Source organism: Accipiter gentilis, chromosome 8, assembly GCF_929443795.1.
Source record: "Accipiter gentilis chromosome 8, bAccGen1.1, whole genome shotgun sequence".
NCBI lineage: Eukaryota > Metazoa > Chordata > Aves > Accipitriformes > Accipitridae > Astur > Astur gentilis.
Window position 1 is genome coordinate 7,065,942 of NC_064887.1, and position 116,719 is coordinate 7,182,660.

Consider the following 116,719-nt stretch of genomic DNA (forward strand, 5'->3'; position numbering starts at 1 on the left):
TTTATTTAATTCAAGCCATGACACATAAAGGATAACAGAAAGCCTTATGACCAAACATTCAAGAAAAAGCCCTGAATCTACGTATTTTGCTAGTAAGGCACAGACTTAAATAAGATCTAAGCAAAGAGAATACCTTGTAATAATGCTTAGAAGATAAACAATATTTGGAAAGTAACATTTAGGTCTAAGTTTTGATGACAGGAATTTTCTTACAAAGGCTAAGTTGACTTTTAGACTTCCTGTAATAATGAAAAACTGACATGACATTATTGGAAATTTACATTAAATTATTATTAACAATATCTGAAATGTGTGCCACATTTAAAAGCCTGACCTCATAAACTGACTTCATATTACTTTGATGCTAAAGGCATCTATGGCAATAAAAGTCATGAAGAAGTTAATAATAAAAACTTTTTCAAACACATCAGAGGCTGGAAGCCTGCAAAAGAGCAGGTGAGGTTAACAGAATCTGTTGCTGTGGAGGAAACCCATGGTGAATATGTGGTTTTAATTTTGCATACAACCTTATCTCCCTCTCTTAAAAAGAGGCCTAATGCAGCTAGAAAATACACCAAGAAAGTCAACAAGGATAATTGAGGAAGATTTTACACTTCTCAAAGCTTTAATTCAGAAGGACACAACTGAGAGGATGTACAATACCTATATATAAAATCATTAATGGTGCAGAGAAAGCATAAGGACGTAGTTATTTTTCTAAGTATCCATTACTAGCTACTATCAGATGGGAGATGGGGTAAATGGAATTAATCTGATCAATATGACGGTCCTCATGATCAGATGAGTGATTTCTCATATTTGCTTTTCTTTCTTTTTTAATAATTGACTTATTTTTACTATAGAACATGGAAATTTTATTAGAAAATACAGTAACTGCAGCTTATCAGACATATTGTCCATATGAACAAAGCAGTTCATGGGCATCAAAGGCAGCTCTGGTTCCATGCAGAGCCACACCACACAATTACACACCTTTCCTTCCTTTATTCCTTAGTATTTACAGGAGAAGGAAAACCTTCTCAGTTTACCTCTTTCAGGCAATACCTGACCAAAAGCCTTTATCTCTGGGCTGCCACGAAGGTCACAGTAGGACTTGCACACCCTGTGCCTGCCCTTCTGTTCTTCTCAATTGCCTCCTGTGATTCTTTTGGAGCACCTTTCTCCAGTAAATACCTAATATCCCTTGTTTAAAAGGCAATATTCAGTAGAATCGCTTTGACCACATAATATTGTTAATCATACCCTTATAAGCTGAATGAGAAAGATACTCTGGTTGGGATGTTTAACATCCACTCTTCCTTTAACAACAGAACTGTGAAACTGCAAAAGAAATCACAGCAGTCTTCAAAACAGAAGTGTCATCACCCAAAAAGACACATGCACAGTTGCTTGGGCACTGAAACTGACAGTGCTTAACAAACAAACAGTTTTTTGGTTTTTTTAAAAGGTTAATAATTTCAAAATAGTTAGTTTAGGAGGTTTTGTTGTTCACACAGGCCTTTTTATTATCAATATTAGAATCTTAACAGAGCAAAAGGGAACTGCAAAATTTTAACTGCAATGGACTTGAGAAGAAAAGAACGTCTATTTACTAAAAGGAATAAAAAAAAGACAGACACTAGCAGTCTGTGCAATCTCAACATTACAAACATGATTGAGTATGAACAGCAGAGATTTTGAAGAACTATGTAAAATTATTTTCATTTCCAAAACTGACAGATAAACATGAGCTTCCAAGATCTGTATCACTGTACCATAAATACAAGCACTGTAAGAACCAGAAATTTTAAATAGTTCAGCTAGCTGAAGAAGTTCATTCTGAGAATAAGTTCATTCTCTCAACCACATGAGATGCCTCAACAGACTGTCATTTATGAGCACTGGTCTTTTTGCAGGAAAAGCCAAATTTCAAATCCTTTTGCCCTTTTGGGGTTAAGTAGATGTGAGCTCCATCCCAGTATGGTGAGGCATGAACTCTCTGAACTACATCTCCCCGTCTTTCTTCCTTTTTGTGTGTGTTGGTGATTTAAGAACTACCCTTTAATAACTATCAATACGGACTCTGATCATGAACACCTACTTTGTCTCTTGCAGACTAAGAGACAGAACCATAGGGCTTTGGCACACAATCCCAAACAACAGTTAAGGCTGTTCCTTTGCCTTAGCTATCACTCTTTACCCAGGACATAACTACAAATGAGCAGCGATATCTTAAGCATTACAACTTACATGGACAACCACCAAATACAGAACATTTTGGTTTTTTCTTCAGTCATGTCACCAGTTTACAGAAGCTCATATAACTTCAGTATATAAGGCACTAAAACAATTAAATTAGAGATGGTATGATATTCAAAGTATGATCACTCTGTAGATTCAGACTTGAAGTAGTACACATATACACAAATACTGATGCACACCAAGCCTGATTTATACACAACCTAAGATAAGACACAGGCCCATCTGTAGGCCCAGATAAATTAACTGAGAAGCTGTGACAGAAGCACCTACTGATGATGCTGCATTTGTTTATAGCATGTTACTCTGGACTTTCAGCTACACTACTCCAGGAGTTAGCTAGAGTTATGGTTTCCCATAGCAACAAGCTATATGGGACTAATTGTTCTGCAAAAAACAGCTGAATGGGAACTATACCTCCCCACAGTGAGCTCACCCAAGTGTTTCCTTGGTTTGCAGGAAACTGAAACAAGGGTCCTCTATGTGCACCTGAAATACAGCTTAAATTTAGTCAAAATGCACTCCTGTTCACAGCTGCAGGTGTTTTACCATACCCATGCTGCTTTAGACCCTGCAGACAAGCCTGATCAAATCAAGGAAGAATGGACTAAACCCACTAAACTTCCCCCCAGATTCCCCTATCATCACTGATTTAGGAAGAAATGAACACAGGTAAATCTATGTCTCTGCAACAGGGTAAGACAGGATATTAACCTTCACAAGCAGTTACATTTTAAGAATTAATAAATAAACATTTTTATTTTAAAGTGAAACAATGCATTGTTTGAAGAACAATTCCAGGACAGTCCCAGGTACTTACACCACAGAAGTGCTAGTACGCTGTAACAAGTACACAGGTCATCAGAGTTATGACCTTGTCTTAACATTAACCATTATTTTTCCAAGTACCAAGGATCACATAGCATGTAAATGCAGCCTATACACACACCAATAAGCATTTAAGATTTGTTGGGAATAGTCAAAACTTCCCACAAGCAACCCCATAGGAACACATTCTCTTAAACTCCACACACCAGCCTAAAACAAACAAACAAATCCAGCCTGGATGGACTTGCACATTAAATTCTCAGTAAGTAACCATTCAAAACAACGAGACAACAATTTCTGGTTTCCCATTGTGCCTTCAAAGCACAATTGGGATCCACTGCACAGGTGGGAAGACTATCTTGAATTAACTGAAGGGGGGAAAAAAGCATCAACTGCCAAGATAAGAAAGGTGACAAAACCAAAACTGCAGTGGCTGGCATATGGAAAGCAAAAGATACATATCCAAAATAAATCATGCATAAAATAATACAAGCTGTAGTTTCATCAAGGATTTTAGCAAGTCTTGTGGTCAGGAACTGTGCTTACAAAAATCACTATCATTCAGTTCACTTCCCCTGCACAGTGATCATGCAGACTGGTTCTGTATTGATTGCACCTTAAATTGTGACTGCACAGCACACTACTACAGGTAATATGAACAAGTACGTGCAGATCTCTAGTACCTCACTTCAGGGCTGGCATTACATTTGTTGAGAGTTTTCACCTTACAGAGCAGATGCATATTTGGCAAATCCACCACCCGGAACTGAACAGGGCAGGGATGGGCCAGAGGAGCAAACTGGAGCTTTCTGAAGGGAATACAGACAGCAAAGTGTCAAACGCCCGCTCACATCTTAGCCAAAACACAACTGCATCAGATAAATATATATATATACCATTATGTATTTATCTCCCTCTTTCCTGAGGGACCTATGCACTGTTTGCGCTACCTATATAGCGGCCTACAAAAGGCTCAATTTAATCCCAAGTACTGGAGCAGAGCCTTCCACTTAGCAGGTATACAGAAGCCTTTTAATTTCAGTTTGTTAGGATTTTGCCTTGAATTGACTAAGACAACACAATTGTAGTGTCAATAGCCATTAGCGCTATGAAGGTTACAAAATACCCCGAGCTTTGATTTAGTATCTCCCCTTTAGAGTGCACTCTACCTTCATAACAAGAATAAGGCCAAAGAGGAGTAACCTTCAGCTGCTCCTGCACACCAGGAGTCTGCGGCCACGTATTATTTTGATTTACATTTTCTCCTTTGAGAAAAATCAACACACAGTGCTATCAGAATATTTATGTCATCAGATCCAATGAATATCAAATAAGATGCCAGATTATGTTCATACAGTACTAGTTGCTATCTTTACTCTAGAGACTCAGCAACGTGGTTTCCCTCAGCCTGTGGAAAAAGAGTCTAGTTATCTCATTCGGGCTACAGAGACAAAGAAGCTCTGACCCCAGTAAGCTATACTTTCTGAATCAGGCAGAAATTTTGCTGGTTGAGACGGATCTTATGCAATGTCAATTTTGTCTACTTACCCCTACCTCTACAGCAGCAGGACTCAAGCAGCTCCTCTACCAATGTTTTTTAAAAGAAAAGAAATAAAAACTTTCTAAATTATAATCAAAGTATAAATAAAGTTTGCTTCCACAGAGGATGAGAGGAACTGATATGGAAAGAGCATGAAATGCGAGTGATCTGAGAGCAATTAGAAAGAAGCAATTAGAAAGAACCAAAGGGCACCTGGGCTGGAACTCTGGGAGGGGAATGACCACAGCTGACACTTATTCAGAAGATTTGATAATACTCTAACAAGGAATTTTAACCTCCAAGTACATACACACAGGTGCTGCAGACAGAAGAAATGCAAGCAACTATAAGAGAAAAAATACACAGGATAACTTTTTATATGTGAATTCATGTCAGCCTTTGGCACCTGATCATTAGTACTAGTGCTTAGTATAAAGCAAAAATATTTGGCAGTTTGAAAATTGTGCTCACATGTAATTATTGTGCTGGCATTCACTATATTCAACAAGACTATGCAAAGAACTGCATGGTAATTTCTGATAAAAAGACAGGCAACTCCTCAAGCCACTACTTTATGCTACTATGACAACACAGGAAGAACAAAGATGATTGCTTTCTTTTCTACCACTACCCTAAAATTAAGCCTTTCCCCACTGACACTCATTTGGCTAACACCTCTGATTTGATGAGCATACTGAAATAAGTCTTTTTTAGATCATCTTTAATAATCTCAAAGACTGCTGGAGTAAAACTGAAGTCAGACAAATGGTCAATGATGAGCTGGCTGTTAAGAAAATACTATTTCCCCAGTAGAAGAGTCACATTATAAATTTCACATCAGACCTCAGTATTTTTAAACATTTTCGTTTGATTTTCTTTCTTGCTCCATGCAAAAAACATTGCCTGAGTCAAAGACCAATTGCTTTATATTTAGCCTTCTTTACTCCGCACTTTCTTTTTACAATTCGTGTCATAAAATCTCCACCCTAAACCATAAGTCTGCAGCTCACACAGCTTTCAAGGTACTTGGTAAAAAATGCACATGGTTCTTTATTATATGCAAAACCACTATCCCCCTGTAGTCTTTAAAAGCAATAAAACTATGAATTAATGAGTTGCAATGTAAACCTAAGCATTTCAGGCTTCTGACTAAGGCAGAAAATAATGTTCAACATACAATTTGTTGAGCTCTGTTAAGGACGATGCACTGTTAGTACTTACGGGTATCTTATGATTTAATCCTTTCACTCTAATGACCAAACCATGCTCTCCAGCCACCAGTTTGTACTCCAGTTTAGCAATATCAGCTCCATATGCTGGTTCTGACAGATAGGATGCTTACAAAAGTGTCTAGAAGCACCACACTACATGAATGAAAAACAATGTTAAAGCGGGAATCAACTATCAAAGAAACAAACATTCAAGTCAATAGTTCTAAGAACAAGTTGTTCAGGCTAAGATCTTGAAACACCTAGTTAGGTACTACTTTTTTCCTCAGAGGATATACAAGGATGTCTTCTAGTTTTTCTGCCATAAGACTTAGAAATTTTGTATGCCAGAGGAAAAGAAAAAAAAGGCATCAGCATATGATTACCTGCAGCATACTCCAGAGTATACAAGAGTAACACCTACCTTGAATAAAGAACTTTCAAGGACTACATTAACGCTCAGTAAAATGTGTTTGCTGTATATTAACAATGCTAAAAAAATGCGTTAGAGGTAGCTGCAGAGAAGACATTTGGAAGATTCATAGCTTTATCTGAAATGGAAGTGGCCATGATAAAGTCAAAATACATATAAATGCATTTTAACACTTTAAGGAATCTTTCATGACAGTTAAAAATTGTCAAATACCCCAGAGTATTAAAATCAAGCATTTCTATTAAAAATTCAAAACCTGTACTGTTAAGGCCTGGTCAAATACAGGCTTTTAAAGATATTTCAAATAAATTATTCTCTCTTTCATAAAGCTCTTTAGTGATCTTATAACTACTATCCAATTTTTACAACAGTCTTGATCAAAGGTTAGTGGGCATGCTACATGGAGAAGACTATGAAATACACACACACACTTTGCTGCTCTGTATCAGTGTCTTCCACGGCTGCATACTAGAGATCTCTGTTTGTTGAATGTGCTGCCCATAGTTGATGGCCTATTCCAGCAGAGGCTTTGATAGCTTTCTGTTCTAGCAGATTATTCTGATTACCATAAGGGTTGTAAGTTACTTTCATATTGAGCCAGCTGCACTAGCACCTAGTATGCATTTCCCTTCTCCTGCAAAAATATGCCATGCCATCTCCTACCTCCTCAAAAGATAACCACCAAGACACAGAGAAAATTAAATTAAGGAAAGGCAGTCTTTATTTTAACCTGCACTGGATATTTTAATTGGCATTACTTTATCAAAGACTTAATTTTCTGTCTTGGTCCACAAGGCAGATTACAGAGAGATATTCTTACCTCTCTGCAGACCTGTGTAGAAATCAAGTGGAAATGTATATAAGCTGGGCAGGGTGGGGAAGGGGTGAGAGAGAGGAACAGGAGGGGGGAGAAGAAAGAGGGGAGAGAAAAGCAGAAACAGTTGGCTTCAATTCCAGTACGCAAATACTTTTCTTCTAGACTGTTCTGTTTTTTTCACCAACTTGCATACTTTGAACTACATTTAAAACTAAGGAGAACTTGGAATTGTAGTCACTTTGCATTAAGAATGGAAAAAGTCACCCTTCTGGTGAAGAAAGATTTAATGTTTATTCAGTTTGTAAACTGCTCAAGACTGGCATAATGTTGTCATGACCCGCTCAGAAGAGAAGGGTGAGTGACTCAGATTTGCAAATCCCCAGCAGCGTGGACTAAGGTGAGACAACTCTCAAGGCCCGTATACAAACATTTATTAGATTCCCACAGTGATTAACATATGTCTTAAACTGTGTTTTCCGATACTTGGTTAGGTATATAACAAATTATGGCAAGCAGTAAGGTACACCTTGCGTTACTTAACAACTCTAAGAGAAAAGAGAAATGGGGGGGAGGGGAAGAGACATAAAGAGATCACCAGTCCCGGTTCCAGCGTTGGTGCAGCCAACGGGGGGGTCTCTGGTTCATAAGAGCGCTCTTCTGAGGGTTCCCTTGTTATGGAGGCTCACACAAACAAATCCAACAGGTGTTAAAAATCAGGTTTATTCTTCAGTTAAAAAAAAGTTAGTTAAAACTCCAATAACATTAGTAAACCACAGGCTCAATGATGTAAGGGGAATTAGTACTACACAGCCGACTTAAGAATTCTTCAGATTTAAAAATGATGACTCAAAATGTTCATATCATTTACCTAAAAGATGAGGGCTCTCAACCTGGAGGAGTTACCTAGGGTGGTGTTCCAACCCAAGGGGAGAGTCTCCAACTGCAGACCTGCTGCTGTGAGGAGGACTGACTCAAAATGTCCTCCGGCAGGGCCCCATTTATACCCTTCTTGAATCCGATCTGTGGTCATTTTAATCCCCATTGGCCAAAAGATCAACACTTCCATGTACCTGACACGTGTTGGACTGGTCAGTTCAATTTTCAACCTGCGGCCTATAGGGTTTGGGGTTTTTTTTTTCCTCTCCTCCCTGCCCAGAGGTTTTGTTTCCTCTTGGGGCAGTTTACCTGCCACTTCCCTCCCCAGTGGCACCTATCTTCCCCCTTTATGTTCACCGTATCAGTACGACCCATCCTACTGGCACAGTGGCAGTTTCGTTTCAAGTTCTGCCCCTGCCACCCCCAGGTGACATGTAGCATGATTCGGGTTGAGACACAAGCGCTATAGTCACAGAAGTTTAGCGTGATCTCCATAATCTTCATTAGCATATGCAAGGGTGTCAACTTTAATATGCATTTCATGGGTAATGAGGCAAAGGTTATTCATCAGACACAGTGGCCCCGAAAACAGAGTGCTAACAAGCTTCACAAGTTGCACCAGAGCAGAACCGTCCTGTCTCCACAGGGCTTCCTCCTCCAGCCCCATCCCGTGCTATTCCTCCTGCATGGGTCAAGTGTCAGCTTTATCAGTTCATTGAGCACAAGGCCTGTGTTATCCAGACTCCACGTTATCCAGCCCGCGACTATGGTTTCATTTCAGGGTACTTGCCAGTGTTTGAGACGTTTCTTGGAAAGGCTTGGAGGGCCTCTGCCCCCCTCCCCCCTTCTCTTTACCAAGTTTTGTCTCTCCCCATTGTTGATGCTTCCCTCAAGCTGCTTCTCTCAATCTTTCTTTCGAGAATTTACAAGTCTGTCCTACAACACCCTGTGGCTCAAACACTCCAAGTTCTTCTTTGACCATTGTGATCCTGTGGTGGTGCATTTCTTCCTCCTCTCTGGGCTGATCTACAGACTCGGGAAGTCTCAGTAGGCCTTAGCATAACTGTAATGAGCGGGGAGGTTAAGCGTCCCTTGACCATACCAGGAACTCTTGCATGGCTAAGACAGGGAGCTACACTGACCGTACCAAGGACTCCTGTTGCCGAGCGGAGGCTGGGGACAGGAGTAGAGATAATTAGTCACTTCCTGACAACCTTGGGACATATCTCAGTCCTCTCCTGACAGCCTTGGAGCATCCCATATCTGAATCTTAAGCCATTCTCTGGCAGCCTTGGAGCCTTCCTTATCTGCATCGTAACTCATGTGAACCAGTACCAGCACTACTGGAATCCCAGTAATTTTCTGATGACTAAAGCCAATCACCTCCTGAACCTATCAACAGCAGTACTAAGTGCAACATTTTGAGCTCTCCTGGACCGCAGTGGGCTGTCACCAGCATCTCCCTCTGAGTGGGACGCCTCTCAGAGCTCACAAACTTTTCAGTTTGTGAAGATCGGAGGTCTGTCACCAAAAACCAACAAGACTTGGGCTGATACTCCGCCCCTCGAGGTTCAACCCTTTGCCTGTTGAGAAAGATGCCAAAGCAGTTGATGTGAATATTTTCACTGAACTCGAGGGGAATTTTTAACAGGTATACCTCTTTTACATGCTGATGTATATCTCTTAGTGTCTTTGTGCTTGTGTGTGTGTGTACTAACCTGAATATTCTATAGTAAGTATATTACAAATATTGCTTTTCAAATCTACACTTAAATTACTGTCGTGAACATCATTCAACTGTGAATGGATCTCAGGCTGCTATTATACTCATATTCCCTTTGGATATAAACTGCTGACCAAGTCTGGGACTAGGAGTTGATCCACCTGCTCCTAGACTCCGACCGGAGTTTAGAAAGCAAGGAGGTCTCCTCTGAACCTCGTGACTCAATGGGAGGAATTTCCTTACCCTTTTGTATCCCTTTTATTAGTCATAAACCGTTGACCAAGTCTGAGACTAGGAGTCAATCCAGCTGCACCTAGACTCTGATAGGAGTTTAGAAAGCAAGGGGGTCTTCTCTGAACCTTGTGACTCAACGGGAGGGTCTCCCTACCTTTTTACATTCCCGATCCCTGTACAAATCATGAGAAATCAATTCTAACTTGATTTTCCTTTGTATGTTTCTCTTTTACCCTACTGCATCTTTGGTTTCTGTATACATAATTTCAGTTTGATTCTAACTTAATTTTCCTCTGTACATTTCATCCATGTATTAAGTAATAGAGTGAACCTTGCCATCAAATTCTATCAAGTCGTGCTTTTATAAATTCCAATTAAATCATTTTTGCTAATACCCTTGAAGGTGATTCTTTAAGCGACCCAAACCACTCCATTTCACAACAGATCCGTACATAGCGAACAGGTACAGAGGAAAGAGAATACAGAAGGCAAGAAATCATACATCTAACTGCTGCAAGGCCTAGCATTAAAAACAAGAATCCACACAATACCATAAGACCAATATTTACAAGCCATCTTCCCCACCCCATGAGTCCAAGGGACTTCAACATTGATGCAATCCATGATCCAGGGCTAAGCCCATCAAATCAATCTGCTGGCTGCATTGCTTGAAATAGTTCTCCAGTCTTGTCAGCGACCTCCTTCATCTTTGCGCGTGCTTCCTCTATAGTGGTGGAGGCATTGTAGATGGTGATACAACATTCCCCTTTTGTCAAGTTTAACATTCCACATACTCCATGTTCTTTCAACAGTAGCATATCTAAGGCTAATCGATTTTGCAGGGTCATCTTTGACACATGTTGGACTTGTACATTCATTTCCCCAAAAGCATACCTTGTCCAATTACTTAGGACATGTACTTGCCAAGTCAAATTATCTAGGGCATATCGATGTTTGTCAATAACCTCACTTGGCGCAAAAAATGCCTCCAATTTTAACGCAAACGTTTGTCCAAATGTATAGTAATCAGGTATTTGTATTCCTGCAATCCCTTCCCTTATATCTGCCGGGCTACCAAGATCTCTCTGTATCCTGTTGCGACGAGGTGTAAAATGAAACACTCTAGACGGACACATGGAGGGGAAGCCAACAGAACACTGCAATCCGGCCATTTCATACATATTTAACTGGGAATACAATTTCCCATCTGAACACGCCCACACCATCCCTCGCGGGGCTGAATATCTTGACTGGAAGCAATCAAATGGGTCATCTCGAGGTACCTCCTGTTGCCTTCCATCTGGACTCCAGACCTTCCGATGATCTGGTCCATGTGTGACTGGAATGCCACAGGAGAGTGCTATTTTGGGATCTTTAAAGGAGCCATTACACCGGTCATCCTGATTCCGGTAACCGTAGTTGGGGTAACCCCAACAGGTACACATGTCTCGAATAAATGTTCTCAATTCTGGAATATACCAAGTTTCTAATGGGTCACCTGCTCCAGTAGAACAGTTTAATATTCGAGAACAATTCAACAAGGACCCATTATGGTCTGGAGCAGTGCTCCTATGTTTTCGTCTGTTCCAACATAGGGTTTCCCCAGTGGGGAGCTCAACTTGGCTATACATACAACCTTGAACCCCAGCCTCCCACTCAATCTTTGTCCCATCAGGGAGGTTAGAAACAGAAGACAAAGGATGGTTGGGGTTAAATAGTCGTTTCAGAGACCAGGCCCATTCATATCTACTACGGTCAACAAGATCAGTTTCCCCCGGTTTGTCAGGGATGTGTATACACCAATCCGTGTCCCAATGCACGTTATACTCATGTTCAAAGTAACCACCTTCAGAGGGGGAATCCCACCATGGCACTATGGTACAAGGAACAGGAACAGAGGTGGCATTCTTTAGTTCCATACTAGCATTATTGGTTAAGGACCAATAACAAGTTTGGTTCCATAAATCTTCCCAAGTAGAATTGCTCGGGAGTTGATACAAAGCCCTCGGGTGTTCAATCCATGTCCCATTACTCTTCCATGGTTGGCCCTCCTTCTGGTCAAGAAAAGGGGACTCAATTATTCCCCATGTGGCGTTTCCCTCTGTTTGGTTAAGACTGTTTAACTCATTTTTCAATATTTTTGTAAGATTTAGACTAATCATTGTAAATTTGAACCCTTCTGATGCGGAACTGGGGAGGGCGATACATACCCCCTGGTCTGTATGGTTCCAAATATGCATAAACCCTTGTATCAACTCCCATGCCAAGTTGGGTTGGTTATTCAAATTTCCAGTTGACTGAGACAGGATTATATATTCACAAAGTAAGAATACAAATTTCTCCCACACCATCTTTCCTTAGTAAAGAACAAAACCAGGCCTAATAAAATCAGACAAACAATGCAAGGAATAACCCACTCAACAATCGAAAACTTAAGTCCCACGACGGTTGTTTATAATCTGTAAAACATATATAAAACAGAAAATAATTAAAAAGATGGGACAACCCATCTAGTGTGGATCCGATGGTCCTTCCCATGAGCATCAGTGGCTGTCCACGCATATAAGTTGACAGGAGTTTTCAGGGTTAGAGGTACTGTTCCAATAGTGCGCAAATTCACTAGAACGGGTTGCCCAGGGCAGTGAAGGGGATTCACAGATCTTTGGCTTTTTTCTCCCCGGGAAGTACAGACTGAGCCCTGGGACAGAAGACTGTGATCCATGGGCAACCATTGATTCCCCACCAGCTGTTTACTCTTGTTACTGTGTCTGGCACCTGTTGTGGCTATCCCAGTTCATGGAGTTTTAGGGCCCGCTTTAGAACACTGTTGGTATGCTCCACAATCCCATTCGCTTGGTGGTAGTATGGGGTATGGAAAACCCACTAGATTACTTTGTCCCAAGCCTACTCCTGAAACACCCTAGCAGTAAAGTGGCTTCCATTGTCTGATCGGATTGATTTGGGTTTAGGCAAGCAGCTAAACCGTTGTTTTAACCCCTTCACCATACTTTCCCTTGTCGCTCAAGATACAGCTTCTGCCTGGGTTAGGCCCGACACTATTTCAACTCCCACCAATACATAGTGGTTTCCCTCAGAAACCCAGAAAGCAACAATATAATCCACCTGCCAGGTGTCCCATATTGTCCCTTACTGTCCCTTAGGTGTAGGAGTTGGTCCTTAAGAGGGTTGTGTTCTCCTAGCCCAGTACGGCATAGCCCCCACACTGAAATAATGGTATTGTACAATTTCCTGGTTACAGACCATACCCTACTTACTGCCTCTTTGAACAAATCTTTGCTCCCCGAGTGGCCTCGTTTTACATGCAACCATTCCAATAAGTGCTCCCATTTTTCCTCTTCACCCTCTACAGTCAACCTTGCTAAGTGGGTCAGCGAATCCAGCTGATCATTCAAAAGGTAAGCTGGATGGTCTCCTGTCTGGTGCGCAGCGATCCATCCTACTAAAAAAGATTTCCATTTGGCTATGTTCAGGATTTCCTCCCATTAACACAGTGTATGAATCCATGTAAATAAACACTGGTTCTTTAGCCCCAGCCTCTTTAGTAATTATGCTCCACACAGCAACTACTTCTCCTACCTGAGCACTTCCCTCACCTTCTGCCATGATTTGGTTCCCTGAATCAACACACAGGGTTACCACTCAGTATTTCCATACCTGTCCCTCTCTCCTAGAGGACACATCAGTAAACCATATGTTCTTCAGGTGGGGTTCAAATAGAGGAGCAGGTTTTATGCATGAGGGTGGAGGTTCTATGTCTGGGTGGTCAGAGGGTGGATCTTGTATTTGGAGCACTTTGGGTGTTCCCTCTTCTACCTGTCGTGTGCGGCAATAGCAATCTAACTGCACGTACCACCTCCTTACTGTTTCTCCTGCACAACCCCCATGGGAGGGCAGTTCCAGCCAGTACTGGTTTCAAGACCTTAAAAGGTTCTTGAAGAATGATTGATTAGTGCTGTATGATTCTTTCAGCTTCCTGTAGAGCTAGGCTAACCACAAAGAGACCCTTCCCCCAAAACTGAGTAACGTTTTTCTGCATCTTTGAAACTGTACGAATGAAACCTTACAGGACAGGTCAAACCCTCCAGTCCGCACTGCCGCATATCTATGGATAGTCTGTGAATTGCAAAAACCCCACCTGACATGAAGTGGATCTGTCGGGTGTATTGGCCCTAAGGCCTGATATACCCCAGCCTCAAAAATTAACAACTGTAAGGCTTCTTTGTGGATGGGGGTCCAGTCCCAAGTAGCGCTTCTGCATGTTAAATCATAGAGGGGGCAGGCTATGATAGAAAAATCGGGAATGTGTTTCCTCCAAAATACTAGCAAGCCTAGGGCATGTTGCAGTTTCTTCTTATTTTCAGGCATTTTTACCTGCTCGAGGATAGTTAAAGTTTCAGGAGGAATACACACCATTCCTCCCCTCCACCAGATACCCGGGAACTTCACCTCGGAAGATGGGAGTTGTACTTTTTTGGCTGCAATTTGGAGTCCTAAATTTTCTAGGTGGGTGATTACCTCTGTCTGGGTCTGTCCCACTGTAGTGGCATCAGGGCAACCAATCAGTACTTCATCAATATATTGATATACTTTAACCCCCTCTCCAGGAGTGATTTGGGCCAGTTCTTGTGCCAGCACATAGTGAGTAATGGTTGGCGACTGGCAATATCCCTGGGGGAGACACATAAAAGTGAATTGCACACCCTCCCATGTAAAGGCAAAACGATCTCTGTCTGCTTCCTGCAAGGGGACCATAAAAAAGCATATCTTTCATGTCAATGGTTGCCAAAATTTGGTGGGCTTACACTCCTGTATGGTCACAATCAATTCAGCTATGTTAGGCACTACAGCTGTCAAGGGGCCTGTGCTGGCATCTAGATGCCAGTAGTCAATTGTCAGCTACCACTTCTCATTGGGTTTACAGACTGGCCACACTGGGGAATTATAAGGTGAGTGTGCGGGGACTATTGTTCCTTCCTCTTGTAGTTCAGCTGTCACTGAGGAGATCTCTTCCCTTGCTCCCCGGGGTAGGGCGTAGAGTTTTACATTAACAAATGTGGAGGGGGGAAGTGCAGGCACTTGCTGTAAAAGTCTCATAGAGGCAGTAGGGAGCCCGAATTTCCACTCCCTTCCTTTGAATCCACCCAGGCTCATTCCTTTAATAGATCGAGTCCCAAAATATTCATGACGAAAGTTCCCAAAATCATGATAGCCTCAACTGCAGTTTCATTTCCAGGTAACCAGCATTTAACCCAAACTGTTGGCTGTGGCTTAGAGTCTCCAAAAACATCTGTAACCCAAATCTGTTTTTTATTGGGAGTTATTCCATTGCAATCAGCAACATCCGCTCAGAGTGCTGAGACTTGAGCGCCAGTGTCAATTAAAATGTAACTGGGGTTTTAAAAGGGCCAAGGGAAAAGGTAATCAACAAGTCTCCCTTACTATTTTCTGTGAGCCTTCTTAGGTGGACCCACTGGGCATTCCCCAGCTCACTAACTGGGGACAGCACGTCCAGTTTCCCGACTCGAGATCAATCAAGTTGTTTTCAGGGGCAGTAGGTGTTTGAGGGACAGTTACTGCCATCTTGTTAGATACTGGTTCCACCCCGCCTTTCCCCCGGGAGTGCTGCTCCGTCCTGAGGGGTAATCTCCTCTGCTCTTTCCGTGCTTGAATAAGTTTCTCTAGGGCTATGGTGGGTAGGCCATCCATTAAGCCCCAGGGAACCCCCTTCTCAATTCCTTCAGCCCACAACAGATTTCTTTTTGAGTGTAGATTTTGGGGTGGGGGGCGTCTCCCCTTGTTCTATTCCATGCACAGAGGGTTTAGATTTACCCGTTTCCCCTGTGAGACCCATCCTTCAGTCATACTTAATCAACTCTTGTGCCACTTCCCCCCAGGTCATAGCTCCCCCCCTGCTGGTTCCGTCTTCCTCCTTTTGGGGCTAATGCATCCCGCAAACGGTCCTGGAGTTGGACCGCATACAGTTTTAAAGAGTCAGACAAGCCCCAGATCAGGGGAGTCATCCTGTCGGGGTTGGCATTTAATAGCATGGGGGAGGGTTGTTGAGGTACTAAATGTCTGCCATGCACCAACTGGAGACAAGCAGTCTTTTGCAGACTTTCAGTTCAGTGGTTTATAGTTGGGGTCTCAATACACATTGGGTCCCCTTGTTCCATGGGATCTAAGCCCCCTGCCCAATATGCAGCTCGTTGGGTTAAGGAACACAGTCCTCTTGGGTCATCAGTGGTCAAAAATAGCCTGAGCCCCCAATAACCCCGTCCCTCATCCTCTGACAATAAAACCCAGTCTCTGATGGTCAATGATACCCTCCATACGTATTCAGTCTTGGTTTCTTGAGCTAGTCTAGTATATTCTTCCTGGATTTTTGATAGTTCGGTCGCTGAATACAGTACCATTCGGATGGTGACTTGCAGGGCTCCTCCCGCCTGACTGTTACCAGTAGTCTCAGTCTTAATTAGAGGTCTCAACATTGCCTCCTCGTTTTTGGGGTAAAAACTTTCTCGGCTCATCTCTAACTCCTTTGTCGGATACAAGGGTCTAGTGGCCAATTTTGCCAGACTTGTAAATCCCGGTTCACTAGCCAGGATAGAGTTAAGATCCATTTAGTCACAGTTTCTTGTTCATACTCCTCTGGTTCAGACCGTAAGATTTTGTCTCGGTCCAGGGCATCTGACAGAGCTGCGTGGAGTCACTGAGTGGCGTTATGCTCAGCGGCTAATTGGCTTTGCAAAATTCCAATTTGCTCTTGCAAGGACTTGACTGTTAACATCATGTTCCTTGGCCAACTGATCCTATAGAACTTCCACCTGATCTTGCAAGGATCTGATTGTCTCCCCTTCTGCTTGCCCAGTCAAGTCTCTCTCCTTTTGGGCTGCAGTCAGTACTGCCCCTAATACTGCACACACTATAGCTTTTCCTTTACCTGAACACAACCCTTGGTCCTTCACAAGGTTAGTGATAAAACTTGACACTACTTCTGGATTATGACAATTATTGTGGGTCCAGACCACTCCCAGTGGAGTAGAACACGCCTCGTACTCCTTCAATTTCTCAAGAATTGGGGAGCAGTCAAGAACCAACATTTCCCAGGCAGTCGTGGCTTGCTAACGCTTGAACCTCTCCCAGCTTATAGCTGAGAGGTTGCTTCCCTGTTCTCCCTGTCCATGTTCACCAGATGGAGAATCGGTATCCCTTAGGACCTTCTAACACGGAGGGGATCCTGTCTATGACACCAATTTAATGTCACGACCCAATCAGAAGAGGAGGGTGAGTGACTCGGATTCTCAAATCCCCAGCAGTGTGGTCTGTATACAAACATTTATTAGATTCCCACAGTGATTAATATAGGTCTTAAACTAGTTTTTCCAATACTTGGTTAGGTATGTAACAAATTACGGCAAGCAGTAAGGTATGCATTGTGTTACTTAACTCTAAGAGAAAAGAGAAGGGGGGGGATGGGTGGGAGAGATAGAGATCACCGGTCCTGGTTCCAGTGTTGGTCCAGCCAATGGGGGGGTCTCTGGTTCATAAGAGTGCTCTTCTGAGGATTCCCTCCCCAGTGGCACCTATCTTCCCCCTTTATGTTCACCGTATCAGTACGACCCATCCTACTGGCACAGTGGCAGTTTCGTTTCAAGTTCTGCCCCTGCCACCCCCAGGTGACATGTAGCATGATTCGGGTTGAGACACAAGCGCTATAGTCACAGAAGTTTAGCGTGATCTCCATAATCTTCATTAGCATATGCAAGGGTGTCAACTTTAATATGCATTTCATGGGTAATGAGGCAAAGGTTATTCATCAGACACAGTGGCCCCGAAAACAGAGTGCTAACAAGCTTCACAAGTTGCACCAGAGCAGAACCGTCCTGTCTCCACAGGGCTTCCTCCTCCAGCCCCATCCCGTGCTATTCCTCCTGCATGGGTCAAGTGTCAGCTTTATCAGTTCATTGAGCACAAGGCCTGTGTTATCCAGACTCCACATTATCCAGCCCGCAACTATGGTTTCATTTCAGGGTACTTGCCAGTGTTTGAGACGTTTCTTGGAAAGGCTTGGAGGGCCTCTGCCCCCCTCCCCCCTTCTCTTTACCAAGTTTTGTCTCTCCCCATTGTTGATGCTTCCCTCAAGCTGCTTCTCTCAATCTTTCTTTCGTCTCCTACAAATGTCTTTATCTGTTTCCATTATCTTTATAGGTGTTAGTATTACCCCTCTACGTCAAGAGCAATAAAAAGGCCTCTAAAACAATAACAAAAAATCCTTTTACAGTATATAAATACTACACCAAAAAGCTTCTCAATAAGATGAAAGAAATGTGAAGGTTTGAGGAGACTGAAGAGTCACAAGGTTTTGGGTTGGGGTTTCTGACTTCGTTGGTTTTGTTTTGTTTAACTACTACCAGTCTTGCAATCCCCAAACTGGTTCCTTCCTCCCAGATGCTTTCACTCCTGAGATGCCCTCATATTTTCTTAGTTAGATCTCTACTAGAAATCAAGGGGAGAGTTATTTTTTAAAAAAATGTGGATATAGAGTGAGTTGTTAGAAAGGCTTTCAGTTCTTGGAGCAGCTTCATGTTGAGAAGTTAAAGGTCAATGAAACAATAAGAATACCAATAGTCGGTCGCTGCCTTCTACTGACACTTCATTTTGATACAGATAATGCAATTCACTCCCCTAAGGAAAGATACCAGAGTGGAATCTCTTTGAGCTCTTGCACAGTGAATAAAACATGAAAAAAATCTACATGAATCTAAATGGTGTATCAGGCTAGCACAGCTGAGATATTCAAGTTTCTATAACCCAAATAAAACAAAGATATAATCATGTGCAGGCACCTCTGATATACTAGACTGCATGACAACTTACCCAGTTGGAGCTGCATTCACTTGGGACAGGTGAAGTTAAGAGGGGAAAAAAAAAGAAAAGAGAAAAAAATGGAAGAAAAAAAAGAACCTCAGCTTCAGCAGAAATAATGCAGTTTTAATGGACCATGGAATATCAGGTACCCACTAAGAAGATGACCTTTTCTCCAGTGCTGAAGTAACAAAGCTATAGAACACAAATGGTGATAAACCAACTTCAACTCTACAAAATCAATTTATGTGAGAATAAAAGAACAAAAGACATGACCTTTTCTTTACTATTAAATAAACCAAATCCATTCTACAGAAGTCTTCTTTTTGAACATAATTTATTGCCTGACCTTTTTTTATTCCACTGCAGGATGCAAAGTGATTGGGCAAGCATTTAAGCTCTTTTGTTCTTCCTAAATCAGAGTTTTGTGCCACCACAGAGGGGAAAACGTGCACCTTTCCTAACCTTAACACGGGAGCTTCTGTAGGTACCATCAGAGATCTGTAGCATCTCCCTCAAAGTTGAGTCAAAGACCACACACGCTAGCAAGCCACAAAGGCTGGTGCTGAAATAAGAATGGGTATTTGGGCTAGGGGCCCAGAGGCCAAAAGCAGGGAAGATTGGGATATGACCAGCCATCCAAACCAGCCCTGTATCTTCTCAGGGTCCTAAAACACACACGTATCAGTTCACAGCCTGTACAATGAAGATTATTAAAAGTAAAGTATGTTTATGGGATATTATATCTCTTATGTCAACATTGAGATACTGGACCTAATACTGATACCATTTTGTATGCTATTCTCAAAGAATCAGAAGCACAAAGTATATTTCCTGAAATTATCCTTTTCTGTGGTATTACCACAAGATGAGGTCTTGATCACTTATTGGATTCTCTATACAAAAGTGTTTTATAAACAGCATGAAATAAAAATATAATGTAAATTAATAATAATTACATAATTAATGTAATGATAGTCTAAGCATCATTTTACCTGTAATTTTTCTCTTGTGGGGACACTGCGTAAGTAATGTTCAACAGATGGATGTTGCTGACAGGGATAACTGCAAAATAGGTTTATTCATTGAAAATAGAAATGTATTATTATTTCCAATCCTTTTAATCCCAAGAGCCATATGTGGGCAAGATATTTTATTCAATGTAGGAAAAAACATATGCATATGCACACATACATAAAAATTTATGCATTAATTCATTAAGCTGCTATCCACCACTCTGCTAAACCGTTGTCAATAAGGTACTGCTTATGCACCATCCTCATGGTTTAACAGGGTAGACTCATAGTCAAAGTAATCCTGACTGACTAGAAATCAAGAATAATTTTCTGAGAGAGAGTCAAATCACTTTATTATGAGATCTACATGCAGAGAAATAACTCCCTCGCTTCTGGAAGGGGATTAGTTATTACAATCAGTATCACCATTTTCATCTCAGTTTGGGTTTCCATCCTCCTGTTTTCTTTTTTTACCACTGAAAAATTGCCAGTGACATGAAACATAACCAATCTGATGGCTCCTAGGGGCAGTAGAGCAGTTATGCACAACAAAACAATACTCTTGTAAAAGATGACCAAGAACTCTTTGAGATCAGGGAAAGTGGGCAGGAGAATAGCAGGACTTAGAAAGGTATCTCCTAGCTATAAAATAATAGTGCTCAAAACCCAGAATCTGAAACTATATGCCCCCATGCAGTATGGAACAGTCTTTTGCCAAAAAAATGTAGAAAAGGTGGAGGGAATAAATACTGGGATTTATTTAATACTGGTATTTATATAAATACAGACGAAGGATAAAAAGCATTAGTGAGCAAAGATGCACAAGAGGGCCTGTGACACTGCTAATTTCAGGGTCCACCTATCCATTGCTTCTAATAGCTATGAGACCCCTGAACAAAAGTCGCAGGGTACTGTGAAAGGGTACATTTACTGATAAAGCAGTCTTTTTCCGATAAAGAAGAAAAAGGTTGCCATGGCAACTCTGAATGAATTCAGCACATCACCTGCCCATAAAGTCTATCTGCAAGGGCTGTCTTGAAAGTTGAGGGTTTGCCTGCTTCTTGCTAGGGTTCCCTGAAAATTATATGAAGGTTTTACAAATAAGGATTGTACAGGAAACGGATGGTACTTTTGCATCCACCAGATCAAAGACTGTCAAAGGTACAATTATCTATGTAAAAAGAAAGCAATGTATTTTTCTTGACCTAAGTTTTCAAATGGCTGTAGAGATTGGAAAATCTGATGCATGCAGGGGACAAGTAAGGCCTGGCAGTTTTCTGTGAGAAGACAGGCCAGGCCAGAGGTCTCTACCTTTTTGCTAATGAAACCTTATGTTTGGATCTCCTGATCTACTAGACTAGTTTCCTTCTTTATAGAATAAGGGAAAAGCAAAGAACTAAATAGTAGAATCAAAGGTGTTGGAAGAACATGAGTTGTTTAGAGGAGATGACAAGCATGAGAAAAAAGGAAATGCAAAACCAATTACAGTGTATGCAGAAACACAGGTTAAAATGTTGGAAAGAAATAAAATTCAATTCAGCTTCTTGTCAAAGCATAACAGAGAATATGAGGTCCACTCAGAGCAGCATAAGCATGTCTCTAAAGGTAAAATTTAAAAGTTTCTGTTATATATGCACTGCCCCAGGTCTCTCACCTCTGTAAATTTTGTGAAATTCTGGTGTGTCAACAGGCTCTGGCAGATGATCAAAACTTGGATTTGGTAAACCACTTCAAATAAAAGAAAAAAAAAATTAGCACAATGTTTACTGAAGACAAAGCAAGGCCACACGGAAGCAAGTAAAAGTTTCTTAGTAGCCCAGGTCTGAAGTATCATCTTGAGCAGCTCAACAAAACTAAGAGGTCCTTTCAAGTGACATGGACCAGAACCTGGACATTCCAATTCAAGAGCTAAAATGTTCAACAAACTTTTGATTACTTCCACAGACATACAGCCCTTTTGTAGACATAACCCACTCCTACAGGAAGGTGACAGACTAAAGGTTAAATAAATACCTTTGCTTCCTGCCACTTGGGGAACCTTCAAATATTTTGGCAGATCTGTTTTAACAAAATCAGCTTCCACAGAAATACATGAAAAGAATACTGCTCTTGGCTAATTTCTAAATGAAGAGCTTGAAACATGCAGTGACATAAGACGCCTCTTTCTTATGTAATACCAACGTTTTGGGGGAACTGCTTAGAGGACAATTCACAAAGGCTAACTTCAGTCAAGATGTGCCAGATTCCTTCTGCATCTCAGAAGAAACCACTAGAGACAAGCTTCCCCATATCAGCCCTCATAAATATCTCTGTAAAACTTTAAAGTGAGAATTAACACACACCTATATTTAAATAAGTACAAATAATATTTTGTGTAAGTTGAAGCCACAGTCCTACCATGAAAAAACCTCAATTTAAGTAAGTAATATTTATTTTCTTAAATTATTTGTGGAAATAAACTATAATGAGGTGGATTCATCTGTACTGCGCCTCCGTTACTCTTCAAGGCTAGCAGTTCTAATATGCTGGACTACACACCAACTTTCAGCACTGCCAAACCAAACAGGTTAGAACCAGACAGACTAGCATGGGGCCTGAATTTTCAAATGAGAAAGTAAATTACATGAGAAACTTGCATTTGCCACAAAAACAATCTATAGAAAAAGCAGAGAATCAAAATCAATCAAAATCAAAAAGCTTCATTAAAATTCACAAAAAGATTGACATGAGAGATAGCTGATCTTGTCTGAGGACAGGGGGGTGAACATGGCAACTATGACATTCCCTTCCAGTCCTGTTTTCTATTAATTTCCATTAATCTTTCTCCTTTTCAGACACTCATTTATACATCTGAGTCTATTCCAGGCTTAGGATTTTTTTTTCTTCTAATACAGGTGTCAACACATCACATTTTTGTTTACTCAGTCATCTTCAGCGAGTATTGTCTTGAAAGCAAGAATGTGGGTTTGCAAAGAATGTCTTTCAGTCAACAGCTGGTAACAGCAGCATAGCACAGCAGTGAAAACCTTACCTCAGAGTAGTAACTTGGCACCAAAAGAGTAGATGTTACTTCTTAACAGAGCTATATTTTTAACCAAGTAGATAAAACTTATCCATATCACAATTTCAATATATAAAATCGGATGTCTTTTCAAAATAGCATATTACAACGCACAGCTTGGTATTAACACAGAAACTCACAGTCAGTTTGTCTCTAATAGCCACAATGGACTGCCAACTCACCTATGTTTTGATACTAATTACCTTTCACACAACACAGAGGCATAGAAATTAACATTCTTCAGAACTAGAATAGAATTCTCTTCCCAGCAATGAAAGAAGTAACACAGGTATAAGTAACACAGGATCTACATGCAAAGTCAAGATTCACACCATGGAACACATTAAATGCTGTCAAATATATTTTAAAGAAACACTCTATGAATTTATTAACTTCCAAAGATTATATTGTCTTAATGTAGTCAGTGAAAGTAGTTTCTTTGATATGGGAATCAGTAAGAATTAAAGCCTCTGTAGATACAAGGAAAAGCAATTGCATAAAATTCCGCATGTTTAGAACATAGTTTCACAAGTTACAGACATGGAAGATATCAGAAAAGAACCTGACTTATTCAGCATCTGTGAAAAAAATTCTGTCATCCAATTCTCCAAACTGTTCAACATTTCTAGTGAAGAGAAGAAAATAGCAGAAATACAACTATTTCAATGGCATAAGCAGGTTTTCAGAAAAACACAAACAATTCATAAACCTTGCAACCTTAAAACTAAGTTAAATTAGGGATCCAAACCAGGTTGATTTATTAGAGCTTTCCACCAGCTTTTACTAACATGAGAAAAAAACCCCAAACAAATAGAAATATTCAGAGCATTTTTATCTGATTTCTCCTGTTTCGCCAAGTCCCATAGATACCTGCTCCCCACAGGTCAGAAGTGAAAATCATGTAAATTTTGCTCCTCTTAAAACAACAACAACAACAACAACAAAAACCACAGAAACCTTATAAACCAGTATCAGTATCAAGATTTGATATGCACATTGTTATACTACAGTCCTTCTATCATATCTAAAATAATAATGCTAAAAATGTGTATTTATAGAGATACTTTCTTCAGACAGAACAATTACTGTTTGCTTATGCTTTTAAGCAGAATGAAAAGAACTACAATCCACACATTTCTGTCTTTCACAAATACGAGCTTAAGCCAATGCATTCAAGCATAGCATGCTTTTTGATTATAAATGTGTCAAGATAACCCAAACAACACTGTGGTAGCAATACACTATCTATTGTAATGCCATCAAACATGACATTTATTTGAAGAAGACAAAAAAACTAACACACACATAGCAAAAAACATTTTTATCTCACTCAGAATATACATTCATCATAAAATATGTTAGAATTAGTATACAGAACTCAAAGACAGTTGACACCTCCCAGATGAATTTAAATGCCGGTTCTCAGGATAACTCATATTCTGGTTTCCTCTTCCCTCCAACACAGTAATTTAAACAACAATGCATTAAGCACTGATATTCCTGAAAAGCCTTCTAAAAAAAAAAAACTTACACAATTACAGTAGAGTCATTCTCTCACAAAAAAAAACCCCTCTGAACTTGAAGTCAAACCAGACAGTACTTAAGAGGAACATACAAAGTTTATACTTGGTATTATCTTTAGACTGGACAATCAAGTTCATATAATAAGCAGGTTAATAGTTCCACCAAAAATCCTTCAATCTGGTATAAATATGAATGTTACTTTTTTTAGGCTCATATTTTAATTTCTTTGCACTACCTATAAATGTTAAGAAAGCAATGGGTTAGCTATTTCTGTATCAGTAGGACTCTTCTACTGATGGGCCAACTTTTAGATATTTTATAGAATGGAAATACATAAAGAATGCAAAATGCAACTGTGAATATTCAAGCCCAAAGATATGAAAAACAATTAATCCTTTCTCGCATTTATATAGTTATTACCAAGAATCTGCCTAAACCCAGGAAACTATGGCCAAGAAATCAGTAATTTTTAAGCACCTACTTTAATTATAAACAGCCCTTTGAGATTCCAAAAGAACACACTTTTCTTGAATTAATACACTTTGGATACTATCTATAGCCAGTTAAATTGTGAGACGACTGGAGAAAAACTCAAATATTTTACCAGAAAGGTGCCCCAAGTGACAGAATGACAGACAGGTAGGTTTATTGTGATGGGAAACATATGGGGACCTTTGATTCAATAGCCCAAGCTACTAAGCCCAGAAGGACAGCCATGACTTTGTCCCAGTCATTTAGACAGAACTCACCCCAGAAAAACTTTCTCATCAGGCCCCCAGGTCTGGCAAGGCTTCCTAGTGGTAGCTCCCATCTGTTTCCATCAGAGGGTTTTGCTAGCTGGTACTCTGTTAAAGAATTAGAACTGTATTAAGTGATCAGTTTCAAGACAATATTCCTATAAAAGGACAATAGTACTTAAACACTGATTCACTCTGTACACAGAGTGGCACTGAAAGTGCTCCTTACTGGATAGACAGAACAGCAATGAACCGCATCAGCTTCCTGTAAGTGCTAGAAGTGGACAGACAATAACAGAATAAGGTGATATAACCACATTAGGTCTTTTTTACAGAAAGAAGAAATGGCATAAAAAGACATGTAAGTGTTTGATCCTTAAACACTGTGAGAGACTGCTGCTCCAGTTTACTTTTAACAGGAAAAAAGGATTCCTGACATTTCCTGCAAAACACTGAGCGTCTTCTTATGCATACACTCAGGACTAATATGCAGAACAGTCTAAGTACTGAATTTTTTTTTCATTCACAGAAGTGGAGGTCTTTCTCACCATAACTCCTCTAGCAGGAATATGGCACCCAGAGAGACTGAACATTAGGAAGCTGTAAACCAGAGGAGTCTGTGAGGCTTACAGAAAGTCATTTAATTGGATTAGTGTAACATCAGTCTTTGTTAAAACACGACCAAGTGTAGTATGTGAATATCTTTCACATGTGCCAGTCACTTAACCATGAGAAGCTAAGCTGAATTAACCTAGACATAAATCCAGGCAAAGTGCATATACTAACTTCCTCATGCAGGCCAGCTTTCCATTACAGTTCTGACTTTGCCTCCTAGCATCTGAGCAGTGAACAGAAGAGTCTCATGTGTGTTCTGAAGTCCACTGTATCTTCCAGTCAAGCCCAGTCAGATTTAATATTTCCAGTATTCCTAACCTTAATGTAAATGCAAGAAGAAAAGTGATTTAACATTTATTTTAAAATTTACTCTTAAACCTCTCTTCATATAGTGAAACTTAAAAAAAAAAACCAAAAACTTTACAGTTTCTGTAGTGAACATCTTTAACCTAGCATTATTTCAGTTCACCAAACTTCTGTCTTGTTTCATTAACACCTTCTGAGGTGCTTGTGTGGAGTTTACTTCAAAATGAACCATAATTCTAATTTGCTAATAGAAAAAACTCTAACTTCAAAAGATGTCTTCACTTTTCTAATGACATCTGGCAGAACTCTGGAGATGTTGTTCTATTAACTTCTAACTACAGGTAAGGATTAAATTTACTCCAAGTAAGCACAGTACAAGATAGCACGTCACGTGTCACATCACACAGAACAATCAAACTCCAATACAAATGCAATGAGAGCACTGTCATATTAGACTTAAAAGTGCTCTAGTTCATCATTTAGCTGAGTTGTACATATTTAGTTTTTAATCTTTACTCATAAGTAGATTTCTCCACACTATTGATCATTGTCCCTTGATATCCTCCAATTCCCTTGGGAAAAGAATGTAAGAAAAGCTGTCTAACTGAGGCAGAGGAGAAGGAGCCTGACCTATTACCACACAGTGAATGACACTGAGAGTCCATTATCTGTTCAAGAGTGAGCCTTAAATATTTCACCTCCCTCTACCTATGTTTTTATTTCCTTCCCTCACTCTTGGGGAGTCTATAATAAATTATTCTTTCTTTTCTGTGTGCCCAGTGAATAGTAACTTTAGGTCCAAGCAAATAGTAATTTAAGTTAAACGAGACAAAGATCCAATTTCTTCGCTCCATTATTTTAATCCAATGAAGTACTAAAATAGATTCAAAGTAGCTATTTAAACGTAGTTTATGAGTGCCTAGATTTAAGCATTCATATTTTTCCAGAAAATTACTGTATTGCCTCTCACTGCGATAAAAGAAATCAACGACCAATCCCAACATTTTTTGGTTTTGACTGTACTAGTGAAAGCTCAGAGCTCCTACATAGTCAAGAAGAGGAAGCTAGATCACAAAACATACAGGGCTCCTGAAAAACAAACTAGAGCCAAATCTGACCTATCAATGGGGGGTTTAGTCAGTTTACGTATGAACAATGCCCAGATGCGGACACCTAGGGCTTTCCCCCGCACAGAATTAACTGAGATCAAAAGGTTTGATTATTTATGCGAAACCATACCAAAGACTACGTTATTTCCATGGACAGATTAGATCTGGAAGCAGTTCAGTTATTTCCACTCAGTTTGCAATAGTAAATATTGCCAGACTTAACCCTGCTGTAACTCTAAAATAAGCAGAGGGAGCTTCATTAATCCAGCACTAACTGCCTACACCTGGGATGTGCTGCAGCACCGCCTAAATGAAATCAAGTTCATCAGCGTAAAATCCATTTTCAATACTAACACAGTACAAAATGCGCTCCCCCATTCAGCATCCTCAATAAAAAGCGTCCCTTCTAGTGATCAGCACAAGAGATACCACATTTGTAAATTTTTCTTTCAGAAGGGAATATTTTACAAAAGGGCATGTCTCTGGCTATTCCCTTCCTCTCAGCAGTTCTCCAAAGAGCAAAAAGGCAGATACTACCACCAGTCCCTTTACTCTCGAACTTCAGGCTACCACACCAGCGTGAGGTAACTTCACAGGGTAACTCAACAAACCAGTACCAGTGAGAAGGAGGCACAGGGGTGCACTGGCTGCGTGGGGGCCAAACCCAGCCCAGGGAACAGCTCGGCTGGGTTCCTGCCTTTGTCCAAGGGAGGCACAAAACTGCTTCAAATTTTAACGCCCTAACGCTAAATGTTACCACCTGGACTCATAATAAAAGGCTAGCTGCACCTCATTTTTCTTTTGTTACTACTACGTCTAAATATTACAAGAAACTAACGAGTGAATAACGTTCATTTTCCGCCTAGAAAAAAGTCACAAGTTTTTGGGCAAGGCATGCAGCACGTCCTTCGCTGACTGAATCGAGTGGTCCTGTCAGACAAGTCGATACTCGTGTGGACTCGGGTCCGTTCTGTGTTTCAGCGACGGCACCCAAGCCATCGCCACCACAGCTGAGGTGTGGTGAAAGGGGGGTGACGATCAAGCACCGGTCTAACTTTTTTTTTTTTTTTTTTTTTTTTTTTTTTTTTCCTGTCAAACTCTGCAAACAGCGCTACGAGAAAACAGCTCGTACCCCTGGGGAGCCACCCGCAGAAGGCCCGAGCCTTTGCCCTGAGGAAGGCGGTCGGCGCGGGGGTGAAGGGGATGGGGAGGCGGCGCCCCTCACCTGTACCGCTCGCTCGGGGACCCGCCGATGTCCGGGCCGCCCCCGCTTGAGTTTTGGCTGAGGGCCTTGCCCTTCTCCCGCCGCGAACAGAGGGAGCGGGGGCCCGGCCGCAGCCACCGGCGCCCGCCAGGGGGCGGCCGCAACCGCCGCCGTCGCTGCTCCGGCTGGCGGCGGCGGTCGGCGCTGCCGCCCCAAGGGAGCGGGGAGAGAAGCAAGCTCCGCCCCGCCGTGACGCCCTTCGCCCGCGCCGCCGCGTTGCACGCCGGGACGTTCGGCGGCGGCGGTGGCGGGACCATGGCGAGCGATTTCTACCTCCGCTACTACGTGGGGCACAAGGGCAAGTTCGGCCACGAGTTCCTCGAGTTCGAGTTCCGGCCCGACGGTGAGGGGTAGGGGAGCGGGCGGCGGCGGCACCGGGCGGGGACCGCGTTCTCCGCTCCCGGGAGGGAGGACGCGGGGCCGGGCCGGGGGTTTAACGTCCCTCCTGTCTTCGGCAGGGAAGCTGCGTTACGCCAACAACAGCAATTACAAGAACGACGTCATGATCCGAAAGGAGGTAAGGGGAGGGGGGCGGCCGGTGGGTTCTTAACCGGGCGGGGGTGCGCCCCTCGGCCGGCCTGCGCCTCCGGCGCAGGCCGACCGAGGGGCGCACCCCCGCCCCGTGGCCTCGGAGATGGGCGAAGCAGAGCGGTCGTGGGCCGGTGGGTAGCGCCGGGGGTCGTTTTCTGACGCCGGGGATGTCGTTCGTAGGCGTACGTGCACAAGAGCGTGATGGAGGAGCTGAAGAGAATAATCGACGACAGCGAAATCACGAAAGAAGATGATGCGCTGTGGCCTCCTCCTGACAGAGTCGGCCGACAGGTCGGTGTACGGCGTCTCTTCTGGTTGCTGCTTTAATTTTTTACGCTAGAAGCATAGCTGAACTTTTATTTTCGAGTCGGTAGTATTTCTAGCCAAGAGGGGAACAAATGCTGTTCTAAAACCTGAGCAGCGCATAAATGGCAATTTAGTCGTGAGAGTTAATGAGTCACAGACCTGCTGCATTCAATACCTTTGTAATAAAAATGGAAAAGGCATCATCTCGGTACTTAAGTATTTCTGTGACTAATACCATAAAGCAGCAGTTTGACTTCCTGTAGTCTTTCATCTTTCAGGAGCTTGAAATAGTAATCGGTGACGAGCACATCTCCTTTACGACGTCAAAAATCGGTTCACTCATTGATGTAAACCAATCCAAGTACGTACTCTGCTTTTTTATGTTGCTGTTGTTTTCATGTAACAAACTATATTAGAACTTGCTGATCACTACGTACTTGTATTTCCTATTGTTTCAGAAGTACAGATCAGTTCCTGGGGGCACAGGTGCTCTGCGTTCCAGCATAATGTACCAAATGCTTTTAGACAGTGGCATTACGCGCTATATATTCAAACTCACTGAGCAGCTAACCTTACTGTAGAAACCTGTTAGGGGTATTCAGAGTCTGAACTGAACTGTCGTTGGCCTGTCCACACCAATGTCTCTGGAAGAACCAAGATTTCTGTATTTTACCTAAGCTGAAAAGACTGGGTATCGTGGCTTTTAAATCTAAAGTGATGTTACTGCTTGCTTTCATAATAAAAATGCCTATTTTGTTAAGACTTTAAACGTGCAAACTTGGGAGTACAGAATGTTTTATCAATCAACGTAGAATGAAACAAATCTGTTAATGTCTAAGATGACCTCTGAAAAGTCTCCCTATAGGCTTTAGAAGTTTTTTTAATAGGTTAGTTCTATAAACTACTCTGTTAGAACATCAATCTAACTTTTTTTTTTTTAACTTCCTTCTGTTGTGTGCTGCAGGGATCCAGAAGGCTTGAGAGTGTTCTACTACCTGGTCCAGGACCTTAAGTGTCTAGTCTTCAGTCTTATTGGACTACACTTCAAGATTAAGCCAATTTAAATCAAAATCAAGTTTGCATTGTGATGTCTGTGTGGGTTGGGGTGGGCGGGCGGGGGATGCTGTTTGAATTCCTCACTATTTCTGGCCTAAAGCTTTTATGTATGTTAGGAATTTTTTTTACAAACTGTCAGTGACTGTCTTAATAAAATGGTGAGATCTGTATTTTTAATTTATAAGTTCTGGTGAGAAACTGACTTCCTAACACTTCTTTTATCACAGTATATTCAGGGTGTGCTACTTCACTTGTATCACACAAAGCTGTATTTCATCTCTCTCTCTATGCAGCAGTAGAAAATAGAATTAAGTCTGGCTCTGTGAAATGAAACACTTGCCAGCTGTCAAGATAAAACTTTTGTTCCTATCCCAAGTTGGATATTCTGTTGGCCAGGTCAAATACGCAAAATAACTGAGGCCCAGACTCTGCATACGATAACCAGTTCTAGCAAAAACATGTGTCAACTGCATAACAACCTGCTCCTGTGATTACCTGTTTGCCTTCAGAGCAGAAGTAGACAACAGGCCACCCGGGACCCATCTAGGATCTTCACCGATACTCCCATCCAGCTTTGGAAAAACTGAAATTAAAAGCAGCATAGAGTGTATTTAGTTAAGTTCTAGACTAGCAGATCTATTGTGCAGAACTGATTAAGTGACTTAGAGGACCAAAGATGTCTCAACTTCAAAGTGGTCGTTTTTGTAAAGCACTGTGGGAGACCCGCCACAGTGGTCTGATGGTCCCCGCAGGCTCCGAGGGTGTTCCCCATGGCACCTCTGCCACACTGCACCCTTGCTTTCTCTAGCACCTCTTTCTGTTTTTCCAAAATAAGCAGCCGCTGCCGTTAAAAAAAGATTGTGGTTAAGTGCCTTTTTAAAAGGTGAAAACGTCTAACCCCTGCTACCCGTGCCAGCACCTCCTGCTTTCCCTCCTCTCCCACAGGCACCCTCTGCCCTTCCCTGCTGCGCCCTCCCCACACGCCTGCCCCGCTTCCCCACCAGCCCCGTTCCGTTTTCATCTCCTGAAGCGGCCGCCCCGCTCCCCGGGGCCCAGCCCGCCGCCGCGCCTCCCGCCCTGGGCCGCTCCGGCGGACGGCGGGGCGGTGACGGGCCGCGCCGGCGGGCGCCATCTTGGCCGCGGGCAGCTTCGGCTCCACGTCGGCTTCAGCCCGCAGAGAGCACCGGCAGGCGGCCGCCGGCTTGGCTGAGGGCACAGGCGCAACGGGGTAGAGGGCGGGAAGAAAAAAAAAAAAAACAACAAAAACACAACAGAAAAAAACCCAGAACTAAACCCACGCAGGAGCGGCTTGAAGCCCGCAGCTGCTCCCGCGAGAGGCGGGACGGGGTGGAGGGGGGGCCGTCAGGCCGAGCTGCCGGGCACCCTGCGAGGCCATGGGGGTAGGTAGGAGCCGCGACCCGGCCGCACTGAAGCGAGCCGAACCGAGCCGAGCTGACGGCCTCTCTCGCTGCCTCTTGCCTTGCAGAGGATCGGGCTGCAGCTCCGCGCCACGCTGGAGAACATCACCCGGCTGCGGGCCGAGGGGGAGGACTTCCGCTGGTACCTCAAGGTGCGGGGCGGCCGCGGGGTCGTGGGGAGCCGGGAAAGGCCGTTCCCGGTGTTCAGAGCCCGTTAGACTGCCCAGCGGGGCAGCCGGCGGCGAAGGCCGGTGGTGGTGAAGGTCGCATCACGCGGCTTAAGCAGCGGTTGTGGGGGGGTTTTCCACGCAGTGCGAGCCGGCTGCTAGCGCAGCAACGAATGGGATGGTATAAGTATATGGATAGGTATGCGTTAGTACACGCATGACGCTATACGTTTGCAATAACGAAGAGTCTGAACTTCACAGTGTTGCTCAGTGCCTCCATCGGTGAGGTGGTTGGTAGTCCAACATCCAGTGGCAGGTAACGCAGGTGAACGGCGAGATGCGCTATTCCCATCTTCCATCTCGTGACCGTGCTCTGTAACGCATTTTCCACCCAACGCGCCGAAGGGCAGACCCTCTGCAGCGGGCATACCCGCCAGGCCGAGTCAGCTCACGGGCCTGGCGGGATAGATGGCAACCCATACCTGCCTCCGGCTCCTCTCAGCTGTGAGGCAGCGAGGATGGTGAATCTGGAGGGCTCACATCAGCTCCTTCGGCTTTTTTAATCCCCAATTATTGTCGGCTTTAAACTCTCTGGTTTATGTTTGTTTTTCAGCTGAAATGTGGGAACTGTGGTGAAGTTTCTGAAAAATGGCAGTATCTGCGATTGATGGTATGTTTCCCTGTTGTAACCTGCATCAGAACAAAAATGAGAAAACAAACCTGTCTCTTACATGCAAGGGTAATATACCATCAGGGATGTGACAACTTACGCTTTAGATGAGGTAGTATTTTAATAGCTAAATGCATTCAGGAAATGCTGTCATTTCCATATTTAAAAAAAAAAAATATTGGTGACTGTTAATTTAAATATGCCATGGGATGGTGACTGTTGGTGACCAAGTATTTATGTCGGCTTTGAAAAGCCACCTTTCTGTAAAAATATGATTTGAAAACAAATTTTTAAGTGGTATCAGAATAAGGTTGTGCTTATAGCATATTTCTCTGATGCTGATGGAATCTTTTTGGAGAAGTTTAGGTAATTCAAGGTGAGTTAAGGATGCTAAATTAGTATTTGGAAACTGAAAAAGCAGGATAAAATTTGTCAGGGATAAGAGAAGGTCCTGTTCTTAGGAATAATCATCCCTTTGCATGCTGCTGAGTGTTAAGAGTGTATTTTGAGGAATTAATGGAACATACCTATATGGACAAGACATAACTATCCATTATTCACTATTTTAAGTCTAGAACACAACTATTCTTTGCTAATTACAGCTTTCTGAATTATAGATTCCTTTAGTTTAAAAAAAAAAAAGCCTTCTCACTGCAATATTTTTTAAAAGTTAAAGACCATTGTTATAAAAACTACTTTACCATTGCAGAGGCTTCCAGTGGCTCAGCTAGAGTGCAGTTAAAAATGAGGTCTCTATTGTCGTGGTTTTTAGGACAGTGCTCCCCTGAAAGGAGGCAGAGGAAGCGCCACTATGGTGCAGAAATGCAAGCTGTGCTCCAGGGAGAACTCCATTGGTATGTGCTTAGAAATTTAAGAGGCATCATCCATTTTACACTTTTTCTTCTAAGTTTATTTTTTAGTCCCCATTTTTGCTTGACACTGTTTGTAAAGAGGATTCACCAGGGATTTTTTTCCTTGTACACTGGTGCTCGAGTTCACAAACAGGTACATACTTGTCATCATGCTCATGAAGGAGACAGCAAAGCCTCCTGGTGACTTCAGGCTTCTGCATGAACAAAACTCATATCTGTAATGTCATTTTACAAAAGCGTGCTTTTTTTTTTTTTTTTTTTTTTTTTTGCATTGGTAGGGTAACAAAATGGTGTAATATAAACTTCTAAGGAGAATTGAGAAAAACTGAATTCTACCTTTTGAGGGCCACCTGCAGGAACTGCTTGGTTACTTTGTTTCTTTTATTTTGTATAAGGAAATTTCTTTGAAGTAAGCAGCTGATGCTTGATTTGTGCTGAATAAAATTGAAGACATAATGCCACTCACTTTTACACTTCTGATGGTTGTTTTTTTTTTAGATATTTTAAGTCAGACAATCAAGCCTTACAATGTAAGTTTGTTTTCTCTTTTATATAACAAGATAAATAAACATTAATAATATTTTTGAGGTTTTGCTTTATCATCACATTCTTCTTTCAAGAATAAAAAAAGCTGATATTCTTCCCCGACAGAAAATTGTCTCTTGTAGACTCCTGCACAGTGTCTCAAGTATAATCTGGTACATTTCATAAGCAAATGACAAAACTGTATCACTCAAATTAGAAGTGATTACATAATACCCGTATTAGTTTCCTTTTGAAGGCTTCCTTGTAGCAGACCAAGAAATTCTAGTTAATTACCACCTATTAAATGAGCCCTAGGATTTTGCTGTCACTTGGGACATCAGAGTCGATAGTACTGCCTTTAAAGCAATTCATCCTAGACTAATGCTTGTCACTGTCTTTCTCTATTAGATGAAAACTAATGGTATTCTGACTCAATTATAGGCTGAAGACAGCGAAAAATTCAAAACGATAGTGGAGTTTGAATGCCGAGGTCTGGAACCGGTTGACTTTCAACCACAGGCAAGTTCTTATTTATGATTTGTTCCTCAGTTTTTAAGAGTACTTCTTATAGAATTTAGAGTAATAAAATACACACTATTTGAAATGGTACTGCTCTTCCTGGAATGTCCTAGACCTCCCCAGTTTTCCATCCTCTCTACAGTTCTTTCTTTTACTTCACTTGACTCAAAAAAACCCCAAAACAAAACAAAAAAAAAAGCAGCAACCCACAAGTAGCTAACACTAACAACTCCGGTATTCTTTGTGCCAGTAAAATCTAAAATTAAACATGGCTTGGACTCATATTCAAATTGTCTTACAGGTGGCTCAGCACTGCTCATTTAAATTAATTTGAAAGGTCTTCATTGCTCAGGTTATTGCAGAAGAGAGTCTTTCCCGAAGGGGAATTGTGAAACTGTGTAATTAGCCACATTCAGGAAAGCGTCATTTTGCTTTTTGGTATGTTAGAGAGAAATTAATATTGGCATTTTCCCATTTGAAACTTGATTAGACAAAGACTGAAGAGCGACAGTACTTAAAGACTGTTGCAAAGCACACTTCAAGGTTCAGAGTTAAAGGATTTCTTCAGGGCCAAGCTAGTCTTCCGTGATTCATTTGCTTGTGCATGGTCATGCTATATGCAAGCTAACTCCCTACTATATTTAACCTATTATTCCAGTCGGATTAGGTGTAAATAGATTGACAAATATAAACCTGTCTTATCCTTCCCTCAGACTGTGACACTGCTAAGAAACAGACCAAAAAAGCTGATCCTACAAAGAATTTGGTATAAATAAAATCACCACTACAGTGTGCTCCAGGAAGTCTTCTTTTACTTATTTATTTAAGCAAAGCCCATCTTTTTGAGGAACAGAATGGTTATTGGTTTATTCCTGTTTGAAAGCTTTGTAGCCAGACCTAGGAACTTGCACTTCATGAAAAATCTATGAGAAGACTACAAAATGTAGATGTTTATAGCTCTGCATCCTAGCCGTTGATTTTATTTTTATCTGCAGAACAAAGACATCACAGCTGTAATAAAGCTTTTAATTTAATATTATTAAAGTGTGGTCTGTGCACTCGTACACTTGAATCCCTGTGCAGATATTTCAGTGAATTTTCTGATGCCTAAATAAGTAAATATAGAGACTTCTGCAGTTCCAAACAATTCTATAAACTGCTTTATATTTGACATGATCCAAGCCACCCTGGCTTCTCCACAACCTTAGGTCTGGCTTTTGATTAGCACCAAACAGGACTGGCCATAGCATTACTATATTTTCTTTGTGGTTTTTGATGGACCTAATGCAACCACACCTGAAGTCAATTTAGAGTGGCTTAATACTTTCATGTCTTTTTAAAATTTATAGTAGTTTTCTCAAAAAAATCATTTGAGTCTGAAAGAGGAGAAAGTATCCTTTGATTCTGTGATATAAACCCTCTTACTACCTAGTAGCAGCAACAAATTCAAACTAGGTACTTGCATGTTCTAATAATGGGCAAAGACAACTTTTCTCCCCCCAATTACTTATCTTTCTTGTTTAATGTGCTTAAGTAGATATATCTACTGCAAATCTGATGTGTAATTTTTGGTTTTACTAGAGGATAGTTCAGCTCCTTTCTTGTCCTTGTCCCTCAAGTGAATGCCTCAACTAAAAAATTGAGATTTCTTTATTCAATTTCTCTTAAATCTTCTTAAGCTTCTTTGCTTTGTGGCACAATAGTTTCATTGGTAACAAAAGTGTGACAATTCACTGCGTTGTAAAGTCAGTAGGCATTTTTGCTTTTTCGGCGTGTGTATGCTTTAGCTGTTGGTCCGTCGCTAGTCAGCAGAGGGCAGACAAGTCACTGCCTGTCCCAGCTCCCTTCTGCAGAGATTAAACGAGTCTCTGCTCTGACGCCAAACCTGTAAGAATGCAAGTCCCGCTGAGTGTCTAGTACAGAAGCTTGTAATTCCAGTCACATGGCGTCTTGTTCCTTGGCGGGCTGGTAAATATCTCTAGGTGGCAAAAGCAGGGCTTCTTTTATTTTTCTAGTGTTTGTTCTATACTGCAGCTCTGCGGTTTTGTCCCATGATGCTGATCTTCCTCTCCACCCCAAGCAGTTCCCTTGAGATGGGCTTCTGACAATTACATAAAGGCCATATTCACACTGTGCCTTGCAGATAGCTCTTCTGTTGTTACATCTGCCACACTCCATGGTTTATTTAACTCCCAAGTGCTTAACCTTCCATTCAAATCCCGAAATACTTTAAAATCATGTGGCTTACTTCATACATTCTTACACAGTTAAATGTCTGACTGGCACTAGTGTGGATTTCTTTATCAAAAATGCAAGTGTAGATCCCTTGCAGAAAACCAGGAAGAAGCTACCTTTGCTTTTTAGCCACTTCTTAATAAAATTCTGTAGTTAGAAATGGCAGTGTAAGAAACCTTCCTGTATGCTACAGAGGTGGCTGAGATTCTTAAATTTACTTTTAAAACTAATAAAACTTAATTTACAGCTTGATAACTGTGAACCCTAAAATGAGAGAGCTGTTGCTATAGAATATAAAACAGAACACCTTGTTCTTGTGCTATACCCCACTGTTTCCTTCCTAGTGCTATGCTTTCCTTCAGCTCTTTAGAAACAGCAAGTGAAGAACTCTCCCCTTTGAAATGTTTGGGTATACAAAGCTGTTCAGTCAGCCAGCTGATCTTCCTTTCATGTAAAGCTTGCTAGTCACTTCTGTACCTAAATCCAATACAGGCTGCTCCTTCTCAAGAGTGTCTTGGATTCTGACGATATTTAAGCCAAAACTATTAAATCTCTTCCACGTTTTCTTTCTATTGTTTTCTTGCAGTCTAAGTTTATTATGAAGCTCTTTTATACATAATGCCTGTATGGATTCTGAACACAAAATAAAGCTATTAGTAGTTAGATACTGCTACATAAACTCTGAAACTCAGGTTTAACTTTATCTAGAATATTTGGAAATACCTTTTTGGCAGGAAAAACAGAGGAGCAGTGTTCCCTCACTTTACTCTATGGTTGAATTTTCCCAATTGACAAGCAGGGTCACAACCTTATACTGACCCTTAACGAGGAAGAGCTTGACCATTCTTTCTACCTAATTTAGAAGAAATACAATAAAAGTTTGTGCTGAGTTACTTTCTTTAAACATGTTTCAATGATCATATTTATTATCTTCTTGGTACAACTTATTCTTGAAAACTTACTGCAAATGTGTTTGCAGGCAGGGTTTGCCGCTGAAGGTGCAGAATCTGGCACACCCTTCAATGACATAAACTTGTTAGAAAAGGTATGTTGTCTGAGTTTCATTAGTGAATCTAATTATCTAGCTTTCTTTCTCTAAGTTACTAGTCCAAAATACACACCCTACACGTGCAAGAGGCTAGTTTTGCTCTTTCATGTAGGCACAGGAAGGTCATAGCTGGAGAGAGAAATTAAATCAGCTATGAACAACCAGCATTACTAACAGCATCATTTTAGAAGTGCACATTTGATAGCTTAGCAGCTGACAAAGATAGAAATGGAACTTTTCTTTCAGTCACCCAGGAATCCCAGAGAGCAAACACCTGGAATACTAAATGGCTGGGGTTGTTCAGAGTGGTGAACTGATTTTTGTAGGAAGATGCCTGCACTTTTTCCTGTGCGCAAAGACATTAAAAAGTAATATAAAGACACTGTCCTTTAAAGCTCAGGATAATGACTCCAGCATTGCAGATCTTCCTTGGCTGTGAGCAAGAATCTCAAGGTCAAATCTGTTCTCTGGTATCCTACTTGGCAAGGATCTGTGTGTCTGCTTACCCACCTGACTAGGGTATTGTATATGATAGATAATCCTTTCATCTGCCACGGTTGCTGTCTTGTCCACTACAGGCTGTGGACTACATATGAAAAAAAAGAAATCATTGTTAAAATAAAAATGCTGAGACTGAAGCTTATTTGATTTCAGGTCAGTGCTTGCTTCTCTCAGCTATCAGAACTTAGCTTAGTGACTGTGCTTTCTTTCCACAGAAATCTAGACCCAAATTTTGAGTAAGGCTTAGTTGCAGTTTGAATTCCAGTCTGTGTTTTAGACACATTTGCATTCTATCCTGTGACTAATACTGTGAAATCTTATTTCCTATAGGATTGGAATGACTATGATGAAAAAACAAAGGAATCTGTTGGAATCTATGAAGTTACCCACAAATTTGTAAAATGCTAAAGTTCATACCCCTAGTAAATCCTGACATGCTTATTGATGAAGGAGCAGTAACCATCAGAGACGCAGTTTCCTTGGAGTTACTTTTCACATGGCTGTACTTCAGAAATGGAAACCTAAGTTGTACTTACTGTCCCCAGCATGCCCTAATAAAATATTTCCCACAGAGCACTTTGAGATGGCCTCAGTACAAACTGAAAATAGTATATACACTTGACTGAACTGTGCCATTTTCTTATGGTTGTCTTTTTGAGGAATGGTTGTGGTGGACTGTAACTTAACTATTGTATCAACACTAACTATTTACACAACTTACAGCCTTAAAGTTTTTATAGCCTGTGACCAAGAAGTACCCACATTTGATTCTCTAACATGAGCAAATAAGGTCTTTTCACTCACCACTCCTATCATCAGGAAATGGCTATGACTATTAGTAAAGGGACTGTGTTAACTGTTCAAGAGAAAAGGTACATATTTAGTAGCTTTCTGCCAGTTCAAGTAAAGACACTGCGGTGAGTTTACCGAGAACACTCATTAAGCTTGACTGCTACTGACACGCATAGCTGTTACAATCTTCTGAAAATCAAGTTACCTTTCTGAGTATGTCATTAAGTAAACCTCACTCTCTTTCTGGTAGAAGAAACCAGACTTTCTACTTCTTGGCAAGTGCTTTTACAATCTTGCCAGCTGTTCTCATGTTTAAAAAAACAAACGAAAAAAGACCACCACCACCACAAAACCCCCCCAAAATCTTCTTTAGTGAATTTCATTCAAAGACTTTTTGTCTGATTATTATTTCCTGATGTATTATTTCCTTCATCCTCCCAAATGATCACCTTCCTTTGTTTAAATGAGCAAGAACAATCATGGTAAGTTTTCAAGTAAGTTCAAAAATAATCCTTTTCAGCTGAAAACTAGAACAGCTTACAGGCTGCAGAGCAAACAGCCCTGACTAGGAAAGTTTATAAGCCTTCAGGCTTACATATTTAAAGCATGTTTCTCCCCTTCCTAGTAGTTGCAGTTCAAACTTCAAGATAAGTATTGCTTACGCTTACTCTGATAAAGAAAAAAGACACTGGGAGAACCTGAAAGCTGAGATAGCCAAAGGAAGAGTAGAGGGAAGTAGCTTTCTGGGCCTCTGAACCTGATCTGTCACATCCAACCAACATGCTCAGACTTTTATGTTCTGCTGATGTATTCAGTTCTCCAGGACACAGTGGGCTGTGCTGAAAGACATGAGCTGCATTAATTTTACACAGAGCTGCAGAAGCAAGCACTAGTGTGCTATTCAGCTCCAGAGAAACTCATCTTCCCAGAAGAAGTGGAAATCAAGAGGGTTTAAAAAGCAGAGGAGTTCAAGTTACACGTACCATAATGAATTTTGTGCAAAAAGGAGTATCTCATGCAAAAGGCATCTGTGTTGTAATCCCAGCAACTCTGAGCACCTTTGGCATCTTGACTGACAAAGGCCACTTCCCCTTTTACTATCACCCACTTCATACCTGGCAGAGTCCCAGTTGTGCACAGCACATGAGAAACTTGTTTGCATCAGTTTCATCTCGCATTCACGGCATCGCTAAGTTTTACTGATACCTATGCTCAAGCTCTCCTGCAATCTGTCAGAAAGTTCTGATAAGCCTTGGTCTTTAGAATTTCTGCAACAAGCCCCAATGCATTAAAGATGCAGCTCTAGGCACTAAGACTCCGGCATTTCCTACAATAAATATCAAAAGTTCTAGCTGATAGAACAAGGAGGAAACAGGAAAACATTCTACTGAGGTTACTATTCCACAGTAAGAGGAAATTTGGAAAGAGAAAACCTCAAAAGATAAAGTTCAGTAATTTTTCTTTTTTAAGGCACAATAGTTCATGTAGCAAAACAAAAGCAGATTATTGGACAGACTTCATGTATGGAAGGGGAAAGCCAACACTGCAGAATGCTTTCAGTAGTAGTATTTTCAACCTTTCTAAGAAACATGAGCTACTGATAAAGGGACTAACCATACTGTATAATTTTGATGTGGCAATAAAGTAACTTTGTGGCTATTAATTAATAGCTTTATTACAATACAGTCTTTTCCAGTCAATTTAACAACACAGTTGGTGATTGCAGGTTACTTAAAGCCTCCCACTTCATTTTTTGTTTCTCAAAAAGCTGTTACAGTAGAAAGGCTTCAAGCAGTTGAGGCACAATCAACTCTGATACTGATTCAAGTTTAAAGAAAAAAGTTAAGTGTGACAAGTTAGTAAGCAAGCTTACTGCAAGAGTGCAAATGTAACCACTCTTTCATATTTAAAATTATTGCATATACTTTCTTTAAGAGTGGTATCACAGTACTGTAGTCTGTCTGAACACTTATGGAACACAGATGTTCCAAGTTCATAAACTTGGTAACAATGCTTTTTATTTTAAATAATGTGTTTTAAGAACACGTGGATCTGTTGGAACAGATGGATGTTACTTAATTTTGACATTGTGAATGTTTGTATTTCCTGAAACACACATTCAAGGTCTGTACTTTATTTCTTTAAAACAGATACAAATTTCATAGTGAATCTGACAGTATTCAAGTTCAATGAAGACAAATGGATAAATGAAGCCAATTAAGCTGGGTGGTCTCAGCCACGTTGAACACTGATTAGTATGCCAATTAGACACAGTCTGCATTTTGTACTGCAACTCTAAAGTGCTCCAACATTTTTATCTCTAACTACCAATTTTCTTGCCCTTTAAAACATTAAAGATATCTTCTAGTGACTTGTAGACGCACTGAAGGAATTCTTTACTGTTCCTGGTTGGGTAAGAGGAAACATTACAACCTATCCAATCATCGTGTACCTGATATCCTACTCCAAAGCCATCAGACACCACTGGGCCAAACCCTCCTAATTGCACAGCTGGGCTAACCAATGTGCTTGTAGAAATGATGTTGTGATTAAGCCGAGCATAGGCTTGGTCTTGATAGAAATCAGGCAGTGCAACACCTTTGGATAAGGCTAAATAGCGCAAGCCAAAGAGATGTCGGTCAAATCCCTGGCCTGTTAAAATAAAATAACAAGTATTAGAGAGATGACTAATTTTTGTGGGAAGTAAACTCACTTATCTTGACATCACATTGTTTTACAGCCACAAAAGAGATCTATAGAACTGGGGTTTATTTTTGTATTTAGCAGGAATTATTTTTCAGAACCCAGACATTCTGCACTTTTAATGCGCATATCCTAGGGAATGAGGGCTTGTTGTTTTACTGCTAGCCTCAACCAGGAATCATGATAGTAAACAAAAGTGCAATGTTAACAGACAATTTTAATAATGCATCGCATCCTTTGATTAACTATTTTTCTGAACATATGCAAGTTATTTAAAACAGAGAAAGGCTTTCCTAAAATCTATGAATCTAAAGAGGAAGAGGATCTTGCATCAACAAAGGGAGGCAAATTTTAGACTCTAGGGGGTAATGTTCAACAGTCAATTTTCCTGAAACAATACAACAAGTTATGCTTCTGGGAAGGCCAATGCAAAAGAAAGCATTTAGAAAAATACCAGGGGTAGCACAGCCAAAGAATCAATTTGATTTGAAAGCTGTTAAAGCCTTATCCCCTGCAGAGCTAAGATAGTAACTCCTCAGACATAAAGACAAAGTTCTTCGTTGCCTTGGGGAGTACAATATGCACTAATTATTTATCAAATCTTCAAATAGCCCAGCTGCTGTAAGGACAAAAACTGAAGTATAAAAAATTCTCAATGTATTAACAGCGAAGTGGGAAGCACAGAGGTATTCTCCTCCATCAAGAAACGAGTCTTAAGAGAATGCATTTTGAACTGCAACCTTCAGCTACTGTTTTTGTCAAGTTTACATTAACATTAGACCTCCATCAAAATTAAATTATTTAACTGTGAAGTAAATGTTTCCAGCGACCTTAACAGACATTTTAGTGCAAAAGCAAGAGCGTTTGATATATTCCTACTTACCCATAGCAGCTTCTTTTGTCAAACGGCCATGGTATTTTGAGCACTCCACTATCAACTTCTGAAGCTCTTCTGTGCTATGTTTGGACGGTTCCCTGACAAAAGCTTCCGAACATTTCTTTGTATGGACAGAGGCAGGACGTATAGTTTCTGTACGACCATGTTTGAAAGCTGCAGTACTACAAGACTCATATGTAGCAACAGTCTGATTGTACTGTCGAAGGAAAGCCATCTGGAAGGCAAGCTGAGCCACAGCATCTGGGCTTACCTTCTTCTGCTTGAGAAGGTCCTTGCCCCCTTCATGGAACTGAATCAGATTAAGAGACAGTGCTTCTACATTGGCATCAAATCTCTGTTTGGCTTTGGTAATTCCTGCTTTTAAGGCATCATTCAACTTAAAGTCAAGTTTCTGCACTGCTCTAGAAGAGTCTACTGAGGCAGGCTGGGACTGGGGGCTGATGGCTGGTGCCTTAATGCTATCTTTAAAAACCTCATTCTGGAACCTGAGCACAGCCACACCATCTCCCCAGGAATGTTCAAAATTAACTCCTGCAGTGCCATCCTTAGTTATGATAAGATTAAAGGATTTGTCATACCAGCGGTTAGCACCATCTCCATGCAACATAGTGTGGGACAAGTGCACAAAGTCTTTAATGGGAAAATCATCTAAACTTAAACAAAACACAGCAGAGTCTACTTTTTGAAGAGCTTCTTCATTGCCATTATCCAGTAGATTCTTTCTCAGTAATGCCCATGTATCTCGGTTTTCACTGGAGAGGTAGCCAAGTGGGAAGGCCGGGGCTGGACTGTTGTCAGTAAGGATGTATTTCAAGTGTGCTTGTATTTCTGAAGGTTTCAGCATATTTCCATCTCTATCAATAACATCAAATACATAAAAATTCCCATTTCTCAGTACTAATAAATGTTTTGCCTTTTCATCTGTATAAAGCTCATCTTTGTTGAGCTTAGGCAGCCGCGTAGAATTGAAAAGCCTGAAGTACTGAGACATATCTAGGGGGTATGCATTGACCATGTAGGCACCAAACCAAGAAAGTGAAGAAGGCACAAATCGGATAATTTTTTTAAAGATCTGAGTGTCACTTTTTTCCGGATTGAGGTGAAAAACCTCTGGTTCAAGATAACCAGCCCTGAAGGTCTTCATAAAACGTATAGCAGAAACAGTCATGTTTGTAGCTCGTATGAGCTGATCATTATATTCAGATTTTGGATCAGGATTAAAAGACATAAATGCATTAAAATTCAAAACAACAGGTTCACGTGCTTTTAGGTACATGTCAAACCAGGGACCTGAAAGTGGAGAATTGAGAAATAGGTCAGAACATAAAAGCAGCTTACTGAGTCAGACCAGAGATTCATGTAGTCAATATCCTGTCTCCCACAGTCATCATGAATAAACACCTATTGAAGTGCATATAAACAAGACAAACATATGCAGTAATTCCCCCAAAGATTCTCCCAACCTCCAGTTATGAAGAAAGGTATTGTTGGCTAATTGTAAAAATACTGTATTTGGAGTAATCCATATCAAGAGTGTCAACATCATTAGCAACGAGTGGCAATTTCCATGTTTTCTATATAGCTCAGCGATAAACCATAACTCCCACTGCATACAGTGCAGCTCCCTAGCACTGTATTTTGGTGCACACCTCACATTTGGAGTGGAACATGCCTCTACCTACTCTTAAGCTACCAATTTCTGCAACTCTCTGTCACTGAGGGCATGCTTCTGTATAAAACCACCTTTACTTCTGATCCAGTGTCTCCCTCATTCCTGGCAGCATTCCTCCATCTACATTTGCTGTCTTGCATTTCCACCTCCTTCCTCTTTCCATCCACTAAAATGGTCAGCACAGGGCAAAACTCTTGACATTGATGCAATACCATCAGTCTCTCAAGCTGGCAAAAAGACAAGATTACAGAGGACCTCACAGTTATTCTTCTAGGCCCGGAACAGACTTCAGAAAGCAGAATTACATTTGATACCCACAGGTCTTTTAGACAGTCTGTCAGTATATCAAGAAGCATGAACGTGACCCAAAGGTTTTGTCCTTGCCAAAACCAAGGGAATCAATCATAGCTCTACAAAGTAGTCACAACTTTACACCTGCCTATAAGTAAACCAAAATCCAGGGGGGGTAGGCAGAAAAGGGTTTTTTTTACGTAAGTTCTATTTCATCACCATTAACAACTTCAAACTCGGTAAGCTCTTGGTATTGCACACTGACTGGATGCAGACAGAGGAAGCAAGTGCACGCCAACTTAATCTCAAGGTAGCTGATGTATTAAAAATTATTATTCCAAGCCTGGATCAGTCCCAAGTAGAACGTTCTTGCTGGGTTGTAAAAGGGCAATGGGTAACTCAAGGACCTAATTGATTAATTTTAATTCCTGGTCCTCACAAGTGAGTAACTAGCATTCGTCTACAGTTTTAAAAACACACTTGTCATCATCGCGTAACCTTTTAACCTTAGACTTGAAAGTCCAGGGTGGAGACAACTATACATACTTTTAGAAACCACTTTCAAGTGTAACGGGTCTTTGAGGAGGCCTAAAAAAAGAATAACTAAATAAAAAGGAATACAAACACCCCACAGTTCACAGACAAAAAGCAGTATGCTGGTTAGCGTTGACAAACACCATAAAGCCACCAGTTAAACCCCCAGATGTTATTCAAAGTGAATGGCAGGTAAAAGATAACAAACCGAACAGCAGCTGTTGTGAATAATCTGGTATTCTCTACAGAATTTGTAGTAGCTAACACACTTATAGGTAGTCTCAACAGATAGCAAGGATAGAAGTGCATTTGCTAGGCAACATGCAAACTTCTACTTCCATAGATATTTGAATATTTCCACCTCTTGCTATCCATCCAGTACTTTCATAAGCAGGCCCTTGTATTTGGAAGTCAGTGGAAGCAACAGAAAAGAATAATGATCAAAAAACTATATGCATACTCTCCCTCTCTTGTTTTTTCTTTATTCTCATCTGCTTTCTGTCTCTCCTTTTCTTTTGCTCTTTAAAAGAATACGGTTTTGTACTTTTAAGGGGTTTTAAGTCCAGAGCACTGACCACTTCTGCCTCCCAAAGCTTAGTCATAGTCTCTGGCCTCCCCCTCAGAGTTCAGTTTTCATGCTAAATAGCTTGAAACCATTTGAAAATGATTGCTTTAGTTTCCTTAAAGGAGTTATCAGTTAACCTCTTCCATTAACCTAAACATAAATAGACAGCACTGAAAAAAAGAAAAAAGATAAGCCCTGTAAACTCAAATTTAAATACAGCAACTCATGAAAAAAATCTGTTTCTTCAATATCCATCTATCCAGAATTCTGGTATAAAAAAGTTAAGATTATGGGCATTCATCTTTCCACCAAAGACTCAGAATTTGCTCAAATACAGTCGCAGGCAGTATTCACAGCATGTTATTCCAAGTTTATGGAGGAGACAGCTTAAGCTTCAGCCTATTTTATTTGTAGCATTATGAGCTGTCTGTTGTCTAGTATGATGATCTACAGACTCCTATATCCAGTAGGCCAACATACCTGTGATGTAACTAGTATGCTTGTTCTGATTGTCTTGAGCAACCAGTTGTTCATGCAGCTCTCTTCCAATTCCCTTTTCAAAGCCACGAGCGAGGTCTTCAGTTTTCCTACAGCAACCAATAATAAAGTCAAAATGCTGCCACAAGCTATATTTTTTACATGTAACACTTGGCTTTGAAGCAGCACAATACCACAGTATGCTTATCTTGTCTGTCCATACCTGAATTGGTCATCATTTAAAAGCGGTTTCTGGGCATTTAGGTATCTCCTGATTGTATCTTCTAGTTTGGGAATGGGCAGTCTGAAGGAAGGGGAACAGAGAGACATGCACTTTATGAGCAATGGTACTAATGAAGCCTCAGTTTCTTACACAGTAGTCCCTCTTTGCCTCCACTCCTTCCTATCCCTCCTTATACCCCATATTATCCAAATGGCTCAAAAGTTGCTTGTGGAAGAAGAGAAGAAAGGGAATAGATGGACATACATCATCACAGCATAAGGTTCTTTGAAAACAAGGTAGAAAACGAACTTGACTGTCTTGTTACCAAGGCACTGCAGTGAAAGGTCTGAGTACCTTACAGGGAACACAATGAAATGAACCATTGCAAGGAGAAGCAGCTATTACAGAAGGGAAGTTTAGTTCGGTAGCCACCCCTGCATTGGGACTTCCCCTCACTGCTGGGTGCTGAACACTTACTTTTTCTTGCAGATTTCCTAATCAATATCTTTGTCATCTTCCTCTCTGCCTAAACAGGAAAATGCTCCTCTTACTATAAAATAATCCTATTACACCAACAAAGGTTACTTTGCGACCTGAACAGATAGTTTCGGTAGTGGGTTTATAGTCATAGTTCTGCTTTAAAAAAATGAAATAATTCCTCTGCACTGTGGTTTATGAAGAGCACGTACAACAGGAATCGAGTTAGCACTGGGTGTTGCCTACCTTGCCTTCAGCAAGGCCTCTGACACTCGGAACACGGCTACACAGAAACGGGGGGGGGGGGGGGGGGGGACACGACACACGATACATTTTCTCTCCCCTCTCCTCACGGCGAACACCCCAGGCCGCCGGCTCCGCAGGGCCGCCGGCCGCCGCCTCCACCGACCTCTGCCCGCGTCCCCCCGCAGCCCGGCCCGCCGCCCGTCCTCGGCGGCCGCCCCGGGGCCGGCAGTGACGCTCGCTCCGGGCCTTGCCCGGGCCGCGGGACGGACGGTCCCGGAGGGCAGGGGGCCCGGCGGGCGCACCGGGGAGCGAGGCGGCGTCCCGCCGTACCTGGGCAGGCTCTTCTGGTAGTGCATGGTGGGCACGATGCTGCGGTGCAGGTACTCGGCGGCGCCCGCGCTGCTGTAGCCCCGCCGCCAGCGCGCCGCCGCCGCCCGCCGCTGCAGCAGCTGCCGCACCGCCATGATGCCCGCGTCAGAGGTCCTGAGGCGCCGCCCGCCGCGCTCCCCTCGCCGCCGGCCCGGGCCCGCAGAGAGCGGCTGCCGCCACCCCAGGCAGCTCCGCCGGTAGTGCTGCGCTCCTCCCCACCCACCCACACCCACACCCACACACCCCGCCGGGGAACGGGGTGGGGTGGCAAATGGCGGCCAGGCCCCGCGTCCCGGTGAGGGTCCCCCGAGCCCTCAGCTGCCCGGGCGGGCCTCTGCCGGCGGGAGACGTCCCAGCTGCAAAGCGGAGGGTCGCAGCTCCTCCGACAGCAGCTAGTGTGGAGGTCGACGTGACTTCATCAAGCGTTTTTTTATTATCATTTGGGAAGTAGATTGGATGCGCGCTGTCGAGGTAGCGAAGTTATCTAATGTCTGGAGTTGGACGGTTCAACATTAGTTGAGTTGTCTTTTACATATGCATTAATAAAATCTTCTGTGATTCTCTTGTTTTGGCAGCGCTCTTGTTCAGCATGTAGACTCCACATATTCTTTTTTTTTTTTTTGATGTGTGTCCGAATGTCTTGCTGACCATGCAGTATTCAGATCCTGCCTCCAAAGAGAACAGTTCAATCTCTCCTGAGCTTTGTTACTCATACGTAAGCATATAACAACAAATACTGTATTACAGTATAAAATATAATATTGTAAACACACAATTTTGTTGTACTGTATGGAATATTTTCCATAAAAGCACTGAATAATCTTAGAATTACCCAGAAAGTACAGAAATGTTTCAGTAAGAAAGCGTGGCATGGTGAACATTTACGGTGGTGTATTTTTATCAGATACTCACTAGCATAAAAATCAGTTTTGGGATTGAATGCAGACACGGCAAAGGAAAGGAAAGCAATCCCTGTGGCTTAGTCTGATAATCCTCTGAAAGTAAATTGGCCCTACCCTAATCAACATAGTGGTTGGAAGAAAAGTGAAATCATTTCACTTCCAAGATAATAAACGCCAAATGCCAGAAGGTGTCCTCGCGTGAGTGTACAGCTATTCTCTGTTCGATGCGTGTCTCTTATGCTATTCATTCAGCCTTCTTTTTGCCATGAAAACAAAGAACCCAAGCCTGCTTTAATTAATGAAGTTCAGTTTCACCTAGCTTGCCCTGTTGTGATAGTCCGGTTCAAAATGTTACCTGCTCCGCCCTTCAGAAAAACTGCAGTAACATTACTTTTACCCGTTTGAATGCATTACTTGCACTGTTCGCTTTCTAGGTTTGGATGTCTGGACCCCAAACTGGGGAGGCTGAGGAATGCACTCAAACAGCAATTTCTCCCAGGAGCGTCACTTTGTTTTGAACCTGTCTTGTTTTAGAAATACTACTGCATTCTGTTCTAATTTTCCAGAGCCCCCTAATCTTCTTCCAGGCTCTTAATGATGTAGTTGATAATAGGATTGCTGGTATTAATTTGGAACAATAATGCCAGCTGCTTGCTTGGTGGCTATTGGCAGAGGGGTGACCTTGCAGGTCAGCTAAGCAGAACTGGAAGTGCTTTGATCTGATCTATACAGAGCTAGATCTGTCCACCCGAAGACGAGGAGCGAGTGAATTCTCTCTCCATGGGATGCTGATTCTTCTCCAAAGAGCACGGAGGACAGCATGGCAGTGGCTTTTGATGCAATCCTCGCTCGGATCAAGGATGTTTGTAAAAGAAATGGTTTGCTCATTCTCTCGGTGTTGTCGGTCACCATTGGCTGTCTTCTCGGATTCTTCCTGAGGACGAGACGACTCTCCCAGCAGGTAAGTGTGGCACGGCAGTGTATCACTGCAGAGAAAATACCATACTTACATAACAAAAGACTAGGCAACTTGTGGAACTTCAGGATGGACTTTTGAAGATAAAAAGCACATACATGTGTTTGTCAGGCTTCTTTCATCTGTTTGTTAATCTGCACTGTTCTTCGGGTCTTTGCACACATTCTCAAACATTACGTTTGCAAAGGGTTCTGGTCTTTAAGACACCTAGTAAGTCTAGCGTAAGCACATTATAATGTTGCAAGTATGGATAATAATAGTGGGCGTTTAAGCTAGATGAAATGTAGCATCTAATATAGACCTGTTAAAAACTGGTAGTGCAATATATTCATTGTATTTTATATTACTTTGGAACATATACGTCTAAAAAAAACACTGGGAAGATTTGTTACCGTCAGATGTACAGAACTACAGATGTTTATATTACACCAATGGTATTTTGTATTAAAAAATTTGAAATTTCCCATCACTAGCAGACCATGTTATTAAAGTCACTTGGGGATTTCTCCCCCAGTATACTTCAACTAAGCTCTTTGCAGGTACTCATTTCTTTCTGCTGTTAATAGTCAGACAGAGTAGACAGGGCAACATGCATTGCTGAATGCATTGTTTCAGCACAAAATATAAATCTCAATTTAAAAATATGGCACTTAGTAAATGTGACTAAACTAAAACAATTCTATGTTCTGCTACTGCTAGCTGCTGTCTGAACATCTTTTGTGTCCAAGCAGTAGCTTCATACACATCTAGGAAAACATACAAAATGCAGAATTAAGAGATTATTCAGGGCAACCTATTAACAATAGTCCCCATGAGATGGCATACTTCATTTTTGTCTTCCTTTGTAAAGGAATAAACAATGTAGTGTGTTTGTTGAATTACAACACAATATGTAATCTAATTAATTTTAAAATGATCTTTTAAAGCCTACTATCTTTGCCACCTTACATACCAAAGCTGCAGATTTTACCAATGTTATCTGATCCACAGCTCTAGCAGGACTCATGAAGACAGATAGTCTTTATCTCAAAACAATAAGCATCTCTCCATGTATTTCTAGGAAATTAGTTATTTCCAGTTTCCTGGTGAGTTACTGATGAGGATGCTGAAAATGTTGATTCTCCCACTGGTTGTCTCAAGGTAAGTGAGGACAATGACTGTACCAATAACCTTTGAAGTTTCCTGAGACATGTCATCACCACTATTTTAGTTTTAACTGAATTAATGTCAAAGTACCAGAAGCATTACTGACTGCTGTACATTCATATTTATAATGGAGATCTGAATATATTTTTAATCAATAGGATCATTTCCGCAATACCTCATATAGATATTATTTGCTTAAAAACTAATGTGGTTTTTTTTTTAATTGATGTTTTCTCCTTTCCCTGTAAGGGGAGGACTTTTTCCTTCAAGCTAACTAGAAGTTAAATATATGGAATAAATAATCCACCTTATCAAAAAGCCTACCTTAAATCTAAGCAATTGAAATAATACACTATACAAATAAGATGAAAAAGCACAGTTAATTTATAGTCTTCTGCAGTATTTTGAGAGATGTGCTGTAGTATGACGAATATTGAAAAAAATCCGTGTCTCCAGTGGACTAATAATATATGCCTGGCTTCAGCTGAAAGTGAAAGTGATTTCTTAGTACATTAAAGGTAGAACCTTTAATGGTGCCACTTTATCGGTAGCAGAATTAATGATCTAGATCCTGGTACTGACAGGTGGTGCATGGTAGCTGCCTTTGCACTAGACAGGCATAACTTAGGATAGGTTTTTCTCTCCTCTAAGTTTGACTGTCTTCCAACTGACTACAGGCACAAACAAACACCAGTTGGATGGCCAAAAGCTCTCTCATGTGCCCAATGCTGAGAGAAGATGTAAGAAAAGATGGAGAGTAACAAAGCTATCTTTACCTTACCAGATCTGAGAAAAAATTCTTGCAATATTACAAAATTCTTACCTAATACATACACCAAAACCTCATCTTCCACTTCAAGAAAAAGATAAGTTTCTAGACTTCAGATTGCTGAGAGTTGCTGAAAATTAACACAACCCAGCACTAATTTTATTTTTGAATCATCTACCTTTACATCTACCTTCTCATGGTTTTTCACAGAATCAAGCTGAGTCATGGTGCTTCGTGCCTGAAACTGGCCATATGACCATAGACTCATACCTGGTTCTGTCCCATGCAGCTAGAGAGCATCAAGACAAAACATGTTAAGAGATTTTTTTGAGAGGTGGAAGGGGAGTTTTCTAAGGAAAACAAGAATCTCACATGAGGAAGTAACATGGTAAGGAGGACAGAAAAGGGTTGGAGCAGAGTCACATGCCTTTCCCTAAAATGTATAGTTCTTTAGATCCTCTTGTGGTTTTTAGAGATGTCAGGAGGAGAAACAGCAGAGCAGGGAAGAGCTGCTCTGACACAGCCTGTGATAGCTCTAGGTTACCTACAGATGTGTCAGGAGTGAATCTCTGAGCTGCACTGTTAGAACTTAATTTACCCCTTAATCCAGGAGGAAATAGTTAGTGACCTACTACGCTGTCTGGACACTCACAAATCTACGGGACCAGATGAGACCCATCCAAGAGTACTGAGGGAACTGGCGGAGGTCCTTGCCAAGCCACTCTCCATCTTCTGTCAGCAATCCTGGTCAACAGGGGAGGTCCCAGAGGACTGGAGGCTTGCCAATGTGACATCCATTTACAAGAAGGGTCAGAGGGAGGATCCGGGGAACTACAGGATCCTGTCAGCCTGACCTCGGTACCAGGGAAGATTATGGAACAGTTTGTCGTGAGAGCGCTCACATGGCATGTCCAGGACAAGCAGGGGATCAGGCCCAGCCAGCATGGGTTCATGAAAGGCAGGTCCTGCTTGACCAACCTGATCTCCTTCTATGACCAGGTGACCTGCCTAGTGGATGAGGGAAAGGCTGTGGGTGTTGTCTACCTTGCCTTCAGCAAGGCCTTTGACACTGTCTCTCATGGCATACTCCGTGAGAAGCTGGTGTCTGATGGCTTGGACAAGTGTATTCTTCACTGGGTGAAAAACTGGCTGGAAGGACGAGCCCAGAGGGTTGTGGTGAATGGAGTTAAATCCAGTTGGCGGCCGGTCACAAGTGGTGTTCCCCAGGGCTCGGTGTTGGGGCCAGTTCTGTTTAATATCTTTATCAATGATCTGGATGAGGGGATTGAGTGCACGCTCAGTAAGTTTGCAGATGACACCAAGTTGGGAGGCAGGGTTGATCTGCTCAAGGGCAGGAAGGCTCTCCAGAGGGATCTGGACAGGCTGGATCGATGGGCTGAGGCCAACGGCATGAGGTTCAACAAGGCCAAGTGCTGGGTCCTGCACTTGGGTCACAACAAGCCCGTGCAGCGCTACAGGCTTGGGGAAGAGTGGCTGGAAAGCTGCCTGGCCGAAAAGGACCTGGGGGTGCTGGTCAACAGCCGGCTGAATATGAGCCGGCCGTGTGCCCAGGTGGCCAAGAAGGCCTGTATCAGAAATAGCGTGGCCAGCAGGACTAGGGCAGTGATCGTCCCCCTGTACTAGGCACTGGTGAGGCTACACCTCGAGTACTGTCTTCAGTTTTCGGCCCCTCACTACAGGAAAGACATTGAGGTGCTGGAGCGTGTCCAGAGAAGGGCAGCCAAGCTGGTGAGGGGCCTGGAGCACAAGTCTTATGAGGAGTGGCTGAAGGAGCTGGGGTTGTTTAGTCTGGAGAAGAGGAGGCTGAGGGGAGACCTTATTGCTCTCTACAACTACCTGAAAGGAGGTTGTAGGGATGTGGTGGTCAGTCTCTTCTGTCAGGTGGCTGGAGATAGGATGAGAGGAAATGGCCTCAAGTTGCAGCAGGGGAAGTTCAGATTGGATATTAGGAAAACTTCTTTACTGAAAGGGTTGTCAGATATTGGAACAGGCTGCCCAGGGAAGTGGTTGAGTCACCATCCCTGGAGGTATTCAAAAAGCATGTAGACAAGGCACTTCAGGACATGGTTTAGTGGGCATGGATGATGGTTAGACTCGATGATCTTGAAGGTCTTTTCCAATCTAAATGATTCTATGATTCTAACTGATGGACTTTATCCTCTGAGGAAGAAAGAGAAGAAACTTTACAGATCTTCAAAAGAATTAACTCTCCTTGCAAGACAGTATAAGTCTATCTCCCCATATAACAAACTAACCATTACTTGCTATTCCATACTGAAATGTGAGGGTTTTGTAAGCAAAAAATACTCCAGGTGTAATCACATTCTTGTACAGTCCTTTTTTTTTTTTTTTAAACAAGCACAGTATTTCCCACACATATATTTAATAAAATCAGTAAACCAATGCTCTGTATTTTTACCAATCTGCATGCACATTTAAACTAAATTTTTCTCTAGATTTGGAATATTCTCAGCCTGTCCTGCAGGAGCAATGGCATTTAAATTATCTTTTTAATTACTCTCTATTACTGTTTACAAAAGCCAGGGGTACAGCAACATAAAAAGAGCTCTAAATCTTACTGTCCTAGTTGAAATTAATGCAAGTTTTTCCTTGAACTAAAAGTAAAAAAATTACTTATAAAGAAAAGGAATGGCAAGAAAGGGAGGTTAAAAGAGGCACTCAGTGCAAAATACCCTGTTTCCAAGTCCAGAGTTTATCTTGAAGGGTTGTAGCAGAAGTAAAAGATGGCAAGTGTGTGGCTTGGAAGACTGGTAATAGACTAGAAAATCTTGTACTTATAGGTCACTAGCACAAATCCAGCCTTAAAGAGAAATGGCTGAGAATTTGTACTATCCCTCTTTCGACCGGATAGACAGTTAAAACAGGAACTTTGCAATTGTATCCATTAGGAATGAGAAACTGATGATATAGTCAGGTATCTCTGAATGGTGTTTATTTTAAAAGTTCCTTGAATGCAGAAGAAATCAGTCAAACAACAGGAGGCTGTTTCTTCAATGTATAGTTCCTTGTTTTACCCAACTCTGTCCCAGCACCTGGAACTGCTGTATCCCCGAGCACCTGTACCTGTTTCTGATGTCTCCTATCACCTGTGGTCTTACTTTTTGTTTTCCCACAGACAGAAAAATCTTGAAAAAGCAACCATCAAACATTAGCCTGCCAGTCTGAGCCCTGCATGAGCTTTTGTTTTTGTTCTGACATGGACTTTCATTAAGGATGGGGGTTGATGTTATTTCAGTTACCTGGTTACATAAACAACCTTCATAGCATCATACAACTACTCTAAAATAAGTATATATTTATTGCCCTCATCCTCTGCCTGAGGTTTAGCCCTGCTTATGCCTATTAGTATCCACTGTGTCTCATGTACAGAGTTTGCTCTTCTCAGCGATGGGAACAGGTACCCACATAGCAAAGGATGCCACTTCTATTAGCAACATAAAGAAAAAAAATTATAACAAATAGGCTGACAGTCTGTGTCTGCCCTAGGAATACTCAGTAGTGGAGCGTTACAAGATCAAATTTTTGACCCTGTAGTTACCAGATGTGCAGTGTTTATTATATTTATAAACATAGGATACTATTTTTAAACCTAGGAACGGGAATATTAAAGAGCTTGGAGAGAATAGGAGCCAAATCTGAATTCATAGTTACGCACTTAGGCTCTGCCTGAGCTCTTACTGCAGCTGGACAAGGGGATGTCCTCAACATGCCTGAAAGATCGACTGCAGGTGATCTGAAGTTCCCTGATTCTCTTTGGGACAGAGGCCTTGATCCTCATTTGACCACTGCCATGCAAATAACGTATTTTCTCCCATATATGCAAGTTTTCAACCCATATCTCAGGTTTTCAAACAGGCACATATATACGTGGCAGTGACAGAGGGGAACCTCAGTGCATCCTGCCCTGAATCCTCTGATATGTTTAAAAAAAAACATGGGTGCAGGTCTTCTGCTGATCAGCTGTCCCAAGGTGCTCAAGTTTGTTAAACCGTCTTTCCTTCCATCTAATGTATTTCCCGGCGTGTGTGGAGGTGTATGACACCCTGTAGCCAGGAGGTGGCTCTGTCTGGTAGACTGAGGAACCACGAGTTGTTAGGGGTGCCCAGTCACTCCAGTGCAGGGAGGACCTGTGCATCTGGGAGGCCATTCATCCAAGGCGTTTTGTAATAGTGCTGCCTACCCAGAAAACAGTAAGATCTCTACTCTCTTTCACTATGGTTAATTATAAACTTAAACACAGACATATCCTTCACCTGTAGGTAGCGCTTTTGTGACAAGTTGATTGGCAGAGATACCTGTGCATCACTTTAGTTTCTCAACTTCTAAATGCTCAAAATAATCAAATCTGATGTCAATGTCTTTGTGCTCCGCATGAAGCAAAAAAAGTGGGAGAGGGAACAAAAACTCAACTTTCCCATTAATACCTTCTCACATTTGCTAAAGGTAATATAAACCCTCTGACCAAATCCTGCCTGTGCCAGCGGTGCCACGCATGGGCGCTGGCTCAAGCGCAGGCCAGCCATGCTGGCAGGCACTGTGCCATAACCCACACGCCGTCACCTCCCTTTGGAGCATCTTTGTCTTGTTCCCATTCCTTGCCCCATCATCTTCATCTCAGGTTACCAGTTTTGTACTGACTGACTTCCAGCTGGCCAGAAACTTGATTTTCTGTAAGGGTAACTTCATTGACTTAAGTTTTTGGGGGAGGCCATTACTGAAACCTGATCTGTTACAACTTTGTATCTTGTGACTGAGGTTTTGAAGAAGCTGCAAACTCCGACTGAAAAATTTACCACTGCTGTTTAGAATGCTTCTTTTTGGCATGGATTCCTTCCAGTAGGCAGAGAGCTTACACTGTGGCCTTTACCCCAGAAAGGAAATTGAACTGTCCCTTTCTGTGCAAAACACAGAGGTGCCAGTGAGCCCGCAGGGGAGGAGGAGGTCTGGCTCCCAGTGTGCTGCAGAGCTCTGGGCAAGCAGAACCTCCACTGGACCAGACCTCCTGCATCTTCAAAGGCTGTTTGCAAAATGTGTGTGCTGCAGATCTGTAGGGCAGGCTGGAGAAGAGGCAGGGCTTGCAGCCCCTGGTTCTTTTTCAAGATAATACTAGAAGGGCACAGATTCTTTCTTTCCTATATTCAGCCGTATAGTTTCACAGACCTTGCAGGAACTTAGTTCTCTCTTTCAGAGCCTTCCATCCCCTCTGCATAATTTGAGAGAAAAATGAATTAAAACGTTGCTAGTAAGGGCGCTCTCACACACAGAATTTGACTGCATAAGCCTTGCTTCTTCAGAAAAGCAGGCTAAAGCTAGAGTTACACAGGTTTACACCAGCTGAACCTATTGAGTTCTCTTTGTCTTATATGTCTACCTATATATGTAATAGAAAATTGCATCCTTTATTTCAACACCCTCCTTGTTTATATCATTAAGCTTTTATCTTGTAATAGATATAGGGCTCAGTTTTCCAAGACTATGGTAAGCAGTGAGACTGCTTGTGGGAAAGAATTGTCAGGGCAGAATTGAACTGTTCAGCTGTCGTTGACAGGCTTGTTATGTTATTAATATTCCCTTTAGAAAAAGCAGTTTGTTTTGTTTAAACTTGTGATAATTATTACATTTTGTATTTATTTACCACTGACCATTTTCTAGCTATTTAAGAAATAATGAGTAGCAGAGATTTGATCCTATTCCATGTGCGGAATCTGTTAAGAAAGATTGTTCCCTTTGTAGTCAAAGCTAAATAACTGTTTTGACCTGTATTTTCTCAAATTATAAAGTTTGTTCCTCTGAGTATGTTGTGCCTGATACAAGCAATTGTATGCTAATAAGATTTTATACTTATTTGAAGGCTTACTTGGGGGTAGTAATAAATATTAGGGGTTTGTTGCTGAATTAAATATGATATGCTAAATATAGAACTGTCTGTCTTTAAGGGGATTCCTGTCCATAATGCCATCAGTTCTGGTAATCCCTTATCCTTCTGCTCAGACTCCTGAGTGGGTCATTCTTACTCATGCTGTTAAAGCCTAGTATTTAATTAGAAACTACTCTGTTATAGCACCCTTTTCCCCATATAATTTTTTTTTCACAGCTCTCTGGTTTGGGGAACGCATTGGCATTTTAATATCCCACTAATGAAAAATATTGCTCATTCTGTTCTAATGGAATTCGGTCGTTGTTCAGCTATACTGTGCCATGCCAAATTTTGCCTCTCAGGACTCATTGGTTACATTGGAAGAGTTGACAATTGTGTAAGCTGTTCGAGAGGTTGTAGAGATGCTCTGGATGCAAGCAGATGTGAACTCACTTAGCCCACAAGCCAAACTGGGCAGACCAGTGCCAGATCCATGCCGGAAGCTGTATAGCCGCATTAGCATGGCTTTGCGCCCAAGCTCCTATGTGAAGGACTAATGTGGCTATATGGCTTCCGGACCAGCCTTGGCAGCTCAGAGTGAAGGCAGAGTGAGTTCATGTCTGTCTGCAGTTGTCTGTGCAGACATACCCTAAATAACTTCACAGCAACAGTATATTCTTTGGGAGTTTAGCATTTGGTTAAAAACATGCTGCGAGACAGACCATTAGCTTGGCTAAATTGTGTCGTGCACTGTTTTGCTTGTTGTCAGCTGTAGATGAAACTGATAATAGACCACAGACTGGAGATTATCTGTCTGGTTTACTACTTAAGTTTACCAATTGGTAGGGATGAAAAATTTGACCCAAACACTCCGAGGCCAGTACTGAAATTTTCAATCTAAATCTTCTACCATGATTATAAGTCATGATACAGTCAATATAACGTCCGTTCAGAAGGAAAATACAGATCTCTGAAAGGCTATGACATCTATCTTTTTTCTTATTTATCATTAAATTTAAACCAAGAGGACAGCCAAAATTAGTTCACTCAATAATACTGGTTTTACGTGAATGACAATATGTGCGGTATTGTTTCTTCTAATCCATTCCTGGTGCTGAGAGATACTTCCTATGTTGTCTTGACAAATTCACGTGATTTTACTGAAGACTGAATGGGAAAGGATAGATAGCATAAGCTTCTGGGTGGTTTTGGCTTGGTATTTTCTGCTATGTTTGAGTTAAAACTATTCCCTCTGTTCATTCTTTCCTAAATACCAGTCACTCTGTTCTTCTGCTTGTACAGCTGCCAAACTGGGGCATAATCAAGTGCAATCAAATTTATGTACTGTATTATCTAGTGAGGTGTTGAGGAGCAGCTGCAAAATGCTGCCTATGGCTCTCTGAGGAGCCTGCTCAGAACAGTATTTTATAATGTACCAAAGCAGCTGGAGAATTCCCATAGAATTAAATTTCTGAACTACCTGTCGTGTATCACTGTAATGTTAATAATAATAAAAATATATTTCACTTCAGTGAGAACAAGCTGTTAGTGCTTTCCTAGTATATGCAATCTACAGTCTTTATTGTGGAGAAAGTCAGTCTAGAGGTATGAGTTTTAAGGAGATTACTAGACAGGATATATATGTTTACTTTCAGAGTGAAAAGCAAAACTGTACTTGGATGAAAGTGAATGGGAAGGATTACCCAAGAAGAACTGGTCAGAGAGCAATCTCACTCAACACCTTTATACTACTTTAAATTATCCATGTTGCTATTATATTGCAGAACTGATGTCAGATTACCCCAAACGTCCTCCAAAGGATGCTTTGAGATTGCTTGAGCTTGTAGAGGAAAATTCCATTCTACCTTCTTAGGAAGCCTTATTAAGAATCCCTCCTCTGTGCCTCAGACATCTTCAGAGATTTCACTACATTATCATCTGTAACATTACTGATGTTCTTAGCTGTGTTTAGGAATAGGGAGTCTAATGGTCAGATCCCATACTGTTTTCTAGCGTCTTCTTTTGCTTGTGCAACCTAGAGGTCCAAACTGTTTCAGTGAAAAATGACATGTTGCAGTTACGTGTGTTGTAATGACAAAATTGGATCAACTCAGTACAAATTATTTAGGCAGTGTCAGTAGGGATCTAGCAATGTGAAGTAGAAATCTATGGTCACAAAGTGAATGGGTGTGGAAAGCACTGAAGTGATTACAAATGGAGTATGAGCAGTTTGTGACCTGACAGATTTTCTCTGTAGTCCTCTAAGAGGTCCAAAATACTTCAGTGTTTCGCAAAAGAAATGGCAATGATGTGAAGCTTGAGGGGCTGGCTGGATTCCCTGTTTTCTTAGGACAGAAACATGTATGAACTATATACAGTTGAATAAATCTGACATTTGTTTATAATCCAAATTTGTGTTTCAAATCCTTTTGCCCTTTTCTTAATCTAAAAACACTTGAAAGAACTGACAGAACAGAAAATCAAATATTATTCAGATTCTTGGTGCTTTCCACAGATGTGAAGCTGTTTAATAATTTGTTTTCATTTGCATCCTGACCTTTGAATTTAGGAAATACTTTTTTTTATCAGAACAACTAAAGTCAACAAGCCAGCCTGAATTCTGCATGAGCTATACTACAATGACTCAGATCTCCTTCATCAGTCATCTCCTTCATCAGTCAGTGATCAAAGGCTGCTGCTCATCCCTTCCAGTATTTATAGATGTATCGCAGTAGCCTCGCATATTGGGCTATTTGGGAGGAAGCAGTAATGCAATAGCCATTGGATATTGATCTCCACAGTGTGCTGTACAAAGTCCTGCCTTGTTTACATTAGTCCATAAAACCAGATTTCCTATTGCACACTAAGAAAATACATTGCATGATGTGAATTCCTGGCAGGATTTTTGCTATATATGTCAGTTTATCATTAACAGTTACAAGTGCTAGATAATAAGGAAAAGGAGATCTCAACATTTTGGGTAAAAAAATAAAACTATTACTATTTTATAAAGCGTTATTTAAAAAACAGAATCTGAAAACGCTGCATGTTATGATGTACTAGAAATGTAGATTTGGTTTCTTTTGTAGATTTCATTTTCTTTTCCAGCATCCTAGCTGTGAATTTAAACACAATTACTGCAAACGATGTATTGCAGACAGCAAGATCTTGTAACATATTGTTCATTGTTTGAAGATCAAAAGCCAGATTTTCCATCATGCCTGATACCTTTGAGCTTCCACTGCGTTTAGTGAAATAGCTATAGACTGAGGCTCTCTGAAAAGTTAATTCACATTTCAGGTGCTATTTACGGCTGATAATCTAACCATACAGAAACTGCTGCAACAGTCCTATTTGTAAAACAGCTCAGCTACCACTTTTTGTATTTGTTTTTTTCTGAGCATAGACACTATTTCATTTATACCAAGATATCTAAACTTTAAAAATGCTGTTTGCTATTACTTGATTTTCAAAGGAGACAAACCTTCGTAGCCCCCTGGATCTTCAGGAGGATTCTAGACTTCTCGTCGCCTCTGAAAATCATGCTATAATACTATGAAACTTTTAATAATACATGGGGATCATTCCACTGACTACAAGTGAACATGATAGTTCCTTAGCTGTCTTCAGATCAGCAGAGGCCTGTTAGTACACCGGGAGTCTGCAAAACCATTGGAGTCTGAGTAAAATTCACAGACAGCCTAGGTGTCATTTTATTGCCTGTCTGGACTATACACAAACATACGCAGAAAGAGTGTTCATCTATAAAAGTGGGCTGCCCTTCTACAAGTGCACACCACCTACCCGATCCAGCTTAGTTCGGGGTGTGAGCATGGATTATTGCAGGATTTTTTCTTCCTCTGTACTTAGACAAATGGTGTCATGCCACATGAGAAGTCATGGCATCACTTAGCAGTGGGTGGATGGGACTGGAGCTGCAGGGTGGCACTAGCTTCCAACCAAGATGCCCCTTGATTTTCTGTAATATGTCTACAGGTACAGACCAACAGATGTGCTATCTAGCTTTTTGTGCACGTATGGGCAGGAGGCATTTTTTTCCTGTGCAGTGTAATATGACATTGGGAGATGAAAAAAGAAAACTGTAACATACCACTGTAAGTAAGGGCAAACGATGCAGAGTGAAGGAGAGGCAGGGACAGGCTACAGTCCTCCCACCAGTACCGCTGTCACTCTGGCATGTGATGAGAGCAGCAGGCTTCTCTATCACAGCCATGGCAGTGTCTTGCTCTGTAGGTATTCTGTCATGTTAGAAGAAAGCAAAAGAATATCCTGGAAAGAAAAAGTCATTCTGATACCTCTGTCACTGCTGAAATAATTTTAACTACACTAGAGACTAAGAGCAAAATCAAGCATCAAACTACAGAAAGAGCCAGAGAAAGTTTCTTATCTCTTTCTCATTACTGTAAAGAGTCTTATTTTCTTTGTTGCAAACTGTTCCTCCATAAATGGTACCTCCAGGGAAGTGAAGCAGCCTGGCATGAAAGCACAGATAGGTGGACACAGATGAGGAAAAGTCTGATGGTCCACTGCAATACAGAGATCACTTCGGGCATAACTTTCTTCACTGTAAATTGTTTGTATTTAAATAAAGTGCCTTAATTTCTCTGTTTCCTTGTCTGTAAAATGGAGATACTGCCTTCTGTATGATAGTAGGTTATATTAGTAAATCATTTTAAGACGATTAAATGGCTTGTGCTATGGAAATGGAGATTATTACCATGTTGAAACTTGAAGGCACTGACCTGGACAAAAAGGTAAGCGACAGCCTGCCTGCATGATCAAGCAGCATTAGTGAAGCCAGCACTTCACTTTCATGATGCTCAACTGTAATATAATAATCTCTAATGTAGCTGTTAGAGAAGCTTCCCAGCCTCACTGGGAGAACTTGCTTAGGAAGGTCTTTTCTACGGCATGCAATTACGAAATGAGAATGTGAGGGAGGGTATGGGATGAATGAAAACAAACATGATTCTAGGAACAACTGTTGGTGGTTAATACTTGACCATTACTTCTTGACAGGATTAATGTCTTTCTAATCACACTAATCCCTTCTGATAACTTTATCCATAATCCATCTATTTCAAAGCAACATCCAGATGGCTTCTGGTGGAGAGGAAGACAAAATAAACATGCAGAATGGGGTCTTAACAGCAGCTTCTTGTATTTTCCCTTTCTGGGGATATACGTTTTGATCTTGAGACAGGTCAAAAAATGTGCTTTTATCAGAAAGCAACAGAAAAAACTAGAGAATTGCAGAGAAGATAGAAAGTTCTATTTTTATTTGTAAATAAAATACTTCATAAGTACTCTGATGCTTATCAGTGACAGCCAGAACAAGACTAGAGGTATTCATAAGGGTTTAGCTACTTGTTTGCATGGGACTAATTAGACTTCCAAGATATTGAAAGAATTCCCTTCCTCATTACGCCAAAATTGCTATAGTAGCTTTGGGGTTTTTACAAAGATTTCTCTCAAAGCAGACATGAAACTTGCTACTTTATAGTTTCACTGGTTTGTACTATTACCACTATTTTAAACAACTTAGTAACTGACTTTACGTCAGTTTAATGACTCACATATAATAATTCATGGAGTTGTTGAGGTCTTCCTCTTCCCTTCTAGTTTCCCCTTAAAAGCTTAGTCTAGGTTTTATTAGATCTTCCACTGATCCTGGCTTTGCTCTCTACCTTCCTCCCTGAAGAAGGACCCCATAAAGAAATCATTTATTGTAACCTTTCATAAATCATATGGACTGTCAAAAAAAAAAGTAAACAAACTTTAATCAAGCCATCCTAGATGAAATAATTTAGCTAGGGTTTTTTATTACTAACAATCAGCAATGAAACAATGGAAGTCTTAGTGAAGTAATTGTCTTAAATATTTGTCCCACTAAAATGCTGCAATTAAATAAACTTTTTTGAATTATTGGCCATATCCAGCTTTTGATCAAAATGCTGCTATTTGGTTTACTGGCCTTCTGACTTTTTTCCTCCAATCAAAACGTGGCTAGATAGTTCAGAGAAGAGACAAGACAGATTTGGCTGCATCAGAACAACTTATTTCCCAGAAAACAAAGCAGAGTAGATTTAGAATTACCTAAGTCCCAGTAAAATGCCAGATATCTTTTACTTGTTAAGAATAAAAATACAAACCTTAGAAAGACTGTAAACCTGAAAATATTGTGGAGCATCATGTTTGTATTGTGTAGAGATCTTCAGGTTATCAAAACACAACTTTGAAGAGGCTTGAAGGCCACAGACATATAAGGACCATAGGACAGATATTTACACAGATATAGAGCAGATACAACAATCTGGGGGGCTATTCTTCAAATCATGTGTAGTCTCTGAGAATACACAATTTCATTCAAGATTTGTTGGATAAACAAGATAGAATAAAAAAAATTAAGCAGACTATTCTGGACAGAAGAAAGAAAAGCCAGAGGAAGATTATTTTTATATGTAAATGGAACAATCAATGCAAGAGATGAAGAGGTCATGGGGCTACTTAGTTTATTATGGTGTCTGTTATTATATCCAGCACCAGATATTTCAAAGCAAGGTGCAAGAAACCTCTTAAATCACAGTAATCAGAGATTTCACTTAAATCCTGCACTACAAGTTTTAATATCTCATCCCAAACTCATTAACACATATTTTGGAAGCCTTAGGCTTGACATCATTTTTTTTGTATACAAACTAAGAAATGCTCCCTGAACATGAAATTACACTTTTGTGGAATTTTTTCTGTCAGACTGATTAAATGAGTGAGATGTACTGTAATTATTCAGAAAAGCTGCAGATTGTTTTTCATTGTCTTAATCCTGTTTTGTCCATTTGGCAATCATTAAAACATGTAATGGAAGCTACGCATGAAACATAGTGTGGAAACTACTTAGTTTAGTCAAATTATTTTAATCTACAAATCAAATATCTGTCCTGTTATTTTAAGCCTAACCAGATTCTGAGGCTTGACAAGAATTAAAGGTACACTCCATTGTGTTTCATGAGAGTCTGGTAGTGGATGGCATGGGAACATCTTTGTTCAGTCTTAGAAGAAGCTTGGGAAACTTTTGGGGAAGTTTTTATGTAGCCAAGAGTGTCTGATGAAAATTAGATTTAAAGGGAAAACCTGAACATGATACAGTGATCTTAAGTTAAACCATCTGGAAGCTTATTCCTCCTGACTTTCTTATTCCCTAGGAAATAAGAAAAGTACTTTTTCTTGTCATTCTTTGGCTACATTATGTGAACGTTAGAGCTCTAGAGATCAGTGAGCTACTCCTGTGATATAACTGTGTATTACTTCATACAATAACTGTGATAATCAATATGTCTCTTAATCTTTATGTCTTCTATCCTGTTGCCTCTGACATCAAACATACGAAGTCAAATGAAAAATAGTTAATGAGAGATTGCTGTCTCATACTAGTTACAGGCATTTCTTTCCAAAAATGATTCTGAGCAATTGCTTAAAATGACATGACCAGTGTTACTCCACAGCCTTTGGAGAATTGCTTCCACTGGTCCATTCTTAAAACTGAGCATTGCATGCCATGAAAAACACAGACCTTTGTCTGAACACAGACCTTTGTTCAGGCTTCTGTCACACCACAGTTACCCCTGTTGCACCTCCATAGTTAATTACTTTTGAGGACTTTCTCATCACAGCATGAACTGGGCATGACTTTATCTGGTGACAGGATAATCTCATTACAGATGATGATCTTGTTAATGAATATCCCCAAGACAGAGCAATCTCATTATTAGCCCCCTCAGGATTTGTCACCTAAGAGCCAATGTATGATTAGATTCTAGCTGCACAACATCCTCCCAGATCCTAACAGCCCAACATCTTGAGGCTGAGGTAGCACCCCCAAAAGCACATGAACCATTGGACATATTTAATTAGGATTTGGGTCCCAAAGTACTTCTGGACATACTTCTCAGGTGAACAATCAAGACAGTTCAAGCGCTACGTGCAGGGTTCATATCTCTGTTGTTCTGTAGAACAAAGACAATGCAGCGGCATCAAGGACAACAGAAACAGTGTGGCTTTAACACATTGATAGTGGCTTCAGGGCAGTACCAGGAAGAGAAGTGTACTGTCTGTCTCCTTGATAGTGCCCTCTCCAAGTAATCACTCTGCATAGTGTCCTACCTGCAAGTTACAGATCTGCTGGTCAACGGTCAGGCCTTCATACCACTGGTGTCTCTTTCCTTGCATAATGTATCTGTAAAGAACACTGAAAATTATTACCATGAAAAATATCCAGCTAGTTAAAAATCAACCTGATTTTCAGTCTTCTTTTTTTTTCTGGGAAGGTTAGGATGAGAGGTCGAACAGTGCTGAAGTCCAGTACAATACAGGTATCTCCTTTGGGCATCAACAAACTCTTGAACTGGCTCAATGGCCTGTGAAAACTCAACCTGCAAAAAGAGTTCAGTCCTGGAAATCTAATAACAACATAGAGGTTGTTTTACAGAAAACTAACATATTCATTTAAGACAAATGGATTTAACTCAACTGTTTTATCAAAAAAAAAATATTTTAGAATATTTACTCTTCTGTATGGACCCATTTAAGAGAAATGCCAAGGAAATAAGTATCATTGCTGCTACTCTTTTTTTAATATGTATTGCTGCGTTTGTACACAGTGCTTTACAGACATGCATAAAGGTGGAATCTTTATCAAATACAATTATAAAAGAGAGGGAAGAACAACAGTTACAAGACTGAGAGTTATCGAGATGTTCATTTTCTAAATGATCCATATTACAGTGCAACCAATGTTTACCCTTGCTCCTATCGTGTTAACAAAGCCCGTGCGAGATGAGAGATTGGCAATGCAGAAAAGCAATACATTCTCTTAATTAATCTAGTGGATAGCAGGAACCCAAGCACTAAATCCCACCCATTTGATTTCATTAAATCTACTATAAAGGTTAAGCTGCACTTTAGCATTGGCTCTAGACAACCTCAGCAAAGTGAGGTCAAGGAGATCTCATTCAAGGAGGTGCAGCTTAGTAAATGACTATTTATGAGGAAAGGCCTGATAAACAGTTCTGTTTTGATGAGAAAGCTAGACAGTGGGGCATACCAAATAGTAAAAGTGGTATTTTATTTCACCTGCAGTTTTCCTGAGGTGCATGCTTTGAAGAGTTTACAGATAATTATTCTAAGCTAAATCTCAATTTAAAGCCCCAAGCAACACTGGTGTCACTGCAAACTGAAATGTCAGCCTTGGGTCACTTGAAAACAGCGTCAGGGTCTCTGTCAGAGCAGCCTGGAGCAAGTTCAGGGACCAAACAGTGCCCTGTCTCATTTGCCTATAAAAGAGGGTCAGTGGGAGCTAAAACTCTAGGTGGAGAGTTGATAGCTTGGCAGAGGCAAACTATGCAAGCAAGAGGATGGATACTGGTCATGGGCAAGGAACTAAAGAGGAAAGAAAAGGCTGAAGTGACCATAGCATTTTCTTTGCTCCCCAATGTGCAGCCACACCTGCCCATAAAGGAGTTTCCTCTGTATGCCATACACTGTCCCCACTTCACCTGGAGACACATAGTCCGCTCCCCAGTGTACCCCCTGGTAAAGCAAAAATACATTGTGCTTTGTATTGATTTAGAAAGAAAAAAAAGTTATTCTTTTCTGTCAAAAAAAGGACTATATGACAAGATTGCCCCTTAGTGTTTTTCATTTTGAAGTTGTGGTCCTGCCTCACACAGGAAGGCGTGAGGGGGTTGACCAGGTTTCCTTCAGAGGTCCCATCAAACCTGAATTATTCTATGATTCTTTAAAATTATGTGTAGAGTTTTATACCAAAGTTTTTATGACTGATTATTGCCATTGCTCCTATGAACCGAGCCATCACATGTGCAGGTTATGTAAAACGGTCCCTCGAACTTCAGGGAACAGTCGATAGGATTCAGTCCCATTTGTGCAGCCTGAGCTTGCAAGTTCCTTCCAGTAACCAGGATCTCACATGGCATTTGGGAAACATCTCTTTGAACACAGAGGCTACAGCTTTGGTGTTACTGGCAAGCTTCTAAAAATGCTGATATGTAGGCAGTCCTAAGAGAAGCAGGTAAACTAGAATAATTAGGAAATTAGGTTTTCAGCTGCATTAATGTTACACAAAAGGTACTATATTTGTTGTGTTTTCTTTTCACAGCTTAATGTCCGGGCTAGCAGCCCTGGATGCCAAGACTTCCAGTCGATTAGGTATCATAACTGTCACTTACTACCTGTGGACAACATTTGTGGCTGTGATTGTGGGAATAATTATGGTCTCCATTATCCATCCTGGTGGAGCAGCACAGAAGGAGAGCACTGAAGAGGGTGGAAAGCCCATCATGAGCTCTGCAGATGCACTGCTTGACTTAATCCGGTAACTACATTCATTCTTTTGGTTTCTGCAGGTAACATTTTGTACATAACTGCATGAGGAACTGTGGCCTGAGGATTAGTTATGAGCGTAAGGATGAACATTTTGTTTAAATTGAGAAAAAGTAAATTTCAGAAGCTTATTTTCAAGTTATCAGATGTTTATACTGGCTGTTTCTAGTAAAATTTAAAAGAATGGCCACCAAATTTATCAGAAGTACTAACAACATTGGGGTAGGTTGGTTTTTCACCCCTGCAAAATCACATGTAGCTTGTGGACCTCACCATCAAATCTATTATTAAGGTCAAGAGAGTATTAAAATGTAATGTTAATTTAAATAAGGGCAGACAGTTGTTATAGGCAAAACCTTAAATATAAGGGCTGAAATCCACATTTTCCAGGAAATAATTTTTAAAAGTGCTGTTACAATTGCTCATAACAACTCTCAGATAAAGGACACAATTAGAAAGGCCATCTTTTTATTCCTTATTTTTGTCATAATATTTGTTCTGCTTTGTGGCTTTTTCTTGTTTGTTTTACTTTGTTTGGCAGAAGGGAGGGTTGTTCTTTAGACCAGAATTAGAGTACTGATGGTATTTTGATAGCCTTGCCTGAATATCCCTCTCTGTCTCAACATTTCTGGTTCTAGTAGGATTAGTTTCCTGACTGAACATAGTATGTGCCTCAGATTTATTTTGCTCATGCAGAAAGACCAAGTTTTGCCTTTGGTTGGTAGTTCCTCAAGTCGGTGATCTCATATTATATTGGGCAAAGGCTTTTAGGCCAAATGTGTATCTGAACCACAAAGAGTTCTCTTCGGAGTTTGAGTTACTAAAATTAAAAATGTTGCACAGTTTGTCTTTCAAAAACCCAAATTCCTGACCCTGACAGGGTGTCAGCACACAAAGCTCTTTAATTAGAGCTACTGGGACCTCAAATCAGAAGGAACTGTGATGAAAAGCTTATAAAAATCTCTTTTTTTTTTCTCCTCCAAATTGCACTTAGCCAGGCCATCTGAAACTCATGTTTTTCTATTTTATCAGTGTCTTACTGAGAGTGGGCCAAATTCTATTAGTCATGGTGCGGCAGCTTTTGTAGCTTTCCACAAAACAACCATCTTCATCTGCAGTGGGAAGATGCCCACTTCATGACATCTGTATCTCCTTAGTGACTTTGCCACGATGTATGTGCACTGGAATTCATGCATGTGTATTTGTGACATAATGTTAAGTCACATTATTCTGTTTCTGCTGCATAAAGGACTATAATTCCTACACCAAGTGGAAGGAACTGAGCAAGTTACTGGAGCTTTGAATCCCTTAGTATGACAGAGTAGCCTAAGAAGTAAAATGGAATTTAAGAAACTGTAATCTTAATGATTATCTTCATAATGGCAGTGTTTGGAAACCCTTTCTGGCATCCTGAGCTGTTTCTAAGACCTCAGTCTTAGACAAGTAAAGTCATAGTGGGACATCTGGTGCAATGTTACATCCAAACTGACCTTACAGCTGTCTCTGGAAAGGGTCTCCCTCGCCATAGGTTCCCATCCCCGTCCTCACACCAGCTCAGTTGCTTTTGAGACCCAGAGTAAGCTAGTTCATGGAGATGAGTAAGATGAAAAGTAATTTGGGCATGCAAAATCTAAATTCAGTTCTATAGTATTATGTTTGCATAAAACAACCAAATGTCTGTTTGACTGGAACCTGACATCTGAGTTACGATCTCATCTCTTCATCTCTGTCTGGCTCGTCCCCTGTACACCACAGGTTTAGTGGTGAGGTTTGGGAACACTACATTCTGCTGAGCCTCATTGCAGGTATAATATTATGTCCTGATCTAACATTTGCAAATATCATCTATAATTTCATTTCCTACAAACATTTAGCTGAGCAAATTATAGTAGTTTGGATGCATATTTTGGGTATTCATGTTTCCAACCAGGCATGTGCTTTTAGTCTGCAAAACCTTAAAGTCTTCACTGGTTTGGGTAGGTGTCAACAATGACAGGCCAACGAACCACTCTCATTACAGAAGCTTAAAAAGAGAGAATAAAGCTTACTCTCCTTTTGCCGTGCTAAGCAGCAGTCACAGCTGCTGTCTTTCAACCCGAGTGCACAAACTGATGGTTTTTATTCCTCCACTACAGAAATAACCACATTTACTAAATAAATAAGAATAACACAACTGTGGGGAATGGGCTTTCAGCCTAGGCAAACACCATGGGTGAAATCCTGGCTCTGCTGAAGTCAGTTGCAAAACTCCTAAATATCTATGTGGAAGTCTGGATTAAATGTAATGATGTATCTGCTGGTTTGAGCTAGAAAAGCTGATCCTGTAGCTCAATGATAAATCACTTCCATTCACAGCTGGAGACCATCTTTTTCAGCCCAGATTGGCTTATCTTCTCAATTCATTAATTTCCTCTCAATTTATCAATTGCATGTGTGCACAGAAGTTTACACAGGAAACATCTGGTATTCTGCAAATGAAGAATACTAACTGTACAAGTGGAGAGATGATACATGTGACATAATTGTGGGGTTTATTTTAAAAGCATGAATCTTGGCATGGTGATACACGTATTCACCCTCACTGATTTCAGATTTGAAGCCACTTTGAAATGATGAAATACATATTATTTCATGTGATGTTATGTATGACATTGTCAGGTCTGGAATTTTTAGCAGGGAGGATGTTGGTAGAGATTGAATTTCTTGAATTTTTAGGTGAGGACTTTGCTTTTAGAAGTGGTTTTAATCAGAAATTAAAGAATGTACTGACTTAGCAGTGCATGAAACCAAGAACTCCTGCAGACCCTCATGGTCATCCTAAACACCTGCAACATTAATCAGTAATCACATTATTATTCTGCATTATTTTGCAGATGGTGCTTCCCCTGTATATTTGTCTTATGTAAAAAAACCAGCAATAAAACCTCCAGTGTATATTATTTGATTAGGGCATAACAGTGACACTGTTACTGCGTAATTCTGAAATGGCTCTAAACCTCACATCAACCAGGAAATACATAATCTCATCAACATACTGAATCTCATGCCTCAAAAATTGTATCCACAAATCAACCATTTTTTGCCATGCTAAACAGCAGTACTTGAAAGACTTCCTTTCTAAAGGGAACCCCAAGAGACTGGGGACAAGATCTGTGGATGTGAATCTTCCCCTACTAATTTCCTCCCAGATTCAATCTGGACAGAGACGCCACTGAATGCAGCATTGAAGTGTTTTCAACATTCAATTAGTCTTTATACCTAAAATCTTCAGTGCCGCTTTGGCCTTAAATGTCTGAATTTTTGCTTTAATCTGATCCAGCTTTAAATCAAATGCAACTTCTGCTGTCTGTGGAAGATACCCATTTAGCTAAGTAGTTCACCTTGGTACCTGTGCAGGAATCTCCCCTTGCATAACTTGCCCCTCTCTGTCGGCAGTGTGCCAGGTTCCGGGCTAAGGACAAGTAATACAGAAGGCAGCTGTGAGTCTGAAGTTGTGCAGGAGATGCTGTTCTGATGATGCTTTTCTCTTTAGCCGCCACTTTATTACTACATTGAGACAGATGTACGAATCTGCCTTAATTATATTCAGAGTTTCTGGTGCGAGCACTGCAAGGCTCATGAAAGTATATTTTCTTCCATATGTAAAACTATAAATCCTCAGGCTAAGGATCATCTTGTTCTCTTTAACGCACCTGGTGCTTTATGAATTTTAATGAATTTATTCTCATGATGTGCAATACCTCTGTGAGGTAGGCAAGGACCATTTTCCTTTCTTACAGCTAGAGAACCAAGACATATGGAAAAGAAATTACCTCACTGAGGAGTGTTCAGAAAAATGTGTAGTGCCAGAGGAAATATTCCCAGCTCATATGGCACCCAGTAGAGGTCTTGTTCTAGGAATGTGGCTTTCGGGGCACCTCAATGGAATTAATAGCAATGAATCAACACACATCTCTACCTTCTTTTTCTTGTGTGAATTATCAAAATTAACTCTGTACTATGTCCCCAAAAATAAAAGAATGAAATTTTAGTAGCCTTTTGTGAATTAAGAAAATTAAGGTGTCAATTTTTTTAAATAGTTCAGGCTTTGAGTGTTTTATTCAAAAGGACAAAAAAGGGATATACCTGCAGGAATAGCATTCAATTTAAAATATTAGGTTTGTTTAATTCTGCAAGATATATTTACCTGACAAGCAGAATAGAAAATGCCAATAATTTGGGGACGAACATTTGTAGAACAAGATATATGACTTGGGACCACACTGTTTACATTAGCAGTTAATATTTCCACCATATTCTGTTGCTATTATCAAAATACCTTTGATTTAGAAGGGTAAATCCTGATGCAACTTAAATCATACTACTTGCATTTGTCACCAAAGGAAACGAAATTTGGCTGATGATAAAAACAAACAAGCAAACACCATAAACAGTCACATGAGGAAATAAATCCCAGCCAAATGGGGGGTTCACCCTCCTGTTTTACATAAAGCTGACTGCATGTGCAAATCTGGGCACCGGCAAGTGCAGGGTTCACATACATTTTTAGTTTTTCTGAAGTCTAACCAGACAGCATGGCATTCCAGGCTTATTCAGTTCAAAAGCTCCAAATAAAATAATTCAGTGAATACAGTCAAGATCAAATCATGCCTTAACCCATGACACACAAATTTGTACCTTTCTGAAGTTTACCTGAAGGATAAGTCAGAGCATTTTACCACTGAATATTCAGGATTGCATCCAATTTAATAGCAGGTACTAGGAAACTCAATCTGGCTTAACCAAGAGAGAGGAGGGGGTTTTGTACCATTAGTAGTTAGAAGACGATATAAACACTGTAGAGGATTTATGTTTTCATGGGAATCCTGAGCACTCTGTAAAATAATTTCCTTTCCCTCTTTTCAAGCTAAGGGCTATATTCTGTTTTATTGAAATTGCATTTCTTGAAAATAGGGCAGGAGAAACCCAGTATCTGCTGTAGTTTGGAAAAAGTCCAGGTTGTGCAGAACCAGAAATCACACTTTAAAAAGTTTACAGCTGAAGACTGAATTATATATATGCGCAATAAGATATTTAAGAGTGCATTAAATGGTCCAGTGTTTAAACTATGAAAGAACTTTTTAAAATAACTTTGCCCTGCATTCATGTATCTTTTGCCAAAAGCCACTGTGTACTATGATAGAAATGTACTATGATAGAAATATTTATCCGTCTCCTGTGGGAAACTACCATTCTTTACTCATTCAGATTGCCAGTTTTCTTTTATCTCACAAAAACAGACTGGTGCCTGTGCTGTTCTGCACTATATGTGACCAGATGTTTGCTTCTGGTTAATTTTTAAGAAGGTCAAGCTGCACAGAAGCCTGAACCACAAAGGATTCTGAAGCCCCTAAATGTGTGGTTCCTCTTTGGCACAAAAGGAAACCAACATGGAAAAAAAGATAATTCCATGACGAAAATGATGCTGGGGAGAAGGACTATGAAGCAATTTCTGCTGTCTGGTCAGGAGGCCTTAGTCACAGAGGGAGAGGTGCATGGGGACCAGAAGTTAAAAATGCATTAGGAAAGCTTCAACCCTAAAGGGGAACAAATCGTTCATCGTCCTGACAATTGGCCTGGCCATCTTCCAGTGTAAACGTACACTTTTTGTTAAATAACTTTGCCTTGCTGGAACCATACTGGAAATGCATTGGGCATGTCATGTTACCTTTGATATGATTCAGCCTTTTCAAGATTCCTAAAGATGTGATGTACTTGTGCTTCCACTCCAAAGAATGATTTTCTCACAAAGCCATAGCCCTGCTGGGGCTGTGTCAGGACCTTTTCTTTCAGAAGAAGTGTAATAAGGAGGTTCACCCTTCAGATCCCGTACTGGAACTGAAAGGCCATGCAACAGTGTCACCCTCAAGACAGATAAAAACTCCCTGTGTTTGGCAAAAGGATTCCACAATATGACATCTGCTCTGATCTGCAAAAAATACAAGCAAGACAAAATGGCTTAGACCCCATTAGTGATTTTTGCATTCTATTAGTATCTTTTATCACAGTAATGAGGGTTTAAATGCCTCATTAATTCTGCAAAAGCCTTCTTTGGTCCTTTTAGCAGGTTGTAGTAAGATTGATACTGAGAACTGAGTTGAGGCACTGGAGGTGACTACTGATGTGCAAAATGCATCCTCCTATGGGCCCTGAGATAGGTCATTTGTTCAGTCTTGCTGAATTAAATTTTGCCCTTGATTTCAGGAGTGCAAACCCTGATGGAGCCCACTGACACCAGCAGGAAGATATTTCAGATGTATACCCATATGACTTAAGGACAGGATTTGTGGCGCATGTGGTACAGTAACAGTAGTCAGGAATCTACACAGATGATGAAATCATGAAGAGGACAGCAAAAGCAAACAGATTTTGAGATTAAGACAATGTCACTGAGAAGGACCTCAGCCTATAGTAAATAGGAATCAGTGCTGTTCATTCTTGTGCACAGCTGTAAAACCTGGAAACTTTACAGTTGTCATGTCAAGCTACTCAGACTCCATTTTTACTCTCTCTGTATGCTTGCTGTATAGAGTGATGGGGTAAGATCTCAAACACTGAAGTATTAGAATACTGTCAAATACCCAGTCTTAAAACAATGTTCTTGCAAGCTCAGCTATCCTAGTTCAAATTTGAGAGCAGAGTGTCCACAGCTGTTTTGTGCCCAGTGCAAATATAGGCCAATAAAATATTACGAGGACGCATATGTAGCAAAAACCCAGCCTGGTGGCTTTAATTCCACAGCGTGGGAGACTGCAGCCAAGGACTGTCTGGTGCTGCAGGGATTAGGTACTGATAACATCAAAATCTGAGAGCAAAACCAGATTGCTGCTGCAGAGCATGGAGTGCCCCAGAGGGAATGGGTGTTCTGAGTCAAGGAAACGACATCTGCCATACCTGTGGCTGCTCTTACGCTAGAGCAGCTGGGCTAATTTCTTCTTAGAAAGATCTGCAAAAGCTGAATGCTTTGAGTTAACAGATGTTGTAGTCAGGACTCAGAATGAGTATTTTAGATACTCATTCAGTAGTATAACTGCAGCCAGAATTTGGACTCTTATTTCTAATAGCAGTTATCCATCAAACCGGCTATCCCAGTAGCTGGAGGCTAATGTTCTGTGGACAATTCAGCTAAGAGCCTGAGCAGTAAAACAGTTTAACAGCACTCATATTTGTATCACTACTGTAGTTCTCAGAGTCAGCAACCTTCTGAAGAGAGCAAGAGGGCTCCCACATCCTAGGGGCAGTTCCAAGGCACAGCCTGAGCTGAAAAATGGCTTCCTAACACAGTTCAGCTTACTAAAGCAGAGGAAATCTAGGGGAGCAAAACTGAGCTAATAGTGTTAATTGGTACATTAATTGCTGGGAGGTGATGGAGAAGGAAGCAGGGCCTCCCACTTCTGGCAGTGGTAAGATGCTAAGTAGTCCTACGTGTAATGGGAAGCTGCACCTTCGGAGCTGCTCCTTGGATCAGGTGCTGTCTATACTTGATACAAGTCTTCAGGATTTTCTTCAAATTCCATGGCTACCAAATTGCAGAACACATGTTGCCTTAGTCATATATACACATTTCTGACTTGATACATCCTTACATCTGAATCCTCTTATCCCATACGGAATTAGGGAAGGACTCCAAAATTTGCTAGTAGAATGAACCAGCCCGTGCATCACAACAGGATGTTGTCAAAGAAGGTGTTTAGTAGGTCACTTGTGCATATATGCTGCTATCACAGCAAATGCAGGCCAGGCATGCTGTGCCAGCTGTGGCTCAATAGCTCACAGTCTGTAGAAGGTTCACTGAGCTGATATTGAACTTTCATGCATGTTCACTCTTTTAGCCTGTGCTGAACATTCCTGCTCTGTCTGGCAGAATTCCTGAAGCAGAAGATGCTCTGGGAAATATTCTTCCTTAGGGCAGACAGTATTTAGCTCTTAATTTTTTATGTAACCAGAAACCATATGTCTCAGTTTCTGTTTTACAATCATATCCTTGTCTTAGACCTAAATTTATCTATGTTCCACACCAGCCTCACTCACTGTTACTCACTATATCTAATTCCCTATTACTATGTGAAATGATTTCTGCTAGGAATGCTGAATTGTGCCACTGAGGCTAGAGACAATGTTGCTTGTACTAGAGAAATTAATCCCAGATGGCTTTAAGTTTCCTCCACTACTATTTTGTGTCCTGTAGCTTGTAAGCAATCTGAAAGTAATGCTGGAAATTTAGAAGTATTTTATCTGCTTAGCTTTCTTAATTGAATAAACACAACAGCAGTTATAGGTGGTGACAGCAATGAGTAGCTCAGCTTGAATTATTATTTCGTAAGTACTGCCAGTGTCTTTAATTCAATATGTCAGTGATAAACAGTGCCTGTTCTGAGGAGAAAGACAGCCTCACTTTATGATCCTGATACCAGATCTATGTGGGTAGAACTTTCTCTTGTACAGAATTGCAGTAAAGCTAGTAGAGACCTGCAGGGGCCAATCTGATTGGAGCCTGGATGCCTGGAAGATAGGTGGGCAGAGATTGACAGGCTGCAACACCCTGCCATTAATTTTGTAATATGTTGAGCGAATGCAAGTGTCTGGCTTTTGTGCTACACCAAAGCTCCCACCCCAGCTAGCATTTCCCAGTGCTCAGGTTTGGTGGGCCAGAGACAGACGGGAGGCCTGCCCCAAGGCAGCCAGGCTGGCAGTTGTGAGGATCCCGCCAGCCCTCCGCATCCCAGCTCCATGGTAAAAAGTCAAATCCTCCACTACCAGTCTCACTTCAGTCTCTTGCTCTGAAACATTCCCGGGAGATCCCTGCCAAACATCCAGCTCATGGCTGGAAATATCAACGTGCAGCAAGACCTACCCCTAAGCAAGAATTTCTCAAGTGTTTCTGAAGAGGCCTGACTGAACCAACAAGTACTCCCAGTCATCTCCCAGCTCTAGGTGACAGTTTGATACTTTCTTCTCATTATTTTTTTTTTTAGTCCACTAGAGTTCTCATCCACCAATTGCTCTCTTGAATGTTTTTAATTAACAAAACTAAATTTTGGCTAATACTGGATTTTTTCAATCCAAATAAACCAGCTTAAAATACAAAATAAGCCGAGACTCTGGCAAACATATTCAGGTCAGCCCTTCACTAGATAAATTGTGTAACTTTGGTAAGGCTAGTCTCAAAGACTGGATCACAGTGCATAATATATTAAAAAATATTGGGAGAATTCCAGCATCCAGTATTAAGTGGGTAGTTGTAATTCCTGCAGGATAAAGAACGATAAAGAAACAAAATGCTTTAATCCTCCACAAATTTGTCTAACATTTAATCTAGCTACTTACCATATGATTTTCCTTTCTCAAGCAGTCTTAATTTGTTCTTAATACTACTAATTAGGACTATAAGGGAGAAAATGGAATTCATCAGCAATTAAATTCATATTTCTTTGTAAAGCTGCAGCTTAAATGTGACATTCGTATTCAGAGTTGCGCAGGAATCCTCGGTGTGGATCTATGTTTTTAGAACATTTCACATTCACACAGCAGGTCAGAGCACAATCATCATGCTAACACCGTGCACTCCTGTAGCACCTCTTGGTCATCTCAAATCACAAAACAAAGATGATTTAACATTAATGAAGCCTTTAACAATCTGGAAGCAGAATTCCCTTATGAGGCATAAAAAGGCAGTAACCATCTTTTCTCTCCAGTGCTTCCCCCTCCTATAAACATCCTCTCCATCTTCCCAGGTCCAGCTCCATCCAGCTGTTCTTCAGTTAGTCCCCTGCGCCAGCCAAGCCCCCGGGGCTCAGACAGAAGGTTGTGTCTGCATCTGATAGGAAAGTGATGCACAGCTAGCTGTTGTCTGTGTCTTGCTTTGGCTACAGATTTGACATATGAACCAGAGAATTATCCGCTTTATGGACAATTTGCAGAGATAACCAGATGCTTTGCGCTGTCATTACCAGGGTGAAAGCTCCGTCAGTGACAGCACATCGCTCAGACATACAGCACTGCTTACTATGGTGTAGCGAGTGTTCATTGCTAACCACATCACTACACAGTGTCGTAAGTTAAATCATTCCAATTAAATGAAAGTGTGTAAAAAGGGACTGCATTAATTTAACTAAAGCCTGCTAACTTATGATAATTTCCTTGTATGGAAAGATGGACTAGATGACCTTGAAAGGTGCCTTCCAACCCAAACCATTCTATGATTCTATATGGCCAAAACAACTGTCCTCTGCTATGACGTCCCGGTAGCGCACAGCCATCATCATACCTGGGGCTTTTAAGCGGGATTGGTAAAATGGAAGGTGATGTTGCAGCACAGCTAGTGTATGCCGTTATCCCACAGGAATGCCAGGTAGCAAATCAGGCTACAAGGGGTAGGTAAACTGAACTGTCTTGCCTGCATTGCGGTGAGGAAAGGCCAGAACAGTTAAAGAAGAGTAACTAAACTCCTGCATATCAACCTCGTATCTTGCCTGGTAGTAACTTGTCTGTGTCATACTAGTTTGCCCTAAAAACAACAGCCTTACCAAAATGACCAATGATGCTTTTATGTGACTAGTCTGTTCTCACACAGCAGGCCAACAAAACCCTCTCATTTTCAATCTTCTGTTTCAATCATTAGACAGTACTACTACCCTTTAATTAAAATTATTCTCCCTCTGCTTTACCCTGAAAAGGATAATTAATTATCTCTTTGTAGCAATTGCTCTCAGTGCCTGATGCTACTGAAACAGATACTACCTCATAATTTTAAGTGTGACCATAATGTCGCATTATGATCACTTAAAATAGCAATAAAATTGTTTGTTCTAAGCCAGTGCTGCACAGCGTGCTCTTGCTGCAACTCCATTAGCAGCAAGCATACGCTGCTGCTGCTGCAAAGAGGAAAGCAGGTCTGGAAAATGTCTTAGTTCAGTATGCATTTAACTGTTCATATATATAGCAATTCTCTAATGGGCTTTTCATATATACTTAGGTGTTGTCCTGTCTTGGAGCTTGAGCTGGACTTTGAATGAAATCTTTTGGTTAGAGAATTCAGGAGTTTCTCCTTGCATAAATTTATGTATATGAAACCATATAACTGGGTCATAGGCTGTCACTGTCTTCTACCTCTAGGTTCAGAAGTTTTGGGCTCAAAATAAACCAGTTCTGAAAATGATCCTATTAGAATCATCACACAAATCTTGATTCCCAAATGCTGCATAGAAATATATGACCGTTTAGCTTTTTTGCCTAACTATGCTATGATTCCTTTTTGAAGCCTGTAGAGGGTGTGCTCTCCATTTCAAATTGGGATTGAATGTCTTCCTGCAGAGTAGTAATCTAGCTCAAACAGAAGTTATAAATTAGCTCCAGATATTATTGGGTGAAATGTTATGAACTGAGGTACACAGAAGGTCAGAAAAGATTACAACAAGAGTAACTTTTGGAATTAAAAATCTGTTGGTCTTGCTGCAAATCTCACAGTGTATGGTAATTGTCTTGCTCCATAGCTCAGCCATGAGCAAAGAGGAAGCTGTTGGCCTGGCTTCAGTCTCTTTGTTCTGAAGCTTCAGAAATATATTAAAATAAAATTTAGCAGAGACTGTGCAGCTCTAATTTCAATTCTTTTAATCAGGAATAAGCTCCTCTTTTTGAAAAGCAGACTGTTCTTGACCAAACCACTGTAAAGTCTACATCACTTGCAATTTTAGTGATGAAAGTGTATCAGGAGTTACTACAGTTTATGAGTCATCTCACAGGAATACTTAGAAGTCCCAAAGTAGATTACAGGGGTCTCAGGAATACATGCCTGAACCCTGACTCTGTCTTGAACAGCTCATTGTCTAAGTAGGGAAGACAAAATATGGAATAAAAGAATATTATTCTCCTCAGTTAACAGATGGGGAAGGGAATGATAGCAATTATGTTGCCCCAGTTACGATATGGAGACTGTGGCAGAGCCAGACTGAAACTAGAGCTCCTGGGTCTCACTCCAGGTATTTAGAAGCAAGTCCCAAAACTTTAATTCTGAGGAACTGTCTCTCTGTTGAGCCTTGCTCAGTCAGGTACAGCTGTATGGCATGAGTGGGAGAGAGTGGCAGTCTTCTGCACCCATCCAGCCCTTGGTCTCTAGGAAGGTAAATAACTGATTTATCGTGGGAGACTCAAGACACAGTAAATAGAAGTTGTTTTCATCTCCATAGAAATTATTCTTTTATTTGTTCATTTTTAGGAACATGTTTCCAGCCAATCTTGTTGAGGCCACATTCAAGCAGGTAAGTGGCTATATTCCTTTTACCACTGATGAGAGACATGAGCCAACGTCACATAAAACATGTATCTTCGTAAAACAGAGTCCAGATACAGACGTTGCATATTACTTCAGATACTGCTAGTACCTTCAGCATTTAGGAATTAATGAGTCCCTTTCCATTAGCGTCAGCAGCCTTGGTATCTGAAGGCAATACAAACAAGCATACAATGCAGAGTGTGACTAGAGAATAGACATGCACACCTACATCAGCTCCACCTCCACCTGAGGGCAGATCTGTGAGGACCTTGAGAAAGGTTCTGTAGGGAAGCAGAACAATTTATGCCAGTATACCTAGAGCATGGTTTGTCTTAACATGGGACTGCAGTCACAGAGTTGCTGGAATCTCTTTAACAGTGCCCAGTAACACCATGCAAAGGAATAATGATGATAATGACCTTAAAGGTCTTTTCCAACCTAAATGATTCTATAATTCTCTTTGGTCAACAGCTGGCTGAACATGAGCCAGCAGTGTGCCCAGGTGGCCAAGAAGGCAAACAGCATCCTGGCCTGTATCAGAAATAGTGTGGCCAGTAGGACTAGGGAAGGGATCGTCCCCCTGTACTTGGCATTGGTGGGGCTGCACCTCGAGCACTATATTCAGTTTTGGGCCTCTCGCTACAGGAAAGACATTGAGGTGCTGGAGCATGTCCAAAGAAGGGCAGCGAAGCTGATGAAGGGCCGGGACCACGAGTCTTATGAGGAGTGGCTGAGGGAACTGGGGTTGTTTAGTCTGGAGAAAAGGAGGCTCAGGGGAGACCTTATCACTCTCTACAATTACCTGAAATGTCAATCTCTTCTCCTAGGTAACAAGTGATAGGATAAGAGGAAACGGCCTCAAGTTGTGCCAGGGGAGGCTTAGACTGGATATTAGGAAAAATTTCTTCACCAAAAGGATTGTTAAGCATTGGAACAGGCTGCCCAGGGAAGTGGTTGAGTCACCATCCCTGGAGGTATTTAAAAGATGTGTAGATGTAGAGCTTAGGGACATGGGTTAGTGGTGGACTTGGCAGTGTTAAGTTAATGGTTGGACTCAGTGATCTTCAACGTCATTTCCAACCTAAATGATTCTATGAACAGAATACCATGTCCAATTAAAGCAACAAAATAATGTATTTAGGAAGTATCTAATTACTCAGATTGGAATTTGGCCAGAAAACCTCATCTAAAAGTTCTGAGTGAGCAAGGGGCATGACTTTATTTATTTCACCTGGGGGAATATTTCATAGGAACCTTACCTCTGGTGTGGCAAAGAGAAGGGCACTCAGAACCTCTAGGGAGTCATTCCTTATTATGTCTTACAGGAAAGTAGCTTTATCAGGAGATGGTGTGTTTGCTGCACAAGGGTCTGATTATATATATATATATATATATATAATATATATATGTTTGGGGGCTGGACTAGATGACCTTTAAAGGTCCCTTCCAACCCAAACTATTCTATGATTCTATACAAAACTCTGATTTTGTTATGCTTTTCCAGAAAAACAACTGTTCTTACAGATTTAGCAGCATTGGGACAGGAGCTGTCATTCTTTTCATGCTTGTCCCTTGAACATGCAGCATTGTTGAAACAGAGCACTTAGGAGGTCTCATTAAACTATTAGTTCCTGCTGTGATATTATAATGGAAACTTTTTTTTTTTCTTTCAGTATCGCACCAAGAGTATTCCCATCATTAAATCTAACAAAGCATCATCTGAAAGCACCACTCGTCGCATTATAATATATGGAGTCCAGGATGAGAATGGATCCAATGTCCAGAATTTTGCCTTGGATATCACTCCCCCCCCTGAAGTGATTTACAAATCAGAACCAGGCACTAGTGATGGCATGAATGTGCTAGGGATTGTGATATTCTCTGCCACAATGGGTAGGTTTCAGACCTGTTTGGTTTGTAATAATCCAAGTATCCATTTAAGAGAAAAAGACGGGGGTTAGGTTGTTTGGTTTCTTGATTCACCCTTTTTAACTGCTTCTATCTAAACTTTGTAGGGAAAAAGGCAAAACTGTTACAGAGCTGTTCTCCCAACCTTTCAAATATAAGTCTTCAAAATCCTTGATGAGTTTTGTTCCATGCAGTTCTGTCTTCTGTGCATATACTTATATTCTTTTTTTTTAAATTTTATTCTGGATTATTTTGAGCTTTTATTTATGAACCATTTTTTCCTGACTGTAAGAAACACTAACACAGTATACTCAGAGGAGGTAGGAATTACTATACCAGGTCAGACCCATGGCCCCTCTGCCAATATTCTGTTTCACTCTGTGGCCAGTAGCAGAAGTCCCAGAGAAAGTTTCAAGACATTCTGAAATAAACAAGTCTGTAGCAGACTTTCTTTCCAAAGCCCAAGAGATTAGTACATTTCTAATGCCCAGAGCATGCAACTGAGACACCCCCCACTCTCATGGCTGGACATTTCACCCCTGCAGCTGGCAGTCCAAGAAAAACCTGCTCCCAGACCAACTCCTTGGCTTAAGTTCCCCCTACCAGGCAGAAAATTAATTTAGCCCTGGAACGTGCCCTGTCTGTTGTTCTTACCCATTCTTAGTCACATTTTACCACATTATTAGTGTAGAATATAACTGTCACTTATCTATGTCAGAACCCAACTCAGATAATGAGCCTCAGTGATATCTTGAATGAGAGCTACGAAGGTATACTGTTTTATCAGTTTTAAATCTGTGGATCTTCTCTTTGATTAAAACATTTTGATTTTATTTTTGCCATCATGCAATGCTGGTATTCATATACCATCTAGTAGCTTATCACAGTGGACTCTAAGAGCTTCTGTCTGGATGATTTATTCAGTTTCACTTGCTGGAGGAACTCGGTGGTGCTATGTGTGTTATGTTTGTGGATTTGGAAGAGGGAATTAAACAAACATGCTCTAGTTAATCATAAAGTTATGATCATTTTTACAAGAAAATGCTGATCAAATTTTCCTTATCTAAATTTATTCTTGGAAGTTAATCTGGTCAGCAGAGGTAGTTCCATAAAACATCTTTGACTGTATTTACTATATTATGGTTCATACCAGCACAAGGGGTCAAAAATCAAGCCTGGAATTAGCAGATTTGTCTCTCTTTTTTAGTTTCTCCAGTGGGTGGTATTCCATATGCAACACTGCTGGAAACTGGCTGTCCCACAATTTGTAGTATTTTATAGTCAATTCCCAGAGTACAATGGCACAGCAAACACTATTCCAGTCAAAAAGTATTGGATATGAATGAATTAATTACATGTGCTTATTACGATCAAGGGCAATTTTATACTTCTGAGCACAGAGGATCATTCATTGTCTTCCCAGAACTGAATGTATTACTTTTACCATGCCCCTAAGTCTTGCTGGCCCGGGGCTCAAGAGTTGGAAGCTGAGAGCTGGTTTCTTCCTGGCTGATGTACAGAAAATATACTGCTGGTATTGCCACGTACAGCGTAGTACTGGCTGCTGGGTCACCTGTGAACTCTATCAGCCATGAACAAACCTGAGACAGTAAACCCTAAAAACTTGTCATCTACCAGCGACTATTTCAGACTTTCATTTTGAACAAAGGATGCAGCCAAGCATTTATCATTGTCTTCAGCTTTCTGCACACCCACCCCCCACGCCCCCCCAAGAATGGAAGCAATGAAACAGAAGACATGTGGCTTCAATCTCTACGAAAGAAGAGTTTTTACTTATTGCAAAAAAAATGTATACAGGCCTTGGTGCTTTGTAACAGTTTTGCTCACTTTGGCTGAGTCTTATTTGCACAAAGGTCTTTTTACACCACTTTGGCATAGTGTGCCAAAAACAGCATTAGGGTGGGTATGAGCTCTTATTACAGCTTCTTTAAGGACCTTGAACAGCGTAAGAATAGCATAAAGGGACAAGAATTTAGACTTGAACTACCTCTCTTTTCCTGAAGCAGGAGGTGAATTGCCTAGTAATCTCAGTCCAGGAATAAATCCTGTGCATGAATGACTGGACTTCTTTGCCAGGCATGCATTAAAATGGGCAACATTTGACAAGCAGAGTGTGAGTTCAAGACACATGAAAAACCTCAATGCTGGGCTCAGCTGTGACTATCTATGCTAGCTCTTCTCACACAGTGTGCAGGAATTTCTATTTGAGATTATGACAGTAGCTAAGCATTGAGACAGCCGATCTTTCTTTTTCTTGGAGGAGCACACATTATTTATTCATTACAAGGAAAATGTTTGCACTGAAATGGAACTTGGTACATCAGGGCTGCAGACAGAAGACCCCGGTCCTGCTCACTCCCCTGTCTGTCCCCACCAGTAGCCACATGCTTAGGTAGGACAGTGTTTTAAAGAGCAAATTTCAGTTATTCCTGTAAAATGAAAAAGAAGGCATTTCTTCTTTTGGGGGATTATACAGATTTAGAAGCCAAGACTCTTGGTAAAACTGCCACTGACCAGGCTAGAAGAGCTGAACTATATTTAATGTCCTATTACCAAAGATGAGCAACATGCTTAATAGAAGAGTGTTGTTTTCTGACCTAAAAGTTATAGCTTAGATGAATATTAACAGGCTTACAAACCCACATCTTGACAAACCCGTGCACTGTTACTGTGAAATCCCTGGATAAAACAGCTGAAAGCCTCCCTCCCTGCCTCAGGAGGGGATTGCCCTGGAAGCGGTGCTGCCTGAGACCTGACTCGCAAGCACAGATGTGGGCTCCAAGGGACAGAGCCCGGGCTTCTGCTCAAAGCAAGGACACTGCATATCCAGAGCAAGTGGCAGCATGCACCCCACTCATAGCCCCCTGCTTCCTCATTAAACTCCATTCAAAGGCACTCTCACTTGGTGTAGCTAGCTTTTGAAGTGCTTTCTTGAGTAATTAGCTCAATCACTTATAATTCTTTCAGGGAGTGATGGCAAAAAATTAATATAATAGGAAAATTATGTCTATTTATATGCATTATTGGAAACTAACACTGTCTGGAGAATATATGGTTAGATGACACATCCCAGAGCTGTATTCTTTTCCTTTCTGAGTGGTGGATGCACGTAAATGGGTTTGCTTTCTTCTTTGCTGGTTAGTCTGTACAGTCTAATTTGGCTTTTTTTCACATGAATTTGCATTTCTTTATCTCCTCCAAGCTTGCAAAGCCTGACTGATTATGAAGGCTGGTTGTTATTATGTAGACAGATAACTACTAAAAATAAGATGGAAACCCCCTTACTAACTCCCCGTTACCAGAACAAACCTCAAATACTGGCTTTGCTCCGGGAGTGTCTCACGGATGCTGCCCAGTTGTACGCAGTGCACCGCAGTAAGGCAGACCACAGGCAGAGACAGTTTCTTTCACTAGAAAAATGTTTTTCAGTTTGTCTTTCATGGATCCCTCCGAGCAGGTAAATCCTTCTCAGGGCTCTATGAAACATACTTAAGGAAATGTGCTTGCTACCAGGGGGGCTAAATCTATGACACAAAAGTACCTCCACGGCGAAACTTTCAGGGAACTGCATATGAAAAACCACCCAGCCAGGGCAGAGCGCCCTGTGTGGAGCCAAAGCACAAGGCTGTGGCCTGGCTCCCCCACACTCTCCTGTTCGTGTAAGGTGAGATTTTCAGATACCATGTCTCTTTACACAGCAAGAAGATCTATATGCATCCAGTCATCTCCCACTTTGTTCACTCTGAATTACAGCAGGGAGGGAAAGCACTGGGGCTTTGCATGAAGGCACCTGAGAAATTGAACCTGAATGCTGTTGTTTGCAGGTATAATGTTGGGAAGAATGGGGAACAGTGGCGTTCCTTTGGTCAGCTTTTGCCAGTGTTTAAACGAATCGGTCATGAAGATCGTGGCAGTTGCTGTTTGGTAAGTAACTGTTTTAGTAAGAAAATCAGTATTTTTTTTAAAAGAGTAAGAAAATTTCAACAGAAGAGGATGCACAGAAACCTCATCAACTTATTTCCAGGGAAATAAATGAGGGTGAATGATCCTTAGCTTTGCAGGGCCTCAGTGTCTGGAGGAAGATACATACACACACACACATCCTGTCCCTGGCTTGCACTGTCATTTTGACAGAGGCACTCCATGTTATTACTCCCAAATAATGAAACATGGCATAGCTGACTCTGTGTGTGCTTTATATACTAAGGGCACTGCCAATCCTCGGGCAGGCTGAGACGGATTAAATACATCCAGCCCACAGAAAGAAAAAGCGTGACAAGGTGCTCAATATGGAACTCTCATCCCTTACAGCACTGCTCCACTGGAAATACTGGTCTGGCTTCAGCTTGCTCAGGAGAGGGCTGGGCTCTTGTGCTGACATGACTGTACTGTCCTTAGCGTGGTTGCTGCCAGCTTGGCTCTCTCTGCACTGAACAGCACAGTGGAGATGATACACCCACAGTGCTTGGCACACGGGATGTCTCCAGTCAGCAGAATATTGCTCAATGAACTCTCCTAGGCTATGTAACTTAGGAAAAGCCTTCAAAGCAATCCTAAATTACACCGAGAGCCAGCTAGACCTGCCAACCCACCTGCCCCAAAGATCAGAGGGACAGTAGGTGACTGCCCACAACAAAAAGTATCGGCTTAGCATTTTCCCCGTTCTTCAGAAGGTCCCCCGGAGTGGCTCAGCCCGATGTGGGGGGATACCACTGCCAGCACTCAGCCTTTGTTTCCAGCTACCTGGTCCAGTCTGACTGAGCTGAGTCAGGGAATGATCACTTAGTTAGCTGGGTCCAAGGGCTTAGTAATTTCTGGAAGGATGAGGAGGAAGTCGCAAGTCTCTGGAGATGGCACAGCTGCAAGTGGAAGATGGCTGGATGCCCCCATATTTTTTTAATTTTTTTTTAAATCTTAAGCTCTTTCAGCACCCGTGGCTTTGTGTCTAGTCATGCACAGAAGCACAACAGTTTTGAAAAAGCACCTATCCTACATCCAGTCCAGAGAGGGTTCAGAAACTAACTATTCTTCTGCCTATCTATCTGTCCCAAATCAAACTCCCAGGCAGTCCAAGAGCGTGTCTAATGCATGTTGGTGTTTCTGCTATGTCTTCCAAAGGCAACATAAACATTTACTTAACCGCTTCCAACTAAAATCCATGAACAGTTACATGAGCACAAACACATGAGCAGAGCTTAGGATTCATTCCACCTCTCTCCAGTAAATGACCTGCCGTAAGCTAAAAAGTCAGAGCTGCCTTCTGAACCAAAACATTTTAAAGTCATTCCTGACCAGAACCATAACCTCAGCTGTGCTGAGGAGTACCTCACATAAAAGATTGCTTAGCCCGGTGCTTTGGGCACACTCCTCAAGGGTGAGAGAGAGGGGCTTAGTCTGATAAAACAACAGGACCCAGCTGTGTAGCTTCCAGGCAGGCTGCTGTTACTGCACTGGTACTGGAAGGATTTCCCAGCTCATACTGTTTGATGGAAGTGAGCCATCTCCTAATAATGACTGTCTTCCTTTTTGCTCAGGTATTTTCCATTTGGAATTGTGTTCCTAATTGCTGGTAAAATCTTAGAAATGGATGACCCTTCAGCTATTGGGAAGAAACTGGGTTTCTACGCCATTACAGTGGTTTGCGGCCTCGTGGTACATGGTCTGTTTATTCTGCCAATGATGTACTTCTTTATCACCAAGAAGAATCCCATTGTCTTCATCAGAGGGATTCTTCAAGCCTTGCTCATTGCTCTGGCCACATCTTCCAGGTATTACACAGTTTCTAGACAGATGCAACAAAATACTTGCTAGATTCTTTCTCCAGCTTTCTCTGGGGAAGAGCACGCTATAGCTGTACTGGAGCGGATATATTTAGATCTGAACAATGGCCTGTGTCAAATTCACTGGTATATTTGTAAAAGACGTGTCTTTCAACATTTGGAAGTTATGTGTGGGAGCCATTTGACAATAATGTTTGTCACATTGTTTTCCCTCAGTTTAAAAAATATTGGACAAAAATATTTTTTTCTTAGAGGACTAGAAAGGAAACAAGGGTACTTTTCCATAAAAACAAACATTGTGCTTCTACAAAGTTAATACTTATAAGGGACGCAGAGTTTGTCCAGACTTCATTTTTGGTATTAGTGGAGAGCCTCCTAGTTCAGTCATATGGAAACATTTTACCCTTTCTACTCATCTTAGTCTTTGTTTCTTGGTACATTAAGAAGAGACTGTGGTTGCAAGCTATTGTCCAGCACTGGGAAAATATTTAGCTGTTCTGCTCAAGGAATAATATTTTTTGCATCCTGTTTAGGGAGGAAGTACAATGTGTTTTAACCATAGCTGAACAAAGGTACAGTGAAAATGGGAAACAGCTTGTGAACTGGTTATGAAAGTTACTCCCAACACGGATAAACTGGTGCATGAGAAGTACTTGAAAGGACTGGAATTGACTTGCATGGAGTGGAGACAAGAATGACAACTAAAATAATATTTCAGTGTAGCCAATATCATGACAGCACAGTCTCATGGCATCTGTGGCTGGAGGCTTGCTACTGTGAAGTAACAGGAGCAGCTATACCTACCACTTTTTACGCAGTTATAAAAGCCACAGTACAAGTGCAAAATGCCAGGTAAATAGGTCTCTTTAGCACATCTTACATATTTATTATTTCTACTGTCAGCTGTAAAGGAAGAGGGCTAAAGAAAGGAAAGGATACCTTTCTTTTATCTCATTTTTGCATTTGGATTTTTAAAGGTATTATTGTTATTTTACAGAGAGACTGGAAAATACTAAATTCTTATCCAGATTTTGAAATTATGACAGCTAGTGACAAACACCTAATTTTGTCTACCTAATTTAGACTTCAAATTAGTAATTAGTACAAAATTTGGCACATCTATTTATAAAAAAAAGATAATGAAAAATTAAAGATTTTATTAACCTCAAAATATTTATTCTAATTAACAATAATGATTCAGGAGTACTTAATCTAATTATACTCAAATACTGATTCCTTCTTCTGTCTAACAATAAGTTATACAATAAGTTCATCTCTGGTGACTAATACAACCTTTCAGGCAATAGCCTTGTACCAGCTTCTTATCCCTTGTGCCTCTAATCTTACTTTTCTCCATAACTTCCCAAGCTCCTTGAGGAAGAATTCATGTAAACTCTCCTAAAATGGAGTGACCCACTTAAAAATAAAGTGCATTAGTAATTGGTGGGATTACAGAAGGAAAAGGCAGGAATGACATACAGATAAAAAGCTCTGGGAAAGCAGTCAAATATCAATTTAAATAACTTCTTTTTAATAGCCTAATAAGTGCCATTATGTAACCAGCATGTATGGTTTTGCATAGGGCATCATCACTGATAAATAATTATGTGAGTTTTGCAGAAATCTGGAACTTGTCCGAGAATTATCTAAGTAGATAAATACGTGGAGAAGTAACAATGTAACTTCCCTGAACTCAGATTAGTTGATGTCATTCATTTTTGAATGAATAATGAATAATCTGCAAAACTTATTTTTGTTACAAAATATTACTTTGCAATGTGGTAATTACTGTCAATGCTAAAGGAGAAATAATCTCTATTTTACTAAAGGGACAATGAAAAGGTGAAAATTTAAGTTGGGACCTGGGAAAAGAGCCTAAAACTTTTATCCCCACCCAGCCCATTGGCCTGGTTAGGCTCATTATAGTTCTAGTGAGGTCTGACAAGGTAATTTGGGGCAAGAATGTCAAATGCAGATGGCTGTTTCTCTCATGAATGTATGTACAGTGGTTAGGGCAAGAGTAAGCAGAGCAGAAGGAATGTATAGGAATTTAAAAAAAAAGGAGAGGCAGGAACGCTTATTTCAGTACCGTTGGAAGGTGTTGGCTTTCCACTATGTTTCATTTTACAAGGTGTTTTCATATATAACAGTTCACTCCAAAATGACCTATAAAGAGCAACATACTGTGAAATACAAAATCAAGAAAAAATTATGTGCTGGGTGATGTTTTAAACTCTAATTAGGCTTAAATAATTAAGGCGGGCTTTTTTATTAGAACATAAAAAATTTGTAGCTTGAGATGTCATCACATCCCCAGATTCAAGTAAGATGCTAATTTTGCACTCAAAGATGTTAGTGTTGGAAAAGGCTCATCAGGTTCACATTTGACACACTTGACTATCTGCCCTGCTGCTCTAAGAATTCTGTTTCTGAAGAACTGTATTGCTGACAACTCAGTTTTTTTAATCTGTGCCATTCCACTCATTCTCTTTTTCTAGAAAAAGATAATTTTTCTTTAAAATCTAATCTGACCTTTTTTTTTTTTTTAGGAAAAAAAAAGATATTTTGTTCCTTATTTGACCTTTAGAATCTATAGAAGAATTTGTCCTTTTCTTTTCTTTAATTTCTGTTAATAAGCAACAAAAATAATCAACTTTTTCACCAGTATAGATCCCTTTAACAAGGGAGGTTTAATCAAGACTTAAAAGATCAGCACATATTCCACCATTTTCAAAAACAGATTACTTTTCTTAATTTTCCTTACTTTGCATCAGCATTGCATTTTGATTATATAACCAACTTACTAGTACTTTGCTGGTCTGGAAACTTTCAGGGCTTGTGTTTTTTAAAATAGTGATCTCCCATTCCTGTCAAGGCAGTTCATTGTTTCTTCATTGGATCTCATCTCCTTAGTCTGTCTCTACCTCTGAGAGTACGAAGCCACTTTACAATCATGAAGTGCCCTCTTTGCAGTTCATAATATATTCAGGTCCAGGTTGCTTGTGGTATATTTCAAGGTTAGAAATGTTCCCATGCCAGTATCATCAATCATAGTAATAAAACAAAAAGTCAGACATGATATGTAGTCACCAAAATACACAACCAGATCTACAAAGGGATGCAGGGGTTTGATTCCCTGTTCTACATGAATGCCTAAGTTATGTTATTGCTTGGAGAAAGTCCAACGTTGGTTGGTTTGAGAATGTTTAGATCAGTTATTTTTTTCTCTCAATTACTTGTAGAAGCATAAGGAAAGAACACACATGCTCTCTACCAAATGTGAACTAACTCTTCTAAAAAAGACCTGCATATCAGCGATCATCATTGCAAAGCTTAGCTTTTAGGCAACTTTCAACCACATAGGATGCCTATGGTTCATCTTGGAACTCAGCTCCTCATTGGGAGGGTTGGGCTCCTAGGAAAGAGCCCCAAAAGCCAGCACGGTAAGGACAGCTAGGCAGGCATCAGGCATAGCTCTAAAGCAAAAATCTCAACTGATGAGAGAGAGGCGTCTCTCTCTGGTGAGTCTCTTCAAGGTAAACTAATCCTTACTTGAGGTTTTCTCCAGCCCCATTTCCTTACCCCAAGCTGATGTGAGAGTGCCCACTGACTGTGGGGAATACCCAGGGAATTCAGCTTGCCCTTAAACCTGTGCTGACTTTGACTCTCCTGGGCTCCGACTCCCAGGAGAGACCCCCCTCTCCTGGGGATATCGAGGACTTTGAGATAGCACTCTCTCCCTTTCTGCTGTGCAAGGAGTAATTACGTATTTATAGGCCCAGAGAGGGTGTAGTTTGGGAACAGAGCTCTGGCACCAGCTGGCAGCTCAGCCTGTCAAGAATCACCAGCAGGACTTGCTACCAGATTTAGTATCTTTATTGTCAGAAGCTAATATACCACCAAAGTTAAGGTGAGTCCTGAGGAAAGGCTCTGAACTTACAGATTTGGGGCTTGGACATGTTTGATGGAGCTCTGTTTGCTCCTTCTTAACAGCGTGTATGTTTTGCAAATCCAACACAGGCCCAACATGTTTTGTAATGTTTTTCTGCTCAAATAGCAGTGCCTTGTCTACAGATAGCTGAACTTTTCACCTTTGTTACACTGAAAGGAATGGATACTGCACATAACTGAGCTGTTGCCAAAAGAACATGCACAAATAATTGGGGCTGGACAGGAGGGCTGCTTCTCCTGACGGTCAACACATCTGTATCTGGTTAAATAATACTTGCCACAGGGGCATTATATAACACTCATAATGTGGGTATTGGATTTTCAGATCATCTTAGAGGAGAACAAAGAGTTGGTTTTAAGTGTACTGATGTGTTTCTTGGAGTTGTTTCTGTGTCGGTTCATGTCTACATCTAAAGATAGAAAGAAACCCACAGATCAGTGTCCTGATACTCATTCCCCTAGTCTGCACCTGTGGAAAGATTTCTTTTTAAGCTAAAAGTCAAACTGCAAGAATCAAAAACAATACCATGTACGAAACCCAAGAATGTAACACAAGGGAACCTGAAAGCCACTAAACAGCCGTCTCATGACAATGATTTTATTGAATCTGAACATTATTTCAACCCATTTCCCTTTAGACAAAGGTTCTGCATCCCATTCTCAGTCCCCTTATATTTCTCCAGAAATCTCAATCACAGCAATATTTCGGTTTGCACAGACATTACTGGAGAGGCAGGGACAGAGAAAAAGGAGATCTCTTATTCCTTTAGTGCATCGCTTAGGATGCAGTGAGCTTGATCTTTATGACTAGCACCAAGTCCCTGCAACAGTCACCTGGCCAGCCAGCCCCTGAAGCCAAACCCTTGGCCCCAGTACAGGCTGGCTTTGGCAACAGGCATCCATAGCAATGTACGCAGCTCCTCTTTACTACATCAGTAAGGTGTGTACAGCACGTGCTGTTGTTGCCCACCTTGCCCTGCTCTGTGGTGTGGATTTCTGACTTGCTGCTTTCTTCCCCCCATACCACCCCTGATCTTGTCACCTCCCACCATGCTGAAAAAGCTGTATTTGGCCTACAGGCAAAATTCCTCTTGATTTTAGCTTTCCTCATTCCAATGACAAGAGGGAATTTTATTTTTCTAGGTCATCTTTCCATATCATTAATGAATTAAAGCAGCAGCTTCTCAGTGGTACATCCCATCAAAAGAAGCAATTTTCATCTTCTCTGAAGACAAACGATAAAACATGAGTTTTTCAAGGGTTTTGCTGCTTATGAAACACTAAGATCTTGGCTATTGCACAGTGTAAATTAAAGGCAGATTTAGCAAAAGGGAGATGAGATCAGTTTGTTGATTTTTTGGAGCAAATATCAAAATGCATTTGAATGATAAGATAAACAGAGCAGGCTGAACAGCTGTTCTTCCACAGTGACTAGCTGTCTTTGTGGCTTGCACTAGTAAGAGCTTGGCCTGATCCAGTGTTAGCTTATGCTCAGTCCCTGCAGCTGCAGAGTTTTATCCCAAAATTGAGATAAGACTTTAAAAATGTATTTTTAATTGTTAGAGTTAGTGCTGGGAGAAGATACCTCTCCTCTTAGCTGAAAGCTTTAGGACAGTTTTTAAAAGGCTTAACAGATTAAGATCAGTGCTTTAGAAAATTTTTTCCTCCTAATAAATGTTACATGTCAGGCTTTGATGTTACTGGTCCCCTGTTTAACACTAGATAAAGCAGCTTTCAGGAAAACAAACTTCACCTAATTTAACTGGAAAGACAAAGTGTTTGTCTGAGAATGTTTTTTCTTCAGCCATTGAAATTATATATTAATATAACTAAAAAATGACAGTAGGAATGGGGTTTTTTTCATTGCCACCTGTAAGTCACCAACGGCCATAATAAGACACATATTTTCTGATATGTGCCAGATGATACATTGTGAGTAAAATTGAACCATCATTGAACAAAACAACCTCTCCTAGGATACTCCACATAGCTTTTGTCACCTGTATTCAGGAAAAGTTCATTCAGATTGAAACAGGTGCTGAAAGGCTAACCTTTACATGGGATGCAAAGCAGCCATCTTGTAAGAGAAGACTTTAATAAGTCTGATTGGGTCAATCCAGGCTGAGAGGGGACAAAACTGATTTCTAACAATATGTGTTGTAACAGCTGGCCTGATTTGTGCAAGGAGAAATGCATAAAGCACGTAAAAACAAATTTAGTGTAAATTGAAAAGAGTACATCTGGGTCATAAATCAAATTTCTCATCTGAACAGTGAGTTCTGGAAAGCCTTTCAATAGGAATAGTTAGGACAGACAGTCTACTAGCTCTAAGATGCAGTGTCATAAATTTGAGTGAGACTGTATATAGTAGTTGCCTGTGCTAGGAAGGTAAAGAATCTGTGATCTGGAAATTTGCTTCCTTTCAATATCTTACACAATGTTTTTCATCATCATTGCACTTACATTCTGCCCATTTTCTTTTTTACTTTAATATTTAATAAACAACAAAACCAATGTCTAGTTATGTGCCCTAGAAATTTTACTTCTAACAGCATCAAATTAAAATGAAAGAAATACCTGACTCTGTGAGATAATGAACAAGTTTAAAAGTTAAATTCTTGCAAAAATAGCGTCATACTTTCTGTTTACAACAGTGGAAAGAGGCACAGATTTTGCTGGTTGTGCCACTGGTATTATGGGATTGTTTTGCACAATCCTTTTCACATCTTAACCAAATCGGAAGATGTCAGTTAAAATTTGCATGTTTCACAGCTCGGCTCTCTGCTCTCAGAACAGGAAGACATTTAGGTTTAAAATTCTGGTATGTCAAAGAGTGGGCAAGGTGGAAAGGACTTGTAAGATTACATTTTTCTCCTCTTTTTCCCCTCACAGAAATTAGATGGGGTTTTGTTACAGAAAAGCCAAATGGCCGAGGAAAGACTGTCTTTAAAAACAAGTAACCCTCCACAACTGAAGTAGCTGCAGGGAAGGGAGACAGTGAATAATAAGTTTAGGATTTGCTTCCTGGCCATGCCTATAGTTAAGAACATCTAGAAGTGCTACTCTGGTGGTCCTCTCCTAGTTGCAGCTACACCAAGGGGTTTTAGTGCTACGTTATCTGTAAGCCCCAGCCTCACCCTTTTATTTTATGAACATTTTGTGGTAAACAAGATGTAGAGAATTTCAGTCATTCACAAATGAATGTGTGAGAAATGATAGGCATTACCCAAGAGAGAAATGACATCTAATCTGTAGTTGCGGGGGGTTATGCTTTACTGTGTTTGTTTTTCAAAGTAAATATTGATTAAATATTAGGACTGCCAGAATGAAAAAGTTTAATATACCCCAGTTACCAGAGGTAATCAGATTTCTATTGCTTCCCTGCCCTTTCAGTCTATTTGCATACTTAGAGAATTAATTTTGTCCAGATTTTCATGGCAGTGACTGCCAGTCTGTAGTAATCATTCACAAGTCAGACTTTATAAGGTTATAGAAAACAGAGATATCCTAATGAAAACATAGACTTCTCTTTTTTTCTTTTGTGTTTCTATGGCAGGAAGCTACTTTTCCTTTCCAAACACTGTTACTTTCCGCAAACAAAAGCTTGCACAAATACAAAACGACAACTCCTACTCCTGGAAACATTTTGCTAATGCATTCCTGCAAACTTGGGGTTATGATTTCAGAGTTTTCAGAATCTGTCTGTGGTTTTGTAGGTCATTTGTAACTACTGAGAAAGAATTTGTAGATCAGATGTGTTATCTTCAGTTAAGAACAGATAATGGCCATTATAAGATTTAGGTATCAGAGCCACATTGCTGATGTGTGGCTCACAACACACAGCAACTGAGCGATCTGAGCTGCCCAAACTAGTGGAAAGATGTCTATATTTCATGACTCGGGGCACGTAGATCACAAGAGAACAGAACATTAAAGACCTTAGTATCATGGTACCAATATTTCCCCTATAACTACTTATGTCTTTAGAGAAATAAATTTTGAATAATTTTGAAGGAGTTTGCTATTTTACATCATTTAAATAGTCTCAGATACTGAGCAGTATATTAAAATGAGTATCATAACAAGGAAAATATTTTGCCATTTGTATATTTTCTTCAGTGGTATTACTTATTTTCTGTACAAACTGACGTGCCATAAAAAATACCCCCTCGCTCACTTGAATGCAGTTTAATTACTCGTGACATTTTAGAGAATGTGACACTGTATGGTAAAATGCAGAATGTTGCAAAAGGACTGATAAAATATAAAGATAAACATGTTTAGGCATGTTACTATTTAAAAATGCAGGCATCTTATTGAAAATGAGGAAATTTATGACCAGATAATATTTAATTAATTGTCTCAGTTAGTGAAAACAAAAATCATGATTTTTTTTTTTTTTTTTTTAGAGTATGAAATCAAGGGTTAAAGTTTGGAAGGGGTCAAGCTCATTTTGAAATTAATACCTGTCAAACAGTCTTATACCATTCTACTCCATTCCATCCTATCCCACACACATACATATTTATATCTCATTTTCATATGTACATATTATTATATGACCTGCAATTATGTGGTTGTTACATGATCACACAAGGGACATGGGCAGATCTGTCCCAGAGAGGAAATGGGATTGTATATTCCTGAATACAGGAGCTTGGTCTGTAGCTTTTATTTTCAGGCATACTGTTGATAAGATCTTTGCCTAACCCCTTGCAGAAATGAGAAATTTCTTACATATGAGGTAGGACATTACAGCATTAATACATTCTGTGGTAAAAGGAGGAGTAGTTTCTTGCTCAGAGCTGTTGCCCACTGGGTTGTTTTAGCGTTTAACCCAAGCAGCATTCCAATCTCTTGTGCCACTCTCAGTGCCATTATAATTCATTGCCTAAACTGGTCGTCTAATTACTGTCAATATGCAGTGATAACTGGAACACTCCCTAAGGGCAGTTAAGTGAGTTAAGAGCCTTTCTTGCTTTATACCTTTCCTTGGTTTATGGTTACTCTTGCTGTTTAAAAATGGCTTTCTATTTCAGAAGACCTAGAAGGAAACTTTTTTAGAAACCATGAGTGCACAACAGTTTTCAGAGATTTTACTAACAAGCTGCACAGGGTGTTTCTCCTGTCTTGCATTTGAGTGTACAATACTGCGTCTGTGGGATTTCTGTCCCTTTTCTTCAGAAAGAAGGAAAAAGAGAACGACGTTTTTAATTTTGGGGAAGCAAAATTTGCATTAACTCTAGCATTTATACATGTAACTGTCTTTATCCTCCCTCAAGCAAAGGAGCGAGTTACACGGTAAGTGAGTACACGTGCAGACCAAGGAATGAGAAGCAGTGCTCACATGGTTAGTGTAAAATTTACCCTGCCTGGAGAAGGTTTGCTACAATTCGTTCTATTCCCCAGAAATAAAAATAATTCAGTGTGTGCTTCTCTGCTGTTTTGCAGCTCTGCCACACTGCCTATCACTTTCAAGTGCTTGTTGGAGAATAACCATGTGGACAGGAGGATTGCGAGGTTTGTGCTGCCTGTGGGAGCCACCATCAATATGGATGGGACAGCACTCTACGAGGCGGTTGCTGCCATCTTCATTGCGCAAGTAAACAACTATGAGCTGGACTTTGGGCAGATTATTACTATAAGGTATAAACCTCAAATTCCACATGCTGCAATTTGCTTGTCCTGTTGAGTCTGACACTCCTACGATTCTTGTATGTAGCAATGTTCAGAACAAAACACATCTTTGCTGTTATCAAAGGATGCATTCCTTGAAGGTTTGTTATTTTTAAGTAATGCAGAGATCAGGCACCGTACAAAGAGAAATTGTACTGGTACTGTTCAACAGAAGCATGTGGACATCAGGAAACGTGTTTCTGTTTGAGGATAACTGTCTAATGTTTACTTTTAGGTAACCTATTGATCGTTTACTAGGATTGGAACACTTGACTATTATTATTGGTGTTTAAACCACTATTTTAAACATCAGAATTGTTTTCAACTTTAAGTCTGGTTTGCATCTTTACATGAGAGGAAAAGGTTAAAAAAAATGCAAAACTAGAAGTCCTATATCAGATAACAGGGACTAGCATGTGTTGGGAAGCTCTTTGACAAACCTTGGAAGAGTAGGGGAACAGGGAGGGAGAACAGGTGCTACTATTAGGGCAGGTTTTCATGAAGATGCCATATCACTCAGGTATTTTTTAGATGTCTTCTCTGCTGCTTGTTAAAGCAGAAAACTTCGTAAACAACCATGCTCTCAGTGGGTAGAGAGTGCTATAGCTGCATACTCTGTCCTTGAAAGGACTGTAATGGATCCAAAAGACTCGAAGATCCAGCTGAACAATTGCCGACAGAATAACTCCAGTGGTTGCCAAAGAATGCCTTGGGGACTGAAACCTGCAAGTTTCCAGCAGGGAACAAATGATGAGAAAAACATTCCTTAGAGCCTTGTGCAGCATATTTGAGATCTGCTTACCTACCCACCCAGTGACCTCATCACTGCCCTGTTTACACTGCTGGGCCTTGCCCATCTTCTGCTGGACCTTGCCCATCTTCTGCTGGACTTGAAAACCTTCATGACAAGAAGAGGAGAGTCCTGAAACTAACCCCAGATGACAGCTGAGGTTTGCTAATGGGCTTCTGGCAAGATCTGGTTAGACTAGAAACAGAAGAAATAAATTGTGCCCATATGAGCTCTTGCTTCAGGCTCTCTCTCTGAAAATTACTGGAATGACCCTATGCTAAAATTTAGTCTCTGGTGGTTTTCAATTTGGAGATGTTTTTAGTATGTGGTCTAAAAATATGGCCCAGAGCATGGGCAGACATTATATACACCTTGAAGTAGAGAATGGTGATTTGAAAAATGAAGGAGGGTGATAATAAAAGGAAAGAAGGTAAGTTCTAGCTTTCTCTTAGCAGAACCCTATTTTACCTCTTTATTTTCACTCCCTATATTAAGTGCTAGTACATAAGGACCAGAGAGAAGTAAAGGCAGTAGAAGGAAAATACAAATGAAGATTGGAAAAATCCAAGAAAGGAAAAGAAATAGACTCACTTACAAAAGAAGTGGGTAAATAGGAAATTATGGTGGATTCAGGACCTTGAATATCTGAAGCCAAATTCTAACTGTATTCTGTGGGCCAAACCTGCCCCAAATCTTGATACTTTAGGACTTGGAGATTTAAAATTCAGATATTCCTGAGTGCCAGGATATTTTTGCCAGAAGGGAAAAACATGTTAGAAAAATAATCAGTCTACTTTGCTTATAGTTTGTAAAATCCAGGTGACAGTTTATATCAATGTGGTTATGCAAACTTAGATGTAGCAGAAAAAGAGAGTAAAGATTCTAGTCCCATCAATTAAGCATATTATAGAAAGAAACATCTACATTAAGTTCAAAATTGAATGGAATAGCTTGCCTGTACCATGTTAGTTAAACACTCCAGGTTTTGCTCCCAATTAAGTCATGAGACTCTGTGGCCTGAACTGACTTAGGAGGCAGAAGCAGTCCTAACCAGCTAGCCAGTTTATAGCACTAGCTGGAGAACCTTTTAACATTCATTACAAATAGTTATTTCTTATTCAAAAACTGAGCTTCTGTCCCTTCCTTTCTATTTGTACCCTACCTATTACAATGCTATTAGGATGCTATACAGGCTTTTTCAAAACATAGTTTTAAGTCTTTCTCATTCCCCATCACACCCACATGCAAGTATATTTTTTTATTGCAGGAAAGGGCTCTAGTTATAAATACTGATGCTGGTCTACTGGTACACTGTACAGCTGTGAGCAAGATACTAGATATCTCTGTGTCTCAGTTTCCATATTGGTGAATGCTGTTACCCTCATTTTCCATCACAGGACGTTGATGAGACTTAACTGCTTGCCAAAAGCTCTGAAATTCTGGATTGATGAAAACAGTGGATTATCAGAGTATATGCTTTTTATCATCCTTTTACAATTGTCAACATTTGGTTTTTGTCTATCTGCTGGATGGCCTAGCTCTTGGAAGTGGCCAGATGGGTGGAAATGAATATATCCAGTCACTTTTGCTCCTGGAAAAAGGAATTAAATCCCTCCCCTATAAATAGCATTATGAAAAAAAATGTTAAGCCTGCCAGGTCCACTCTTGCCCTGGTCTCCCATTCATTTCTGCTTGCCTGGCTGAATAAATGGTCTGAAGGTCAAGTAAAAATACTTTCCAGAAACTGAAGAGGTACAGTCACATTCACGCTTGCTTCATATTTAGATCCAAGTATGCAAAGCCATGTGCTGTGCAAGGACTTCACCCTTGGCCCAGCCTCTTTGTGATGGATTGACATTAAAGGCCCAAGCCGCAGCCAGCCGCGGATTTGCCTGGCACAGGGACTGCCGATGATGACTCAGAGATGTCTGCTGGGAGCTCTGCTGCCAAGGGTGAAGCAGTGATGAGAAGTGCTGGCAGATTCATGGCACACAGTGCTGTGTGGTGCCATGACCCACAAGAAGCTGACGTAACGCAGAGAAGCCCACAGCCTGGCAGCCCTCCTTTCTCTGCACTTTTGGTATTAAGAGATAACAGAACTGCCCCACCAGTGCCAAGGCTGCAAAGGTAGAGGGTGAGAATTTAGCACTGGGCAAACAGTTTGGCCTGTTCTTGCTCTCTGACCTGGCTTCTGTCCACAAAACACTGGCACTTCTATGCAGTGGCTTGTGTAAGAAGGATTATTGTTTAGGAAAGCTCCTGTAGAAACACGATGTGGTTACTTGCAGAGCAACCCATCACGGGTACAGCTTATTCCTTTCTTTCTTTGTTAAAGTATCACAGCAACAGCTGCCAGCATAGGTGCTGCAGGTATCCCGCAAGCTGGCCTGGTGACTATGGTCATTGTTCTGACCTCGGTTGGGCTCCCGACAGACGACATCACGTTGATTATTGCTGTTGACTGGGCACTGTAAGTAACATTAAGCTTTTGGGGTTTCCAGTGTTGCAACATTGCTAAAAAGGCAAATGGTCTTCAGGGGTATGGTAATACAGGTATACATAAAAGGCACGGGAAGTAATTATTTCGCTTGAAATGGTGCTATTGTGGCCTCAGATTAAATACTCTGCCAAAGTGGGCGTTATATTGAAAAAAGACAAATGAGAGAGAGTCTGGATGAGACTTGGACAATATGACCTACATGGAAAGGCTGAAGAAGCGGAGTTTATTTAGTCTAAAACCAGAGCAGGCTGAAAGAGGCCACCACAGCAGTTTCCGATATAGGTAAGATTGTCCTGAAGAGGACAGTGATCAATTGTTTTTCACATACACAGGGAGGGAGGATGAAGAAGTAGACCAAAGTAACTACCTTAAGTCAGATCACGGGAAAACTTAAGAATGTTTTTTTTTCTAGAAGGTTAGTCAGGCAATGGAAGTGGCTCCATGTTTTGCAAGCATAGCCATTCTGTGGAGAGGTTACTTTGCTGCATCCCTAATCACTGAGGATTTAACAGCAGAGGCAGAGGCTAAAACGTAACACATTCAGAATAGAAGAGATTCTTGTTACCCATGAGAAGAGCCACTTTAAAAATTCATAAGGATTGGTTTATTTGAACTCTTATCTTTTATGTAAATGTCCATAAATCAATTAAACAATTTTGAATAGTCTAGGAAGATGAATTGTAAAATACTGGTCCCTAGCTCATTAGCATTTCAATTAACTACATAACTAGCATATGCATCCACAAGGAAACATTCAAAATTATTTTTTTATTTAATCTATATAAAATATATCTCCATTAGTTCAGTGGAGTTTTATCACATCAAGTTTCTGGTTAAAAATGTGTTACAAGTCCATTCTGTTATATATCCTATTTTATTCAACTTTAAGCCTCTGATGTTTTATGCAAAGAATTGTAAGAAGAAATTATTTACTTTCCTGTTCAGTGTAACAGAATATTATTATTATTAATAGGAGTCATGAGTGTTGTATGCATATTTTAAGACATATTTTGTTTTAGGAATATCAGGAATATTCTTCTGTGAAGGATAAATAATATCTGCTGTGGGCACCTAAACTTGGGAACGGCAGTTCAGATTTAAATAAAGCAGTCTTTCTGATGGTAGACACTGAAGCTCAATAGTTAATGAAGCACAACAAAATCAAAGTATTTTAAGCTGTATTACAAATGCCTTTTCCCTCTATATTGCTCAGTTTTCACCCAGCTCTTGCAACACCAACATTTCATTGTTTTTCCAGTAAGTCTTCCAGCGTATATGGGAATTAGGCGTCTTTTTGTCTTACAAAACTTTTCAAAACAGCAGACAAAAAAATTTTTCAGGCTATAGTTCCAGATGGTATTAAAAAGTGAGCAAAGAACAGACCCAATTTTCTGTCTTTTGCAGATGACCTTTCATACAAAAAGTATATTTCTGTATTTCGGCACTTGGTGGTTTCAAGAGCCTGCAGATGCAAAGTGTCAACATGGTTGACATGATGAATATTTTCAATATTAGTTTTGGAAGTACTGGAGTATGAAGAATGCTTAAAGAAGGCTGGTTAGATGATCTCACGAGACTGAAATACCCATTACAATGCACTGCAGGTATTACAACTCATTTAGGTAGCCATAACATGTATGTGAACTTCATACCTTTAGCTAGTGCCTAGAGACATAAAGAAGAAAACTAAAACATTTCTCAGCTAATTTATTAAACACAAGGTAAAAGTTTTGCATCTTTAATATCATCTAAAGCTAAAATACCACTGCAACACCTGACTCATGTGTTTGCACTGAAAGAAATGCCACTAGCAGCAGGCTGGCCTCTTAGTAGAGAAATGTCAGCGTTGTGCAGTGTGGTTCTACTCATGGCATAGTGCAGACTACTCCGTACACACAGAAACATGCAATAGAACTGGTCAAACTACGTGCCAGGCAATCCATTTTCTTAAGAGTTTCAGTGTGGTACACTGTTTCCTCAGAAAAATCCTGTGTTCAGAAGAGATGCTAATCAGAGCCCAAAAGGGAGAGCAAACTCTTGAGCTCTGCTCATGCAGCTTCTTCTCTACCACAGCTGACTCTTTGCACAGTCCAAAATTAACAACTCTGAATATCTTTCCAAGAATCAAAATCTGATGATCAACCAAGGGAAAAAAAGTCTATGTGTAACAGGAACATCTATCAATATGTGCTGTAACAGTATTTTTCCCTGCTTAACATATTCTTGTGGGAATTTTCCTCAAGGCAAAACCCAAAATCAGAACAGCAGGAATTAGAAAAATGGCTTCAGCAAACAAGTGTAGGATTGAGTCCTGGAGTCAACAACCACATCTAGGTGTAGGCTGTGGAATATTATTGCTGAAGTTACTTGCAACTGCATGTACAATTTGGGTAACTGAACATGCAAATAACCTTTCATGCAGGAACTTTCATGCTAATTAGGCAAGCAACTGCATAAACATTTGCATGCACAGAGTACATGCCTAAAATATCTGGAAAAAAAAAAAAATCAGCACACAGTTTCAATTCTCTTCTATATTAAGATACAGGATCAGAAATCTGGGCAGTGTTGATATTGGACTGTCACTGTCTTTAATAAGCCAAACATCTGGAGATTTCTGAACGTCCATTTTATAACCCACATTTATAAATTAAGTTACTAATATGACACAGTTTTCAGATGTGTATGTTTTTCTTGGAAAAGACGTGATATATTTCAGACTTAAAAGCTATATTGTCTATTTGAAATCTCGTCAATTTTAACTAATAGATTCCAAGGTGTTTCAAGTGTAACACTTGTCTATGACAACCACTTACTTTTGTGTATTTACAGTCTGTATTTTAATAGATTTATTTTTTAGACAGTGGGTAGAAGGTATAAACAGGGCAGAAAGGATCCCATAAATGAATAAATGAAAAATAGTGAAACTGTATACATACAAAGTACTGTCAAGCATACAAATTTAAATTGGAAAAGATGATAACTGAAAATGAAGAATCTTTAAGAGCCACTGGTAACCATAGCGACCATAGCTTTTTCAGAAATGAACATGATTTAAATATAGGCAGTGCTTAGTTTGTGAGTGTAGTTATTTAGCAATCTTCTGAATAATTTTGATTGTATTCTTCACATTCTACCAATACAATAATCTTCTTAACTAGCAATTTGGTTGCTGAGATTGGGCCTTGATAATTAATATAAGGTACTGGTTGTACTGGCTGCCCTCAACTTTTATTGAATTAAGACATTTGCAGCACCAGCCTCCAAATCAGGCCATAATACTGGACCTTAACATAAAAAAGTGGACATAAATGCAGTCTTGATCTGCTGTGTTAAACCTTTTTAGTGCTGAATCCGCTTGCATGTATAGGGAGGCATGGCTGCTGTAGTTAGCTCAGTTACAAATTAAAGTATGTGGCAGCACGGTGCACCGAGCTCTGAAAAGGCTGGAAAACCCAACTGAGCAGCTCTGTAACTAGTGGCTGCCCCGTGCCAAACTCCTTACTACCATTTCTAAACTTGTTAGCTCATAAAAAACAGCAAAACTGGCCTTCAGCTATAATTACTGCAGTGATGAAGGCATAAGAAGATACTCAAAAGAGCCAACAATTTACCATTACTATTTCATTTTCCAGAGACAGGTTTAGGACAATGATCAATGTCCTGGGAGACGCGCTGGCTGCTGGGATCATGGCCCACATCTGCCGGAAGGAATTTATCAAGGACGGTGATGAGGTAACAACACCATGAGTCAGGGTGTACCGGCGTGTGCCGTATTACGGCAAAGAACCTGCAAGCTCTCAGCCTCCCACATTTGCTTCATCTAGTTTATAAAAGGTCTTTCAGAGAAAGGACAGAATTGGGCAATGTGTTGCTTAGCCAGATAGGGTAGAGAGGTCCTTGCAAAGGCCGTGCAAAAAGCCACTCAAATTCAGAGCTTGCTAGCCAGCTGTGTCTGGCACACTGGGGCTGGGAGCAGGCGAAGCAGCTGCATTGCCCTGCAAATGCACAAGATGCTGGAATTGCAAGTCCCACACTCAGTACCAAAGTCCTGACTGGCCAGTAAGTCATCCCTCTAAAAATATGACCAGCAACAGAGCAGGGTGAAAAATGTCCTTGAGTATTTGTGTGGAGGGGGAGGTAAAGGTATCTATGAGAGTGTATATGCATAACCAATAAGCTCACAATAAAAGCAACTACCCTGGGTGTTTCAAGCCTATGTGTTAGCATAACCTGAAGCCACCATTGCAATAATTTCCTTTCTGGACTAGCAGAAGCACATTGCTCCATTCTAGACTTCATTCTCAGGCATCTTTGTGCCTTCTACATTTAATACAAGTCCCTCCTTTCATCCTTGTTTTTCCTTCTCTATATCTTATTCCATACACCACACATACCCCTGTATTCTGCCCCTGCCTCCCTCCACTCCTATGCTTTTTTTCCTTCCTCCCTGGCATGCATCATTCAGTCTTACCTTATATGAGGAACTCCTTCTCATGCTCTTCATTCAAATCCTTGGCAAAGGAGATTCCTAATTCCACAAGCCCATCATGCTTGGAGGTGCTAATCTCCAACCATTTCAGCTCACGGCAGACTCTCACTACCTTTCTTCCACAAAGACTGAATAGTTTATGCAGAGAAGTTTCATCAGGACTGATTTTCACAAGGCATGTTTCATTTCTGTGCATCATTTGTAGTATTCTACAAAGAACAACAGTATTGAAAGCAAAGCTTTATTTCTATTATTATTTCTTCCATTTTACAGACAGTCTTTCTGGTAAATCCCATTCTCATGCCTTCCTGCAACATGCATTTAAAATTCCTGCTCTTTCAAGTTTTATATAGAAAGACAGACCTTATCCTCTGAGGTCCTTAGCACCTGCAGTAATTACTGATGACAGGATTAGGCCTGAATATATGGGCTACACATATAGCTAGCTACAAAAAACTAAACACACAACCTAATGGTAAAGTATGTCATCTGTTACAGAGCCAGAAGTGTAGTCTGAGTTCCTGCATAATGCAGGCCTCCTGACATTTCACTGCTGTATTTAGAACTCAGTCAGAACTCAAGAAGAGATGTTTCAAAAATATGAAATCCCTCCTAAGAGATTATTTAGTCATCTGTGATGAGATTTTTCTTTGCATCATGCTCTATAATTGTATTAAAATATACCATTAGTCTGCCATACATTTTGGCTGCATAATTTGTGGAGTTAGAATGTATACCCAAAGGCCAAATTTTCTCAGCTGCAAGCCGACCTCTTTTCTCTGCCAGTATTTACATCTTATTTTCCCCATCAGAACTCCTGGTTTGATTTAAAGAACACTTCAATATTTAACTTATGAATCAGTCAATAAAGTCTGCTTTATTTCTTTTGAAACAGTACAAACCGAAAAGACGGGTGTTAGTTTACTGGGTTAGAAGAAAGGCAGAAGGCAACAATAAATGACTTACTGGTCTATGTAATTGCACTCAAGAGCAAGCACTGCCCAAAGCCCAGCATACTGGTCATTGAGAGTCCGTATCTTTTGAACTTAGCCCTGAAATTCTAGTCTTTATTTACCCTACTTATATCGCTTTACTGATGCAAGCAGTTATTAGTGTGAGTATACGTTTAATTAGAGTTGTGACAGAATTTGCATTTTTACATACTTAGAGACACCTTCACTTTATCCAGATGGTGCAAAGATGCCTTAGTGTATATGAGAAAGAAGTCCTGGAAGTCTATGGAGGCCCTAGACAATTTTGGTTAATGTAAAACAGACCACAGGCTTTCAAAGTAAAAATTCCTTTCCTGTTGTATACAGCAAACAGTGGCAGTATTCCAGATCTTAATACTTTTCACATAGGTGCCATTGATCTGTGAAACTAAGCCTATTAACATCCATCAGATTGTGGCTTACCAGAGAAATGGCTGTGTGAAGACCATGAATGAATCTCGTGGACCAGAAACAGTGAAAGGGTTTCAGCACCACATACCCGTACAAGTGGAGCAAGAAGAAAGTCCAGTGGAGAATCACACTAAGAAATCCAACAGTAAAGACCACTGCACTATTGAAATAAATGAACTAGAAACAAATGTGTAACTGCTACACTCAGTGGTATCTCATACCACAGTGACCTGATACCCAATCTCTACCTCACAGCTGGAAGAGAGACTCTTTGCCTTGAACAGGAAAATGTGGAATTATCGCCACTCTGCTTGTACTGGAGCTAGGAGACCAGCTGTGAACGTCAGGAAAGGCACACAGCTTGCAAGAGACGTGGGCTTCTTTAGGTGGAAGATTTTAATACGGAAAAATTAACTAATGGACGACTACTGTTTTATTCTGCACTCATTTGACTCCAGTATAGCATTTGACACTCCTTTGGTTTCTTTTTTTTTTTAAGTTTTTTTTTATTTGACCCTTTTTGATTTTCTAACCAAAGCCTTTTTTTCTGAATCTCAGTAATCATGAACACTGTATTTACGTAGATTTTTTGCTATGTGAAAACGTTTCACCAAAACTGCTGAAGATACTGATTTTGTTTAATATTCGCTAAATAATAGAGTTTGTGCTTAGTTTTAGAAAATCGGTAAGAAAATCACACTGATTTCCTGATCTCAAGGGGTTACATATATTACTAAATAACACGTCTAGCAGAGGAGAAGCAAAGCATGCATTTTTACAAGAAAGCACAATAAGGTAATTCCGATGGGCAGCCTTCAGAGACAGGCATTCAAGTGTGATACATAACACAAAGAATTCCTAGGTCACTGCAGAGCACAGTTTGCCTTCCAAGTGCCAGATTTATTAACCTTTTTTTAACCTAACTCTTCAGTAGAATCAGTACCAAGCACATGGCAGAGGCAATATGAGCCCTAATCCATAAGCACTGGTGCTAATGTGTCCTCTCATGTAATCTGTAGGCTGTTCTACTGTAAATATGTGTAAACCCAAAGCTGAAACTCATGAACCACATGCTTCATTCTAAGGACAGACTGAACACAAACTGGAACCGGGTGATGCTGAGTAATATTGGGGGTTTGTGAGGAGTTTGCTGTGGAAACTGGCCCATTATTTCTCATAATTCGGCCGTTGATCTACATTGACAGTTACTCCCTTTCCACTATCTACTGAATCTTTCAGTTACAATAAAATCTGCTGAGTATGTTTCCAATGTTTGTGATAGAGAACATTTTTAATAAACCTGCCATTTAAAAACAGGCTGTCTGTGCACTTCTACTATTAGTGTCGTCCTATTTCTCTGCCAAAATGGAGAGTGGAAGTGAGGAGACCTTTTGAAAAGTTGGGATTTGATCCAGAGATTACATACTAATTCATACCAATACACTTGACATTATATTTAGCTACTTGTGACATATCAGTTTCAGATAACGTGTGCCTGGTATTATAATATGCTCCTCTCATCTGTAGAGAAAAAATAACCCAGTCAAAAAGGACAATTTCTGCACTTAACCAGAAACAGAAATGCTTCATGCACATGATTAATGGTTTTCCTGGGATGTGCATATTCACCTCTTCTTTGAGAGCTCCTGTTCAGACTACTTTTTTGTCTTGCACTAATTAGTTGCCTTAGAGGGCTGTAGTATAGGTAGTTTAAATATCAAACGGTAAAGCCAGAAAGAACAAACATACATCTTATTTGCCTATAATTCCTCAGAAATAATGGATGAATTTGAAAATACATACAGTTGGTAACTATTTTCCTGATTTGATCTTAGAGTGAAAACAACAAACACAGAACACAAAGAATAGGAAAGAACTGAAATTATTCAGAACAGTTTGTTCCTGAACAAGTCCTAGAATGGACCTGCTCTACAGAGTGCCATTAAAATCAGTGATTTGGGAGAGCTGAGGTTGGTCTGTGCCTCTCTGAATGGGCAGAAGCACTAGCTGACAAACACAGCATCTGATACTTCCATCTCGGCAGCACTGGCAGCTCCAGGAGGTCCCCTTCATCCTTCCCCAGCTGTCCATTCCTCCCTGCACTGCCTCGCCTCCTCTCCCAGCTGTACAGACCCAATTATTTATGAGGCCAGACAAAGAATCAGATGAGAAGTATTTTTAATTCAAACCAGGTTCACATATGTTTTTAGCACAGTCCTAACAGACAGTTGTGTCAACACAAGTGAAGGGGTGACACAGGGACAAGAAGAAGCAGTCAGGGGTGGAACAGCATAAGGGTGCGTGGAGAGGGCAGGATCTCTGCGTGCTGACTTTGACAGCAAAGAAAACGTAGCAAGTGTCAACTTCACACAGTCAATTACAGCTATGTGAAGTGATAGTAAAATCCTGCCAGTCATCTATCACTTTCCAATCACTTTGCATAGGTAAAAATGATGAAGAAAGAGGCCAAGTAGATCCAAGATTTGGAATGAGTAGTTCCAAACTAAGTAGTTTCCAATGAGTCTCCCAACACACCATGCCAAGGTGCCATGGTCTGCCAAGTAGAAAGTGCTGCTAGCCTTACCACCACCACCTTCTCCAGCCACCTACGATGTTTGGCTAACTACAAAGTGCAAATCCTTTTGCCTGCTTGCCTAAGACAGCTTACTTAGTCTGCCACTCTTCAGCTTAGTCATGTCTCAAGAGGTGTAAGCCAACTCCACTGCTAAGAAGCTGCGACTTCTACAAGGAGAACTTCAGATGAGATAAAGCGTCGAAGACCAGAAGCAGCAGCCAGTTGTGCTACAGAAGTCCTTCACAACAAAGAAAACCACAGTTTTGCCATTTACACTCTGGCAAGTAGGGAATGCAGAAGTCTTGTGTGAAGGTGTATTTTATGGAATCAGCAGGCTGTTTTAAAATTAGCCTTCTGCGTTCAAACCCTATTCAAAGAGTGTCTAGTTTTACTTTGCAAATTTGAAATGCATTATTTTTTTTACATGATACTGCTCGGATCTTTAAAACTGGGATTTTATACCAATACCTGCCTCCCATTTAGCTGGGAGGAAGGCAGTGGTCCAGTTTCTCATGTGACCTTTATCATTTGTGGTATCAAATACTGCTAACTAGAGGCCCACGGCACTTCAGTTCTTTGTTCTGGTAAGTATATGTTGCTTAGTGTAGTGTGACCTTTACTGGAGCATCTGACTGCTACCGCAGTCATTCTGTACTGAACACAAGATGCCACTGTTAACTGGAGAGAGGCAAACACTGAAGTTAAAATAATTTTTACAGTAAGTTTTCCTCCATGATAGCTATTTTCTGTGTCTCATGGTGATTTTTGTCAAGCAGCTTGACACATGGTGCAATTAGGCTAGCAGTAGGTTCCATATCATATTTGCGTGCATGGATCTGTTCACATTTTCCAGCTATAATCACACTTCCTTCCAACGAAAATAATGAAGCTGTTGATTATCAAGTTAGAGTGCAAGCTTTGTGTTGGTAAATACGTTTCTCCTACTTTCAGAGCATGAAAACAAACATGTGACCTTTATAGTCTCAAAATTTTTATATTAAAAAAATCAATCAATCAATGAAGCAATCACTAATTACAACAGTTTGCATGGAATACTTTCAAGTATATGTGGAAAGAACATATTTCTTAACTGGCAACATTCAACCTTATTTTGAAGTTGCCTCCCCCTGCTAAAAAGAAAGGGAGCTTAGCCAATTAAAGTATATTCACGACACACTAGGGGAGAGTGTTGAGAAGGGAGAGAAGATAATTAAGAAACGTGGTGCATTGCATACAACTATGGAAGAAATAATGTGGAAAGTAACCCAAATTAACACATACTTATCAGAGACAGTCGTTTTACGCTGGTTAATTTGCAACTGCATTGCTCTAGAGATACTACTGAAAGGAAAGAGCCACTGCAGATCGTTGTGGCATAAAACATGATTAAAGACGTCTTAAAACAGCTTTTTGAGGATTTTGTCAATGCCAAGGAAGTTTTGAAGTGCTGAATTGCTGTAATAAATCCTTGTGCAAGAATTAGAACTGGGAGAAAGAGACACAACCAGAGCACTTAGGCATCCCACTAACTCCCAAGAGCTTTTGGCTGCCAACCCAAATACAGAAGTTTATGGAACTAATAGAGTTACTCATATTCTCAGCTAGTCTTAATTGATGCCACTTAAATGACTTAATTGCAGCTAAGCTTATTTGTGCCACCTGAGTACATACATACAAATAGGATGATCTAAATAATTAGCCGGAACATTACATTGTAGACCCCCTCCATGCTATACTAGCAATTCTAAAGCACTTACAAAATACAGTCACTCTGTAACACCCCTATTTGATAAGCTCTCACTTTCAGCTTTACAACAAACATTAATTTTAGTCCATTTTTAACAGCAAACTAATTTGTAATACTTTCAAAGCAGATGGAAAGCTTCATCTTCAAGCCAGATGGATAGTCTTGGAAATTACCTCAGTCCTTTCTGTGCTTTCCATAAAAATGAGGTAACTACTAGCAGAAGGTGGTTGATGTGTGCAAGCAAAATGTGTAACCTAGGAAATGAATTGCATTTGGAAAACCCAGGCTGCCTTTGATCTTGCCCAATGCTAGGTACTCCTGTCTCTGTGTCTCTGCTGAACGACCAGGTGCATTTTTACATCAAGACAGATATCTTTCATTACAGTCACAGTGGCAATGAGGAATTGCTGGTTTTCCCCTCCAGGCACTAAGCTGGCTGAGATCACAGCCCTGCAGCTGAGGACTAAATACAGTAAGGAGAGAAAGCGATGTACGTTTGAGGGATGCTACTGCTGTCTATCTTGTGAGGGGGGGAGGATGGGGGCAAGGGTGAGGAGGACACATCTTTTTGCAGTCATAATGGCTGGAAAATATCTGCCTTTGCGGCATTTGGAAAAGGGGTCCCAGAAAAGACAAATTTAATGCATCCATTCACTAAGGGCCGAGCTGCAAATGAAATACAGGTATTAAATTTCTCACTTTAGCCTATGATTTCACATACAACTAAGGAGGCAATATATGCTCAAAATTACATTCCTCACTAACTACTTTGGAACATACTGATTGATACTTCTGGAATCTATAAGAGGGTTTGTCCCACAAAACCCCAAATGGATGAGATTAATAGAACAGGAAGGGTGGTCACTGCTTAAGTTCAGTTCATTATTTACTGTCTCAGACTTCTCATGTGATCTCATGGTCAAGTAACCACAAGAACGCAGGGTTTGCTTCCCATCTATAAAAAGAGAAAAAATAGTTTTCTAATTCAACAGGGTGTTGCATGGTAAGGATAAATCAGCTGAAGACTGAGACAGTTACATAAGACATTAAAGGGGACTCATATGATTACCTTGGATTAGCCACTACTTTCTCTCTGGAAGCACAAGATCACTACTCACAATATTCACAGGAATTGCCAGGCTCCTGTTTTAAGTGACAAAACCTCAGATTCCATAATTTATAAAGTAGCAACGGTTGCATCTCCATAGCCTAGAAGATGATATATGGGAATGGATTTGGCACGGCTGGGACTTTTGGCAGATTTGTGTCACAGGATATTTTAGATATTTTACAGGCTGTCAAAGTAAAATCATAGCAATCTGTTACTGAGAGCGTGGTATTTTGAGGAATGAATAAAGAAGGCTTCAGGAAGACAAGATGGTGAGTATTGCCAGGTAAAGAGGAAGAGTGTTTAATCACTCCTTCTGCAGTAGAATCAAACCTCCTTTCCTTGCTGGCTCTAAGATGAGAAGGTACCAACAGTTGGAGATACAGGGATGGAGCAAGCTATCCGTCTTGTCACAAAGCTTCTACTTGAGGACAGCCACTAAAGACAGGTCTGCAGGTATCCACAAGGATCTATAAGTCACTGGTCACCCCTTCACAGCTAATTCTTGTCTGCCTCTCACTCACTGAAAACTATTGGAACAGACTATACAGTTAATGGGACAACTCTTTTCCTTCTCCTATTCGTGATATGATGAAAGCTTATTTATACTCCCACAAAGATTTTTGGTGGTAGGGCATGCTGTCCTTCCTTCCAAACTAGCATAGAGCATTCAGTCTGGCACAAGAACAAGCAAATATTGTTCCTGAATTGTTTTCAATTCAGACATTACAAAACCCTAGACTTCCCATGCCACTGAGAATTACAGATGTGCTCAGGGTAGGTCACAGTTCTGCTTTTCAGGTTCCATCATAGGAGTTTTTCTTCTGTAAGGTACAGGGCTCTGCATCTGTTGCTTTAAAAACAGTCATCTTTCATCACAAAGAGGTATCTGCATTTCATTTAGGAATGAAACATATGCTTGTATGTGTCTGCACACAACACTAGCTGAAAGCCAGGATTTGACCCACCACATGAAACTTATTGTAGTTAATTGTTACTTTTGAACTTTCCTAATAAGGATATAAGATCTCTAGTGCTCCCCCACCCCCCAAGAAGGGTATTTTAATAAGATGGAAAAAGCAGGGGAAGCAAAACAAGAAGTGTTTTATGTTCACAGATATCTCACATTACATCTGCTACAAATACTGTATGGGCTAAATGGCAAAACCAAAAGAAAAACAAGACTGACCTTGAGATGTTTCATTATGATTTCATTGCTTCTAGTGGTTTTATTGGGTTTTACCACTAGGCTATTAAAAACATGTGGAAATTATACAGAACTAAGTCAAACTGAGTATTTTCAACCCTAAACTTCCATTTTCTTTTCCATTTAAATACTTTAAATTGTTCTTTTATATTTCATGAGTTTTCTTGAAAACAAACTCAAAGTACAGAGATTTGGATAGCCTATATTTTATTGATAGTTTAATCAGTAAATGTATGATCTTTGTTTTAGAATAAATCAACCAATCTTCTTGGGTTTTTTAATAGAAGAAAGCATCTCTCTGACATGAAATGCTTCCTAACCAAATATCTGGGGAGGGAGGAATCAGGATGGACAGGAGTGTATCAGCCCAGCACTGTGGTTGGAGCTAGCTCTAGCAGAAAGTTCAGAAAGGAAGTCTCAAAGCTCTCCGATGAAGAGAATTTTCACTGTGACTGCTCATTCTTAGTTGTTTTCTCCGTGGTGGTGTGCACAGGACTAATGTACAGCTCCATACTGTACTTTCTGCACAAGTATCTGCAGCTCTCCAGAGTAAATTTCACAAAAGGTATTAGAGATTATCTGCATCCCAGACATTTTGTTTGTTCCCTCTCTGAAAGCAGGTGGGAACAACCTGGAAGAGTCACTTCGTTTGTTCCTGCCTGGTTTGGCATTGGAAGTTTCACTTCGGTTCTTCCTACCCGCTTTACAGAGAGAGTAGGAACAATCAAAGTGAGTCTCCCAGTGCCAAATCTTTTAAGCTGTGGATGATGAGGGTGCCTCATGCTGCAGCAACTCTACTGTCTTCAGCACATCAGTAAAGTGCTTTGAGTTTTATCCCACTGCTGCATTTGAATTAAACAGACCCAGAACAGAAGTCCACCACAAAGAAGGGGAGAAATCCAGAGTGCTATATAAGTAATCAAAGCTAATTTTAATCCTGTATAAAAGATATATCCTAAGTAAAGATTTTTTAAAGCTAATTTCTTTGAGGACTGTCAACAAACATGCAATTATATCCTAAGTAATAAAAGCATGAGACTCATTCATTTCTTGTCTGAAACTGGAGCTGAGAATACTGCAAATCAATCCACACTTTTATCGGAAGCAATGTTCTCGGCAGTATCATAATCATATGCTAAAAACAGACTCTGGAACTACCATGGGGAAAACTTGAGATAGCCTGTACAACTGTGCATTAAAACAGCCTTTGCCTGATTCAAAACCATTTAAAGAAGGACTTTATTGATGGACTGTTTAATGTCCCTGGATACTTCTGAAGAATTTTTATGGAAACACTTTGTATACTGGATTATTAGAACACATTTATCATCCACTGCCTCCACATACATCTCACAGCTGGCTGCCTTTACAATAGTGGTATGAATCAGAGCTACAGGGCACACCAATATTTTCCTCACCAAAGGAAAAGGAGTTCTTTAGGGAATTTACTCACTGCTCTTATATTAGCAACGTAATAAAGCAGTTACAATGACCTCCATAAATTAATCCCATTAGAGAAGGAAATATCTTGAAAAAACAAGGCTGAATTCATGTTATATAAAAACTCTATATATGTTTGAGTTTTTAGGACAACTATTCACAAACACAGGAAGAAAGACTCACCAATATTACAGTATAGAGTGAAATCAATTAATAGGATATCGGACTATATCATAGAAGCTTTCCAAGAGACTGCTTCCCATCAAAAATATTATTTGTAAAATATGTCTTTATTCTTATTACTTTTTTGTAAGAAAAATTTGTAAAGATGTTAGTGGGCCCAGTCAACATGGTGACAAGCAGCATCGTAAACTAAACTCCTATTGACCATCAGGAACCACTGTCAAAAGAGAACAATCCTGAAGTTTCAGTCAGACCCCTCCTGCCTCCCTGCTCTGTGTGGACCACTGAGGAGCAGAGGAAATGGCAGTTGGGTCCCAGCAAGGAGGACACTTCCCGTTCTCATCCACTTTGTTAACGCAGGTCCGTAGCCTCACTCCTGCATGTACCTAACTTCTGCTACTCCAGATCCTCAGCCTTTTCAGGAAAAAGTCCCCTCTATTTGCCTTGCAAAGCAGCAGAGGAGGAGGGGGTTTGGAGTTGGAGGAACCTTTCCTCAACTGCCCTTTTAATGGACAATCCTGTAGTATTTATGGGAGGGAGCTAAGAAAAATATTCTCCAAGTCCCCCAAAATAATCTCCAAGCTATACTTTTGTTCAGAAGATCCAGCAGATCTTCACCCTGGCATGCCTGGCTGACCCAGACAGAGCTGGCTGCGAGGAGGGTGGTTGCAGCTCTCCGTCCGGGAAGCAGTCCCGCAGAGACGCTGCGCTGCTGCCAGAGGTCTGCAGTTGGTGGTTCGTTAGGAGCTGCCGCCACTCCCCCAAGGGAGCACTTGGCAGCCTCACTCCTGCCCCACCACATCCCTTTTCAAATTTGGTCAGAAGTTTTCATTTTGAGTTTTTTTTCTTTCTTTCTTAAGTCATTTTTCCTTAGAAGAGTACCTACTTACTGTGTAAAGCACCTCTTTTTCATTGAACATAACACTTAACCCCCAAACACCACACCATGGCATGGCGAGGCCCTCAAGGCAGAGCAGGAGCTCCCTCACACCACAAAAGCACTGGACCCCCACAGCCCCTCACCCTGCCTCCCTCCCTGGCAGCATGGCCACTGGCGTCCCCCACAACTCACCCATCCTGCCAGCCGAGGCTGGGGACTGCTGGTCACCCACAAGGTCCTGTTGTTCCTTGAAGAGGGGCTCACAGGGCGCCATCTTGGAGGAGGGAAAGCCCCGGCCTTGTGCCACCTCCCTCTCCACAGAGGAGCCGCCATGGCCAGGGCCTCTCCTCTCCTCACAGCAGGCAGGATGGCATCAGCTCCTTTGTGGGGCCTTTTTGCCCGTTTGGGGCAGGAGAGGCCCTCCACTTCTGTGAACGTGGGGAGCAGAAGGAAACAGGCTCCCCGGATCCAGTCTGACGCCTGGCACCTCAGCGTGGGCACTGCAGCCCCTCCCAGTGCCCGGGGGGGAGAAGAGGCCATAACCCCCTTGTGGGGAGATAAAACCTCTGGGGAAGATGCAATTATCCTTGGCCTTTTTTCGCAGAAGCCCCAAAATGACAAGCCACTGGGGTTACCTGAAGGGGAGTGATGTGGGGCAGGAGCGAGGGGCGGGCGTGCAGAGGCCGGAGCGGGTAGGGAACAGGTGCCCCAGTCCTTGGGAGGGGATGGCCATGGGGGTGAGGATCCCGAAGGAATAGGGACAAGGGGGAGAATGGCTGCAAAACGGCCCGTCTGCATTGCAGATGCAGCCAGGCTATGTGCCCACTGTCTGAAACAAAAGCTCGTTATCCAGGGGCTATTTTTGGCACCCGTTGAGTTCTTGATAGCTCACGTGCTGCATTTATACTCCCGTTGCTGTGAAAAATCGTATCCAATCCCAGAAAAATCCCATTTCCCCCCCATTATGTGCAGTATCCTCTGTAATGAGGAAACATGGCCTTGAAAAGAAAAACAGCAAATAAACTCAGACCTCAGTTTGCATACAGACCACGCATGAATATGAAGCATGTGCAAATGCATACTTAGGAATGAAGTTGCCAACTTGAATG

The 116,719-nt window shown here is 40.8% G+C and overlaps 5 protein-coding genes across 11 annotated transcripts; 3 read left to right on the forward strand and 2 right to left on the reverse strand.

Moving 5' to 3' along the window:
* Window positions 1–8,958: 8,958 nt before the first annotated feature.
* Window positions 8,959–31,313, reverse strand: LOC126042299 (uncharacterized). 4 transcript variants are annotated; one of them, XM_049809203.1, is made up of 6 exons: window positions 31,016–31,313; window positions 30,825–30,912; window positions 25,155–25,250; window positions 21,475–21,548; window positions 19,800–19,869; window positions 8,959–12,377 (listed from the first exon to the last, which is right to left on the reverse strand). In XM_049809203.1, the coding sequence occupies exon 6, from the start codon at window positions 12,267–12,269 to the stop codon at window positions 10,566–10,568; it is 1,704 nt and encodes a 567-aa protein (XP_049665160.1). In that variant the 5' UTR covers window positions 12,270–12,377; window positions 19,800–19,869; window positions 21,475–21,548; window positions 25,155–25,250; window positions 30,825–30,912; window positions 31,016–31,313; the 3' UTR covers window positions 8,959–10,565. The 4 variants fall into 4 exon arrangements, with proteins under 4 accessions (XP_049665160.1, XP_049665157.1, XP_049665158.1 ...); XM_049809200.1 differs by having other exon boundaries at window positions 30,825–31,313; XM_049809201.1 differs by lacking the exons at window positions 30,825–30,912; window positions 31,016–31,313 and adding an exon at window positions 28,398–28,487.
* Window positions 28,647–30,374, forward strand: MAGOH (mago homolog, exon junction complex subunit). Its single transcript, XM_049809259.1, has 5 exons — window positions 28,647–28,779; window positions 28,895–28,953; window positions 29,148–29,258; window positions 29,552–29,634; window positions 30,238–30,374. The coding sequence occupies exons 1-5, from the start codon at window positions 28,692–28,694 to the stop codon at window positions 30,335–30,337; spliced, it is 441 nt and encodes a 146-aa protein (XP_049665216.1). The 5' UTR covers window positions 28,647–28,691; the 3' UTR covers window positions 30,338–30,374.
* A 136-nt stretch (window positions 31,314–31,449) lies between the features above and the next one.
* On the forward strand, window positions 31,450–38,857 carry CZIB (CXXC motif containing zinc binding protein). Its single transcript, XM_049809258.1, has 8 exons — window positions 31,450–31,729; window positions 31,816–31,899; window positions 32,528–32,584; window positions 33,357–33,438; window positions 33,955–33,986; window positions 34,423–34,504; window positions 37,719–37,780; window positions 38,615–38,857. The coding sequence occupies exons 1-8, from the start codon at window positions 31,724–31,726 to the stop codon at window positions 38,690–38,692; spliced, it is 483 nt and encodes a 160-aa protein (XP_049665215.1). The 5' UTR covers window positions 31,450–31,723; the 3' UTR covers window positions 38,693–38,857.
* Window positions 37,787–47,729, reverse strand: CPT2 (carnitine palmitoyltransferase 2). 2 transcript variants are annotated; one of them, XM_049809183.1, is made up of 6 exons: window positions 47,493–47,729; window positions 46,440–46,520; window positions 46,220–46,326; window positions 42,663–43,967; window positions 41,529–41,728; window positions 37,787–38,369 (listed from the first exon to the last, which is right to left on the reverse strand). In XM_049809183.1, exons 1-6 carry the CDS (start codon window positions 47,624–47,626, stop codon window positions 38,328–38,330), a joined length of 1,869 nt encoding a protein of 622 aa, XP_049665140.1. In that variant the 5' UTR covers window positions 47,627–47,729; the 3' UTR covers window positions 37,787–38,327. The 2 variants fall into 2 exon arrangements, with proteins under 2 accessions (XP_049665140.1, XP_049665139.1); XM_049809182.1 differs by lacking the exon at window positions 37,787–38,369 and having other exon boundaries at window positions 40,519–41,728.
* A 1,384-nt stretch (window positions 47,730–49,113) lies between these two features.
* SLC1A7 (solute carrier family 1 member 7) lies at window positions 49,114–107,776 on the forward strand. Of its 3 annotated transcripts, none has more exons than XM_049809207.1 (11): window positions 49,114–49,394; window positions 50,470–50,549; window positions 67,416–67,631; window positions 79,893–79,935; window positions 81,623–81,842; window positions 85,703–85,802; window positions 87,413–87,646; window positions 97,061–97,255; window positions 100,411–100,545; window positions 104,211–104,310; window positions 106,726–107,776. In XM_049809207.1, exons 1-11 carry the CDS (start codon window positions 49,254–49,256, stop codon window positions 106,882–106,884), a joined length of 1,623 nt encoding a protein of 540 aa, XP_049665164.1. In that variant the 5' UTR covers window positions 49,114–49,253; the 3' UTR covers window positions 106,885–107,776. The 3 variants fall into 3 exon arrangements, with proteins under 3 accessions (XP_049665164.1, XP_049665161.1, XP_049665163.1); XM_049809204.1 differs by having other exon boundaries at window positions 106,429–106,829; XM_049809206.1 differs by having other exon boundaries at window positions 106,471–106,829.
* Window positions 107,777–116,719: the final 8,943 nt, after the last annotated feature.

What these genes read in the sequence shown, in the direction of transcription:
- LOC126042299 (XM_049809203.1), bottom strand. Translation starts at nt 12,269, where the DNA reads ATGGTGTGGGAGAAATTTGTATTCTTACTTTGTGAATATATAATCCTG.
- CZIB (XM_049809258.1), top strand. An exon ending in ACTTCCGCTGGTACCTCAAG is followed by an intron (nt 31,900 to 32,527) that starts GTGCGGGGCGGC and finishes TTTGTTTTTCAG; the next exon opens with CTGAAATGTGGGAACTGTGG. An exon ending in AGACAATCAAGCCTTACAAT is followed by an intron (nt 33,987 to 34,422) that starts GTAAGTTTGTTT and finishes ACTCAATTATAG; the next exon opens with GCTGAAGACAGCGAAAAATT.
- CPT2 (XM_049809182.1), bottom strand. Translation starts at nt 47,626, where the DNA reads ATGGCGGTGCGGCAGCTGCTGCAGCGGCGGGCGGCGGCGGCGCGCTGG. An exon ending in TTAAATGATGACCAATTCAG is followed by an intron (nt 46,327 to 46,439) that starts GTATGGACAGAC and finishes TGGTTGCTGTAG; the next exon opens with GAAAACTGAAGACCTCGCTC. An exon ending in GACAAAAGAAGCTGCTATGG is followed by an intron (nt 41,729 to 42,662) that starts GTAAGTAGGAAT and finishes TTATTTTAACAG; the next exon opens with GCCAGGGATTTGACCGACAT.
- MAGOH (XM_049809259.1), top strand. Translation starts at nt 28,692, where the DNA reads ATGGCGAGCGATTTCTACCTCCGCTACTACGTGGGGCACAAGGGCAAG. An exon ending in CTGACAGAGTCGGCCGACAG is followed by an intron (nt 29,259 to 29,551) that starts GTCGGTGTACGG and finishes TTCATCTTTCAG; the next exon opens with GAGCTTGAAATAGTAATCGG. An exon ending in ATTGATGTAAACCAATCCAA is followed by an intron (nt 29,635 to 30,237) that starts GTACGTACTCTG and finishes TGTGTGCTGCAG; the next exon opens with GGATCCAGAAGGCTTGAGAG.
- SLC1A7 (XM_049809204.1), top strand. Translation starts at nt 49,254, where the DNA reads ATGGCAGTGGCTTTTGATGCAATCCTCGCTCGGATCAAGGATGTTTGT. An exon ending in GCACTGCTTGACTTAATCCG is followed by an intron (nt 67,632 to 79,892) that starts GTAACTACATTC and finishes GTTCATTTTTAG; the next exon opens with GAACATGTTTCCAGCCAATC. An exon ending in GCTCTGGCCACATCTTCCAG is followed by an intron (nt 87,647 to 97,060) that starts GTATTACACAGT and finishes GCTGTTTTGCAG; the next exon opens with CTCTGCCACACTGCCTATCA.